Source organism: Peromyscus californicus, unplaced genomic scaffold (genome assembly GCF_007827085.1).
Source record: "Peromyscus californicus insignis strain IS unplaced genomic scaffold, ASM782708v3 Scaffold_5__1_contigs__length_169319896, whole genome shotgun sequence".
NCBI lineage: Eukaryota > Metazoa > Chordata > Mammalia > Rodentia > Cricetidae > Peromyscus > Peromyscus californicus.
In genome coordinates this window covers 25,789,124-25,932,512 of record NW_026294573.1, presented here as the reverse complement: position 1 = coordinate 25,932,512, position 143,389 = coordinate 25,789,124, and the positions used below count along the sequence as shown (strand labels likewise).

Here is a 143,389-nt window from a genome sequence, read left to right as displayed (position 1 = left end):
TCACTATTCTGTATGCTAACAAAACAGTAAAAACACTATTCTTCAAGATTACGGTGGTTACTAATCTTGGTTATCGACTGAGAAGCCTGAGAAGAGGGACCCTCAATTGAGATTGCTTCCATCAGATTGGCCTGTGGGCGTGTTGGTGAGGCATTTTCTTGGTTGATGATTGACATAGGAGGGCCCAGGCCACTGTGGTCGATACCGTCCCTAGGCAGATGGTCCTGAGTTGTATAAAAAAGGTAGCCAAACACGAGCCAGGGAGCAAACCAGCAAGCAGCCTTCCTCCATGGTTCCTGCCTCTGCTCCTGCTTGAGTTCCTGCCCTGACTTCTCTCAACGAGGGATTGTGACCTGAAAGTGTAAGATGAAGTAAACACTTTTCTCACCGAGTTCTTTTGGTCATGGTGTTTATTACAGAAATGGAGAGGCAAACTGGAACAAGTACAGTGTCAAACAAAAAAAGAAAGATAACAGTATCTAGTAATTATCTAGAATAGTTATTTAAAATAGTTTTCTGTATTGAAAAAACAAAAGCAATTTCTTTCATACAGTCCAGAGGCTGGGAAGCTCCGGACAAGACATCAGCAGACTTGGCTGTCTGGTGAGGGCTGCTTTCTCCTTTCAAAATGATACCTGCCTCTGCATTCTGCCCCAAAGCGGGCACATGACAGCAGGTGGAAGGCAAGCTGGCTGGACCATAAAAACCTTCGTTGATAAAAGTCTTAATCCCATTCACAAAGGTGGAGCCTTTAGGGTTCTAATCACCTTTAAAACCCTACCTAATAACACATTGTCAGCATCTGAATTCTGAAGGGGGTGTGTGGAAACCATGGTGATGGCAGTCGAGGATGATCATGCCCCAGAGAAGGGAACAAGCTCTACAGTTACCAAGACTGTTGGCAAATACCTGTTGCCATCTACTGAATGCCAGCACAGACAGCAAGAGAGAAGCCAGGCTGACCACACCTGTCTTACTGAACCAAGAAATGAATCACCAGCCTGGACAACTGCTACCCGTGGGTTTATAGGAGCTGTTTTAATATAGGCTTAAGTATGAGGGGTAAGGAGAAAAGATGCACCAGAAAGAAAGACAGCCAAGTGTGCATTGCTTCCCGAGAGAGAGTGGGAAAAGTAAGACACTCACAGGGTGGGTGAGGGCTCCTCAAGAGAGAATTACAGAGTGTAAAACATACCTGAGAGTAACCAGGGATCCTCAAGGAAGGGCTGCAATTAACTGTCTTAGCATTGGCCATATCTACCACTTTTTGTAACTATCAAAGTTCTATTTCTACAGGCTACCAAGGTACCTTATTCTTTCTCTTCTTCCTCTGTCCCTTTTGATGACAGAGATAAGTGAAGTGGCTCCAGCGATGTCTTGGATGTCAGAGAAGGTAAAAACCAGGAGTCACTAAATTTCTACAAAGGGTTTAGTCCGTGTCCACTCTCTGTAAGTGAGTTTCTGGTGAGATTCCTAGAAGACTCCAGCAGGGCAAGGAGGAAGGCCTTGAGCACTTGGAAATGTTGCTTCTATTCTTGCTTTCCTGCTGGCAAGGGTTTCCACTGGATCCTAGTATGAGGGACTACTCTCCATCCTCAAGTCCCCCAAATTTTCCGTTTCTCCATCCTGCCTCAGGTCCACTGTGGAAATACAGGACAGGGTGGGAGGGAGGGAGACACATCACACATAGAAACACGCTCAGTTTTCCAACCTCTCCTCCGTTTTAAACCAGGAACTGATGGCATCATATCACTTTGTTCTGTAGATCACTATTTCAGCCAAGATTCAGTCAAGCAAGCAAGCAAACAGAACCTTCTGGCTGCTCAAAATCACCTACCAAAATAAGGATCTTGATCTTTACGTTAATAAGTTCAGTCCAATCCAAAATTACATGATCACATCCTTGCTCTGGCACTCTCAGAGTCTGTTTCCCTAAGTGTCTACATTTTGCCAATAAATCACTGTATTTATTTTTATCCCCTGTTGCCTCTCTTCCTGGGTTTGACTTTGTAGTAACTGCTTTCTGAGTACCGAATGATGTATCTCTAATTCTATATCTCTGGTCTCTGAAAATGTTTTCTCCTCTCCCTTCCCTCCCTCTCCACTCCCTGTCCCTTCCTCCACCTCATCTTCTCAGATCCTTCCTCCTCCTCCTCTCCCTCCTCCTCCTCTTCCTCCTCCTCCTCTTCCTCTGCCTCAGATCCCTCCCTCTACTCCACATCCCAAGCAGACTGGTGCCTGCAGGTTGTATCTTCCAGCTTCCAAGAGACCGAAAGAGAGGGAAGTCACTGGAGTGTGTCTTCCCCTCCTGTTCTGCTTTGGTGGAATAGAAATTCCTATAGCTATATCTGAAACTCTTCACGACTCTAAATCCCACAGGACAGATCTGTCTTAGAGCCAGCTTTCCCTAGCTCTGAACTTTGAACTGCAGCCATGCTAGCACTTCCGTTGGTCCTTGTCTCTGCATACAATAGAAGAGTCTTCAATCACAGACATTGAAGGTGGACACTTGAACTCATGAGTTTAAATATGAGTTTGTATAGGGTGATTAGAAGTATCCGTGCTGCCTCCTGTTCCTCAGGTCTCCATGTCATTCACGCTGCTATATAGCATTATATATATATATATTGCTCTGAGACCCCTGGACCTCAGAGTCTTGCTTGCAATGGGCACTTCACTCTGAGTGACCAGAAATTCTAATGAGATGTTTTCACCAAAATATTCTTAATCCACTACAGCACACAGCCGAAAGTTGGGTTTTCACTGTCTTTGGTCCCATCGGGTCCTGAGAGTCAGTTCTCAGACTCACCCCCACTTCCTGATTGTTGACAACAGCCATTCTGTGGACAGTCTCATCTCTGCATAGCTCTGCTTGGGCGCTGCACCCCCATTTCCTGGGCTGTTGTCAACAACAACCGTTCCGTGTACAGTCTCATCTCTGCATAGCTCTGCTTGTGCACTGCACCCCCATTTCCTGGGCTGTTGTCAACAACAACCGTTCCGTGTACAGTCTCATCTCTGCATAGCTCTGCTTGCGTGCTGCAGACTCTGGCTCTAGCTGATTAAAGCAGAAAAGAAACTTGGGATAAAATGGATTCTGGTTAACTTGTGGGATCTTTGGGGACAACGAGAGCCAGATTCAGTGGCCACACACCAGAACCAGTCCCCTGGGGATACCACCTCTGCTGCTGTTGCTGCAGTGGTTAGTGACTTTCCCAGTCTCCCAGACATTAGACATGGTGGGGGTGGTGGAGCTGCTGCCAGAAGAGAAGCCAGACAGAGCTGCCTTTTGCCCCTCAAACCAATTACCAAAGTCAGAGTCTGCTCTTGAGAGTGTTGCTTTACAGTTCAGAGTGCAAAGCACCCCTGGTTGCCAAATACTAGTCCATGGTACTCACTACAGCTCAAGAGGGGTAAAGAAGGCAGGACCCTGTCACTTTCCTCTATTCTAGAAATGATCAAACCCTACCTCCCCACCTCCCTAGAGGGTGGGGGAGTCCTCCCCTCTAAAAGGAAGCAGAAAGAAAACTGGGATGCTGGAGTGCCAAAGAGATGGATGGTTGATATCTACTAGCCTGTGTGAACTATACTGAATTCAGGGTCCTTGCCTGGAGTACACGGTTAGAGAGAATGCTCTTCCACACACTGGATGTTTCTTTCCATGTATAAAGGAACCACCTTCAGTATGACCCTCCTGGCTTGCCTTCTCCTTCCTTTTTCAGAGAGGAAGTGGCCCTGACCTTACTGATGAGTTTGAGGGAACAGTGGGTGTGCCCCCTCTGCCTTCCTCTTTCCTTTCCTTTTGGGAGTATACACCTTAACCTGCTACTGTGTGTTCTGGCTTTGTTAAGAATGAATTGCAAATGGAAAAACCAACAAATCCCCTTCACTTTCTTCAGCCAGTGGATAAAACTAATTCGGGGCTTCACTAGCGGGAAGCTTATATGTCTGTGGCTCAAGTCATCGGGCCCAGTGTCAGCATCTGATGCGTAGCCCATCCCGTGTGGATGGGAGAGGAGTCACCTCAACCCTCTGACTTTCCCAGCCTCACACAGCTACATGGACCACAGCCTAGCGGGAGAGAGAGGTGTAAGAGATTATTATAACAGAGGTCCATGTTTGAGTGCCCCTCCCTACGACAGAATGCAGAGCATTGACGTAAAGAATTCAAAACTGAGGCTGGAGAGACGGCTCGGCGGCCAAGAGCACATGCTGTTCTTGCAGAGGTCCTGTGTGTTCAGTTCCCAGCAATGGTGGCTCACGACCATCAGAAACTGCAGTTCCACGGGATCCAACATCCTCTCCTGACCACCGAGGGCACCAGGCACACGTGTGGTGCATGTAGGTACTTGCTGGCCAAACACTCATACACATAAAATAAAATAAAATAAATCTTTAAAAAAATTAAAGAACTCAAAACTATAACTGTAGCCCTTTACCTTTCTGGTGATAGTTAAAAAAAAAAAATAAGGGACTGAGATCAGAATCTAGCCAATGGATAGGTTGGACGGGGACAGTCCGTTGGTGACAATAAGCAGTCTTTTATGTCTAACTGTAGAAAATTAGACTCTTAGAGCCCAGGAGCCTCCTCCCTCACCTCTCCTACCTACTTATTAAAAGTGAAAAGACTGGACTTTGCAGCCACGTAGAAAGAAAGGAAATACCAAAATGAGATTGCCTAAGTTACCCTCTGTTGTGGGAGATGGAAGATGAATTTTGTTTATCCTATTTCCCAAGTGCAGGGAGGAATGGGGCAGGGGAAGACCGCGTTTGATGGGAAATTCTCTGCGACTCCTGATGATGACTCTTTCTTTCCCCCAGAGATCTCTTCAAATCTCTTAGGGACTAAGCCTGGAGTGTGGCACATGCCTTTAATCCCAGCACAGAGGCAGGCGGATCTCTGTTAGTTTGAGGTCAGCGTGGTCTACTGAGTGGGTTCCAGGACAGTTATAGCTATACAATAAGGTCCTGTCTCGGGACAAAGAAAGAAAGAAAGAAAGAAAAGAAGGAAGGAAGGAAGGAAGGAAGGAAGGAAGGAAGGAAGGAAGGAAGAAAAAGAAAGAAATCCCAGAGACATATAGACTGGCTGTTATCAGACATCCTGATAAGCCTTTTGAATAACACAGCCAGAAGTGTTTATATTCCAGAATCCCCCCTTTTAACTAGCCAGGGTTCCTATCATTCATAGACATAACTAGCATTTGTTGAGAATATATTGTGTGCCCTCTCTCCCTCCCTAGCCCACCCACCCACAGTGTTGGGGATCAAAATGAGGACTTTGTGCCAGGCAAGCACTGCACCACTGAGCTACAGTTCTGTTCTCCTAAGCCTCAAGATCCAGTTTCTGTAAGCTCCTCCCCCTCCCAGCCTTCACTTGAAGACCTGCTGCCTAAGGAAGTTCAGTGATCTCCACAGTCCCCAAGACCGTTTCTTTCTCTGCAGAAGGTCAGAAATCCTTGGTTATCACTTCTCCATTCTCACTCCCAGGGGATGGGAATTGGACGATGGATCCCTTCTTGGTTCTGACTTCGTGCTCCGGTGTCTTCACTAGCAAATTCTTAAACATCCCAGAGAAAGAGGCATTCTTGCTTCCTGATAGTTTAGACATCACCAAGATAGACAGAGGAGTCCAGACAAGTGTCATCAAGCAGGGAGAGGTATTTCCACTGATCTGCAGAACTCACGAAATGCCCTCCAGAGACTAGGACTCCAGAGCAGAGATCTCCGCAGAGAAGTGCGAGGCAGGAGCATCTGCCGGCATTGTGAGGAAGCAAAAGAGCCCCGGCTAAGCATTTCTGAATAGGGTTTTTTTGTTTTTGTTTGCTTCGTCTAGAAACAAATAATTATGATTGCCCTAGCAGTATTCACTGGGGGGAAGTGGAAATATTTCATAGAAGTTTAAATCAGCCGGGGGGAGGGGGTGGTACCTGGGGTAGGGTGGAACCAGATATGGAGCCATGGACTAGACAGCAGAGTAATTGACTTGGTAGGAAAAGGTCTCGAGAGACACTTGTGCCTTCCTTCAGCTTTAGACTGTTGACACAAGGGACCTCACACACACCCCTCCCCCCCAGGGAACTGAAATATCCATTGGCATCTCAAGCTGGGAGAGTGGAAAGGCTGAAGTTCATCCCTCAGTGTGGGAGACCGTTTTCAGGTTCCTCATGGCTTTACCCAGCAGGTCCTCATAGAGAGGATGATTAGGACCACGGGCCTGAGTGCAGGTGTCTGAGATGGTCTGTCTGCACTTGGCTGTGCTTGGGGGGAGGTCTTCTGCTCCACCCCTTGGTGTCTCTATAAACACTCAGGGGCAGAGACAGTCAGGGCTCATTGGAATAGGTTCCAGGTCCTCTCGAGGCTATCCTTTATTTTCTATCTGTTTATCTCCGCAATCTAAATCTTTCTATCTAATATTTCCTGCTGCCTACACTCAAGAAAACTCTGGGGAACTGTGGGGTTGGTGGGTAAACGCCCCGCACCTCAGGAAGAGATTTCACATCGTTCTGGGAACTTGGCAGACTATCCTTGAAAGGCAGAGTAAAACTGAAATAATGCTGAGTTCAGTGATGGACAGGGCCACACTTTGACCAGGTCTGCTTAGTTATTCCTATCTCTTGCCCCCTCTTTAAACCTAAGCCTCATGTCAGGACCTTAAAGCTGAACTTGTGGGGGTATTGGACCTCTTTATTTGTTCCTTTTCTCAATGTGGCCACATTTCCGGCTGAAGAAATGACTCAGCAGTTAAGAACAGGTATGGCACTTGCAGAAGACCTGAGTTTGATTCTCAGCACCTATATCAGGAGACTCACTCCTGCCTGTAACTCCAGCCCCGGGGTTTATGATGCCCTCTTCTGGCCTCTGTGAGCACACACACTCATGTGCACAAACACACACATACACACCCAATTAAAAATAAAATAAGCCTGGCGGTGGTAGCACATGCTTTTAATCCCGGCACTTGGGAGGCAGAGCCAGGCGGATCTCTGTGAGTTCGAGGCCAGCCTGGTCTACAAAGTGAGTTCCAGGAAAGGTGCAAAGCTCCACAGAGAAACCCTGTCTCGAAAAACAAAACATAACAAAAACAAAAACAAAAAAAAAAAAGAGGGAATCTTATTTAATAAAATGTCTCCATAATATTAGCCTTTAAGCAAGTCTGTGAGACATTTTCTTAATTAATGATTGATGTGAGTGGTGCCACCCTGGACAGATGGTCCTGAGTTGTATGAGAAAGCAGGCTGAGCAAGTCACGGGGAGCAAGCCAGTAAGCAACACTCCTCCACGGTCTTTGCTTCAGTTCCTGCCTCCAGGTTCTTGCCTTGAGCTCCCACCCAGACTTCTCTTCACGATGGACTATAAGGTGTAAGATGGAATGAACCCTTTCCTCCCTGAGTTGGTTTTGGCCAGTGTTTCCTTACAGCAATATAAAGCAAACTAAACCCCCACCCCCAATTCCCTTCCCCTGCATTTTCTCCCTAGGCCATCTTGTACATTCCCCGGGCTCTTAGATAGCATCTATTTACCAATGGCTTCCTGCCCTCCCACTGAGCACCAGGTTCTCATGCAACTACCCATTAGCCATCTTCACTTTAGGGGCAGGGTACTAAACAAGCAATTTGGATACTTAATTAGCTAAAAATAAACTTCTGGTTTCCAGCCAGCTTCATTCTACTCCCTCTAAATACCTCCACCTTGTCCTATTTATGGTGGTAATGGGGATCCAGACCCACAGCCTTGACGTTAGGTGAACGTGCTACCGCAGAGCTATATACCCCCGCCCTGCAAGTCTCCTCCTAAGGAAATTTGAGTGCATAGTACAACCCTGTCTACAAAGTTCTTCAGTCCTCAAACTGAAAGTCACTCCTGATTGCTCTTTCATTCATCCCCAGAAGCCAGCCCTGGGGAGGCCACATTGGAGCCCTAACTTCTCCCCATCCCCATCATCAGACTTCTAGATGATGTGGCCATCACCTTCTGTATGGACCACAGCTGTGTTCTCCTATCCCTCTCTGATCTCCTTTCTGCCTCCTACCACCCACTTTCCATACAGGATGGAGAGTAAGCTTTTAAAGATACGCACGGCATCACCCCCATTCTGCTTGCACTCAGAATGTGTCCACAGTTCCCCTGCACACTGAGAATAAAAGTGCATTGCTTGCTGTGGCCCGAGCTAGCCCTGCCTACCTCCTACGTCACCCTCCTCTCCCTCTTTCAAGCCACACTTGACCTCCTCTGGGTTCCTGTATCTGATGAGCTCTGCCTATCTCTGTGGGGGTGGGGAGCGAGGGTGCTTCAGCTTTCAGGGACACTGGTTGTTTTGTAGACGTGTCTTCCTGTGTGCACAGGCTGGTGTGTGTACCTATTGTAACTGACTGAGTCAACGCTGCAAAATTCATGACTTTGTAGATGGACCACCACTTTCGAGGCTGTTTGCCAGAGACAAAACATTTCTCCAGGGTCATCGGGAGGTTCTGTTCTTCCGTCCTATTTTCTTAGCAGATAACAGGACTTTGAACCTAAAACCAAACCAAACACTTTAAAGTCTTGCCAACAATGAAAAGACCATAACTTGGTCATCATACTGATGTGAAAACAAAAAGAGAATTTAATGCCCAATCATCGTGCGAAATGAAAAAGGAGGATGTTGAAGTAAGAGAAGCTAGCTGTTAAAGAAACAGCGCACACCACCAACAGACACTTTCAGCTTTCAGATGCACAAGGAGAGGCAAGGGGCACAGCTCAGCAGTTAAGTCCAAGAAGAGGGTGTGGAACTCTCTGGAGCTGGAGTTATAGGTGGCTGGGAGCTGATCAGTGTGTTGGAAACCGAACTCAGGTTCTCTACAAGAGCAGTACACATTCTTAGCCACTGAGCATCTCTCCCATCCCCTCCCTACTTTCTATCTCTTGCAGTCCGTGTCGTTCTGGCAAGTTACACAGCTTCTTAGAAATGTAGAGACAATCAGGCAAACTTCTGAGGGCCGTAGTTTTAATTCGTGTCCACCTTTTTATTTTTTTTCATTCCGCCTGATAAAACCTGGCTTCTAGTTCCTTCCCCTTTACAGATGGACAGACCCCAGTGAGCTGCTAATGAGTACAATGCAGCCCATTGTGCATTAAGACTTCAAAGTCTACTAGCCAGATACCTACCTGGCTCTCACTCTGAGGACACCTACCTGTGACATCCAGTCATTACTCTATGAAAAAGCCCAGGCTACAATGAAAGGCCACCTCTAGGGTCTGATGCAGCCCCAGCTAAGGTCCCAGCCTTCACCGCCAGACTTGCAAGTGCCAGGGCCTTCAGATGATCACACCTGTTCCCACAATACCAAATGGGGCTGAAATGAACTGATCCTGCCAAGCTCTTCCCAAACTGCAGGTCGGGGAACAGCATGAAATTTATCTGGGGTTGTCCTGCTACGCAGTCACAGAGAGCTGGAGCACTGGGAACTGGTAGATAGTCGAACCCTGGAAAGCCATCTATAGACATGATTTAGTAGTCAGCGGACGCACCCAGAACCTCATCCAGTGATTCGGCTGAAAGCCTTCCTAAAGCAAGATCTTTAGGAAGCTCATGCCTGTGACCACAGAGCTGGGGAGACTGAGGCAGAAATTTTGCAAATTCAAGGCTAGCCATCTTTAAAAAGAAAAAAAATGATGGGGGGGAGATTCAGAGATGGGTGTCATTTCAGGCTGGATTTTGAGCATGCCTTGCAGAAACCATTATCAGGTCCAGGCCTCCTTCAATCCCAGTGTTTTATTAAGTCTGTAAACTTGCTGCCACCCACAGATATTCAACAGTGCCCAGCAGAGTCTCTGCTCTTCCTTTTCTTCCTTCATAACTTTTGTTCCTAAATTCCAAGGCACCTCCTTCCCAACACACAGGAGCGTGCGTATCCCAGTCTGTTTTAGACAGGATTCAAGAGCTTCCTGTGGGAAGAATGCACTTTCTTAGAAGCTTGAGGCCGGAGGCCCTGTGAAACAGATAGGGCACGGTGACTTTGAGCAATGACGTCTCAGAAGATGGGAGAGAGGCAAGGGATGCTACTGCCAGCTGCTTAGGTAACCTTGCTGTGGGGGAGGGGGGAAATTAGGGCCATCTGTGAGTCTGTGGCTATGACTCTGAGTCATTCTGTTTGCTCCAGCCCCCTGCAAAGTGTTTCCACCAAGTTTTATAGGTCCCTGGGCTCTGTCTTCTATCTCACTAATACTAAGGTAACAAATCTGTTCCCACAGCAGCCCTGCCATTTTGCTGACCCGCGGGGGCCTTCAACATCCTCCAGCACAGTTTGTCCTTCCTGCCAGTTTCACACAGCTGTTCCAGCCAGGCACAGCTGTCGTCTGTGGAGGCCTGCAGCCACTCGGTCAGTCATGCAATGGATGTCCCTCTTCTCCAGCACAAGACTCGGCCTGCACAGCTGCCTCTTGCAGCTCCAGCCATGCCCAGCCTTTCCCACAGCCCAAATCCTGAAGCTCCCTGACCGTCTGCATGATGTGAAGGAGGAGGAGGAGGCAGTGCATGGGGCTGCCACCGGGTGAGGTCCGGGCGTCTCGGGGCTGGTTCCTCCAGGAGGCTGTGAGGGGAGGATTTGCTCCAGTCCTCTCTCCTTGGCATGTCCTGTGTTTAGATTTCTCCTATTTGTAAGGAGAACACCAGTTGTCTTGGAAGAATGACTTTATTTTAATCCAGTGACCTCTGAAAGACTATCTGTAAAGGTCACATTCTGAGGTACTGGAGTTAAAACACTAACATACCTGTTTTGGGGGAGGGCACAGCTCTGCCTTTAATGGGTTCCTTCTGTTTGTCGCAGGAACCGTGACAGATCTGATTCACATGCATGTGTAACCATTGTATTATCTGGACACATTCTGCCCACCTCCAGTCCAAGTAACCACAGGGCTCAGAAGCCTTGCAGCTGCTTACCTTCTCTCTCCTGCACTCAGCATCATCACGGCTTCCTGTACCGTCTGGACCAGTCGGGGCTGCTCATGCCATCTCCCACACTCGGCCTCAGGCACTGCACCTCTGTGCCACGTGGGCAGGTGTCACCCTACACTTTGTGTTCCCAGCCCACCTCTTGCTGAGACTGCTATCTGCCACCCTCCTCGGGTCAACACCTGTGCCCTGACTCTGGGTCCTGCCTTGTATTCCCATGGGGGGAGCCACAGCAACAAGCTTACGTCCAGAGATGTCATCTAGAAAGGTGGCTTTTCCCTCCACATCCACAGAGACATATAGGTACTAGACCCGGAGCCAACACCTGCTGTCATTCCTCAGTCTTGGTCTTCTTTCCTGCCTCCTTCAGTCAGTCAGCTGATGTTTGCAGAGTCCCTGACATGTTTAAAGGACTATGATAATAACTGTTCCTGAGTGTCCTCACTGTTTCAAAGTACAGAGTTAGGGTCTTAGACAGCACAGTGTACGACTGTAGCTCACGTATTGGTGGACCAGATGTGTCCAAACACTCTCAGGTGGGGGAAGAGTTCTGAGACGTTGTGGACTTGTCAGGAGATGGAGCCTCACCAGAGCCACCACAGACACAAGCTGTTCCTGCCTCCATGACTCCTTGCCATGATGGATAGTGCCCACAAACTATGAGCCCCACATCTTCCTTTAAGTCACTTCAGGGCAGGTGTTTGGTCACAGGGATGAGAAACATCACTAACACACCCCCACGGAACCACTATTACCATCCACTCTTCTCCAGCACCTTGTCAGTGAACTCTTGTCCACGAGCTGCCGGCTGGCGTCAGCCAATAGAAGCACCAAGTAAAGACCGGTGAGGGAAGATGTGGAGCGGGGGTAGGACATGCGTTCCTTGACTTATCCTTACCAAGCTGCTGTAGGCTGCTGCTTGCTTCAGCTGAAGATTTCAGCTCTTGTTAGTGGCTTTTTCCAGGCCTATTCCCCTGAAGTGAGGAGGCAATTACTCTTTTCCCTCTGACCTTCAGCCTGGAAGATGGCAGCGGCCTTGCCCTCCCAGCCCCAGCCTCAGTGATACATGTTGTTTCCCTAAACTCCATCCGCTGTTTTTTCAAAAAGACCCTTCCTTAAATGTTTCTCAGACTACCTAATGCAAGTGAGTGTGTTGATTATGTTCTGACAGGATGCAGCAGAGTATTTACCTCCCCCCACCCCCCCCCACCTCCCCACTCCCCCACCCCCCCCCACCCCCCTAACCTCCACCACCAAAGCAATCCAGACTTCCCTAAAATTCATGGCACATTGGGACTATAGCCCTAGTTAACATTAACTATCAACTTGACGCAACCTAGAATAGCATGAAAGAGGAGTTTCCGTTGAGTAATTGCCTTTGTCTGATTGGTCTGTATGCACGCATGTCTGTGAGGGACTGTTTTGACTGTAACTGATGTGGGTGGGCCCCGCTCACCATGGGAGGCACCATTCCCTGGGCTGAGTAAGGAGACTAGCTGAACATGAGAAAATGAGCCTAAGCCAGCAAGTGCTCTTCCTCCAAGGTCTCTGCCATGCAGCCTTGGCGACGAGTGAGTCCCCTGCTCAGTCCTGCCTTCAGGTTCCTGCCTAAGTTCCCTGCCCTGACTTCCCTCACTGATGGGCTGAGACCTAGAAGTATAATGTGAAGTAAGCCCTTTCCCAGCTTACATCACCTTTGACAGAGTGTTTTATCACAGCAACAGAACAGCACCAGGACAGCTATAGATGGAGTTGTCTGGTTTGGGTAGAGGTGTTATTATTTCAGCCCCATCCCTGAGACCTGTAGGAATTCAGATGTCTTCTGAGTTTCTAGGGTTCCTGAGTCCCCATTCCCTTCATGCTTCCTGTGCCCACACCATTCGCCAAATCACCACTAAGGGGATAGAATTGCACAGTTGCTTAGAACCAGGCTATTCCTGAGGCCAAAAGGCACCCTCTTCCCCTAACACACAAACCTTTAGATTTATAAGGCACACTGTACTCGGTCTCTCAACTAGATTGGGCTGGCTTTGGTAGACTCTGGATGTATTTGTCAAATATCCACGACCTGAACCAGACAAAAGCCCTGCATGGATTTCCTTTCCTCTTCTACATCAGAACAGATCCCTTCCTTTTGGGATCATTCCTAGAAATGAGCTTTAAGGAAGGAAAAGCTTGGCATTTATCCCCACCCCACATGTAGAAATGCCACCACCACCATGCTCACTGCCTCCCTCCCGTCTTGGAGAAAGGTTCAGGGCCATTCCCTGCATCTTTGCATAGAATACCTGCACTAGCTGCTTTTCTCATAGCTTTGATGAAACGTCTGACAAAAGCAACTTTAGGAAGGAAGGTTCTTCTGGGCTCACAGTTCAGGGGTCCAGCAGGGGGAAGGTGTGGCAAAGAAGCCTGAAGTGGCCGGTCGCTTTGCATCCACAGTGAGGAAGCAGAAAGGAAGAGAGGGGGGATGAAAGCTGATGTTCCACTTTCCTTTTAGTTAGTCTGGGACCCCACCCTGTGGAATGGTGTTGCCCACATCCAGGATAGGTCGTCCCACTTCAGTAAACCCAGTCTAGTAACTTCACACGCACCTCCGGATGTGTGTCTCCTAGGTGACTCTAAATCCCGTCAGGCTGACAAAGTTAGCCATCCCCCTGCTTCCTGTCTACTGGAGGTCGGCTTCACCTAGAAAAGGTGAAGGTTCTCTCTTTCCTCCATCTTCAAACTCTACTCCACCAAAACTTTCCTGCTTGTAAATGTTCTCAGAGAGAAGTCAGGGGTAGAGGAGACAGAGGTAGACAGAGGGAGAGACAGAGACAGAGATAGACAGAGATAAAGGGAGAGAGAGCCTCATTTATCATAGATTTGACTTTCTGCCTCTCTTCCCTTCCCTTCAAGTCACTCCTAAGTATTTTACACTCTAGCTCCATAACCTCACTTCTCATCTTCAACCCACCACTGTCTGACCCACCTCAGATATATGTTGGTATCTACCTACCTGGCATCCTTAGTGTTGGAAGTAGTCATATCTACTTATGACTTCTAATAGGTAGATATACCTATGATAGCTAGGAAAGGGTTCAACCTTCCAACCTCCCATGACCCTCCTCTGTTCTTGGCCCCAGAAGTTGAACCTCACAGGCTACCTATCCTCTGTCCTCCCATGCCTTCTAGCAGAGCCTGGCACAGAGACACAGAAGGTCAACTACTTTACTCCTCCATCTGGGTAAGACTGCCCGATGGTTCTGAACCTAACTTGGAACAAATCCTCAAATCCTTATTCTGGTTTCCAAAGCAGCCTTGCAGGATCTGGTCCCAGACTGCCTCCCTCTCTTCTGTGCTACTCCCCTCACAGCCAGCCACATCACTTCAGTCTCCAGACACGCTGCTATAATGGGAAAGCCATGGAGTCTGCTTAAAGGGGAAAGGAATTTATTAGGAAGGAAAACTCATGACGAAACAAGAACCAAATTGTCCCAGGGTCCTGAAAGGTCGAAGTACAGTCCCATGCTGTTCTTCCGCCTGAGTCAGCCCCAGCATCCAACCCATGAAGGAGAGAGGAGCAGGTCTGTGCCTCTCAGGTCTTAAGGGTAGCCCTGAGTCCACGCCCCAGGGGCGGGTACTTCAAGGTCATAGGTGGGTAGGGCAGTTACCTGCTATATCTCTAGGGGCTGTGCTTCAAGGTCATAGACAGAACAGACATCCACTGCACACTGCCTCTCTCATACTGGCAGACCCTTACAAGCACCGCCCCCCCCCCCCCCCCCCCCCCGTCTTTAACACTTGACTGTGGTGAGAAAAAAGAGGTAAGAATGTAGATGGCAGAGATGGTACTAACTCTATCAGTTACTGTACATTTCCATCTACTTTACGTACTTTACGTACTCTGAATCTTCATCACAGCGTCACTGGGGTAGGTTCTGTTTACCCATGTTGCAGTTGAGAAAACAGAGGCTTCTGGAGTTCGGTGCCTCGCTTCGGGTTACGTGGGTAGGAAGTGCAAAAGTCAGAATTTGAATCCAAACCAACTGGACTCAAATAAAACAAAACAAAGCCTGTCTAGGTCTGCTATCTCCTTGCTATTATTGTTTTAGAACTCAGCCTGGAGAGGCAGTCAGAACTGAATTTGGATTTAGGACTTCACTAATTCCTAGGCAGGTGGTCTTAGGCAAGTCACTCAACCTCGCTGAGCCCCAGCTTCCTGCGGCTTGCACTGGCTGGCTGCACACACAAAAGCAGCTCTTCCCGCCTTGTTATCCTTCCTTCTAACCTCTCCATGTAGCTTTTTTGCCTCTGGCCTGTCCAAGTGAGGCTCTGCATATTGTCACAGACACAGTCTGAGAACTGCTTCTGGGGCCAGGCCTGCACCAGCCTGTGGAAGTAACTGGGACAAGCAGAGAAATGGCCTGTAATTGATCTCACTTAGAGCTGGGCAGGTCCTGTCTTCCTTGGCAAGGGCCTCAGGAAGCAGGGTGCTGCCTGATTTATGTCCCTGCTGCACCAGGGATGACCCGGTGCCCTTTCTACGTGTTCCGGCGTCAGATAAGGCCATAAAACAGAATTGGTACTGCATGTTTTCTCCTTCACCACTGACTTGTTCCCTGGTGCTCCCAGTTGAGGTCAATCCCCTGTAGTATCTTCCATGGGAAATGGTGTGTGTGGCCACCCTGTGTGGTCAGGCCGCTGGGAGTTCTGGACCCTGATCTTGGCCCAGCAGCTGGGGACAATGACTGGGAGGAAAATCACAATCTTCTTTTGTGGTTTCTGTGAGCCTCGACTTACAAATGTTCCCCAACCCACATTCAGAACCTGTATCTCCTCCCAGCCTCAGTCCAAGCTGGCCCCAGGATGCTCAGCTCCCAGGTCAAATACATCCTCTTCAGCCCTCTGTGCTCCATTCCTGTGTCTCTCTTGCTGGTGAGCATCACACTGAGGCTATGGAGGCCACAGCCATATAGTGCTGGCCACTTTGTTTTATAGTTAGGGCCCTTGTGGCAAGTTGAACAGACTGAACTCCTGGGGGAAAAGGCTGGGTCTGAGTCATCTCTCTAGCTCCAGCACACAGGATGTGCCATCCACTTTTGACTAAAGGGTTGAATAGATGAGCAAATGAACAGAGATGGACAATTTAACAGGACTGTCTATGGAGAGGGGAGAATTACATACGCTGAACACTGGATCTCAGATAACCAAGACTGACTTCAGACTCACTATATAGACAGGGATGACCTTGAACTTTTAATCCTCCTGCCTCTCGCTCTCAAGTGCCGGGATTATAGGTGTGCACCACCATGCCCTGTTTTATGTACTGCTAGGGATCAAACCCAGGGCTTCATGCAGGCTAGGTGGGCACTCTACAAACTGATCCATAGTCCCAGCCCTCGAGACAGTTTTGAATTCTTCAGTGTCTAAGGTCCCATTAGAAGCAGTGGAATTCAGTATTAATTTCTTGAAGTTTACTTCAGTTTGAATGTGTCCTACCCCATCTCCAAATTCTTGAGTTGAAAACTTAAACCTCAAATTCATGTTATTGGTATTGGAAGGCAGAGCCTAGAGAAAGTAGGCCTTGATAAAATTGTGAGAGTCGGGCCCTCATGATAGCATCAGTCTTTTTAGAGAGAAAGGAAGAGAGACTAATCCAAGCTAGCAGGCTTGCTCTGTCTTGTCATGGGAAACCCTCTGCTGTGCTAAGATACATCAAGAAGGCCCTCACCAGAGGGAAGAGATGGCTCTTAGCCTCGGAAAAGGTAAGCTAAACAATCCTCTCTTGTTTATAAACTACCCCATAATAGAAAGAGAAGATAAATTAAGACACAGATACCAGACTAAGACCCTGTTAAGTATCACACCATGAGCCCTGCCATCTAGAGCCAGCTGAGACCCAGAGAGATTAACCAAGTCCACAAGTTTGAACAGGGCATTAATGACCAAGCCCCAGTACGGCCTCTAAGCCTGCTAAGCACTTCCCTCTCTTCCTACAAGCTGATCTTAAACTGGATCCTGGACCTAGTCTCTTAGCTGTTATCAGGAAATGTATACATAGTCTCGACTTTCAGAGTCACTAGGAATTCAAACTCAGAGGATAGTAAACTCTTCTATAATATAGACAGACTCATTTGGGACATTTTAAAAGGACAAGATGAATTTGTGACAAAGATACCCACAAATTGCCTTAATTCCCAGATGGCTCCAGGTCTGAGTATTAGTGTTAATGACAAGCTGCCATAAGAAAAAAAAAAAACCTCCAAAATGTAAGTCTTAAATAAGATTGTGGTAGTTTGAATGTAGTTGGCCCCATAAGCTCATAGGGAGTGGCACTGTTAGGAGATGTGGCCTTGTTGGAGGAAGTGTGTCACTGTGGAGGCAGGCTTTAAGATCTCATACATGTTCAAGCCTCATCCAGTGTCTCAGATCACTTCCTGTTGCCTGTGAGTCAAGATATAGGACTGTCAGCTACTTCTCCAGCACCATGTCTGCCTGCACGCCACCATGTATCACCATGATGATAATGGACTGAACTGTAAGCCACCCCAAGTAAATGTTTTCGTTTATAAGAGTTGTCTCTTCACAGCAATAGAAATCTTTACTAAGACAGAAGATGCACACTAGTCTGGACATGGTAGTATATTCCTTTAATCCCAGCACTCAGGAGGCAGAGGCAGGCAGCTTTCTATGAGTTTGAGGCCAGCCTGGTCTACATAACAAATTCCAGGACAGCTAGAGTTACATAGTAAGACCCTGTCTTTAAAAAAAAATACACACTCTCTCTTAAGAAACAGCACAAGCTAAGCAGGTGGCACTTGGGGGAGCTCTGTTCCCAGAGGTTGCTTGGATACAAAGATCTGGGTTTCCCTCACACACTGTGGCTGCTAGCCCCAGGGTGTTTTCCTCATCTCCACTGTGTGTGATACCCTTGTCAACTTCACTGGATTTGGAACCATCTAGAAAATGGGTACGTCTTTGAGGATGTTTCCATAGAGACTAAACTAAGGAGAAAGAATCACCCTGAATGTAAATGGTACCATCCTGTGGTCCAATGTCCCTGACTCAATAAGAAAGAAAACAAAGGGAAGCACCTGAGTCCTGGTGCTCATTTCTCTCTGTGTCCTGACTGTGGACACGGTGTGACCAGCCACTGACATGTTTGCCTTCATACCTACATGACGGACTGTATCCCCTCAAACCACAAACTGAAGTCAGCTCTTCCTTCTCTGGGCTGTTTTTTATCATCTAATTTGTCCACAATAAGGACAATTCACCAGGTTTGTAGTCTGGCCTGCAGGAAAGAGGGAGAGAGAAGGTAGGATTGATCAGGAGCTCTTTCAAAGCTGTGAGGAGGAAGTGGCCCCATCAAGGCTGCCCACAGCCCACCAATCAGATTTTACTCAAACGGCCATACCTAAGAGGCAGAAAATGTCACTTATAACCAGGTGGCCACCTGCCCTGAGAAACCTCAGAGCGGGGTTCCTAAGGATGAAAACAAGGATGCGGTGACCCAGTGGTGTCCTGGAGCCAGCCCACACAGGCTCTTTCCCATCCAGTGCTGCACTCACTGACATCAGCCTTGAAGTTGGCCCTGAGGGGAAACTTTATACCACCCAAATCACCAAACGTTCCCAACCTGGACTGGGACCCTTCCACACTTTCCAAGCAGCAAGAGGCGCTAAATACTTGTCAGCAGAGAGAGCAAAGCGCACTGGGAAGCACTTAGTAATACATGCCATAGCCAGGCCATGTGTTCTTGGAATCTCTGTGGCCTTCACCTCTCCCTCCTCAGTGATGGCTTCCTCACTTTCTGTCCTGCAAGATGCCTTCACTGTCTCAAATTCATGAGGTTAGGTCCTCTGGTCTTTGCATCTCTTTTGCCTAATAGATTGCCTTCCCTGAGGGCAGGTATCCATTCTTGAACTACTCAGCTTGGGCCACAGATGGAGTAGCTGCATTGTGATCATGCATGAAGTTGAGTTCAGAGGAACTGAGTGCCAAACTGTGCAGCAGAAGGAAAGCTATTTCTCCCATCCATGCCAAGGGTTTAGCTACTGGGACGCTCTTCTGGTGCATGTCTTAGTCGAAGACATACTTATACTGGTTGAGGAGGCAGGGGGCCTCTGGCTATGTCTTATAGTGTGAGAGTATTTGTTTACGGTCTGGGAAGGCCAGCAGTGATTTGCAGGAGATCTGAGGCCCATCCATAAGAATCTAGGTAAGGTGGCTGAATGAGATGGCAAGATAATCCAAAAGGGGAAAAAAGAATCCACATTTCATAGTCGTACAGACCTTGGCCCCAAGCCCAGACTTGTTCCTTCTGAGCAAGATGACCTTAGCTGAGTTTATTTGACACCAGGTTTTTCCTATGTGCCGGGGGTCTGGGCCTAAAGATCTCTTCCCTAGAGTCCCCCAGAGGCCTGCCACCTAAAACACATCTGTCCCAAGTTCCCTCACCTCTCCCTCCCTCTTCTTTCCCTTGGTAGCACTATCAGAGTTTGAGAGAGCAGTGAGTGTCCTTTATTTGAAATGCTTAAGACTAAAAGTGTCACCAGGCAGTGGTGGCCCACGCCTTTAATCCCAGCACTCGGGAGGCAGAGGCAGGCAGATCTCCATGAGTTTGAGGCCAGCCTGGTCTACAAAGCAAGATCCAGGACATCCAGGGCTACACAGAGAAACCCTTGTCTCAAAAAACAAAACAAAACAAAAAACCCAGTGTTTCTGGTTTAGCATTTTTCCAGTTGGGGGAATATCTTTGCTAGGGTTTCTATTCCTGTGAATAGACACCATGACCATGGCAACTCTTATAAAGGAAACCGTTTAATTGGGGCTGGCTTACAGTTCAGATGTTTAGTTCATTACTATCATGGTGGGAAACATGGCAGCATGCAGGCAGACATGGTACTGGAGAAGGAGCTGAGAGTTCTTCATCCAATTGAGGCAGCAGGAAGAGAGAATGAGCTGCTGGGCCTGACTTGAGCTTCTGAAATCTCAAAGCCCAACCCACAGTGACACACTTCTTCCTACAAGGCCTCACTTACTCCAACAAGGCCACACCTCCAATAATGCCACTATGAATCTATGAGGGCCATTTTCATTCAAATCAACACAGTGAATATTTGCATATACAGGTTCTCTTGAGAATGGGACCCAAGTCCAAAGATAAGAATCATTTCTGTTTTGTGTACAGTATATACAAATAAACTAAAGCTTGTTTAGCCAATGTGTTTAGTGTAACTGGGCTTTTAAAAAACACATTTATTTGTATCTTATTTTATGTGTATGAGTGCTTTGTCTTAATGTATGTCCATGCACCACTTGCCAGCTCCCTGTGGAGGCCAGAACAGAGTGTTAGACCACCTGGAATTGGAGTTACAGAGAGCTGTGAGGCACCAGGTAGATGATGGGAATCAGAGCTGGGTAGAACAACCAGTGCTCTTAACCACTAAGTCATCTGTCCAGCCCCGAGAACTGATTTTGACTGCATTCATCTTCATGAGACCCAATGTGATTTGTTTTCAACCTCCGTCATCATATCTACTCGATGTAGTAAGCTTTCTTGTGGGACTTTCTTTGGATTGCCAGCCCCCAGACAACAACAGGGAGACTTATTATTAATTATGGAAGCTTGGCTTTAGCTTAGGCTTTTTCCAACAATAATTAACTCATATTTTTTATCTACATTCTGCCATGTGGCTGTTACCCCTCCTCAGTACACATTGGAGTCTACTGGCAAAATCGGTGTACCTAAATTCCTCCTCCTCTTCCTCTCCCCAGAAATTCCACCTGTCCTCTCCTGCCTACTTATTGGCCATTCAGCTCTTTATTAAACCAATCACAGCAATTCATCCTCACACAGTGTACAAATATCCCACAACAACTCGATGCTCCAGACCTTTTAGATCTTGGAGCATTTGGGGTTTGGGACTGAGGATACCCAAGCTGTATGTATTTATTTGCTTCCTTTTTAATTGTTTTTCATCTGTCTCTGTACTACTATGTACTCTCCATATTGGTTTTCTTTAGCATATATCCTCAACACTTAGCCCAGGGCTAGTCCAAAGCTACCATATAAAACCTTGTTAAATGAATGAGTGGAAGAAGGAATGAAGTTAATTAATTTCTCTAAACCTTATCTGTAAATAAGAAAACACTTAAAATAAGCAGGGTCAGAAACAAATTGAAGAGCATGCCAGTGTCCAGCCTTAAGCTATTGAAGAGTATACTGGCTATTCCAGGTAGATTTTAACCCATTAGTCACTGGAGAAACAGAGATCTGAGGGATTCTGGGGGGAAACTGAGGATGTCAGAGAAGGATGCAGCAGGTCACCTACAGAGGCTAGAAGCAGCCTTCAACGGAAGTGTACTTCAATGGCTTCACAATTTGAGCTCAATGTCAGCCCCATCTGTGTCAGGGGACAGATCTATGTAGCTGACTGAGAGATGCTGAAAGAGTTAACACACATCCACTCCATGGCATGGGAGAGAAGCAGATCTAAAGGAAGGGATGCTCTGGGAACATACTCCACACTGCTGCTTGTCACCCCCTCCCTAACCTCAAGAGGGACAGACCAATATTCACCATTGGGTTAGTGACTTTGGTCATTTCTGTGGCAAAACCTCATGGCAGTAAGGGAGGGAGGGAGGGTTCATTTTAGCTTCCTGTCTGAAGGATACAGTCCATCATGGGAGTGGTAGAAAAGCATGATGGCAGATGCCAGAGGCTGTTGGTCACATGGCATCTGAGGTCAGGAATCAGAGAGTGAACAGGAAGTGAGGCTGGACTACAAAGCCTCAAGACCTGCCCCTCAGCCCTCCACTTCCTCCAGTGAGGTCTCCCCTCCTAACGGTTGCACAACTTTCCAAACAGTACATCACCAAGTGTTCAAAAGCATAAGCCTGTCGGGGTACAATCCACATTTAAACCACAGACCAATCCAAGTGTGCAGAGAATGATGTCAGCGTGTGAAGAATGGTAAACACTGGGGACAGACAGAGCAGCACCAAGCATGACGTCGATGGGAAATGCTCTCTTGGAGATTTCTTTTTAACTAAAGAGCATTGTGTAGTAACAATCCCTCCCCGGAAACCCGGACCAGCCATACAACTATCTCAAGACCCCAGGCCTTTCCTCCTCTCCATATTCTTGAAGCTCTTCGGCTGCATTCTTTACTCTTTCTTCTTGTCCCTGCGACCAAATATCTGTCAGAAACAGCCTAAGGGAGGAAGTGTTTACTTTGGCTCATGGTTTTAGTGAGTTTAGTTGGTCCTTGGTTACTTGGTCCCATGTAACACGGACTATTCTTCCCCTCTCCATAGACAGGAGACAGTGGATAAGACACAAGCTCCAAGAACATCCTCCATCTGTGACCCTCTTCCTCCAACAACTGTTACCTTTCCCCACCTTCCAGTAATGTTATCATGTTATAACTCTATCAAGGGACTGACATATTTGTTGTGTGAGAGCCCTAACAATCTAGTGATCGCTCTCTGTGTTTCTCTGTCTCTGTCTCTGTCTCTCTGTCTCTCTCTGTCTCTGTCTCTCTCTCTCTCTCTCTCTCTCTCTCTCTCTCTCTCTCTCTCTCTCTCACACACACACACACACACACACACACACACAAGTGTGGTCACTAATCTTCTGTGCAATTCTTCATACAGTCAACTTTACAGTGGGTATTAGTCATCACAGCAACACAAAAGCTCATTTAAAGTTGAGACACGCTCTGGAGCTGGGTAAGGACTTTTTGGTCTCAAGATTCCAGACCAACTATGGGTAGGCTTCTGGAATCTGGCGCCTGTGGTGTGACACCTTGCACAGCCTTGGTGCAGTGGGAAGGGGCTGGGACCTGCCTAGGCTCAGTGTGCTGGGCTTTGCTGACTCCCCATGGGAGACCTCGATTTGGAGGATGTGGGGTGGCTTGGGAAAGAGAGCTGGGGGGTGGGAGGAGGGAGGAGGGGGGTCTGTGGATAGCATGTGGAGTGAGTAGAAAATTTCTTAATAAAGAAAAATGAAAAAAAAAAAAGATTCCAGACCAAGACCCTTGAATATGCTTCTCTCTTGAACAATTCTTGGGACCCTGAGGACCAGCTATGTGGCTGGGGAAGCCTACCTTCTAGGCACCAGGAAGATAAATAGTACCCTCTACATTCTCTTCCATGGAATTTACACAAAGGGAGGGATTACTATGATGGTAAAATATCCACCCTAGGACTCAAGGCTGAAGATGATGATGGGCCCCAGGACAGGTCATCTGGACCTTTAGTGCCCTGAGAGTCTGCACATTGGCTTTTCTTTATCCCTGACTGGCTCTTCCCTTTCTCTGATGTGCATTATGGGAAATGTCTACTGACAACCATTCCTCCACTCCAGAAGCAGCCAGAGTAGGCCAGAAGTCTTGGAGGCCTAGAGACAGAATCCAACTGGTTGGCCCATCTTGGGTCAGATACCAACCGTGACCAATCGTCTGCTGTCTAGGGGTGAAGTGCATAATTACAGGTGTGTGTGTGTGTGTGTGTGTGTGTGTGTGTGTGTGCTTGCTCTTTCCCAACCCTGTAGAAGCAGGAAGGCCAAGGCCACTTCTAGAGATAGCAGGCAGGCAGTAGACAGAGGTACCTTCTCCACGTGTCTTGCCCAATGTCACTCAACAAGAAAATGAGCCACCGAGTGCAAATGACTCCATTGGTTTGATTTTCTTCATTTTAATATAACGATAGTTATGGAACAAAGGTCGTCGTGTCCAAGTGGCACCAGAGCTAAAGCCCAAGGACTCTGAATCCCATAAGGGGTCAGAGAGCTGAAGACCGAGAGAGAACAACACCTCCAGCACTGGCTCCCTGCTGCAGTGTAAACTGGGAGGAAGCCGGGTGTTTAACAGAGGCCGGAGTTGGGGGGGCGGTGCGGTGCTGAGTTACCAAACAACTGGACAAATTAGTGAAGGAAGGAATGATCAGATGGATGAGCAAACAAAAAGCTGCACTTCCAAACCTATTCCAGAGCTTCATAAAAAGACCACAGCCAACATCATCATCATCACTATTATTATTGATCTTGGATATCTGTATTAGTCAAGCATAGCATTGCTGTGACTTCACATAGGACTCAAACAACTTAAGGGAAGAAAGGCTTATTAGCCCATGGGTTTAATCTATAGTTCTTGGCTCTACTGATCTGGGGCGTAATTGTAATACAGAATACCTTTATGGCAGTGAGGGAAAGAGACCAGTGACCAGGCGTAACCATCCCCCAGGGACCAACTTCATCTACACCCCACTTCCTAACGTTTCCCCTATCCCCCAAAATGATGTCACTATCCGACAGCCAAGTATTCTGTACCAAAGTTTATGTAATTATATGAACATAGAGCCTGGTGGATGACATTGACTGCCTGTGTCCTCTATATAAGTAGGGGACTCGAATCCAGATCAATTACAAAGAACCTCTGGGGACGTGTGAGCAAAAGGCCTAACTCAGAGGACCTGATGATCCGTCTTCCCAAGGGGCTCCAGCTAACAAGCCGTCATCCTCAGGAGAGTCACAGTGACCACACCTGCCCTCATTCCTGGGCTTTGATCTCGCATCTGACCTCCCTCTCACCCCTGCTCTCAACTGACAACTCCTGCTGGGTTGACCCCATCTCTGACCCCTGCCTGACCTAGTTTTCAGCCTCACTGCTCCAAGCTGATCTCTCATCTCTTGACAGCTCTAGGCAGGACCAGATTCACACCAGCCACAAATATTAGTGTCAAAACACCATCCTTTCGTACGATGAAATGACAAGGGGAATATTCAGATTAATAGAACCCTGGCAATGGGATTCAAGCAACTTAAGCCAACCCAAGTCTGCTCCTGTCTGTGGGATGTAGACCGGTAACCTACAGAGAGCTTTTGGCACCATCTGGAGCCACATGAGTTCATTCACTGAACAAACAATTTGCATGTGTGTGGGGGGGGTGCCATGTATGTGTGTATGTGTGTACAGGTGCAGATACATGTGAAGGCCATCAGTTGACATCAGTATCTTCTTCAATCACGTTTCCACTTATCCTTAGAGACAGGGTCTCTTAGTGAACCTGGAACTCCCCATTAAAGCCAGGTTGGCTGGCCAGCAAGGCAATGGGGGTCCACCTGTCTCCATGTCCCTCCAGTGCTGGGTTACAAATGCACGGCCATGCTGGAGAGCCTTAGATCTTCATACTTACCCAGCAAGCACTTGAACCCCTGAGCTATCTCCCCAGTCCACTGAACAAATCGTTTTTCCAGGTACATTCCATGACAGTTTCTATATTAACACTGGGACCAAAAAAAAAAAAACAAAAAAAAAACCCAACAGATAAACAAGTTATTGTCTCTACCCATAGAGAGTCCCCTTGTGCCCAATTTAGCCCTTGTATACAGAGACAGTGTTTTTAGGATTAGGTGATTAATTGGGTAAAAGCAAAGGCAGGGTGGCAGATCACACTTAGAGCTGGCATGTTTCTAGCTTTGTGCATGTCTCCAAAGCCCTTCAGATACTGGATCAGCTGATGGAGCTTGGGGAACTTGGGGAACAACACAGGTTTTAATAGCTCCAATTTATCTAAGAACTAGATATTTGAGTCCAGGGTGATGGGTAGACTTCCTAGTAGGCATCAACGGGGCTTGGAATTAAGGTTTGGGATATTTTGTTCTGCTCCTAGCCAGACTTAATGGGTGATCCTAGACAATCCATACCCACTCCCTGGACCAAATCTTCCCCGGGTTAAGTTTCCTCTCTGACCATTCAGCTCCTTGGCAGAGTTGGATGAGTGTTTGTGGAGTAAATAAACAAATCTCAGCTGGGAGGTGGTGGTGCATGCCTTTAACCCCAGTACTCAGAAGGCAGAGGCAGGCGGTCTCTGAGTTCAAGGTCAGCTTGGTCTACTGATCGAGTTCTAGGATGTCCAGGACTATACACAGAAACCCTGTCTTGAAAAGCCAAAACCAAAACAAAGCAGAGAAAAACAAAACAAAACTCTGCAATCCCTCCTGGGTCTGCTACGTGAGTTTGGAGACTTTTATGGAGAAAGAATGGAATTGGCCAAGGAGGAAAAAGTTGGTCCCATTTCTGAGGGACCCTGGTAATACTCCTTATTGCTAGTAGTGTGAAGACAGACTACCATCACCCCTTTCTTTCTCTTCATTCCTTTCCTTTCTTCATTTTTTTTCATTTTCTCCAACTTATTCCAAACATACTATGGTGAGTTTAACCGCATCTCCAAAACAAGGCTATAGTCCGGTGCCTGTGACCGAGACTGTGTCTGGTCATCTAGTTACAACAAAGCTGCACTGTATTAAGGTGACTGGAGGAAAAATTGGGACACAGATACACAGAGAGAATGCCACAAGAAGACAGAAACAGAAATTACAGCGAAGCACCCATAGACCAGGGAATGTCAGGAACTGCTGGCAGGCACAGGAAACTAGAAGAGACGCAGGACAGATATCCCACTGAGAATCCAGGTCTAAGACACTGTGATTTCAGATTGTAGGCTCCTGGATTGTCAGAGAACACACCTGTATCATTTAAACCACCCAATCTGTGGTATCTTATTACAGTTAGACGTTAAGGCTCCTGTGGAATCACCCTACTGATGTTTATTAACAGAGCCCCCAGAGGGCTCCAGGGGGCCCCTGACATCTCTCAGAATGTGTCCTGAAGATGAGTCATCTTTGGATCCATGGCAGACCTCTGAAACCTAGAAGCCAAGTCCCCCATAAAGAAAAGGGGAACCTTTCCACACGACTGTTTAGCAGGCAGGGTTTCAGAGGTGTGAAGTCTTCCTCCTGGGACAGCCCAAGGTAAGCAGTTTCCATCACCATCCAAGAATGTAGGCTCCAAACCAGTTCTCATCTCAAAGGGAATAAGAGTTTATTCTGGAACCAAATACAAGTGATCACGGTCCATGCACATGGATTTGGGTTTCCCCAAATGCTATGCCCTGGTGTGGAAGTGGCTACATGAAATTTTATAGCTACAGAACGAAGACGGCCATAAATCAAAGTGTGTGCCAGACACACTGGGGGTAGGCTTGGGTGAGGGTGAGAGGTTACAGCAAATGTGAGAAATTCTGCTGTGGTTTCAGATGCTGTCTGACGACATGCTTAGCATTTGGACTAATGAAAGCTAGTGGTCTGCAATGGATACATTGTAAGGTTTTGATCATTACACGGATATTAGGTTAGACCATGGCAGTGGGTAGCTTTCAAAGAGACAAAGTAACTAAAAATAGCTCAGGATAATTTGGCTCTGGTCTGCAACATGTTAACTTCCCCTGATCTCAAAGTTTAGTCATTTGACTTTGTAGATCCCTTAATACAAGTGAAGCGCTTCCCTTTTTCCTTCCTCTTCTTCATCCTTCTTCTTGGAACTTGAGTTCAATAAGAATGTCACCCTCATTTCTTTCCAATCACTCTGTAAACACCTATGTACATACAGAGTGTTTACTATACTGAGCTCTGGTGGGACACTGGAGAGAGTGGACAGATGGGTGGAGGAGGGAATCACACACACACACACACACACACACACACACACACACACACACACACACACACAGCTAGAGTTTTCCTGCTTGGTCCACAGTCAGGACAAATCTCTCTCACCTGCCAGTCCCACAGCCACTCAGACCCGACCAAGTAAACAAAGAGACTTATATTGGTTACAAACTGTATGGCCGTGGCAGGCTTCTTGCTAACTGTTCTTACAGCTTAAATTAATCCATTTCCATTAATCTATACCTTGCCACATGGCTCGTGGCTTACCAGCATCTTCACATGCTGTTTGTCATCGTGGCGGCTGGCAGTGTCTCTGACTCAGCCTTCCACTTCCCAGCTTTATTCTCCTTCTTGTCCCGCCTATACTTCCTGCCTGGCCACTGGCCAATCAGTGATTTATTTATTGACCAATCAGAAACACACTTGACATACAGACTATCCCACAGCACACACACACACACACACACACACACACACACACACACACACACGAGTTCTAACAGTCAGGCTGAAGTTGAAAGCCTGTGAGCAGCGTGATGAGTTCTTTACGAACTTGGGAATCTGATCGTCTCAGCAGGACTCTAGCTCTGCCACAGACTTCCGTGGAGATCTTGGACAAGCTACTGCCTCTCAACATAGTGTGAGGATTAAAAAAAATGATGTGCCGGGCGGTGGTGGCACATGCTTTTAATCCCAGCACTTGGGAGGCAGAGCCAGGCAAATCTCTGTGAGTTCGAGGCCAGCCTTGTCTACAGAGCGAGATCCAGGGCAGGCACCAAAACTACACTGAGAAACCCTGTCTCAAAAAACAAAAACAAACAAATAAGAAAGGAAAAAAGAAAAATGATGTATATAACAGAAGGCCAAAGTAAGTCTTCCATAATTTAGCTATTTTTATGACTGGAGAGCTAAGTAAAAAATGGAGGATTACTTAGATTGAATAGAACCTCTGTCCTGTTCAGGCCTTCACCATCTCCTGCCAGACCCCCATCTGACTGAATGCTCAGAACAACTCGAGGCGGGAGTTGAAATCACCTCACAAATGAGGGCCCTGAGGCTCAGATAATGTAAAATCACTTGAGTTCACACTTAGAGCGAGGAGTGTGGTGGATCCAGGGTACAAACTGAAGCTCTCTAGAATAGTCTTCCTTTCCTGGACAACCTATATATGCAGCTTAGAAGGGACTGGGGTGGGGGGGGCAACATGAGTTGGAGAGAGGGTTGAAGGCACTCTGTTCAAGGCTGCAGGTACATCTACAGAATCTATTGGACTTAAGCGTTTTTTATGCTCGATTATCTAATACATCAGCAATGTTTACCAGAGGGTGCCCTGCATATCTACCTCTTAGTAACTCATTTAATCCCAGCAAGAACCTGTGACAGTGACCACTTTGTCCCATTTTACAGATAAGGAAGTTGAGGTGCAAGGGGGTTAAGGAACTTCCCCACTGACACTCGGGTGGAGGGAGCAGGATTCATACCCAGTCCAGCCACTCCAGGGACTCGGCCATTAACCTCTGTTCTATGCTTGGTGTCTTAGGGGAGGGGGGCTGGGGAGTTAGGGGTGACAGCCTGTGCACATAGTAGGAGGCAGAGGAGGATTAACACCTACAGCCACACTCCACCCTTTGGTGCAATTGCTGCCATAAGAGCATGAGTAATTTGACCTTCTAGGGAGAATAGCAGGATGGAGGTTGTTTAGCCCTGGGGCTGTCTGAGTCAACAACATCTAGTCCCTAGCCCACTTCCTGAACACTCCTTGTGCCTGGGCTTTGAGACCCTTTGAGCACAAAGTGCTCATTTCCTGTGGCCAGGAAAGACGGCACTGGTTCCTGAGGACAGCTCATCTCCCTCATTACGGCGCTCATAAAACTGCTTCAAGGAGCCTGACTTATGGCTGCTCGGCTTGCCAAGCTCCTCTTTGACAAGGAGCTACTTCGGTAATTTGGTGCTAGGAGATGTGCAAGAGAAACCAGGTCCTTTGAGTCCAGGAATTATTTATGGTCCCAAGAAGAGAGAATGTCATTCGGAGAGATAACAAGCCTCCACCAGCACAACAGGCTGTTTAATGTGCCACAGGGGATGACAGGCAGCTTCAGTGTCCCAGTACCAGGAAAGGAGGAGAGATCTGAACACATGGGTTGTCTGTCCCATGGGAGATCCTGTGCCAGATGTAGAAATGACCATAGCTATCAAGGATGGAGTCTTACCCACTGGACCAGGTCTGTATTACATGTCATTATACATTAATTCTTTAATGCTTCCAACATTCCCATCCTGTCTTGTTAGTGAGGAAACTGAGCCACAGACAGGTTATATAGCTTGCTGTAGATCACACCGCCGATGAGTGGCCAAGCAGGATGTTAATCCAAGTAGGTCTGCCTCTATGTTTGTGCCCAAAAGCACCACATAGTCACAGTTTACAAGGAAATTGAACTTTAAGTCAATTTGGTGAGATGAAATGTTCATATGTTTTAACTGACCTTGAATAATCCCTTAAAGTGCCTAGACAGTTCATTTAAACCACAGGGTCTGATCTATTAATCCACACATGCTACATTCACATCAGTGAGCTACCATGCTAAACAAGTCCATATGGGAATGTTGGTGCTTTTAGGTGAATTATACGATCCACAGAGGTGAAGGCGGAGAGACAGGGTTCTAGAGTCCCCTACCAACTTGGTGACTCTAATATTTATCTTCTGTGACCTTAATGCATGCCACTTGTCACAGAATATATTCCAATCTTGAGTGATTAGGGATGGCATTCTTATGCCTAAATCCAAATTAACTGAGCCTGATACAATGAGATCCCATTAGAATATAGCTTTGGAGCCAGATAAGCCAGGATTAGAATCTATTGTCTGAGGTACCGGAGGTATAAATGTGGACAATTTGCTTGCCCTTCCAAAAGTTCAGTGTCTGGATTTCTAAAGTGGCTATAGCAATACCGCGATTTAGTTGTGTGTAAAATTTCCTATAGCTTGAGCATACAGAGATCCAAATAATTAACTGTCGCCTCCTAATAGTTCTTTGGCCCAGGGCAAGTCCCATCATCCCCAGGCTTCATTTCTGTCATCTGTAATATGGGTATAAGGCTTCTGCCTCAGAATGTCACTGTAAGGCAGTGCAAAGGTGCTCTACAGGTGATGTATGATGATTCTCTCAACTGTTTGTATACAGTCTTTTTCTTGACTCTTTGAAATTGTGAGGGGAGAAAAACGCAGGAGGGCCCTGACCCTGAAGCTCTCATGTCTCCACTTTTTCTATGAAGTGTGGTTGTATGACTTTGGGTGAGTGGCTGAGCCTCTGTGAGCATAATAAGCTTGCCCCACTATCAAGTTAAGTTTATGATATGTACTTCCTGAGGTTACCCCGAGAGTTATCTGCAGAAAAGTGTTACGCACGTGGTTTAAGTGCTCAGAGCGTTTCCGGAATCTGAATTTCCCTAGCGAGGTCAATTTGAGGTGCTCTCCATACACAGAGTAGGAAAAGTACGCAGTGGTCGCGGTGCCGAGCTCAGGTAGCTGAGATGCTCCCAGGGGACCACAAGGCTCCAGCGCCTCCCCCCTCCTTCGCCCTCCCCTCCGTTGCCATGGCCACCGGTTCAGGCCCGGAGCAGGACCAAGGCGTGTTCAGTGCAATCTCCGCCTTTCCAGAGTGGCCATTGGCTGGAGCAGCCACGTGACCCGCTCCGGTATGCTAATACATGGTAATCGCCCCCAGGCCCCTCCTCCGCGGGCCGCGGCGGGGCAGCCAGCAGGGTGCGCGGCGGAGAGCCGAGGGGGCGGGCTGAGGGGCGGCCCCGGGAGAGCGCGGCCAGGTGGAGGAGGAGCGCGGAGGCCACCGCAGGTAACGGGCGGGCGCGTGCGCGCTGGGGCCGGCTGGCGGCGGCGGGGCGGCGCGCGGGGGACACCCGGCGCGGCGCGGCGGGCTTAACCCTTTGGGCACCCAGCTGTCACGGGGCGGCGAGCGGGCCGGGCCGCGTGAGGCTGGGCAGCGCGGTGGACACCGGCTCACCGCGGACCCGGACCCGCCCGGCCGCCGTGAGGACCGCGGCGATCTCGCGGGCCCGGGGCTCGCGGGCGACTGGGAGAGAGCCGCTGAAGTCCCCGCAGTCGCGCGATCTCGGGGGCGCGTGGCCTCCTTACGTGGAGAGGCCCGCCCCCTGTGGCCCGTGTCCTCGCGGGGACTGCGGGGGACACCAGGGTCTGGCCTGCCCACTGCGCTGCCTGCTCTGCAGCGGCCTGACAGCCCAGCTACTAGCACTTTTGATCCCTAGTTAAGCCTGGTTGGGGTTGCTGGAGGACGAAGGGGTTGCTGGAGGACGAAGATCGAGCCAGTGTGTGTGGGGGGGGGGGGGGCGGGGGGGGAGCAAACTGTGGCGGTGGTTGTTACTGGAAGGAGAAAACAAGAGCTATCTCGTTAAGCAAAAGCAGGTCCCAAGGTACGAGAAGGAGGGGTATCCAAGGCAGGCACTCCCCTCTCCCCCCCCCCCCCCCAGTCCTGTTTTCTGACCTGACACCGGTAGGGAAAGATTCTTGCAGGACACCAGGGTTTGTTGTCATGTCCAGAGGAAGCTCCTGCTTGGCTTGAGTTTCTAGCGAATTTCTTACAATGCTAGGTTTAAATCAACTTCCTCCTCCCTCTTTGCTCCTAGGTCTGCTACAGAAATGTTGTCTTCTAATTACCCCCTCCCCCAATTCACTAAGACGGGTGGCCTCTTTAGGCTCGTGGTGTAATTTAGCCTTGGCCACAATAGAAATGCTAGCGCGGAGATGTGCTGCTAATATCAAGGCGGCCCCGAGAGGTTTAGCGTGGAGGGGAAATGCTCGCGTCTCCAGGGTATGAAGAACAGCCTAATGTGCCGTTGTGGATGGAGCTTACTTTATGAGTCTCGAATCGTTTGTTCCCAACAAGGGGAAACGGGCTTCCAAGTGAAGAGCCACAGCAACCAAACCGAGTTCTGCAAATGAAGTGCAAATTGTACTTGCAGGCTGCTCTTGGTGTATTTATCCACGCAAGGAGGAACACTTGGTATATGCCAGGCACTCTGTTGTGTCTAGAGGAGGCAACACTGGGGAAGATAATTAGCCCTTGTCCTCAGAGAGGTGGTGGGAGAGACAAAATTGTTAGCCAAAGTGATAACAGAACACCAGATGGAGCAAGAACGAATCTGGTAAACGGGTCTAAGGTCAGAGAAGGCTTCCCAGAGAGCATACTTCAGCAAGGTGCTGAAGGGTGAATAGGAGTTTGTCACAAAGATTAGAAAGGACACCCAAACAAAGTTCAGTGAGTGCTCCCACTAAGGAAAATTGTATCTCACAGGAATAGCCCCCCTTTTTTATTTGGGAAGTGGCTTTATATTGCAATCATGTCTCCTTTCCTTTATCATGTAACTTTTTAGAAGCTGGCTTATATGTCTCATTGCTATCACAATTTTCCAGTGATATTTTCCCATCTATCCCCCCCATGGGCTTTTTTGAGCCTCACTCTTGCCTTTTGTCACCCACGGCTTCCGAGAAAAGGTTCAACAAGTGGAAATGGAAAATGGTGGTCCTCAACAACCTCAGGGTAGAGAGCCTGAACCCTGGGCACAATGCTGGACACTCAAGGCAGCATCGTAGGAGGGCAAACGTAAACCACATGCCAGAAAGTCACTGTCGGGGAAGCAATGGTGAGCCTCGAAACTGTGACTCCCAGAGCAGTAAGATCAGACACTAGAGAGTGAGTCAAGGAAGGACTGTAGCCGGGATGGTTGTGCACTTCTGTAATCCCAGCACTTAAGCAACCGAGTGAGGCAGGAAGATCTCAAGTTCCAAGCCAGCCTGGGCTACATACAGAGTTCTAGGTCAGTCTAAACAACACAGTGAGTTCCAGGCAGGTCGTAAATCGTGTAAACAGGCCGGAACCTGCTGTTAATGCTGCCAGCCATGAACAACAGCAGTGAGTCTGACAGCTTGAAACAGCTGTGCAGAACGGGACCGGCCCATCCCCTGCATAGACTATTTCCTGTGCCACCTCCTTCCTGTTCTCACTCCCTCCTTACTGCTATCCTTCCCTCCCCTTAGCGCCATTTCCACCTACGATTCACTTCTGTAGTTTCTTAAACTGAGATTTTAACTATTGGAGCCGATTTCCAGAACTGCAGTCAGCTGACCAGCCTGTTTTTACTTCCTGGTCATTTGGAAGGAAAGCAAGGATGGGTGCAGAATGCAAAAGATGGATCTCATCCCCAGAATTCAATACATGTTTGAATCAGATAAAGACCCGTTAGCTTTACTTAACCCAACATTTCTGTGTGTGTGTGTGTGTGTGTGTGTGTGTGTGTGTGTGTGTGTGTGGCGGGGGAGGGTATGCATGTACAACGCCTGTGTATATGTGATGTATGTGTGATGTGTGTGTATGTGTGTGCAGGCACGCACATGCCGCAGCATATATGGAGGTCAGAGGGCAACCTCAGCTGTCAGTCCTCACCTTCCACCTCTTTGAGGGCCTGGCTGCTGCTGCTGCTGCTGCTGCTGCTGCTGCTGCACCCTGTGGGCCAGGTTAGCTGACCTGTGAGCTTCTAGGGGTTCTCCTGTCTCCATTTCCCACCCCGCCACAAAAGCACTGAGATTATGACACTCAGGTCCTCACATTGCATGGCAAATATTATACCCACTGAACCATCTCCACATACACACACCCAAGCTTCTTTTGAGAATGAATCATACTAAGTCTTCGAAGCCAAAGGTTAAGCCAAGTAAAAGGAGGTGGCTCGGGTGGTCCCGGCTGTGCTCTGGCCTAGCAGGTTCTGTCAGTGCTGTGAGCATGAGCTAGCCTTCCAGCAGCCTTCTCCGTCAACCTAGTGACTGAACACCTACTTGTGTGCAAACCCTGCACAGTATTTGTGCCTTGGAGGAGACAGGAAATGAGGGAGGTGGCGTGGGTTGGGGTATTCACAGTTTAGAAGGATCTGAATCCTGTTTCTACTGTACTAGCCACATGGCTTAGGGTAAACTCCTTGACTTTGGTTTCTTCATCTGTAATAATGCCACTGGCTTCGTGTGTGTGTGTGTGTGTGTGTGTGTGTGTGTGTGTGTGTGTGTGTGTGTGAAGTAAACAGATCCCAAATGTAAGGCAGCAGTCGGCACCACTTTGAGCTGTAAAGTATTACACTGGTTTAGAAAGGAAAACCATCCAGCACTGTGATTCCCAGGAAGTGTTGTTCAGAGCCATGGGGGAGCCAGGTGTGCCAGCACGTGCCTGTAACCTCAGCATGTGGGAGGTAGAGGTAGGAGGATTAGGAGCTCAAGGTCATCCTCAGCTACATAGTGACTTTGAAGCCAGTTTGGACTACAGTAACCCCCCCGCTCTCAAAATGCAAATCAAGAGAGCTGGCTTAGTGGATCAAAGCTCTTGCCTTGCAAGCCCGACAGACGGTTTCCTGGAGCTCATTTAATAGCTGGATGTAAGCCAGGCATAGTGGCGCACAACTTTAACCCCAGCACTGGGGAGGCAGAGGCAGGCAGATCTCTGTGAGTTTGAGGCCAGCCTGGGCTACAGTGTGAGTTCCAGGACAGCCAGAGCTACACAGTGAGACCCTGTCCAAAAAAAAAAAAAAAAAAAAAAAAAAAAAAAAAAAAAAAAAAAAAAAAAAAGGCTGGATGGGAAACATCGTGTTTGTAATCCCCTCTTTTCCTCAACTGGGAAGTGGGAGGTGGACTGGGGAGAATGACCTGGAAACCCATTGGGCCAGCCGGAAGTACAGCACCGCAGGGGATGGAGGATGAGAGCCAACCCCCTACAGAGGTTGTCCCCTGACAGCCACAGCATGTGCCTGCCCCACCCCTCCCTCTCACACACATGCACACAAATAACAGTAATAATAATAATAACCGCATTAAACAGTGAAAGCAGCAGAATGAACCCAGAGCCATGATGGATTCTTCTGGAAGAAAGATGGGAGGAATTCCTGGACAGAAAACACAGTGCTCATAAAATGTGAAGCCAGCATGTTTCGAGAGTTTCAGGGATCAGCTGACAGGGCTGACCAGTCCAGCAAGCTCAAGGTCAAGTAGACAGATTGTAGGATCAGAGGAGCTGGTTGGAGGCATGAATCGGCAATCTGAAAAGTTAAGGTTCTGTCCTACAGTTGGGAAGTGGAAGATTTGGGCTTAGGTAAGTGTGGTGTCGTGAAAGTAATATTTGAGAAGGTTCCCCACGGTAGGGTGGAGACTGGAGTTTGGAGAAAATGGACCGCAAAGTCAGCAAGTTACCCGGTGTGGCTGGGACAGGGTAAGGAACAGGGGTGCTGTGCTGAAAAGAGGTGAGTCCAGCCAGTAATGAGCAAGACTGTGACTGGAGAGCAAAGACAAAGACAAAATGACACCAGTGTAGTCTTGACCCTGGGTGGACAGTTAGCGAAATGAGCCAGACCACACGGAAGACTGGTTTAGGGAGAAGAAGAGGTAAGTGCTAAAGTATCTCGAAGCAATACTCAGACTTCTCAGGGGGAAAACCGTGTTCTTGGGAGCAGGAGGTGACTGGTGTTCCAGAGAGAGAGGTCGGGAGTCTAATACGGAGACTGTAACAGTGGAAGCTATGAGGTTAGCGGAGCTCACTGAGGTAACAACATAAAAATACTAGTGTCGAGATCTGAAGATGGAGCCCAGAGACTGCCTCCCTTAGGGAGCAGGGGGAGGGGATAGAGTCCACATGGCAGAGAACAAATAGCATCCAAGAAACAAAAGCACTGTTCAACTTAGTTATGTGACTCGGGCATCCCACCCACCATCATGTGTGGTGTCTCTGATGGACACATGTCCAGACAGACATGCTGTTGGCTACGGGTATGGAGTATCACACGAGTCCAGGGAAGAAAAGGGTTGACGTGGAGAAATTAGCAGCAATGTGAAACTGTAGGGAGCTGGTGAGGAATGTGTGTTTTATTTAATAACTAGGAGGCCATTTATAACTTTTTTTTTTTTTTGGTTTTTCGAGACAGGGTTTCTCTGTGTAGCTTTGCGCCTTTCCTGGGACTCACTTGGTAGCCCAGGCTGGCCTCGAACTCACAGAGATCCGCCTGGCTCTGCCTCCCGAGTGCTGGGATTAAAGGCGTGCGCCACCACCGCCCGGCCATTTATAACTTTTTAAATGATAACATCAGTTAGGTGGGGGATTGGGCATAGGAACACTAGGTAGCCGGAGACAAAGAGGTGCGTAGCACGAGGCACAGATTAGAAATGGCAACAGTGTGTAGACTATCCTTGCACATTTGCCACTGAAGGAAGGAAAGTGATTAAACTTAGCCTTCCCTGTCTGCCTCATAATTTTGTTCTGAAATATTCTGGGTTTTTTATACCTTTTACTGGTGGTTTATTTCTGTGTGTGCGCATGCACACTTGTGTGTGTCAGTACATGTGCATGCACGTGCATGCATGTGGAGGCTAGAGGACAGCCTCAGTGTGTGTGCATGCATGTGTGCGTGCATGTGGTGGCTAGAGGACAGCCTTCCTTGTCAAACCGCAGATGCTGCTAATCTTGAGGTTTTTATTGTTATTGTTTGTTGTTGTTGAGATAGGGTCTCTTGCTGGCCTGAAACTCACAGGTTTAGACAAGGCTGTTGGGATCCCAGCAAGCAGCAGGGATCCACCTGTCTCCACCTCCCAGCTCTGGGATTACAACAGCACATGCTGACATTTCCAAAACAAAACAAAAATATAAACAAACAAACAACCCTAGGTTCTGTGATGGACCCAGGGCTTCATGTCTGTATGGCAAGCATGTTACAAACTAGTCAGCTTCCCCACCCCAGCAATTCACTTCTTGAACTTTAAAAATTGCTGTCTGCACCATGTTTCAAACAATAACCATAGAGTTTCCATTTATTGAGTGCTTGCTGTAGACTGGGAATTTTGCTCTTTACCCCATTAAATTCCTCACAATCCTGGAAGAAATTGCCTTAAAGACGCTTAGCAAATGAGTATCAGGATAGGGTCTGTGACTCAGGGCTGGCCAGTTCTGACTCAGGCTTTACACATGACCATGCTGTACTGTGTTTGGAAGCAGGACTGGCTCTATGAGGCTGCAGCCTACATCTTGAGCTCAGAGGGCCATATGCTTGTCTTAATGCCTCGTGACTGCTGTCTGTGATCTTGGCTGTTGGGACAGGGCATGCGCACACCAGGGCTTATGTGTGGAGGTCAAAGGACAACCTCTGGTATTGGTTTTTTGCCTTCTGCCTTGTCTGTGTTTGAATAGCTGGCACATGAGCTTCTGGGAATCCTCCTGTCTCCACGTCCCATGCTTAGGAGTGCTGGGAGGACAGCCATGTACTAACACATCCAGCTTTATGTGGGGTGTAGGGATTTGAACTCGGGTCTTCATGCTCGCACAGCAAGCAGGCTGGCCTACTAAGCCACCTCTCCAACCCTTGAAAACTTTATAATTTGTAACAAGAGGCCCGGAGTGTTCATCTTGTGATAGGTCTCATAGATTATGTAACCAGTTCTGGCTGAAGGCATCAGCAAGATGCCTCCTAAAGCTGGAAAAGCTTTCTCTTTTTTTTTCTTTTCTGTGGCCCTTATTTTGGGTAGGTTGTTTGGTGGCCCAAAGTCCTTACTGTGCCGTGGCAATGATCACATTTCATTTGGTCCTCACGTTTTGGAGACTCTTTGGGTCTAGAATGGTGGTATAGAGGACAACAGGGGAGTATTTTGAACTTCAACTTGATACCAGCCAGCATGAGAGGACAGAGAACTAGGAAAGCCTTACCGGATGGAACTGCAGTCCTGGGGATACCTTCTGCGCCCACTTAAAACTACATGAGTTCACTTCTATTTGCTTTTGTGGTCCTTTGCAAGCCTTTTGTTCATGGGAGGTCTAGGAGACTTTTTCATCTGCTGAGAGAGAAATGGGTTGGACAGGTGTGCTGTGATTGTCTGCCCGATCTCGAACCCCTAACCAGGCGGTGCCCCTCTTCCCCCTCAAGCCATGGACTCCCTGTAGGGTGGAACCACAGGCCAGTTCCCACAGCTGCCTGCACGGCTCATGGCACACTCTAGCCTTTGTTCCATGCTCTGCTGGTCTACACACAGGGGCTCTTTCTCCTTTGTGCGTTCATTCATAGTCACCTGGTGCTGGCGAGTTAAGTTTCTGTGTTCATGGTTATTGCTGCCCCCAAACCATTTTCCACTCACCCTGTTGTTCCCCCACTCCTCCATGTAACAATGTAACCAAATACTGACTAAATCCTGACATAGCTTGAGACTAACCAACCCATTGGTCGAGCCCTATCAGCCTCGTGGAGGAAGCCAGACAGGGTTCACCTCCTTTCTTTATCTGTCTCCTTCCTATTAATTGTGCATGTTCTTCCCTTCCACTCCCAACACAGGCCAAGTAAATTTAAGAATGTGTAAGAATGGGAACATGAAAAGATTTTGGGGTACATCTGTAGCATATGTCTTGAACCAAACCTTCAATGGTTTTCTGTAGGCTCCTTCTGGGCAAATGGCGGTCTTGCTACAGTAGGTGAAGTGGGGGTCTGCTACAGTAGATGAAGTGGTCTGCTACAGTAGATGAAGTGGTCTGCTACAGTAGATGAAGTGGTGGTCTGCTACAGTAGATGAAGTGGTGGTCTGCTACAGTAGATGAAGTGGTGGTCTGCTACAGTACATGAAGTGGTCTGCTACAGTAGATGAAGTGGGGGTCTTGCTACAATAGGTGAAGTGGGGGTCTCCTACAGTAGATGAAGTGGTCTGCTACAGTAGATGAAGTGGTGGTCTGCTACAGTACATGAAGTGGTCTGCTACAGTAGATGAAGTGGGGGTCTTGCTACAATAGATGAAGTGGGGGTCTCCTACAGTAGATGAAGTGGTCTGCTACAGTAGATGAAGTGGTCTGCTACAGTAGATGAAGTGGTGGTCTCCTACAGTAGGTGCAGTGGTGGTCTCCTACAGTAGGTGAAGTGGTGGTCTCCTACAGTAGATGAAGTGGTGGTCTCCTACAGTAGATGAAGTGGTGGTCTGCTACAGTAGATGAAGTGGTCTGCTACAGTAGATGAAGTGGTCTGCTACAGTAGATGAAGTGGTGGTCTCCTACAGTAGATGAAGTGGTGGTCTCCTACAGTAGGTGCAGTGGTGGTCTCCTACAGTAGGTGAAGTGGTGGTCTCCTACAGTAGATGAAGTGGTGGTCTCCTACAGTAGATGAAGTGGTGGTCTGCTACAGTAGATGAAGTGGTGGTCTCCTACAGTAGATGAAGTGGTCTGCTACAGTAGATGAAGTGGTGGTCTCCTACAGTAGGTGAAGTGGTGGTCTGCTACAGTAGATGAAGTGGTGGTCTCCTACAGTAGATGAAGTGGTGGTCTCCTACAGTAGGTGAAGTGGTGGTCTCCTACAGTAGATGAAGTGGTGGTCTGCTACAGTAGATGAAGTGGTGGTCTGCTACAGTAGGTGAAGTGGTCTCCTACAGTAGATGAAGTGGTGGTCTGCTACAGTAGATGAAGTGGTGGTCTGCTACAGTAGGTGAAGTGGTCTGCTACAGTAGATGAAGTGGTGGTCTGCTACAGTAGGTGAAGTGGGGGTCTGCTACAGTAGATGAAGTGGTGGTCTCCTACAGTAGGTGAAGTGGTGGTCTCCTACAGTAGATGAAGTGGTGGTCTGCTACAGTAGATGAAGTGGTGGTCTGCTACAGTAGATGAAGTGGTGGTCTGCTACAGTAGGTGAAGTGGTCTGCTACAGTAGATGAAGTGGTGGTCTGCTACAGTAGGTGAAGTGGTGGTCTGCTACAGTAGATGAAGTGGTGGTCTCCTACAGTAGGTGAAGTGGTGGTCTGCTACAGTAGGTCCTTAGTACCTGTTGCTGTGGAACACCCTCCCAAGCATATCTGCTTACAACCTGCAGGCTCTCTTTCTCCGTGAAGATTCATCCCCAGTGTCATTTTTCAGGGGCCTTTCAGCTCACTTTCTCTCCCATCATCCTTTCTACCCTGCCACCTCATCATAGCACCTGCCACACTGTTGCAATTTTGGGGACTGTATTTTTCCACCCCCATGACTCTGTTCCTAATGCTGTTCTCTGAACGTAATAGATGCTTCATAAATGGTTGTTGAATGAACTTCATACTTTCATTCTCCTCTAGAAAACAGCAGAGTCTCCAGGTTTGTGCCCTGTGAAAAATACACTCTTCTTTGTTCCCCCTTCTGTAGACTCAAGTGTCATTGATATTAAAGGAAGAAACTGTAAAGAAACTACTACATATGCAAAGGGCGCTTGACCTGGCGATTCAACTTGCTCTGGGGAGGGCTGCTTAACCTTGTTGCGGTCTGTAGGCCCCTGTGCCATCCCTGTTCTGGAGCCAGCTCTGTCCCTCCTAAATAACAACGTATGCTGAAGTCAGCATTGGTTCATTGTTGACGTCAGGGTCTGTGTGCAGCTTACTGCTGTATTCCCAACACCAAGCTGTCTGATAAATACTTGTCAAATGAATGAACGAAACTCCATGCTTGATAGCACATGCCCCCTTCCTGCCACCCAGGTCCTCAATCTCTGTCATCCAGAGCCTCTGGTTTGCTTCCTTATCCCATGGGACCTAGACTTGTCACCTAAGCTCTTGACTCTCCCCCTGCTTACTCAGAACTCAAGTGCCTATTTGTCTCCTGATCATTGTAACCTATTACACCCCAGACGCCCGTAGGAGAAGATCCCTCTTTCTACCTGCAACCAAAAATATCCAGAATTCATGTGTTGTTCATATCCAGAATTACGTTCAGATCTCTAAAGAAAGTGAGCAGGAAAATACATTGGAAAGGGTGGGCGGGTTCTAGCAATGCAGGGAATGCTCTGCTGCAGGTGTCAGATGCTGTCTGATGGAGGCAGGATGGGAAGACACAGGAATTATAGGAAAGAGAAGCCCCTCACCCCAGAGTTTCCTTGAAGTCTCTCACCAGCTAGGAGAATCCCCACACAGTTAACTTCTGCTGTGAGGAATGTGTTCTTTTCACATAGAGAGAGATAGCAACAAACCACGCTAAGGCCTGACTGTCTATGTCCTCATATAGGGCCTCACTCCCCTCCCACACATTTTCTGGGACTCGAAAACAAGACTACATTTACAGTGATGATACCATGCTTCTTGTCTCTTGGTGACCTTACCATTAGTCCTGTCAGGTGCCCCCTCAGGAACCACCCTGAGGTCCCCTTCAAGTTACTTGGCAACCAGTTGCCATGATAGCTTTAAACCTAACCAAAGTAGTGTCTGTAACTACTGTAAAGGCAATGGATTGTGGGAGCTGGAGATGGCTCAGTGGGTAAGAGCGCTTGTCCCTCCAGCGACCTTATCAGGCAGCTCACAGCCACCTTAACAGTCGGTTTTTCTTCTGGCCACTACAGCACACATGTAGACACACAAGCACAGCACACATGTAGACACACAAGCACACACATGCACATTAAAAAACGAAAAAGACAGTGATTCCTTAGAGAAGCCCACATCCATGCCTCTGAGTATGTCTTTCTGTCTTTGGACTCCCTCTCTCTCTCTTTCTCTCTTTCTCTTTCTCTCTCTCTCTTCTCTCTCTCTCTCTTTCTCTCTTTCTCTCTCTCTCTCCCCGCTCTCTCAACACTCATATTTAACGTCCATACTAAAATGTCTTTAATAAACCTCGACTCTGCTTCAAAAAGAAAAAGTTGGCAAATCCTTTTTTGGGTAGAAACCGAGGTCTGCAATTTTGCGAGCTTCATCAAGTCCCCAAACATTCGTTTGTAAACCAATCAGTGAATTGAAGGGGAGGAGAAGCCAGTGTGTAAATACAGTTGCCGGCCGGGAGATTTCCCTGACAGAAGTGTGAATGTCACAAGGATGTACACAGGACAGATGGCACTGTGGGACCTGATAGTCCTGTCCTTTCTCATGGGATCAGTGAGGCTCGAGGCTTTTCCAGGGGCTTGAGGAGGAAGCTCTCCAGGGCAGGGCAGCTCTCCAGGACAAATGATGGCTGTCACGGAGCACCTGTTCCTTTGGGTAACTATCTGGAAGCGAAAAGTTCCTGTGAACCCATTTACGAAATAGGATTGTTTTATTTCACAAGTGTTTATTTGGCACTTTTTCAAACGGTCCATTGCACACAAGAGACGATGGTGGTAAAAGCGTGGCCGTAGTTTGAAGGCTGGAGTTCACACTTAGATGTTTTGCAAACTTGACCCTAAGTTACTTTTTTTAAGTATAAGGAGATCTGAGCATTTTTAAAATGTTTTGATGCTTTCGTAGAAACAGTGTTAACACTGGGGCCATAATGGTGCATGCCTGTGATTCCAACACTTGGAAGTCTGAGGCAGGAGGATACTAAGTTCAAGGCCAGTCTAGGCTACATAGTGAGAGCCTATCTTCAAAGAAAATTTGGGAAAATGGATCAAGGAGATGACTGGACGGGGTGAGTAAAGGCACTCAATACCCAAGCCTGACAATCGTAGATGTCTGAAACCAACAAGGTGGAAGGAGAGAATTGACACCTGCAAGCTGTCCTCTGTCTCCCATGTGTTCTGTGGCCTGTGTGGGTCTACATACATATGCATGCACACCCACACACAAATAAATAATGTAAAAGAAAGTAAGTGGAAAGAGTGTGAGCAGTTTATCTCCTGCTGCTTCTTTTGTTTGTTTGTTTTTTCGAGACAGGGTTTCTCTGTGTAGCTTTGGAGCCTGTCCTGGAACTCACTCTGTAGACCAGGCTGGCCTCGAACTCACAGAGATCCGCTGGCTCTGCCTTCCAAGTGCTGGGATTAAAGGCATGCGGCACCACTGCCTGACTTCCTGCTGCTTCTTCCTTTGATTCTCAGTAAAATCCTCTTTCTGACTCATAAAGCAGAGTCTCAAGGTAGGTTTCTGACTAGGGACAGAGTCATTTTTCCTGCAAATAAGGGACTAGGGAAGGACACATCTGTCTCCATTGTGGCTGAGATAACAAGAGCCCCCATTTCTTACCCCTTTTCTCTTATGCTTTGTTTAAAAGAAGTGTGATTTTCAAGCCCTGTTGTGCTTTAATGCATGGATGGTTTGCTCCATGAGTGGCTGTCACTGTCACAGTGACTCCTGTCACTGACCTGTGTGGAGCAGGAGATGGAGGCCAATCGGAGGGACACTTAGGTTCCAGCCTTGTCTCTGCCACTCAGCTATGACCCGCATTCTTCCTCCAGTCCCAATCTGTGCCCGTGTCTTCTTGTGTTTGATGGGAATCCCCATAGCCCGTACCTTGAAGAACTAATGAAATGAACTAATGAGATGGTCTAAGGTATTTGCTGTGTAGTGAGGCTGTGTTTGTTTGCTGTGACCTCCTATTTAATTCCATTTGAAATGGGGAAGCTGAGATGTGCAGAGATACAGAGCCTTCCTGGAAGTTGCAGTAATGAGTCTGGACTCCAAGAATTCTCCTTCTTTTTTTTTTTTTTTTTTTTTTTTTTTTTGGTTTTTTCGAGACAGGGTTTCTCTGTGTAGCTTTGCGCCTTTCCTGGATCTCGCGCTGTAGACCAGGCTGGCCTCGAACTCACAGAGATCCGCCTGCCTCTGCCTCCCGAGTGCTGGGATTAAAGGCGTGCGCCACCACCGCCCGGCTGAATTCTCCTTCTTAATTGAGTACTGATGTTCTTTCATTCCAGTTAGCAAGAGGGAGAAAGGCAGAATTCAGATAAAGAAAAGACTTTTAAAATAGAAGCTATTTAATCCCAGCACTCAGGAGGCAGAGGCAAGCGGATCTCTGTGAGTTCAAGGCCAGCCTGGTCTATAGAGTGAGTTCCAGGACAGGCTCCAAAGCTACACAGAGAAACCCTGTCTCGAAAAACCAACAAAAATAAAAATTAAAATAGAAAATAAAATAGAATTTCCTTACAGAAGATAAAGTATGTGAACGTGACATCACGTTTGTCTCCAGTGCATGTAACCTGTGGCCTGCATATATCCAGGATGAATATTAATGGCTATGAATTTGACCCAACACATTTCCATATTTGTAGATGTCAAGGTCATGGACACCCCTGCTTAGTGTTATTTCTTTCATTTTTCTATTAATAACTCAAAGTGTTTGTTTGAGAAGTAGAGTTTTTGTTGATTGTATCATCCATACCCTGACTCTGTTACTTAGGAATAATGCAAGTATAAACTTGTTCATTACAACTTGGTCTGTGACAATGTGCTCCCATCCCCCAAGGAAAAAAGCAATTAGGCTTTTATTAAATTTTACAGCAAGGGCTTAATTTTTCACAGCATTGCTGGCTATGATTATTTGTCCCTTATAGAAAATATTTAGAATTAAACCATTTTTATGAACTGCTCCTGTTCTTTTTTAAAATAATTTTTTGAGAATTTCATACTTGAACACAGCTTGGTGTTCTTAATCCAATCCGGTTAAAAATCAGAATTAACTATTGTCGGAGAGTGACTGCATTCACTCCCGGCTGTGGAGAGTGACTGCATTCACTCCTGGTTGTGGAGAGTGACTGCATTCACTCCCGGCTGTGGAGAGTGACTGCATTCACTCCCGGCTGTGGAGGCATGCCAGGCCCTGGCTGGGGGCTGGCTGTATTAACTGGTCTTGTGTGTCAACTTGACACAGGTAGAGTCATCAGAGAGGAAGGAGCCTCAGTTGAGGAAATGCCTCCACGAGATCCAGCTGTAAGACATTTTCTCAATTAGTGACCAACGGAAGAGAGAGCTCAGCCCATGGTGGTTGGTGCCATCTCTGGGCTGGTGGTCCTGGGTTCTGTAAGAAAGCAGGCTGAGCAAGCCATGGGAAGCAAACCAGTAAGTAGCTCCCCTCCATGGCCTCTACATCAGCTCTTGCCTCCAGAATCCTGCCCTGTTTGAGTTCCTGTCCTGACTTCCTTCAGTGATGAGCAGCAAAGCCAGAGTATGTAGATGGTTTTTTTTTTTTTTAACTCTGAGGGCCTACCAACCAGTTTCCAAATAAATACACGGAGACTTCTTTTTACTTATGAATGTCCAGCCTTAGCTTGGCTTGTTTCTAGCCAACTTTCCTAACTTAAATTATCCTGTTATCCTCTAATTACATTTTGCCTCTGAGCTTTTTACCTTTCTTTATTCTATATATCTTTCTTTCCTTCTTACTCTATGGCTGGCTGGGTAGCTGGCCCCTAACATCCTTCTCTCTCCTCCTTTTCTCACTCCTCCTCTACCCTAGATTTCTCCTCCTATTTGTCCTTTCTGCATGCCAGCTTTGCCTATTTCTCTGCCTAGCTATTGGCTGTTCAGCTCTTTATTAGACCAATCAGGTGTTTTAGACAGACAAAGTAACACAGCTTTACAGAGTTAAACAAATGCAGCATAAAAGAATGCAACACATCTTTGCATCATTAAACAAACATTCCACAGCATAAACAAATGTAACACATCTTCAACTAATATTCCACCACAGAAGTGTAAGCCAAATAAACCCGTTCCTCCCCAACTTGCACTTTGGTCATGGTGTTTGGTCGCAGCAATAGGAACCCTAAGACACTGGCCATTCCCAGAGGAGCAGCAGCATGGCCTGGAGCTGTGAGGTCCTCTTTGCCCAGAGCAGGAGCTGCCTTGAGTTTCAGTCATACATGTCTCCCCCTTGCTTCTTGTCACCATTCCGTATATTTGTATAGAGAATGAGTCTCTTGGCTCCCTTGAAACTTCACTGTTCCTCTTGCTTCCTCTGAGCCTCCAGTACTGTCAGCCTCCTGAGATGGACATGAGACTCTCTGGACCCTACTTGTCATCCCTTGTTCCCTTAGGAAGTCCTGTCTCAATCCCTCCTTTCCTGTTTCTCAAGGACACACGTCTCAGAATTGTAGACACATTGCTCTTTCCACGTTTTCAACAGTGCCCTGCCTATGACATCACTGTCCCAAAGGAGTAACTTCCCTGCTCCTACATAGAAAGAAATTAAAGATGAGATGGTATTTCTACTTTATTAGAAGATGGGGCTGTGTGCGGAATGGCTGTACTACATACTGATGACAGAGTACCGTTGGTGGAGCATTTACACTGTAAAGTTCTTATTTCATGCTCTCAACAGTTCTACAAAGGGAGTCAGGCAAATTGCCGCCATTAAATATCCTTTCTCCCAGTTTTCTTGACTCTGATTAGTGGTCTTAGAAAGAAAGCTGTTTTAGGGCCAGAGAGATGACTCTGTGTGTAAAAACTGTGCAAACGCCTGAGGACCAGAACTCAATCCCTGAAACCCATGGAAAGGGACAAGAAGAGGTTGGACTCTATAAAACTGTCCTCTGACTCCACATGTGTGAATGAGTGAATGAGTACACACGCGCACATTCTTATAATAGTAATGACAATAATGAATTATATATTTTTAAAAAATGTTTTCTTTGAATCACAAGAAGGCCCAGTGTGTTTCCAGGAATCCCCTGCTAAGTCTGCGATGAGTATCATAGGTGTATAGACTTGAGGCTGTGTGTTAACATCGTTCAGCTGCTTCAGTCCTTGGGGAGATTCTGCTGTGGTTTGGGACTAATCTCAGGTGACTATGACTGGAATATGGCTTCTGGGCACTGGTAAGTTTATTGTAGAGAGAGCCAAATATCCTTTACAAATAAATGATAAGTTGTAATTGCCGCACAACACAATTTATGATGTAGGCTGGATAACGACTCCTCAAATCTGGAGCCCAGATCTCTGGGACCTGCAAACGTTGCCTCAAAAGGAAAAGGCTCTTTGATGATGTGATTAAGATAAAGATCTTGACCAGAGAGAGTGTCTTGAACTGTCCAACCACGGACATCCTGGTAAGAGGGAGGCATAGATAGGAGGCAGCAGCCTGGGCTTAGAGACAAAGATTGGAGTGATAAGGCTGTGAGCCATAAGGAGTGCTGGAAGTTCCCGGAAGCTGGAAGACTCGGGGAACAATCCCTCCTTGGTCGTCACGGGGGTGCAGCCTCGCTGGCTGCTTTGGTTTTAGCCCAATGAAGCTAATATTGTACTTCTGGCCTCCAGACATTGAGGAGTTACATTTTGTTATTTCAAGCCACTAGATTTGTAGTAATTTGTTATGGCAGGAGCCGGGCTAACCCAGTGAGGACAGTCACTTACTTGCTTCATCATTCGCTTTGAGGTCAGATATATGAAGACAGCCATCAGCTGGCACATGGATAATTTCACCAGACATGTATGTAGTGTTTTCCGCATACTAGGCTCTGGATGAGCGTTGGCCGTGTTTCTACTTTACTCTGTGTGTGTGTGTGTGTGTGTGTGTGTGTGTGTGTATGGTGTGTGTGGTGTGGTGTGTTGTGGGTGTGTGTGTGTGATGGGATGTGTGTGTTTGGGATGTGTGTGTCTGTGGTGTGGTGTGTTTGTAGTGTGTGTGTGTGTGATGGGAGATGGGGGGGATATGTGGGGATGGGGCGTGTATGTGTGTATATGGTACTGTGGTGGTATGTTTGTGGTGTGTAGATGTAACCAATAAAATACCACCACAGTGGTGTGTGTATGTGGTGTGTTTGTAGTGGGGGGATGGTGTGAGGGATGTGTGTGGTATGTTATGTGTGTGTGTGTGTGTGGTGAGTGGTGTTTGTGTGTGCACACTTGCACACATAGCTGTGGAGACCAGAGATCAACCTCAGATGTCGTTCTTCAAGAGGTACCATTTTGTTTTTGGAAGCAGGGTCTTTACTGGGACCTGGGGCTCACCTGTTGGGCCCCAGCCGTGTGCCTGTCTGTCTCTAGGATTACAAGCACGTGCCACTGTGATCAGCTTTTTGCTTGGATACTTGGGTTCTGGGGATCAACCCAAGTGGCAAGTACTTTACCCACTAATCTCCCCGACACCCTCGTGTGTGTGTGTGTGTGTGTGTGTGTGTGTGTGTGTGTGTGTGTGTGATGGGATGTGTGCTCACCTTGAATCTTCATAGCAGCCATATAAAGGGTGTGCTGTTGTCATCTCCAGGTGTAGATGAGGAGGTTGAGGCACAGGAAAGTGGAGTGACTTGGCTAAAGTCAGGCAGCTGTGTGCAGTGAGACTTATGCCCGCACCCGAGGGAGCTGGCCCGGGAGTCCATGCTGCTGAGCACAGGGTCCTCGTCCTTAGGGCACAGAGGCGGTGTGACAATGTCTGCAAGCTCCCTGTCCTCCAGCCTTCATGTTGTCTGTGGTTTTGTCTGCACTTGTTCTCCTTGTTAAGGACCCTTCATCTTTGACACTTTCAGGATATTCCCTGTGGTTCTGGTTTCTGAGGGATTTGGGCATCACAGGAGGAGTAGATGGCTTCCCTCTTCACTTTTCTAGACATATTCATATAATATTGACATTATATCTTCCCTGAATATTTAGTGGAATTCACAAGTAAAGTCATCTTGTCTTTGTAGGAAGGTTTCAAACCATTTATTTATTTATTTATTATTTATTTATTTGTTTGTTTGTTTGTTTATTTGTTTATTTATTTATTATTTATTTCTGTAGACAGGGTTTCTCAGTGTAGCCCAGACTGTCCTGCTGGAACTCACTTTGTGCACTAGGATGGCATGGAACTCACAGAGATCTGCCTGACTCTGTCTCCCATGTGCTAAAGATTTGCTTATTACGTATACAGTGTTCTGTCTGCATTATGCCTGCGTGCCAGAAGAGGGCACCAGATCACATTACAGATGGTTGGGAGCTATCATGTGGTTGCTGGGAATTGAACTCAGGACCTCAGTGCTCTTAACCTCTGAACCATCTCTCCAGCCCCACACAAATTATTCTTAATAGATACAGTGTAACCAGCATGGTAGCACATACTTATAATCCCAGATACTCTGTAACAAAAAAAAATAAAAATAAATAAAATTAAAAAAGAGTGTGGGTGAGATAGAACTCTTCAGCTTGTCTGTTTCTTCATGTGTGAACTCTGATAGTCTGTGTCTTTCCAGGAAATGGTCCATTTCACCTGAGCTATGTAATGTATTGGCATAAAGTAATCCATAGTGCCGCCTCGTTGTCCTGTTAACGTCTGTGAGATTTCTGTCATCTCTGGGTTTTCCCCTTCCCATCACTCTGGCTGGAAGTTTGCAGTTTTACTGCTAGTTACCAAGAACCAGCTTTTCGTTTGGATGATCTTCCCGCCGCTGGTTATTTTGCCACCCCCACCCCCCCCGTTCATACTTTTTTGTGACTTGAATCTCATTTGTTCTTTTCTTACTTCTTAAGATAGACGCTGAGGTTAAAATTCCAGAGCTTTCTCTTCTCAAATGGATAGTTTAAGGCTAGAAAACCCTTTAAGTAGCACTTCTCTGTCTCTCTCACGGATTTTGTATAGAATGCTTTTTCATTTCATTACATTCAAAATATTTGCTAATTTCCCCTGTGATTTATTCCTTGACTCATGAATTATTTTAAAGTGTGTTCTTTCTCAAATATTAGGGGCTTTCCTAATGGCTCTCTCTTACTGACTTCAAATGTCATTCCATTGTGTGCTCCTGTGGTCCTCACTATTTAGTCCTGGCTAGCCTTGAACTCACAGAAGTCTGAGTGCTGGGATTAAAGGCATACACCACCGAGCCCAGCCTTTAATAGTACAGTTATTCTAGAGTTCATTTATTTAGTATTTATCTGTCTGAAAAGCTCAATTTTACCCTCATTTTGAGAGCTGTTTCCTGGGTGTGGAATTTGAGGCTGAGTGTTAATTTCTTTTTCATTTTTCTTCTTCAGTTTCTTTAAAGATGCCTGTCCACTGACTGCTGCGTACATCACGTATGAAAAGTCCCAGATCCTTCCTTTGCTCCTATGTAATGTGTCCTTTTTTCCTGAGTGTTTTCAGGATCTTCCTGTCATCAGCTCAGCAGTTTGACTATTTGTTCCTTGGAGTCATTTCCTTTCCATGAATTCTGCTTGGATGCGCTTCTTGGATCTGTGAATTCATGGCTTTCATCGAGTTTGGAAAACTTCACTGTTTCTGTTCCCTTCCACCCAGGTCCTTCTCCTTCTGGAACTCTGGTCTCAAGAACATTAGATTGTTGATGAGGCCAATGATGACAGCTTGTTTCTCTTTACTTCTGTCTTTCTTTCCTGCTGGGTCGTTCCTGATGCTATGTCTTCTCATCCATTGGTTACTCCGGTCTGGTCCGCTTTGGTCTCGGATGCTGTCTCTCCAATGACTGGAAGCTGGATTTGGGGTTTCTTACATTCCCCTTTGCCTTGTCCTCATTCTCACGTGTCTTCTGCCTCGTGAGCATGTGGGGTGCAGTTACAAATGCCGCATTAATGCCACGTCTGCCAGTCCTTCCCCTGCTGGGCTCTGGACTCTGTCTAGCTTCTTTGTCTGTCTTGTCGTTTTCATGGATACTAGTCATTGTGAATTTGATACTCCCATTGCTGAAGTTCATTCCATTCCTTTAATTCATTTTGAAATACAGCTGAATACCTGAATATAAATTACCCCTGTCCTGTGTGAACATGGAACTGTTCCGTCTACTCCTTTGAGGTGGTCTGGAGTAGTTCTCAGATACGTTGACGTGTCCATCAGAACTAAGCCAGACGCTCCAGGGAGGTCTGTGTGGAGAACAGAATCCAGAGTTTTCCTCCTCTCCTCTCATCCCCTCCTCTTTCCTCTCTCGACTCATCTCCCCTTCAGGTAGTTCAGCCATCTTCAGCCCTAGACCCCTCAGTCTTTTCCACCCAGGGAGCTCTCTACACAGTGTCCCCCCACAGTGTTCTGGAACTGCCCCAGGAAGCAGGCTGGAACTCTCTAGGGTTCACTTTGTATCTTTTTGCTCAGATATCACAGGCCTGTGTTTTCTGTCAGCTAATGTCTGAAAAACAGTGTTTTCTGTGTTTTGTCCAGTTTTTTAGTTGATTATGAAGGAAGGATAAATCATGTCCCTTCTTTTCTACCCTCTTGGTAAAAAATCTCTAACATTTCCAAGAGGCCCTATATTTAGATATAGCATTCACAGGGCCCTGGGATTGATACCCATCACCACGCAAACACACACACACACACACACACACACACACACACACACACACACACACACACACACACACATTTCCATTCAATACATGGTTTTTGGATAATTCATAATTCTTGTATGATATTAGAGGGACCAGCCTTAATATTATCATCCCAGGGGCTCAGGAGAGAACTACTAACGGCGAGGACTATTTTCAGGAAATAGAATCTCAGCACACCGAGCTCTATAGTCCACTTGCTTTAACTCCTCTGGCATAACATCCTGTATACCCAGCTTCAGTTCTTTTCTCATGTCTAGCTCCTTTCTTGCCTGATTTCTCTCTATACTTATCTATTGCTCCCTCTAAGTTCTATCTTAATTCTCTCGTCTTAATTCTGCCTCATCTAGGTCCTTTTCAGCTTGTTCTTGCCCATCTAGTACTTCCCATCTGACTCTTCCTCATCTTCCATCTCATTCCTCTGGTGCTCTCCTTTAGCCCTTCACTCTAATTCTTCCCCATCTCAGTTTGTTCCTCTCAAGTTCTTACCCGTCTAGTTCTTCCATTCTCTTTTCTCTTCTCTGTCCCTCCGTGCCCTGGAAGTCCTGGTATACAAAGCCAGGCTTCCAGGGTCAAACGGAGGGGTGATAAGAATCACATAGGGAGCCAATAACCTTTAATTATCATTTGCAACCCCAAAGGGAAGTAACCAATGGGGAAATGAATTAACTAAAGGCTAAATTTGGGTAATACCTAAGAAGAGGGAATCTTATGTGCTCAACTATAGTCTTAAACGTGATTAGTAGAAAATGTTAAGAATCTGTAAGTTGCTAGGTCAATGGGAGAAAATAAAACTGTCTTCTTTTTTCCTGTGGCTCCTATCTGTCCAAGCTATCTGCTGTTTTTCTGCAGGGTGGGGAAAAGTGTGCTCAGTCGCTAGGCAACCTGTGTACAGCTAGATGCCTCTGGTGATAATTAAAGGGAGATCTGGAACCGGAGGTAAGGTTTGGGAAAGGAGGAAGTAAAGCTTAATTGGCATATCCGCCAGGCCTTCTCAAACAGGTAGCCTGGATGCTTAAGTCTGTTCTTAGAGAGTACAGAGGTATCTCTGGTAAGGTACTTTCCTCCATCTGGGGATGGACCTGGCCGGATGCTGCCAATGACAATAATTACAGGGAGGCTTGAACTGGGGTTCTGGCTGAGCATAGCTGTCAGTGCAGAAGGTTATCCAAATATTCCTAGAGGTAGTTAGGTAAGGAGTTAGCAGTCTATAAAGTTAGTAAGGCCGTAAGAAAGGAGGGTCCGAGCTGAATTGTGTAAAGCTATTACTTAATGTCCACCTGACCTAGGTGGTGTCTCCTTGTGGAATTTACCTTAAATCAGGAGACTTGCATGTGGACTGTTATTACTACTAGTCCTTGAAAGTGGCCAAGGGAGATATCTGATTCCAGAGAAAGCCTTTCCTGAGGCTGTTCTCCAAATACCTGAAATGTGTATGTCCAGAGAGTGATTAGTCCACACTGTTAGCCCTTCTTGGGGAAAAGTCAATTGGGAAAACTATGAAGGCACACATAACTTTCATAACAGAAGACAGCTGATATATAACAAGCCAAGTAACATCAAAAACTCCTTGGGATTTGGCTTCCTCTGGAGGAATTCCCAGATTCCTCCAAGTAGTGACTTTGCCATAACCAGTTGAGTTCTTATAATATATTCCTGCGGCCGACAGCACATAATGTATATATTTATATAAATCTAAATTGAATATATTAGGTGAATTAAGACTTAGGAGATTTGTTGCCAGACAGTGGTTATACATGCCTTTAATCCCAGCACTCAGGAGGCAAAAGCAGGCGGGTCTCTGTGAGTTCAAGGCCTGCTTGGTCTGTAGAGTAAGTCCCAGGACAGCCAGGGCTACATACTGAGAAACCGTCTCAAAAAAACTAAAACTAACCAACCAACCAACCAACAAAACAAACAAAAATGTAGGAGATGTGTGTGTGTGTTTCTCACACAGCTTCTGTCGTGTGATTAAAGACTAAATCATTGGTACAGATTTTCCTGGGTTTAAAGAGTGAGTTCAGACTAGGCTCAGGCAGACCCGGCTGTGCTTCACTGTGTCCGTGTCTGTTTAAACTGTCAGTGTCTTGGGTGTTTGCAGTGTCTTGTTTTAGGCATTTCATCCCAATTCCGAACCAGGAATAATGTGTTTTAGATCACAGAGATAAAGACCAAAATCAGATGAGGAGGTCATGTTCAATGCTGACGCTCTTTTGACTATGTCAGTTTCCCATCTACCTACATGTGACATCAGGATTCATGTTCTTCTCCATGTTCTTGCTGAGCAGGTTGAAAATAAATGAAACTAATTATAACAGTCTGCCTTTGGACGATGTTATGTAGGGCAATAAATCAACCTCAACTATTAACCTTTGATGTGTATGACACACGATGGGGGGTGTACACATGTAAGTGTTTAGTATCTCACGTGTGTGAGGCATCTCAGTCTCCATCTCAGCCTAAATTCCGTTCTTAGGTATGCAATGAGCTGAGATGTAGTGGCATTAATGATGCATTCATGAGTTCCACTCCACCACGCTCCCTTTTCCACGGCAGCATAGCCCACAGGAATCCCATAAGTCAGCTGCCAACAGACCACAAATGCAACGTTGGACTGTTGCACCAGTCATGTACTCTGGGGCCACAGGAGGCCTGGTAAGGCGAAGCTGGATGAATGATGATTGTTTCTTTCATCAGGAAAATAATTAGAAGCTCATGATTTGCATACAGTGGATCAAAACAATGAAAGAGCTTCAGGGACAGCACAGTTATCTAGATATATAGCCGAATTTAACTCCACTGTTAGTGGGATTTGCTCCGCCCATGACCTTGGGCTATATGCCCGAAGGAGGAGGTGCTTCTTGCTGTGACCTCTTAAAAGGAAAGGGAGAGGGGTCATGAGGTCCCTTCTCCCTGCTTCCTGCTTCCTGGTGGGATTGATCTGCCAGGTGGATTTGCTCCTGTCAGATCAGAGGACAACTTCAGCTGTCTGCTCGGTTCTGTATTCATGAGTGTATTTCCTCAATTTATATCCTAATAAATTCCCTAATACTCCTTAAGCAGACTCCCGTGGATTTAGCAGACTCCCGTGGATTTCTCACTTTACAACACCACACCACATGTTAGGCCTTTGAGTATGCGGTTGTTGCACTGTTGGCCAAGTCTGATTGTACTGAGAATTCTGTGTTTTATACTTAACAATTTTTAAAGACAACCTTCATATTTGAGATTGCTATCATGGGATTAAAAAAAAACAAAAACAAACAAAAAAACGGTTCCTCAGTGCATTTATTTTCTACTAAAAGCTAAAAGAACACAAGATTTCCTCTTATGAGCTTCTGGAAAAAATTCCAAGCAGACAATCTAGTTATCTGCCCCAGTTATTACATTCTAACCAAACAACCCGATATTCTTTTTGCACCTTTCAGGCTATTGTATTTTTGCCTAGACTTGAGGCTCCTAATAACACGGGACTACCTGAAACTCATTGGTTCTTCTTTAGGTCAGATCAAAGCATGAAAGCGTAAGGAAGTCCTTCGTATGTCTTCAAACTGGTGACAAGTTTGGAAGAGGTCCCAGCACTGAACCTTTCAAGCAGAGAACTGCATGGCAGAGGTTACATGATCACTTATAGTCTGTCCCGGCAGAGGGGCGCTCTCTTCTGCTCTGTGATAGAGCAGGCAGGAAGGAACAGTGTAAGAGTTGGGCCTCACGCACTCTCAGGTGCAGTCATTCCCTATTCTGCCATTCTCAGGACCCAATCTGTGATATCCACAGACACCGCAGGGCATTGATTGGCTCCTTCTTGCTAGTCTCTCATCTCCCTTAACACGAGGTCTCTTAGTTCTCTTGCAAGCCAAGAACATCTTCTTTATCCATCTATTTTTCCTGCTTTTCACTCTACGTGGCTAATAATGTCCGGATCCCTTTCCAGTTGGCAGGAAAGCCACTCTAATCTCCCACAAGATAGTTTTGCTTCTGGCCTGGGCCTGGAGTGGACTTTCTGGTAGAGGGAAGAGAGTGGTCCTGGGGTTGCTGGTCAAGCACTGGAGGACCTTTACTAACATTGCTGGCTGAGCCCGTGGAATCTTCAAGGGAATTTTCTTCATAGAACATGTGAAACGACCCAAGAGTCGCAGCTGTGGAAAGCATTTGTGATGTCACCAGTGGCAACAGGCCAAAGCCTCAAAGCCTAGCTCCCGAATAGCTTGGGAAGCACTGTTCAGTCCCGGAAGGGACTGAAACCCCAAATGTGAACAGGCAGTGTGAAATAAGCCAGGCTCTTCCTACAGTTAATCTCCAGCTGGACCCACAACAACCACAAGGTAAGCATCCCTTTCCTGAAAGGCTGGGCTTAGAAGCATTTTAGAGTACAGCTTTTTAAAAATTTGAAATATTTGCTTCTAAATAATGAGATATTTTGGAGATGGGACCCAACTCCAAACATAAAGTTTGTGTTTTGTGTATATGTTATGTACAGAGGCTGACTGTTAACTATATAGCTTTTTAAATAACTTTTTCGTGAAGCAATGAATTTCATGATAGAATTTTTCACAGAGGTGTCTTGTCAGTGCTCGAAAGGTCTCAGATTCGGGAGGATTGGGGATTTTTGGGTGGAGGATGCTTAGCCTATACTTTGCAGCTGCCCTGATTCTGCTCTCGAGGTGAAGCGCCTAGGCTGTAGCTTCTCAGCCTATTCTTGGTGTCTGGTGGTGGTGGACAGCTCCAGTGTTAGACAGTGAGTTCAATCAGTGCTTGTTAGTTTAGCAATGGTCATTACCTCCTGGGTTCCCGTGAGCCTTGAGTGTAACTACTTTAAAAGCCCACTAAAGTCCTTGATGACAACCCCTAAAAAGAAGTAAGTGCCAGCAGCCTTTTCTTTGGTTTGTGGCTAATTGGGCATTTAGCACCTTGCTTTCAAATTCTGCCCTCCTTCAGACCTGAGGGTGATGCCCCAAATGTACCTTCAGCACCCAGATTTTGTCTTTTATAATTAGAAACATGTCTTACCAAATTTAAATGTTTACCATTTTGGGATAAGGGCTAAGTGGGGTACATATATATGGCACTGTATTGGGGAGGGCATTTTTTTTTTTTTTTTTTTTTGGTTTTTCGAGACAGGGTTTCTCTGTGTAGCTTTGCGCCTTTCCTGGAACTCGCTTTGGCGACCAGGCTGGCCTCGAACTCACAGAGATCCGCCTGGCTCTGCCTCCCGAGTGCTGGGATTAAAGGCGTGCGCCACCACCGCCCGGCTTTATTCTCTTTTTTTTCTGCATATACTGAGAATTGAACCTAGAACCTCACACACACAAGGCAATCGCTATACCACTGAGCTACACTCCCTACCCTTCTTTTTACTTCTTATTTTGAGGCAGAGCTTCACTCTCTTTCTAATCAAAAAATAATTATACATATTCATAATTCAATACATGTATACAATGGGTAATGATCAGATCGAGGAAATAGCATTCCATCTTATGTCTTTGTGTTTGGGGCCTGTGGTAGTTTTAATGAGAATATCCTCATAGGCTCACACATTTGAGTACTTAGTCCCCAGTTGATGGAACTGTTTGGGAAGGATTAAGAGGTGTGGCCTTCTTGGATAAGGTGTGTCTCTTGCGGGGGAGGACTTTGCAGTTTCAAAACACTCACACCATTCCCAGTATGCCTCTCTCTGTGCCTCCCGCTTGAGGATCATGCTGTGAGCTCTCAGCTGTTCCTGCCGCCAAGCCTTTGCTCCTCCATCATGGACGCTAATCCTTTGAAACTCTACGCCCAATTAAATGCTTTCTTTTATAAGTTTTCTTGGTCGTGGTGTTTTGTCACAGCAATAAAAAAGTAATTTAAGGCAGAGCCTCCAAACTCCCCTTCTCTAATTCTTCGTAAAATACATCATAAGTTGTTGTAAAATGTAGTCATGCAACTGTGTGTATAACACTATAACTTAGTGCCTCCTACTTGTGTTTTAGAATCATTATCCCAATTCTATGTCTCCTATTCCAACCCTTCCCAGCCTCAGGTAACCTGTTCTACCTTCTTACTTGACATTAAGTTTTTAGCTTTTCATATGGGTGAAAATGTAGCATTCATCTTTCTGGCTTATTTCACTTAACACAATGACCTGTGGTTTTGTCTATTTTTCAGTGAGTGACAAGATTTCATCTACTGTGAATAATAGCATCTTGGTCTTTGAGTTACATATAAGTGTTGGTTAAGAGGCAGTCCTAGGCCGAGTTTCTTTAGACAGTTCCTGGACGTGAACTCTGACTTTTCCAATTATTAATTGTAAATGGAACTTTTGTCAAGTTATTTGACCTCTCCATGTTAATGAATTCACGGTGGCTGTAATAAGGGTTGGCAGGTTTCTTGTGCTTTTCTGTAAATATAGATGATGTTTGCATGCAAAGACAGTTTCATGTCTTCCTTTCCAGTCTTTACACCTTTTTTAAAACCTGCCCTATTGCATTGGCTGGCACTGCCAGTGAAATGTTGAACTGCATTGCTGTTCCCAGTCTCAGGGGAAAGCATTCAGTCTTTCACTGAATAAACACGTTAGCTGTGGGTTTTATCACATGGCCTCTTAAACTTGAGGACATTTTTTGTTGTTGTTTCTACTTTGCTTAGAGTTGTTATAAGACTGGGTATTAAATTTTACAAATAACTTTCCTTCAGCTATAGCAGTGGTTCTCAACCTGTGGGTCACTACCCCTTTGGCTGTGAATGAGCTTTTCACAGGGGTTGCCTATGACCATCCTGCATATCAGCTATTTATATTATGATTCATACCAGAAGCAAAATTATAGTTATTAAGTAGCAATGAAAATAATTTATGTTTGGAGGTCACCACACATGAGGAACTATATTAAAAGGTCACAGCATTAGGAAGGTTGAGAACCACTAAGCTATAGGGATAATCATGTGTTCATCTTTATTAGTATGACATATAGTGAATAATTTTTCCAATGGTAAGCCACTTCCTGAATATAACAAAAAGAAATATTTTTTATAGATTTGTTGGGAAGTGGTAGTTCCCTGGGCTTCCTCTCTAGTCGTCTTAACTATAAAGATACTTACTATGTTAAAGATATAATAATTAACAGTCATCTATGTTGGGAGTGAGAAACAAATGATTATATTCAGACATCCTAGCTAGTAATTTAAATGCATTTTAGTGATATATAAACCAAGACCACAAGAATAAAATATCATGCTAATCCCCTGGTCATTTACTTGCCCCATAATTCCCAGTTTTAAAAAAATCTAAATTCTTTCTAAATCTTCCTATTTAAAGTATTGGGGCCTGGAGAGATGGTTCAGTCAATAAGTGCTTGCCACATACTCACGAGGACCTGAGTTCAGATCCCCAGCACCCAAGTGAAAAGCCAAGCACCACAATAGAAGGCATCTGTAGGAGGAGACAGGAGTATCCAGGCAATATTCGAGCTCCAGGTTCAGTGAGAGACCCTGCCTCAAAAAGTCAGGTGGAGAGCAACAGAAAGGTCTTTGATCTACACACACAACACACACACACACACACACACACACACACACACACACACACACACACACCAGGGGATTATGCATACACTACACACATAAAAGAATTTAATAAAAGAAAGAAATGAGCATACTGAGCCATGATGCTGGCTAGTTCCTATTGAAATCTAATTCACTCCGCACCTAGAGGTCTTTTAGAATAGTGATAAGAACCATGAGCGCCCGGATGAGGAAAGGACCCCATGCTTGGTGCCCTAGTTTACTGACTGTCTTTTCCACGGTGACCATGACTCTTCTCTCTGTAGAGATATTTTTGTTGTTTGTCCATAGGTGTCAACCAGCCTCTTTGATTGTTGTGACTGCTATTTTTGCAAAGAGGCATTTTAAAGTTAGTGTGAATGTGGTAAGAAGGATCCAGTCCCCCTGGTTTCCACCTGCAGTCCTACAAATAGAGAGAGCCAAAGGGGCCATCAGCTGAGTGAGCCTTCCATTAGGTTTGTGTGCAGAGCCTGGATCCCCAACGGCACAGTCTGCACACCATCTTTTGTACAGACAGTGAATCGGGCAGAAGAGTAGGTACATGTGACTGGAGCCGCCCTGGAAACTCACTGCTCTCTCCTGTGAAGCTGCCTTGCACACCCTTCTCTGGACACCTGCAGCCTGCAAGGTCACCCCAAGAAGGGACCCTCAACTCTTACTGCACGTGGCAGCTTCCAGAGCAGCATGACCTGCCCCATTCCACTGCTGCTCTCAGCCCATTCCTAACTCAGGTCTTTCTCGTGGTCCCATGGAGTGACACTCCGGACCCACTGCACATGCTCCCTGTGAGCCATTCCCAAAGATGCCTGCTCTGGGGAAAGCAGCTAAGTCAGCCGAGGAAGATGAGGAATCACTCCAGTCAGAGGGGAAGAGTCGGACATATTGGAAATGACATCAGTGCAGTGATCCCACGGGGATTAATACAAATTAAGCCCGTATGTTTTTCCTGGAAATTCCCACTCATTGCAGGCATCCATTTTTCTCTGTAATGGAGTGGGGGCAGGTGTTTTTCAGTCCATTCAGCAGCAGAGACAATTAAGCCTGGTTGGTCAGAGTGTCACAAAACCACCAAGTGTGCAGCAGACCTTCCAGGATATCCACCACGTATGAAGGGATTATTGTGAGTTTTCCCTTTGAGCAGTCTTTCAAAATATATTCATTTAGTTTGGGGATGAGGTAATATAAAGATATGAGGACAGTGTAAAATGGAGATTATTTCGTAGAAAACTGTTACTTGTTACGTATTTGACATTCTACCATTTCTGTTTCTTAGCAATCAGTTCAGCTCATTTACTGTGTGCCACCTATGTGTTCATGGGTGAATGCTCCTCTTCGTTCTGGGTGGTCGGAAGTTATGTACAAACCGAATAGGACTGAGGGTGAAATCACAAGCATATAAACATGCCTAATAACCAGTGGGGGTGGGGAAAGGGCGAGCATAGCTATTAGATATAAAATTACTCTAGATTATTATTTTAATAATTTATGTTGAGGCTTTTCTTATTATAAAAACATGTTTTCAATTACAGAAGATTCAAAGGTTTTAAAAAAGGCAAAGAAAACTTATCTCAGGACCCCTACTATAGTGATATTAATTTTTACATCCTTTCAAACTTTTATCAGTACAAAATAAAAATCTTGTTTTATACTCCTTTATAGGCTACATTTGTAACTTTTTGTGAACATTTTTGTGTCACTAACTATCATAATACTCTATTTTGTAAAAGTACAGTCATGAATTCCCTAATGGTTAAGATGTAAACATTAACATTTCGTCTCTTACAATAACTGCTCAGGTACCTAAATGTTTGTGAAAATCATGACTTTTTTTTTTAAGACAGGGTTTCTCTGTGTATCCCTGGCTGTCCTGGAACTTGCTTTGTAGACCAGGCTGGCCTTGAACTCAGAGGTTCACCTGCCTCTGCCTCATGCCACCACCACTTCCTGTCTCGATTTTTTTTTTTTTTGGGAAGGCCTTCTCCTCACCCGGTCTGCACTGGCCACCCTGCTGCAGTGCCCTGCGTAGTGATCTGTGTTGTCTGACTTTTTCACTGCTCCCTGTCAGATGTAAAACACGCAGGAGCCTTCTCCTGCTCACCACTCTGTCCTGAAGTGCGCACAGTACGTTCTCAGTGAGCATCCAGTGACTGAGATGCCCAATCCTGCTTCAGTTACGGAGAGGTGGGCTCAGGAAATAGAGGAAAAAGTCAAAACAAAGTGAAGAAAAAGCCGAGCTACTTAAGGATCTATTATATTAAAATAAGAAGTGAAAAGAAGAGACAAGAAATGTGTGGAAATGGGCTCAAAAAGAGAAGAAAATGCTTTAGTTATAAGTATTACTGTTGTTTTGGAAAAACTCTTAATTAAAGGGAAAGGAACTAATTGTATTGCTCCTTCTATGTAGGGTACCTGAATTGCCAGATGTGAGATTTTTTTTTTCTAGTTTTTAGTTTTGTTGTTATGGTGGTTCTGGTTTTTTTGAGACAGGGTCTCACTTTGTAGCCCTGCCTAGCCTGGAACTTACTATGTAGACCAGGCTGGTCTTGAACTCACAGACATGCACCTGCGTCTCCCTTCCAAATGCTGAGAGCAAAGGCATGCACTACGATGCCCTGCTATTTTTTTCCTTTTTTGAAACAAGAACGATTTACATTTGGTTCTTCCTGTTTTTAAGTTTAAAGTTTATTTGCTCTCATTGTGTGTGAGTGGGGATGTCAGAGAACAGCTGACTCCATTCTGAGACCTGGGGCCTTGGCTCTGCATTTTCTACACCTGTGCTGGTGAGTGGGGTTACAGGCCACCTGCCCTCACTGCCCTGCCCTGCCCCCGCCCTGCCCTGCTCTACATTTCTCTAAACTTTAGTGTCTAAAGCATATACTCTCACCTGATGTTCCTTTTCTATCTCCCCAACTAGAAATACAAGCTTCCTAGGAAGGAACCCCGTTTTGTTCACCATCTCACCCATCATTTGAGAGAACCTGCCTGGCTCAGGACTTTGATGGATGAATGAACAGCAGGGTAGAGAGTTGTGACTGTCACCCCAAGGTGCGGGGACCCTCGCGGTCTGCAGAGGAATGAGGTGCTCCGGAAAGAGTGAAGTAGGGCTAACTGGGCGTGGTGAGCTGGGGAAGTGGCTAGGGCGGGAGCATGTGCAGTCACTGTAGACCCTTGTGATGAGGGCCTGGAATAGTACGGCAGCAGCAGAAGGAAGATGGATGGTGCCGTGACGTGGCTTAAATCACCTTCAGATGGACTGCACTCAGTTGCGCCACACCCCCAATCCTCAACCTGCCACCCTGCCAGGCTTGACGTCGGAACTCACATTAGTGGACCTTCCGCTCAGCCCTGTCTGTTTCTGCGTTCTTGTTCTTCCCAAGCGTGCTCTTGACCAGCATCTTCCTCAGAACAAAATGCCATGTCCACTACTCACTTCTCAAGTAAACCGCCAGTGGCCGGTGGTGTTGTTTTCCCTTATTTGGTTTGGTATTTGAGACAAGATCTTGTAGTCTACCTGGCTTAGTATTCTGTATGCCCAGGTCAGCTCTGAACTCACAATAATCCTCTTGCCTCAGCTTCCTAAGGGCAGGGATTACAGGCATGCACCATGCACCCAGTCCAGCCCTGGGTTATACTTTAAATCCAGACTTTGGTTTGTCATTTAAATCTGGGCATGGTGGTACATGCCTGTAACCCTACAACCAGGAAGCAGAGGCAGGAGGTCTGCCTAAAGTCTGAAGCCAACCTGTGCTACACAGCAAGACCCTGTCTCCAAAGAATCCTCAACCCTCCCCCACCAAAAAAAGTAAAAATAAAAAAGATGTAATGCCAGTTCTCTTCTCATTCTCCCTCTTCTCCAACTCCCATTCACTCCATGCTGAGGAAAGGTCAGAAAAACCCACTTTTAAAATGTATACACCACTCTAACCAACACACAACTAAAATTGTTATTTTTACACTATAAAATGATTAATATTTGGACTTGAATCTTTAGACAGTTTCCCTAAGAATATTACTTATCTACTATTTTTAAAATTTTTTGTTTTTTAACCACTTTTTAAATATAGAGAACAATGGGGTAATAATTCATTGAATCTTCTAATGCCAGCAAGGATAGGCACCCTGAAGCACATTATTGTAGTGGATGGCTGTTTGAGCCATGCCCTGAAGCACCACCCCTAGTGAGGTAGCAGGTGGTTGTTACACCTGCCTATGACCTTGAAGTACATGGCCCTGGGGTGTGGCCACTGGGGACCCTTAAGACCTAGGATGCATGTACACTCTCTCTCTTCGATACCTCATGGTGGGGCAAACTCCAAATGCCCTGGTGGCCTCTACCCTCAGCCTCCATGGCTGCTGTGGCACACTTCCCATGCTTCCCTGTCTCTTTTAAAATTCCCACCCTGCTCTCAGGGCCTGCTCCCTGCCACACCACAGCTTTCTCCCTTCCAGACCTGCTAGCTCAGTCAGGAGAGCATGTGACTCTTAATCTCAGGGTCGTGTGTTTGTGCCCCGTGTTGGGTGCCAAGTTTTGGGATAAAACTGCTAGCTATCCATGGAGCCTGCTTAATGAGCAAAGGAATTTATTGGACGGTTAACTCACAAGACAGAGTAAAGGAATTTGTTGCAGGATCGTGGAAGAGTGAGGCATGGTCCAACAGGGTTCTCTGGCAAGTTCTGCCCTGGTCCGTACCAGCATCCAAAATCACAAGGTAGCAGAGAGAGAGAGTGTGTACATGCATCCGAGGTCTTAAGGGTCCCCCAGCAGCCATGCCCCAGGGGCATGTACCTCAAGGTCAGAGGCAGGTATAACAGCTACCTGCTACCTTTCTAGGGGTAGTGCTTTAGGACATGGCTCAAACAGCCATCCACTACACATTATTCCAACTTAAATCCTACCAGCCAACATTATATCTTCCCATGTCAACATGTATGGTTCTAATTAGCACTGGTGCAGAATAACCCATTATGTATGTGCATGTGTATGTGTGTATATATGTGTGTACAGTTGTGTGTGTGCAGATATGTGTTGCATGTGTGTGTATGTGTGCAGGTGTGTATATGTGTGCAGGTGTGTATATGTTCATGTGTGTGTGCAGATGTGTGTGTGCACAGATGTGTGTATGTGGATGTGTGTATGCAGATATGTATGTGCAGGTGTGTGTGTGTGTGTGTGTGTGTGTGTGTGTGTGTGTGTGTGTGTGACATAACAGCAGCATGAGCTCTGCCTGTCTTGGGATGCTGCTTCACCACCTGCTAAGAGACTTTAGGCCAGTTTCTTAATCTCAGTGATCTTATTTTCTTCATTCACAACATAGAGTAACAGAATTGGCTTGAAGATGAGAGGATCTGTGGGAGCCTCGGAGCCTCCCTGCTGCCCAGTGAGTGCTCAGTCATGCTCCACGCTGTCCTCCTCCTCTCACATTGCTGTTAGTGTTTGGACTGGTTCCAAGTTTCTGCTGTGACAGTGTTGTGATGAGCGTCCCTGTATATTTGTGGGGCCGGGGAAGGGCTCTGTAGGGAAGCCCTCACTGCTCACGCATGCGTTCCACCCACACCCTGTGTGGAGCTGTAAGCAGTAACATTCATCTTTGCTCCCAGCTCCTACAGCGAGGCAGGAGGTAGAGGCAAGGACGCCCCAGAAGCTTGTGGCCCAGCTAGCCTAGTGTACACAACAATAAACAACAAAAAGACCTTGTTTCAAACAAAGCAGAAACCAAGGAACGGCTCCCAAGGTGTACTCTGATCTCCACACATGGACCACGACATATCCATGCCCCACAACATAGACACACATGCATATCATATATACACACATGCATATTGTACACGTACACATATGTCCATGCGTGCCTGTGTGCATGTGTTAGTGTGTGCACACACACACGGTTTCATCATGTTCTCTGTATCCTTTAATGTAAATTCCTGAAGAGGAGGTTCTTAGGTCAAAGGACATATACCTTGCAAATATTATTTATTGCCAAATTTCTCTTTAAAACTGGTATTCCGAATCACACTTCTTACCCAGCAGTTTAGGGAGCATTTTACCCACCTCACCTCAACCCTGGCTATTAACACGTTTCTAAATGGTTTCCATGCTCACTTATTTTGATTTGCTTCTCTTTAAATATGAGTAAAGCTAATCCTTCCACAGAGGTAGCGTCTGTCTTTCTTCACAGTGATAAGCTCCTGCTCCTTGCCCTTGCCTGTTTCCCTGCTGAATCATCTTTTCATTGCTTTTCCCCGAGCTCTCAACGCCTTAAAGATAAGAAAGCTGACATCCGTTTTCAGAAACTTGATGACTGTGAAGTCGGATGTAACTCAGTTAGTTACACACATTATTTTGTAAATAGTGTAGAGCTTCTGCTTGCTTTTCTGTCTCAGTTTGTCTGGGGCATTCCCACCGACCCTTTCTCTGGGTCACGGTCTGTGCCTCTGTTGCTTAGGATTCCCCTACCCCTCCCACCCCCCTACCCCCGCTCCTTCCATCGGGCCAGCTTCTCTGCCAAACTCAGTGACTGGTGTGATGGCCTCACTGTAGAAGCTTACAGGGGAGACAGCCCTAAGACAAAAACCACACACTGGATCTTTATACTTGGAAGGTAAGAATGCTTGAGCAGATCTAAACAGGCTCTGTGCATATGCCCAAACCAAGATGCTCAGGCCCGGTACAGAGGCCACATGGCTCCCCTGCTTGTGTGGCTGCTGTCGGGAACACTTAGAACTGGGCACGGGGCTGTCTGGTGCCCACTCACCTGCTCCTGGGAATTGTCCCAAGTGGGAAGGGCAATGATAAGAATGTGACTGTAATACTGTGCTTGCGAGCTCAGTGTCTGAAATAACTCACATGCCTTTGGGGGAGGGTCTGCTGTGGTGTGGTCTGGTTAGTCCACACACATCTGCTTCAAATCCCATGCTTCTTCAAGGGATGCGGGTTCCTCTGGGGTTGAGAAGATTCAGATGGTACAGTGTCTCACCCGAGGTACCCACACTGCTCTGCTCCACTGTTCACAGGGTCCGACTGTGGTAGGACCAATCATACGTTCGTTCTTACAGTTTTGTCATGATCACTGAAGGCAGACTAGCTTTTTTTCCCTACCACCTGAGCAGCTCGAAGTGAGGTTGTCAAGATAACTGAATTTGCCCCCAAAACACTTCATAGTCAATGTCTGGGGACAGAGCTCCTCCAACCAGCTGTATGCACTATTAGGAGGCAGTCCTGGGAATCTGGTGTCTATCTTCATGTGCTTTCTAGTTCTGAAAATGCCATATAGTCCTGGAAGCCCCTGGAAAATGGACTCAGAGGAGACCAGGCCCCTGGGGCAACAGGTGTCCAGACACCATGGGCCATCAGACAGATCTGTGTGGCTGTCATCTGAGTGAGGCATTGCCCAGATGAAGAGGGAGCGCCCTTTACTAAAGTTGTATCTGTTACTTGTGTTCTAGGCAGAGGATACTGTGGTGTATAAGCCCAAACACTTTCTTAAAAAAATAGGCAACTTAGAAAATAAAGAAAAGCTTGAGAAAATAAAAATTCTGAAGTAACTCCAAAGCAACTTTTCTTAACATTTAGAATGGATGCCCTCAGCTGAGCTGTATATTAAGTAATGCATGCTTAGCAAAGTGGGGTTGTGTTATACATACCGTTTGCAGCAACCTTCATGCTATTCTATTTTTACTGGTTATTTCAACTCCTTGGTGGGGGAAGGTGGGGACAGGGAGCTCTGTGTGTGTGTGTGTGTGTGTGTGTGTGTGTGTGTGTGTGTGTGTGTATTTCTTCCTATGGGGTGGGGTGCACACGTGTGTGAGGGTAAGTGTACTTGGGTCTACGCACTTACGGTGACAGAAGTCAGCCTCGCGTGTTGTTCCTCAGGCACCGTTCACCTTGTTGTTTGGTTTTTTGTCTGTTTGTTTTTAAGTGCATTGGTGTTTTGTCATGGGTGTTGTGTTCCCTGGAACTGGAGTTACAGACAGTTGTGAGCTGCCATGTGGGTGCTGGGAATTGAACCCAGATCCTCTGGAAGAGCATTGACTGCTCTTAACTGCTGAGCCATCTCTCCAGCCCCGCACTTGGTTTTTTGAGGCAGAGTCGATCACCTGCACCGGGTGCTCACCGATTAGGCTAGGCTAGTTGGCCAGTGAGCTCCAGGGACCCACACCCATTTCTGCCTCCCCATTGTTGCACCAGCGTGCCCTGCATTTTTGTGAAAGGTGCTGGGGATTGAACTTGAGTCCTTACCCTTGCACAGTGAGCACTTCCCCCACGGAGTGACCGTCCCAGCCCTGGACAGTTCCAACTCCATAAAGCCCGTTGGTGTGAAGCCCGCTCCTCCCTTTCAGTGTGACCTCATGGAGCAGAGGTGGGACATAAGTAATGCTTACACTTTATGTTACTGAACACTTTGCCAAGCATCCCCACCCCAGTGAGGAAGCCACCTACCCCTGCTTCCCCGATGAGCAGAGCCAGGGTTTATCTCTGCGCCCAGCACCAGGTGTCCCCAGGTTCCTGTGTGGCCTCTAGGTCCCTGGTGGTGGTTACTGCTGAACATGACGACTTGATGAACTCTGCTGAGTGGCAGGGCCCCAGGATAAGTGCTCCAAATACATTCACTCTCCCTCTTTGCCATGACCCAGGGAGCTGGGTGCTTGTACCCCTGTTCCCCAAACCAGGAAACTGAAGCTCAGAGAGGCTCAGTGCTCAAGAGGACCCAGCTGGTAAGAGGCCAGGCAGATGTCCCAGGGCTGGCCTCCTGACCCCGCACTTCTCGGAACACTAGAGCAGAGTGGTGCCCTCCACTCCAGCCTTGGAGGCCAGTTCTGTGGGGTTGCCTCATGTGGGGCTCCGTGGGAGGGATGCTGCCTCTGTCAGCAGGCAGAGCTTTCCTCTGCTCCAAAGCTGAATGGCTCTGAAGGAGTTCCCACTGCAGCTACATGGGGAGGGGTGGAAGGCTTCTTCTATGAGCCTCCTCTCTCCCTCCACAGGAGGCTTCCTGGCTGTGAACAGCACTTGGTGTCAGAAAGAGGCCACCGGCCTTAACAGGCCACATCTATTTTCATTTACCTTCTGAAAGAAGATTAAGGAGAAAATTCAATTTTGCCTAATGCCTCCCCCCAAATGGCTAATTTATATGCTAATTAGCGAGATAGGGATCGATGAAACTGGTAATCAATATGATATCCCAGGCACCAGTAATGAAACTCATTTGAGGATGCACCACGAGTGGAAATGAAGCAATTACAACAGAATAAATGGGGCAGCTCAGGGAGCAGGGGCTCCACAGTGCACTTGACTGTGTTAGCTCCCCTCTTAGGCCGCCCCGACTCTTCCGCCCCATGAGAATCACTATCCATTCAGACCCTTCATGGCGCCACATATGGGTTTCTTCCTCTCTGAGGGCCAGACCCTGTACTGCCTCTGTGGCTGCTGGTGGGGGGTGTGTGGGGGGATGCTGCAGAAAATGACAGTGTCTGAAAGACCAGAGGCAGGGCAGTGGAGCTAGATGGAGCTCCCTAAGCCGTACCGTCAGGGCTGCCATGCCTGCTCAGTTTGGCATAAGGAGTTTTATTCAGAGAGAAGTATATTAAGCACATTACTCAGATGCTTCAAAAAACTGTCTGGCTTTCAAATGTGTCACCTCACGAGGCCACATGTTAAATGACATGCAGAAGCCCAGAGCTGTAGTTCCCACATGGCCTAGCCTGACTCCAGGAAGTTTTATTTCAGCCTGAGCATTGGTTGCCAGCTTCTGTGTAGGTCCTGGGGGCTGAGGGGTGACTGCTGTCACCTCTGGAGATAGACGAGCTTAATGTTACTCAGTTCACACTCATCAACAAAGATTGCCCAAAAATGTTCTTTACCCGGTGCCTGTAAATTCACTGGAATCACCTTGGAGATTTCCTTATGAAAATGTTTAGATGCATTGGAAAGTCCCGAAGCTTGTACAATGGATATTAGATGTGCTATTAGACATGTCCTATCTAAATTCTACAACTAACATTTCCCAGATTAGCATCATTACTTAACTATCAAATTGTCCATCCTTCTATCCATTCATTGATATCCCTTTTAAGGACATATTTCATATTTCAGCCAGGCTGGTGGCGCACGCCTTTAATCCCAGCACTCGAAAGACAGGCAGGTGGGTCTCTGTGAGTTCAAGGCCAGGCTGGTCTACAAAGTAAGTTCCAGGACAGCCAGGGCTACTCAGAGAAACCCTGTGCCGAGAGAGAGAGAGAGAGAGAGAGAGAGAGAGAGTGAGAGAGAGAGAGAGAGAGAGAGAGAGAGATGGGGGGGAGGGAGGGAGGGGGAGGGGGGGAGGGGGAGGGAGGGAGGGAGGGAGGGAAAGAAAGCATATTTGAACTAAGTTGCAGAACTCTGAGCACTTCATCCCTGAACAGTTCAGCAGAGTTCAGGTTTTGTGGGTTCTTTTCTTTTGAGGTGAAATTTACATACGACTAAATACTCCAATCTGAAGAGCTTCATTCTCTAAGCCTGACAGGCGCCTACACAGAGCGATAGAACCCGGTCAGTACCACCCCAGACACTCCTGAACTCACACTGTTTGCAGGAGTCACCACGGTCTGATATTTTTCTCTGCCATAGAGACTCATAAATGGAACATCTCTTCTTTTCTTCATGTTGGCACATTCGAGTACCCCTCAAAACTAAAGTTTCCTGTGGTCACCCTAGTTGCTGTAGAGCATTAGAAGTTAGTCCTCCTGGGAATTGTATTTTTGTGCCCATTTAATGATCCTTACTAAACCCTTAACATCTGTGTGTCCTTCCATTTGTGATAGTAGTTTTAGATAATTACTTTATTATCTCTGTGTATGCTCGTGCATGGGAGCCAGCAGTGTGTGGGTGTCCAAGGAGGACAAAGGTCCGATCACCTGGAGTTAGATCACCTAACGTGAGTTCTGGAACTGATCTTGGGTCTTCTGGAAGAGCGGTGCATGCGCTTAACCTCTGAGCCATCTCTCCAGCCCCCATTCTAGTACTCTTGGTCTTCTCCCGTGGTGTGTAGATCAATGGTTTGTTCACTGATGCAGAGTGTTCCCTTGCGTAAGTATACAAGGTTGTGGTTGATGTCAGTGAAGCTACTATGAACATAATTGGCCAAGACTTCTTATGAAAATCTGTTTTCATTTGCTTAAGTCAATTTCTAGGATGGAATTTCTGGCTTATGGGGTCATTCTGAGTGTTTCATTTTTGTAGGAAATTGAGCATTTCATGGAGAGTAGAACCATGATTATGGAGGCTGGCAAGGGCCTGGGGAGAGGGGGACAGAGTCGTGGTTTGGTGAGTACGAGAGTGCAGGTAGAAGAAGGGGTTAAGTTCTTGTGCCCCACAGCTTGGTAGGGTGACCCTAATTAACAGTGGTTTATTCTCTGTTCCAGAATACCTCAGAGAGAGAATTTTGAAAGTAAGAAACAGTACCTATTTGAGGTGACAGTTCTACTAATCACCTTGATTTGATGTGAACAGAACTTACACTGTACCCCATAAATATGTATAATTATTACATGTCAGCTGCAAACTTTTAAAATTGAAAGAAATTGCCAGCCTGTTTTCCAAAGTGAGTTGTGCTATTCCCAGGAGGCTTTTTAAGAATTAATGCCCCTGAGGGCTGGAGAGACGGCTCAGAGGGCAAAGTGCCTGCACCCACATAAACCCTGCTGTGGTATGTATCTGTAAGCCCGTGTTGGGAGGTCAGATGGCAGAGATAGTCCATTGGCTAGCCAGCCTAGTCACATGGATGTGTTCTGGGTTCATCGAGAAACCCTGCCCGAGAAGACACAGGGTGAGCAGCAGTGGAGGAAGACATTCAACTCAACCGCTAGCCTCCACATGCAGGCCCACACACAAGTATGGACACCCACATGTACATACACCACACATCCCTACACACAAACACGCATACACACGGGGGGATTGCTGCCCCCCCTCCGAAAATTTATTTTTGAAAAGGCTTATTTTGTTTTGTGAGTGTTTTACCTAAATGTATATATAAGTGCACTATGTGTGTGCCTGGTGCTGCCAGAAGAGGGCACCAGATTCCCTGGAACTAGAGTTAAAGAGGCCTGTGAGCCTTCATGTGGGTGCTGGGAATCAAACCTGGGTCCTCTGCAAGAACAGCCAGTGCTCTTAGCCGCTGAGCCATGAATGAATGAGTGAATGAATGAGTGGCTGAATGAATGAATTGGTGGAGGGGTGTCCAGGCCCAGGCGTTTCTGCTGTGGTCACCTGCAGGTTTAATGGGCAGTGGTGCTGGGAGGCACTGGAGGGTCAGCATTGATTCAAGCGACAGCCTTTCACGTCCTCACAGTTTGGTTGTGTTAATGACTTTTTTTCACTTTGAAAAATAGCCTTCTGTGGCTGTTTCCCTTTTTTCTCTTTTACTTTTATAAGGTCTTGGGAGTATTCTAGACTTACTGGGGATCACAGCACAGACCTGCCTGTCGGTCCCCCGATTTGACACTCGACCTGTGTAATTTGGGGCAAGTTACAAATCGAATTCCAGGGTTATAAGGACAAAAATACCTGACTCAGAATTTTCTGGAATTTGAGAACTAGGGTAAGAAAAGACTTTTCCACCAGCAAACAAAAGAGACCCTTTGGTTCCAGAATCTGGCTGTGGATGGTGAGACTGTGGACATGCAGACCCTGGGGAGTTGTCACTACCCTTTGGAGTACAGCAGTCTCTTGGATTGTGAATGTGTGGACTTACATCCCTCCATAGACAATCCCACTGCTCTGCCTTGCTGGGAAGCAAGCAAGGGGTCTCCGGGGTCAGTGCGCTCTGGACCAGATCATCAGCTTTGACCCTGGGTCGGGATGGCTGCTGCTCAGCCACTCTCTCAAGTTTTTGGCCCCATGATTGTCTCTGGAGAACTATGTTTTCTGTACCAGGCAGAAGGGTAAGTGTGGAGATCAGATGGCCTGCACTCTCACGCACGTGTCTGGCTCCAATAGTCCCCCCTTTGGGTTGGTTGTGTTCTGTAATGTGTCCCCTGAGAAGACAGACTAAGCAGCCTGTGTTACCCTGCAATTTCTCCAAACTATTTGCATGAAATACTGCAGACAAAAAGCAAGGCCCCTGATTGGCTGTTGCTAGGTAACAACATAATCATCAGGAAATTAGGCTGTCCTCCCCCCCCCAACCCAGAGTATGTGTGTGATTGCAGCGTTGTGCAGGAAGAGAGAGGGAGTGGAACAAAGAGAGATAAATGGGATGGTCTTGAAGGCGGGGACACCACAGCCACAAACCTGCACCCCACGGTAGGACAATCTGCTTTGGGTTGGGCCCTTTATGCAGTCAAGCCAATATTGGTCCATTTTCCTTTTTTTTCCTCTCTCTCTCTCTCTCTCTCTTTTGAATTTTTTAAAAATTTTTCTGTAAGAAGAGCGAAGCTGGCAGGGCCCTGCAGACAGCACAGACAGAAGCTATGGGAGCAACTTTGACATTTGAAGTGATTTATAGGTGCAGAAGGTGGTGTCTCATGTGCGGATGACTGAGGGTGAACAAGGAGTGTGTCTAGAAAGGAAGAATCCATTCGCATGGCTTTTAGAGTGTCTGCAAAAACCAGAACGTGGGAAAGTGCATGTGGATGAGGCATGTGGCAGAGAAAACAAGCATGCTGTGGAATGCGGAGGGGAGGTCTTCAAGCTGAAGTTTGGAGCTGGCTCTTTAACTCCAGCAGTGTCCTGCTCAGCCAGGCAGTCCTCAGCCTGTCCCTCTGCCGGGTTAGACTTTCAGGTGGATGAGAGGTGTGTGTGTGTGTGTGTGTGTGTGTGTGTGTGTGTGTGTGTGTGTGTACGCACACGTGTATGTGTGCACACAACTGAAGCACCTAGGTCATTTTCAAGATTGTGTCCAAGCATAACAGTGGGTAGAGCCTGGCAAGGACCATTCTTGGATGCGTCCAAGGTCTGATGTTAGTGCGGAGCGCCTTCCTTTCCCTTCATGGTAACCCCAGGTGGCTTTCCCACCCCCTTTGCCTCGTCCTCCTTTTCAGTTCCCCAGCAATGACCCTGCCCTTCCACTAGACCCTCAAAGCCTTGCTGCATACTTCATTGGCTTGCTACGACCCTAGGCAAGCTAATTGCCTTTTGCCATTCATTGTCTACCAGATTAATGACTTCTTGTGTGTGTGGATGCCCACAGTCCTCTGAGATGCCTCTGTGTGCTCACTCTGGCTCCTTTCTCCCCGACCTCCTCTCTGAGCACTGCATCTCGGTTTTGTTTTGTGTTTGTTTGTTTGTTTTAAGAATCTTTTTTGTGTAAATGCTAACCTAGAAGTGCTGCCCTTAGTTCTCTAACTGATCAAAGGATACAATCCTAGGCAGATCACATAGGGACTGTTTTGTGGGCGTGGCTTAAGAATATGCAAATATTTGAGAAACCAGAGGGGATGAGTGCCAACATCCCAGATGCTGAAGGGAAGATCCTTCCAGACACGCCCCCCACAAAAGCCTTGCCCAAGGAGACTCAGAGCCTTCCTGAGAGGGAGGAGCCTCCCTTAGCTGCAGGACTCAACATCCCTCTCTGGTGTCTCACAAATGCTCTTGTCCCAGATGGTGGCTCCCCTTATCTCTTAGGTCTTGGTTCATCATCCCATCTTGCTCATGCAGTCTCTCTCTGTCTTGGCCCCTGGACAGCCACATCTGAACTCTGGGGGTGGGACTAGGCAGTGGTTTGACTCTCCAGGTGATGCTGATGCATGCTGAAGTCTGAGAACCACTGTGGACCGGAAAGTTGGTGTTTTCATTTAGCTCCTAGATGACAGTGACCACCCAGAAAGCTTCTGCTCTGAGACTAGCCAGGTGATGACCTCCATCTAGAGTGATCGATCCTTCATGGCTCCAATGTCCCTGAAAAACCCTCCTGAAACAAAACTTGAGCCAATTGAACTAAAAGCTAGCTTACACACTTGTGGAGAGGCTTTGGGCTGAATAACAGAACTCAGGTTTTTAAATGGAAGGCAGGCTGAAAGCGGATATACAATAGAGACTGCGCATGGCCTGTGAAGCTTAACTTACACACTACCTGGCCCTTTGTAGGAAAAACAGCCTCACTTCCTAACCCCTGTTAAATTTATGGGTTCATCTTGTTTCATGTCTTCCATGTTAATCTCCTCAAGCGCAGAGTCAATCACTTTTTTCCATCCAGTACCAAGTACATAAGGAGTGTTTAATAAATAAGGAAGAAATGAATGAGTTAGTGAGTGAGTGAGCTGCTTGGATGGTCAATGAAAGAAATCAGCTCTCCTCCTGGCCTGCTTCTTGGGATGGTGATTGCCAACCCTCTAAGTGGGTGGTGAGCATCAGGGAGTTCATACTAATAGAAGTTTCCCTTTTCATTGTTAAGTAAAACCAGTTAGGTCTTGCCCTGCACCTTGAAAAACAAACACAGCATTAGCCTTTAAAGCATTCCTATATGGCAGAGCTAGAAACCGTAGAGGCTCACGGTGTGTTCAGGTGCGTTCCTGGAGTCCAGCAAAGGAGTCATATAACACCAGTGTTGGAGGAGCTCCTGAGGACATTGCCCTGTGAACTATACCTCCCTGGACCACCCAGCTCTGCTCAGACATCTTCATGGGAAGAAACAGGGCCTCACAAGAAGCTGCCCCCTTCCCCTTCCTAACCACCCCAGTCTCCCTTCATTTTCATCCTGGAGACCTCAGTCACATGACTAATTACGATTTATAACTATGAAAAAAGAAGTAGGGTAGAGTCAGACTTGACAAGAAAGGGTAAAATGTTGATTCTGCCCGTTTGGATCCATTCTCCTGCAGAGTGTAGGGAGTGCTCCAGAGTATAGGAAGCTGGACATAGCCTGGTGATCTCGGTAAAGCCAACAGATGTGCTAAGAGAGGAAAAGCTGGTCTCAGTAGATCACAGGCTTACTGGACATGTAGAAATGTTAATTGCAGTTAAAGGCCATTATTTGGGACAAATGAGGGTGAAGAGTCCCAAGAGGTGGACCTAAGAATTCTGAAATATCAATTTATTTGCTTAATTTTTAAAGATCTGCTTTTCAAAAAATGTATGTATATGTTTGTTTGTGTGTTTGTTTTGCTTACATATGTGTTTGTGCACCATATGTGTTCCTAGTCCCCACAGAGGCCAGAAGCGGGTATCAAATCCCCTGGAACTGGAGTTACAATGTGAGCCACCACGTATGTGGGTGCTGGGAACAGAACCTGGGTCCTCGGGAAGAACAGGCAGTGCCTTTAATCACTGAGCCATCTCCCCAGCCCTTATTTTTTTAATTTTTGAGACAGGATCTCATGTATCACAAGTTGGCAATGAACTCCCGGTAGCCAAGACAGTTAATATGGTTCTGGGGGGTCGAACCCGGGACTTTCTGCATTTAGGCAAGCGCTCTACCAACTGAGCCACACCCTCTGCCCCCTGGAGTTGCTTTGTGATTCCAGGACTTGGTTGACTGGCATGACTAGGGCCAGGCAGAGCAGGAGAAAGCCCCTTCCGATGGATGTCCGAGTCTTTACCAAGTGGGCTAAACCAAAGCAGGAAGAGGTTGGAAGGACCGTGGAGGAAGGAAGCCCACATTTCAAGCTATCTGCCTGTTTGCAGTGCAGTGTGCAGTAGCCTTTGTACAAGCCCCTTGAGAGTGATGCCCCAGCCACTGTGTGAGAAGTAACCCTAAGAAGAGCGCTCACTGAGTACTCTCCACTCTGGAATCAGACATACAGCAAGCACCAAGTGTGGAGTTAGAAACATAAGTGACTAGCTTCCAATCTCTCTTTTCTCAGTGCACATATATATTCGTGAGAGCATTGTGACACTGTGTATGAGCACATGCATATGTGTGTGCATGCTCAGACACACTTTCGCTTTTACCTGGGACTGAAGGGATTGGGGCGGGGTCGTTCATTTAGTCTCTCTTTCTCTGTCTCTCTTCTTTTCTCTCCTTTATAAGAAAGTGCCTAAAGCGGTGATGTGGTGGCACACGCCTTTAATCCCAACACTCAGGAGGCAGAGACAGATGGATCTCTGCGAGTTTCAGGACAGCCAAGACTGTTACACAGAAAACCCTGTCTTGAAGAGAGAGAGAGAGAGAGAGAGAGAGAGAGAGAGAGAGAGAGAGAGAGAGAGAGAGAGAGAGAGAGAGAACGAGAACACCTAGGCTTTGAGGATGGAGCCTTTGAGAGCCTGGTGGAAATCTGATATCCAAGCCATCCCTGAGAGTGTGCAGTCGCTCCCAAGGGCCAGATGCCTTGTCTGGGTCCTCTCTCTGCCACACTCAAGGCTCCGCTGCCCAGATCCCCACTGGGGCTGTTCTGGAATGAGCTCTTAGTAGCTGGGTGATCTTAGGCTAGTGCCATCCCCTCTGTCTCCAACCACTGCTCTACAGCAATGCTGAGGAGCTGAAGCAGGCAGAGGACACCAAGTGCCTGCTGTGTGCTGCGCCTGGAGCTCTCTGTTTGGTTTGCCTTTCCTTCTGATTTTCCCAGTAACTCTTAGTAGTCAAAATTATTAACATCACTTTACAGATAAGGAAACAGGCAGTAGAGAGAGAGAGGTTAGGTGACCTGTCCAGGGTGTCCCTGCTGGGACAGCGGCAGGAGTCCAGCAGTCTTTTCTAACTAAGCAGCTCCTCCTCTTCCTTATATGGCATAGTTCCTCTCTGACACGATGCCCAGTGTGTGTGGACATTTGAGAAAGACAGGCTGCCACTGTCCCTTCTCTCCAGAGCACTGCTGGGCAGTCATTCGTTTTATATTGCTTTTGAATTCAGTCACTTCGAGGGTCATGTGAACGATCATGTGACCAGCTTTACATGTATTATGTGAGGATGCTTAGGAACAGAAAGAGCCCACAGATACTAACTAGACACTCCACAGTTGTTTCTTCCAGTGTGTTTGGGGGTGACGGGATGCAGCACCCGGGAGAGATGGCATTGACAGGTTTGCCCTGGACTGACCTCGCTGGGATGACTCCCCCGAGACTGCTGCTGCTCGACAGAAGTCTGGAGGAGCCAAGTTCCTAAGCACTGACTGGCCTATCCTGGAATAAGTACAGGAGCTCGTGTGTCTGTATGTGAACTTGGTTCAAATCCCATAGCTGCCGTTTGCTGGCTCTGTGACCTCTGGGAAAAGTGAAGAGATGAGGACTGAATGGGATCATGCGTGTCTAAGCTCCTGTCTCTAAGCAAGTGGCAAGAGCTGTTCCCCTCAGGGCCAGCCCCAGAACGCTGGCCTTCCACCCAGGAGAAATACCCTGCATGCATGACTTCAGAGGTGCCCATTTATCCCAGCAGCCTGTCTGTTCAGAGTGTCTGTTTACAGCCCTGACCCATTCATCTCCTCCTAGCAGATGGAAGAGGAAACTCAAAGCTTTGCTCCTCTGAGATCTGAGGTGGCACCCTAGTGGTCACAGGAGAGCAGGGTGCTCCAGCATAGTCCCTGAGTCAGCAAACTGGTCAGCCCCCAAGGGCTACGAAACCTCAGGTGACAGTACACACCACTGGAGACTGAGCCATGGTCCAGGGGGTGGGTATGACAGGAAGAGAAGGGAGGACTGCTCAAAAATGTGTACACTAGGCCGGGCGGTGGTGGCGCACGCCTTTAATCCCAGCACTCAGGAGGCAGAGCCAGGTGGATCTCTGTGAGTTCGAGGCCAGCCTGGGCTACCAAGTGAGTCCCAGGAAAGGCGCAAAGCTACACAGAGAAACCCTGTCTCGAAAAACGAAAAAAAAAAAAAATGTGTACACTAATGTGCGGGTCCTGGAGCAGTTGTCCTGAAAGCCCAGAAACGGCCTGCTCCCCACAATCCTTCTACTTAGACTTGTAGGAAGGCAGCAGAGGCAGACTAGCCTGCCTGGGCTACCCTACACCAAGCCACTCAAGGCCAAGTTGGAATCGCAGATCATGCAAATTCTAGAAATGCTAGGGGTATGTGTGTGAGTGTGTGTATGTGTGTGTGTGTGTGAGAGTATGTGTGTGTGTATACGTGTGTGTATGTTGTGTGCATGTGTGCATGCATGTGTATGCCCGTGTGTGCATATGTGCATGTATGTGTATGTGCACATGTGTGTACATACATCATAAGGAGATTCTTATAGTGGTATTTTATAGCCTCAGTTACTAAGATTTCTATGTTCAAGTCCCAAAAATGTATAACTTGACTAAGATACTTAAAAAAGAAATAACTGAGATCATAGCATAAAGAATTTCCTCTAGGGAGCTAGAGAGATGGCTCAGCAGTTAAGAACACTGGTTGCTCTTCCAGAGGAAGATTCCCAGCATCCACATGGTGGCCAACAACTGTCCAATTAGGAATCTGGCCCTCTTCTGGCCTCTGTGGGCACCAGGCACTCAAGTGGTACACAGACAAATATGTAGGCAAAACACTCATACTCATAAATAAAAACCACAAAACAAACAGACAAGAAAACTTGACTCTAGCCAGACATGGTGGTGTGCAGACCTGTAAGTATCGCCACGCCAGAGACTGGCACAGGATGGTAGTAAGCTCGAAGCCTACCTGAGCGAGAGTGAGTGCAAAACCAGCTTGAGGAGACGATCTCAAAAAGCAAGCTGGGGATGGAGCTCAGGGGTCTAGCACCAGCCTGGCACGTGCAAGGCTCGGGACTTAATGCCCAGTTGTACTGGGTACTTTACTACCCTCAAAACTTTATACTCTTGTGCGTGTGGTGGTGCATGCCTTTGAGCTGAGGCAGGTGGATCAGTCTCTGAGTTCAAGGCCATCCTGATCTAAACAGCAAGTCCCAAGCCTATCTGGGCTACATAGTGAGACCCTGTCTCAAAGAATGTGTACTCTTGCCCGGCGGTGGTGGTGGTGGCGGCGCACGCACTCGGAAGGTAGAAGCAGGTGGATCTCTGTGAGTTCAAGGCCAGCCTGGTCTACAGAGTGAGTTCTAAGAAAGGCTCCAAAGCTACACAGAGAAACCCTGTCTCCAAAAAAAAAAAAAAGTGTACTTTTTAAAATAAGCATGAACTCTAGGCTGCTACCCTGTCCATTTTGCAAAATCAGAAAATGAGGCAGAAAGAGGGAGGGCACTTTGGCCAGGGTGTATTTACATGCACTATGCCTGTTTGTGCTCATTTTCACTGCCTCGACTTCCCTGTTTCTGAACTCATACTGAATTTGTGTAGTTTTTGTCTAAAAAGTATTTCCTGGGTCTGTGCATTTTGGCTCATTTTGGCAGTGTGTGTGAGGTAGGATGTTGTCTCTGCCTGTGCCGATGCTTCAAGCTCAGCTAACAGATGGTGTTACTGGAGCTCAACCCCAGACTGTCAGACAGGATCTCCTGTGTGTACCTTTCACAGTAACTGGGTCTCCACAGCCATCACTTCAACAACTCTTTCCTGTTTCTCTTCTTACTCCTTTCCCAAGTTTATATGCCCTGTTTGTCGAGTCTGAATCAGGACCAACAATTTTGAGTAAATGTGTCCATGTTGACTCAGAGTTTCAAAGGTGTCAAGATCACAGAACAGTGACAAGGGTGCTTTGGTGTCTCACCTGGATGAGAGCTCTCATCAAGAGTAAGATGTGTTGGGGCTGCTCTTCCAGAGGAGCCAGGTTCAATTCCCAGCACCCACATGGCAGCTCACAACTGTCTGTAACTCCTGTTCCAGGGGATCCAACACCCTCACACAGACATAGATGCAGGCAAAACACCAATGCACATAAAATACAAATAAATACATTTAAAAAAAAAAGAGAGAGTAAGATGTATCAGCAGGGCTTCACTCAGCAAGCATCCACTGTTGCCGGCCAGCCATAGTGTAAATGGTAATTTCAGTATAAATGGAAATACCAGTCTCTGCTTGCTGGGAAAACCAGCTGGTCTGAAGGCAAATCGAAGATGACGGAGGACTAGTGAGATGCTCAACAGATCAAGGCTGATGACCTGAGTTCAGTCCCCAAGACCCACAGTGTGCAGGTGAGCACAGACACACTAAATACATGTGACAGGATTGGATGAGGACAAACCAGGACTGGACTCTAGGAAGAACAGACATTGTATCTGGCTGTCACAGAGAAGCAGATTCGGACCAGGGAGGTGGGCATAGGGAGTGGACTCAGTGGAGGGTAGTGGGAAATGGAGTGCTGGACCCTGCACTGTGTGGGCACACGAGACGCCTCGGGAAGATCTCTGACGGCAGCCAGCCCTGTCCCTTTCTTTATGCAGGCGCTTTGATTTTCCTCAGGGTGTTAAGTCTGCCTCTCCTCTCATTCTCTAACCCTTAGCCCCTCTGAGGAACTTCATGTGGACCACCTTGTGCACATGGCCGTTTCCTTTTCCTCTCTTAGAGGTCTGAGAGTGGCTTCTTAAAGTAGTCTTCAGACTTCCAGTGCCTCAGAAACCCTACGTGGATGGTGAGGACACAGGTCACTGAACCCCAGTCTTGGAATTTCTGCTTCTCTGAGTCTGAAGTGAGGCCTGGGAGCTGACTTTTTTGGAGAGCTTGCCCAAGGCCGCATTTTGAGAGCCCCAGACATGAAACACACACAGCCCTTAGATTGACAAGACCGTGGTTTGTGTCTTTGCAACTTTTCCACAGGCTTCCTTCAACCTTGTCTGGTCATCAGGGTTAAAGTAGGCAGTATACATTAGTACTTTCTAGGACTGCCATGACCAACAAGGGGTCTGAAAGGGGAGAACTGTGTCCTCTCCTCTCTGGGGACTGGAAGTCTGAGATGGCATGGTCGTGAGCGGTGCTCCTCTGAGTCCTCCTGACCTTTCCCTGGTTTCCTGTGTGGCTTCCAGTAATGTACACCGGTCTTTGCCTCTTTTCACCACTCATGTCAACTAAAGGCCTGAGGGAGCCTGCCCCGCCTCAGAGCGGCGAGACTGAAGCTGCCCGAGCCAAGACAAACCCACCCTCTCACCTCAGTCTCCAGCCTGGCCTGGCGGGGCCTTTGCCAAGTGTGTCTACAAATAAGATCAAATCTGGCTCTTTCTTCTTCTCCATGTTCTTCGACAAATCAGCACCAGGTTGGAGTACAAATGCCTGACAGAATCTGCTTTTATAAGGTACCAAGAAATAGACCTCATCCGGAAGACTGATTATATGAACTTACGCTGTTGTGCTTTCCTATGAAATCATTGTTTGGATTTCTAGAATAGTGGTCTGCTCCAGCTGAGCTTTCTTTACATCTGAATTTACTTGTTTTATTTTTGTTCATACCCACCCCCCATGTGTGTATGTGCTCATGTATGTATGTGTGTTTGGGGGTGTGTGTATGGTCACATGCATGCATGTAGAGTCCAGATGTCCATGTCAGGGGTATTCCTCAATTGCTTTTCCACTTTATTTTTTAAGACAGGGTCTCTCACTGAACCTAAAGCTTGCTCATTTGATTAGACTAGGTGGCCAGTAAGCCCGGGGATCCTGCTGTCTCTGTACCCCACCACCCATCGCTGGGGTGGCCAGTGCATACTGATACGTCCACTTCTTAGGTCCTGGGGATCAACTTCTGGTGTTTATGTTCATCCGGTGAGCCATCTCCTCAGTCCTCTTTATCTCACTTTCTAGGAGACAGGGCAGGTAGCCGAGGACTGGGGATCAGGAGGGCGTTCTGAGGTTGGAGCTGTGCCCAGTCCCACTGCTGCCAGAGCTCTGCACAGGGTGAGGGTGCAGATGTTCATGCTGCAACATGGAGGTGGAAGGAGGTCTTCCCTAGCTCCCCCAGTCTAGAGAGCTGAAATCTCTCTTAATGTCTTCCCCCTCAGGGAGAGAGGCGCCCAAGATGAACCCTTCATGCTGCCTTTTCAGACTCAACACACAAGCCAATGTGCTGACACCAGGAGCAGCCATTATGGGCTCACTAGACCTCTCACTTCCTGTCAAGCTCTAATTCCATTAGAAAGCCTCACCCCACTGGACCCATGGGCTCTTCAGGTTTGAAGAGCTCTGTTTTCAGTATCTTTCCCCTCTGCTTCTCTGGGACGCTATCACAGCCACAATCCACAGCAAATGGATTTCCCTGACCCTGGGGACAAAGGCCTAGTGTTTCCCAGACTTGGCGGTTCCTGAAAGGGTAGAACCATCAGCATCTCCAGCTGCTGGGTCTCGAGCCCCGTGGGCGGCCAAGACCTGTAATAAGATCGCTCTCCGAACCAGTTCCAGTCAGCACATCATTCAAAGTGGTCCCTTGCGGTTGGGAGGGAGGATTGACTGAAACGGGAATTGCAGCCTTTGGGGCTCTGGCTCACACAGAACCACACAGTGAGTTGGAACTAGAGAAAAACAGATTTCTAGTTCTGGCTGTCAGCCATTAGTGAGACTGGCCGTGGTTCCCAGTGGGAGTCCACGCGGGTGGGTGGCCTCAGGAAAAAAGGCAGTCGTTAGGAGGAAGGAAAGGGGATGAGAGTAGGAAGGAAAAGGATATTGAGTAGGAGTGAACACATGTGAAAGCATGGATGCTGTGAAATTTGCGGATTCAGGTTTCTCATGCGGCGGGCGGGCCTTGACGAGAGTCCACAGACAGACGTGTCAGTACCCTAGCTAACACTCCGGGAAGCCTCCCGCTCTTCCCGCCTGCCCAGAGCTTTGAAGCAGAAAGGAGATGTGAGTGGGGAGATACGACAGCTTTGTCACACAGACTGTAGAAGTTGGAAAGCTGCTGTGGTGCTCCACACTTGATGAATTCTTTTCCAAATTCCAGATCCAAATTGTATGAGGAGACCAGCTTGCTTCTGGTTTCCCATCAGGGTGAGCTCGTGCCCTCTGGCTGGGTAGGTCCAGTTACCATGGCTAGCTGGGGGTGCCTCCCCAGGTCCTGGAGGAGAGTCCAAGCCATGTCACCTTGAGTAAGTCACTCTACTCCTCAGAAACTAGGCCTCGGTTTTTGCTTAGGAAAACAAGGGAATCTGTGGTGCTCTCTGATTTCTTGAACTGGTTGATGTAGTAATCTTACTTTTCTCTCGTATGTTCTGACATCAGATCCACCTGGAGTTGCAGGGCACTGTTTTGACATCACAGCTGCTTTTAGAATGCCAGTTTTGTGATGACCTTAGATAAATTAGATATCCCCTCCCCATTTGTGTGTGTCTGTGTCTTTATTTTGAGAGAGAATCTTACTGTGTAGCCCGAGCTAACTTGAAACTCACCATTTAACACAGACTAGCCGTAGACTCACAGCAGACCTTCTGCCTTAGCCTCCTGAGTGCAGGGATAAGTGTGTGTCAGCACGCCTGGCTTAAGTTCCTTCCTTATTGACAAAACTGGGGTATTCCTAACTACCCCGGATGGTGGCCGTGAGTACCCTTGAAGCATATACTGCAGAGCTGAAGAGGCAGTGGTGCTCAGTCATCTAGGGAGAGTATAGAGACCACTGGTAGAAGGTAAGACGTATGGCTACATCTGACATGAGACCCCCAAGCAAATGACCTCCTGGCTGGAGTGCAGTGTGGGTGTGAGAGAGAGGTAAGCACCAAGTGTGCGAGCAGCCCTCCAGCTGGATGGCTGAAGAGAAATTTAGGTTGAATATGAAGGGGGAGGAGGACTTAGAGGAAGCCACATTCCGGGCCGTCCCCTGGGACCCGCGCTGTGCTGCTGGTCTGGATAGTAGGTTAATAAAAACTGGAAGGAAGGCATTTGGGGAACAGGAGCAGCATAAGCAGCCACTGCGGTAAGCCCAGAGCTGAAAAGTTGCGTCCAAGGCTTTTCAGGTCAGTCATGATAATCCTGAGCCCAGTGGGGTTGCAGCTTGATGGGAAGTAAAGGGGGAAGGAGGTGGGATCAGACCCAGGGGCTTGGCACACACCAGGTAGCTCGAGGGGAACACTGTGAGCCCTAGAAACACGGTGGCAATTCCACAGATGGTGCAGGAACATCTGGATATCCACATGTCCCTCCACAGAGGTGTCCCGTGATTCAGTTACTTACACACTAGAGAATTAGAGCATTGTTCACAGCGGCCCTTGTCAATGGTGGAAACAACCCCAGTGACCATCCCCAAAGAGGAATACAGTTGCGGCATATGCTACAATGTGAATGAACCTTTAAAACCTTGTGAAAAAGACTGATAGTGTGTGGTTCCACTCATCTAAGGTATCAGAATAGGCAGATTTGTAGATGCAGATCTGAGGCCACCAGGGTCTGTCTACACAGCTGGACAGTGGGGAATAAGTTATTGCTTGACAGTTACAGAAATAGGTGGTGACGGTGGCTACACGTTGTGAGTGTGCTCAGGGTTTCTGCACACTTTAGAAGGCGGTGCTCAGAGCAGTCTGGCCTTCCTTTCCCTGTCCTGTGCATGAGTGGTCAGCAGAGTCCAAGGAGAGCTAGCAGCCTGGGAAGACAGCTGTACCTACTAAAGCAGGAGCTAGGACAGAGGGAGCCAGAGAGACAGGGCAGCACCAGTGAGCATGCGCCGTCTAGGGAGCGAGCAAGTGTGTGTGAATGGGAGAAGTGTGTTTGATCCTGAGAGGAGAGAGGAGGTGAAGCAGTAAAGGGTGCCTTCCCAGAGAACCAGAGGGAGGTCAGTCAGGGGGCAGAGGGGGCTGGAGAAAGCATGGAGGTCAAGATTAGCGGGGGAGGGCCCGTTAGTGGCCTGAGAGCTGGGCAGTAGCCATCCATAGGGGAAAAGCAGGGATGAGGGAGCATGCTTTATTCCAGAGATCACAGGGGACAGGGTGCAGCCACAGAAACATGGGTAAGGGAGGGCGAGTGTGAGCACAGATGTAGCTGAGGGTAGAGAGCAAAGCCACGTGAGACAGGAGCTGGAGGTGAGAGAGAACCTACAGGCAAGGCAAACAGAGAAGGTATGGGCGCTGGCCAGCAGTGCAAGGAGACAGCTGTGTCCCTGGTAACTCAGGGAAGAGTCGGTCTTGCAGGGGAGCTGGGCTGTTCTTACTGGCAGCATTTCCATAGAGGAACGCCGCTGGCCTTTGTCAGCAAGGCTTGAGTACACCCTCCACAATACCTGCTCAACCAAAAGCAAAGACGAGGAGCTAAACCAGGTCACCCAGGACCTGGACATCCTCTCCTCCTCAGTGGCTGCCTGTTTCCCATTTGACTTCTTCCAAATGCTTCAGCTGAGATGTCTCAAGAGTAGGAGCTGCATCTCAGTTTTGGTCATCATTTAGGGAAAGGGAGAAGAGGACCCGGCTGGGCAGCCCGTGTTTAGAGCGAGCTGCCATTTACTGGTTTGTTTAAGATCACAGCAGCGGGCTGGAGAGATGAGGGAGGTGGGGAGATGAGATGGTTCAGCAGGTGAGGCACGATGACCCGAACTCAGATCCCCAGGACCCGAATATGGGCCTGTCTGTAACTTGGCTTGTGGGAGTGGGAGACAGGGAATTCCTGGAGCAATCTGGCTAGCCAAACTAGCCAAAACCAGTGAGAGCCCTTGCCTCAATATGTAAGGTGAAGAGAGATGAGGAAGGTACCCAACATCACCCTCGGGCCTCCATGCTGGAACATGAACATGCATTTAGGCCCACCACACACACGCATCCACAGATTAATTAATTTTAAAAAATGTTACAGTTGACAGCTAGTTTTTCAGTTTCCACAAGGCCAGGAACACTGCTTTGCGTGCTTTGCGTCAGCCTGGACTCCCGTTCCTGGAACACAGATAGGGTAGATCTCAACAGAGCCAGGCACAGGAACTACACTGATTTAGCTATACCATTGACCCTTGCAGCTCATCATCATCATCCACAAGCATTCTTAACAAGTGAGTCGCCATTGTGAGGCCTGGCTGCAGTGCAGGGCAGGGCAGAGGAAGGAATTCACGAGCAAGGGCCCCTCGGCAGTAAAAACAGACAAGCCTCGGGAAGAATCTGCTCGGTGACCCGGGTCACAGGCACAGTTTGTAGACAGGTACTTGGCCTTGGAAGACAGAACACCCACTTGCCATCTGGGGGTGGCTCTGGCTTCCCAACCCCCAACATTCCTGCCTTTTGACCTTCACATATACTGAGGGAGGGGGTTATCCATGTATGTGGGGTCCAGAGGTTGACATCAGGTGTCAATTACTCTATCTACCTTATGTATAGAGGCCGGTCTCTCGCTGTACCCAGAGCTCAGATTTACCTAGTCTAGCTATCCAACTTCCTCTAGGAGTCTCCTGTCTCAGCCTCCCAGCTCCAGGGTCACAGGCAGCCCGTCACATCCATGTGGCATTCATGTGGGTGCTGGATCCAAACTGTGGTCTCCATACTTGCCCAGCGAGCACTTAACCACTGAGCCATCTCTCCAGCTGCCTCCCCAGAGAAGGTTTTGGGAGTTTGTTTGGTTTGGTTTTTTGCCCATGGTGAAACCACTCAGTCTGAAGAAGGTGACATGAGGAATGTCAACCTCAGACTGAGAGAAGACATTAACATCTGTTTCGATCCTTTACACAAATCCGTGTTTTCATTCATATGAAAAATCCTATTTTCTTTAAGTAATTTGGGGTCATCTACAAGGAGACGGTTGAATATCTATGGTGGGTGATACACAAACAAGGGGTGTGTGTGTGTGTGTGTGTGTGTGTGTGTGTGTGTGTGTGTAAGGAAAGAACGGAAGGAAAGGGATTGGGAAGAGCATGAAAAATGAAAAGAAGAACTCGAACTCATATCTGATGTGCCTTTCCCACCAGGCTTTACTTCTTTCTCAGGCTCTCTCCACCCAGGCACTGGGCCTGTGGGTGGGGAGAGCACACGTCTGGATACCGAATGGCCTCAATGGCGTTTGATGGAGTGTCTTGTGCTCCCTCTTGGCTAGGACAACAGATTCCTAGAGTCTCCACCACTAACATCTTAGGAGAAACATACTCTGTTGGAGCCAGACAGTGGGAACCAGAAGGGGGACAGTATTAACAAAGCGCCCCAGCAGCAGCCAGGGGACACTCAGTAGGTGACAGACAGCTCACTGGGCACTTTGCATGGCATTTACTTTGTGTTTCATGGATTAACATTAACATTTGACAGGTTAAGAAACGGGCAGACAAGTGTACTGAGTATGGTCCCCAACTCGAAACTGGCCAAACCAAGCCTGAGACCGTAGTCCTTCACATCTTCAAACACAGGGCATTTTAGTCAGCTGCTCCGGGTAGCACCTGCCCCACTCGGAGGCCCCAGAGCACTCTGGGGACACAAAGCAGAGAGTGCGAAAACTGAGCTCTTTGGCCTGTGAAAAGACAAACAAAGGAACTATTTCCATTATTTCCTCACCTCTTGACCTGCTCCTCTCTCACGCTGTTCCCTAGAGAGTTTTAAGCCCGCTTTCTTCATGACCTGGCCTGTATATCTGGTGTAAGTTCTGGTATTCAGTTTATCCATCCCAAAGACAAAGAGGTTGGTGGGATGTGGGGTGGTCCCTGCCAGGAAGAACACACCGCAACGCCTCCTCCATTACTAGCTTCGTCTCTTCTGGCAGAAGACACATACCTCGGCTTTAGACCTGCCACACCGGATTTCAAAACCCTAAAGCACCCAACCTGGCTCTGTCCTTCTGGGGGCCAATGTGACTCAAAGCCTCAGTTCAGAGGTGGACATGGGGCTGCATGCCCATAATCCCAGCATTGAGATGGCGGAGACAGGAGGATTGCAAGTTTGAGGCCAGCAGGGGACTACATAGCGAGATTCTGTCTCTAAAAGCTGAACCAAAATAAAACAAAACCCCTGAGTTCATAAGTGGCCCCATGGCAGCCTGCTTGGAAAGCTGATGTGTGCCTGTGCAGCCTCACCTGCTAATCCTCAGGAGAACAGTTCTCAGACTGCCCACCCAGATGTTTAAGTCCCTTACAAAAATGCATGTAACCTATGTACATCCCGCCATGTATTTTCAGTAAGCTCTAGATGTCTTCTACAACCTACCAAGATAGAAGTTCTAAGTAGGTTGTCCTGTGTTATTTGGGGACTAACAAGAAAAGGATCCATATGTTTCTTGTAGACACAGTTTTTCCAAGTGTTTTCCATCCTAGGTGACTGAATTCACAGATTCGGAAGCCGGGACACAGAGGGCCAAATGCTTGTGCATGCGTGACAGACATTTGCTGACCCCGTCCCTTCCCTTCCTCCCTAGTATCCACCTGCTCTTCTGCTGCCTGAGCGCCCTGACTGTGCCACCTCATAGGCCATGGAGAATGAGCTGCCAGTCCCCCACACATCCAGCCGTGCCGGCGGCGTCGGCGTCACCAGCAACACCAGTGGCACCAGTAGCAGCAGTGGCTGCAGCATTAGCAGCAGCGGTGGTGGCAGCGGCCGGCCCACGGCACCCCAGATTTCTGTGTACAGTGGTATTCCTGACCGGCAGACTGTGCAGGTAAAATCCTAATTAGTCCGGGGTTATATCCCTTCATGGACAAGGCTGTCGACAAGGAGAGCTGGCATGGTCTAGTGGGGTAGCCGGGCGGAAAGGAGGGGGTCAGTGGGTGCATGCTTGTGCTTGACTGAAAGAGGGGAAGTAATGTCAGATGGGTCCAACACAGGAAGTTGAGAGAGAGAACTTAGACCAGAAAAGCCCTGTCTCCCCTGAGGGATGGTGAGGATGTTGTCTGTGGAAACCGGATGTGTGAAAACCAAAAGGGCAGACAAGGGAAACGCAGCAACATGACTGGGAGCCGCTCAGTCACAAGCCAGACGGCTCATCCATGTGGCCACTGCCACTTCAAGAACAAACCTGGGAGGCGACGGAGACAGCACCGCAGTGAATGCCTGCCCTGCGAGCATGAAGACCCGAGCTTGGATCCCAGAGCCCACTTCAAGAGAACTCTGGAGCACCTGAGCTTCTGCAGGACGGAGACAGGGGGATTCTTGGAGCTCACTTGCCGGCCACCTAGCCTAACCAGTGAGCTCCAGAAGTGAGAGGCCCTGTCTCAGAAGGGGAGAAAACGGTTAAGAATGATCCAGGATGTCACCTGACGTTGACGTCTCCACATACACATTCACACACACACACACACACACACACACACACACACACACACACACACAATACACATACACTCAAACATACACAATGCGGACATACACAATACACACACACTCAAACATACCTGCACACACACGATACACACACACTCACATATACACATGCACACACAATACACATGTACTCTCACACAATACACACTCAAACATACGCATGCACACACAATACACACATACTCAGATATACACATGCACACACAATACACACACATACATATTCACACATACACAACACACATACACATACACATACACATACACATACACATAAATATTTAAGATTAAGATTTTTAAAGTCAGGTGGCCGCAGACAATTCTTAGTCTTTGAGGCTCTGTCACTTCTCCCCTAGTTTGCCAAGTGCTGTATATGAGACCCTCCAGGGACTAGACACAGTCCCCAGGTGTACCTGTGATCATGTCTGCCACATGTCATGTCACGTGCCTGGCACTGTGCTTACATATCAGTCTTTGTTGTTATTTTGAGACAGGGTCTCACTCTATCCCAGACTGACCTGGAACTCACTGTTCAGCCCAGGCTGGCCTAGAATTCCTGGTGATCCTCCTGCCTCAGCCTCTCAAAGCTGGGATTACAGGAGCGAACTACCGTGGCTGACCACATATGTCTTCTTCAGTCAGGTCCCCACTTGACAAAGTCTCAGAGGAGGTAATGACTTACCGACGTAACTCTCCAGAAACCTAAGGCAGATAGCATTTGCCATTTGTTGTTATTCACAGTGAAATCTGTTTGAGCATCTTTGGAAATAGGTCGGGTTAGAGAAACCGCGACTGAGAAATATTTACTTGAAGTAACTCTGCTGGTCCGGTTTGGATAAACCAGACAAGTGACCTCATGCTGCATTGGTCTCAGGTCCAGAAGAGAAAATCGGGGAGAAGCCACAGCAGAAAGTGGGAAGCCTGGGAATTCTGTTGTGGACCAGGCCACACACTCTGGACTGTCCCCTTTCCCAGTTCTCTCGGCTTCACACTTAATCAAGCTGCATTTCCTGCCCTCCCCCCCCCATTCCCACCCAGCCTCTTCCCCTGCCCTTCAGAGGAGCCTTAGCTCTAGTTTTCAGCACCTGAGTCAAATGTGTCCCCTCCTGCCACTCACCAGAACTCTGGCAAAGGCAGTTGGGGTTTCTGCTCTCATGGGTCTCTGCATTCAGCACCCACACAGAACCACGGGGGTTGCTCCTGACTCCAGTTCAAGTCCCCCTTGCCGAGGAGGAGCCAGAGTCTCAGGCACTGCTGGGGAAGCAGGCCAGTGAGGGAGGAAGAACAAAATGACTCTGAGGATGATGGGATTGAAAGGATGGCGTTCATATGTGCAGGGTCTCGGGGTAGAGTGCCCTGAAGCGGAGAGGGATTGGGGAAATGCGTGCTTTGGAGCACGGGGTTCTGGGAGACACCCGAGCCCATGGAGGATCTGTCACATCAGCCTGCTGGAACAGAACCCACAAATCCAAGCCCAGAGCCCTGGAGCCACTTCAGAGAGATCCTCACCAGAGACTGCCAGTCAGCTGCTGGCCGGGCAACCCTGGAACCAGAGGGGGCGGGGCGGAGATAGGATCAGTGCAGGGAAGAGGTGGCGGCCAAGAAGGGGGGGAAATGTCTGAGTCTTTTTAGTCCTGGGGCTGAGCAAGGAACAAAGCCTTTTACAGACTGCTGCTCGGGAGGCAGCGCCTACAAAAAAAAAAAAAAAAAAAAAAAGAGCGAGAAAAGGAGCGAAGAGATGAGGGAGAGAAGAGTCAAGGCCCTGTCTCCTCTGTGGTGTGGGCATGCTCCCAGAGGCCATGAAAACTTTCCCAGGCACTGACAGGATTCTCAGGGAGGCTGAGGGCAGAACGTGGGAGGGGCTCCAGGTTGCTCTTCTAGGGAGGCAGTGGCCTTCACGTTAGTAATTTTCCTGGCTCCCAATAACCCTTAGGATCCACCTCTTCTTCCAGCCCCTTCTGCTGGGATCTTGAATATGAGGCTTCAGAGGAACAGAAGAGTGTCTACCAAGTCTGGCATGGGAGGCTGTGTTTCCCAAGGAGTGGGCTGAGCAGTGGGGTACTGGCAACTAAGGCAGAGCACCCCAGTCAGGCAGGAGCTGGAGACCGGTGTCGGGCAGATGAGATAGGCAGGTCTAAAGCTGAGATGGCTCTGTCCCGCCTGGGGAGTGATGTGGCGTCCTTCTCTGGGCAGCTGGGATTGAGAAGGCAGGGCTGCAGAGAGGACACACTATGTGGCCAGTTGATACTCCTGTGTCCCCCCCCCCCCCCCCCCCGTCCCACACTTCTCAGGTGATCCAGCAGGCCCTGCACAGGCAGCCCAGCACGGCGGCGCAGTACCTGCAGCAGATGTATGCTGCCCAGCAGCAGCACCTCATGCTGCAGACAGCAGCCTTGCAGCAGCAGCACCACCTGAGCAGTGCACAGCTCCAGAGCCTGGCGGCGGTGCAGCAGGTGAGTGCCGGGGTCGCCCCAGTGCCCAGGCTCTTCTGGAATCCAGGTTGTGATATGGGAGTGATCCGGAAACAAGTCGTATCACCTTGCCTCCCCAGTTCCTCTCAGAGTCCCCACAAAGCCCCCAAGAAGCAGGTACTGTCGCCATGTGTCCTTTAGCAGGTGAGAAAGACACTAAGGCCTGCTGCTGGTGAGTGGGACGTCTAGGGTCCTCACCTGCTGGCCCAGGAAGCGCTGGGTGAGCCCATTCAATGGCTTATCAGCAAGCCTGCCTATCTGCTGATGCTCTCTCCTTGTACTGTGGGAGACAGACGCTCACTGGTGGATCCATCCCTTCACCTGACGCAGTGCTTTATGTACCTTCTGTGTTCGACGTTAATGTCAGGCACAGTGTGCCGTGGACCCTGTCTCCTTGGTGCAAGAAAGTAAGCTCTTCGTTGATCTATGCTGCAAGGAGAATGGACCGCTGCAAGGCCAGGATGCTGCCCCTACCTTAGATGGTCAGGGAAGCTCTCTCTGCTGGAGGAACACTGAGGCTGACACTTCAGTCCTAGAGGCATTTGGCCAGAGAAGAGGGACAGGTTGTACATTCCAGTGTGCAAAACTCTCATGTGGTGTCATGGACCCCATGGATGGAATGGGTGGGGTGGAGGCTGCAGAGAGCTGGAATTGGTTGCTGAGCAGTGGTGATGGCCAACTGTCAGGGTGCCAGTGATCTCAGTGGCTCCTCCAGGTAGATTTGGTTATTTCTGCTCCTTTATGAGAGAAGAGGTCAGGACCATGCTGAAGGCCCACGTGGATGAGGAAAATGGAGTTAGGCCCTAGGGGCTGCTCTCCTGACCCCTGTCCAGAGCACTTCCTAGAAATAAGGGCCCATGAGGGACGGAGGTGGAAGACACTAGTGACCAGAGTTTGTTCTTTTCCAGGCAAGCCTGGTGGCCAACAGACAAGGAAGTACTTCCGGCAGCAATGTGTCCTCCCAGGCTCCCACCCAGTCTCCTTCAGTGAGTAGGGCATGGGAATGACAGGCAGAGTCCACACCCATAGACTGGCTCCTGCCTAAGATGTGTCCCTAGTTCCTGGATCTACTTGAGGGGAATCCCTAGCCATGTGGGGTCACAGCTGGAATCTGTTGCTCTTGCCAGGAAAAAAAAAAATCACATGCTCTTTGTGGCTCTAATAGTAACACCCCATGATCCTCCTAATGCAAGGCTCTGTTGCTAACTCAGGGCTTGCACCAAAGGGTGTGTCCAAGCCAGCTAAGGGGCAGAGTTAGAGGAACCACCCAGAGCCAAGGGCAGCAGTTGGTCCTAAAGGATGAAGCATAGGCCATAGAACAGAAGAGGGAGGCAAAAAACGGAGGGGACACCGTTCACCCCAGGTCTCCCATTTCCTAATGTGCGCGTCTTTCCCAGCAGCTCAATCTGGCAGCGTCCCCTGCGACAGCCCAGCTCATCAACCGGGCGCAGAGTGTCAATTCTGCCACAGCCTCGGGCCTTGCCCAGCAGGCCGTGCTCCTGGGCAACACGTCCTCTCCTGCCCTGACTGCCAGCCAAGCACAGATGTACCTCAGAGCACAGATGGTAAGTCCGCACATACTGGGTATGCTCCTGGATGTCGGGGACACAGTCAGGAAAGGTGGAGGCTGGGAGATTAGAGAAGGGAGCAGAGAATGCTGGGAACCAGGAGCACGAGGAAGGGGTAGAAGAAGCCCAAAGACTGAGTGGGAGGCCACAGGCTCAGGAAGGGTCAGGTCCAAGACGGAGCCAGGGAAAGTCACCCCCAGCATCTCCCTTTCCTCCCCTTCTCAGAAGTAAGTAGACAGTGCAGGATGTGTGCCCAGATGATGCCTAGAACTCAAAGATGAGGAGACAGAGATGGGCTGGGTCCCATGACAGTCCTCTAGCCTGGGGCCTCTCAGCTTGCCCCATTCTAGTTAGGGCCAGGTGAGTTTATTTGTGCAGAACATACCAGGGCTGGCACGGGCATGCCTGGAATTGCTCCTTCGTATTTGCCCCTAAGGGTTCCTTAGGTCTGACAACAGCAGACTGAGAAGCAACCACATAACTGTGGTGGGCTCTAATTGACAAGTCTTAGCTTGTGCCAAAGAGTGAGTTCTCTCTTTCACCCCTGGACACGTCCTTCTGAAGACAGTGCAGGCCCGCCCTGCCTTTGCTGTTAGGGCCTGAGCATCACACTCGGGGTTTTTCCTGTCTTATTCCCACACATTTCTTCCGGGTCCCAAGCTTATCACTGCAGGTACTTCCCCCTCCCGGGCAGTACCTCAGACAGCATTTGATGGACTTCCATGTCCCCAGCCAACTGGCAGCCACACTTCACCTCACTCAATGTCCCACCGGGGTCCTGATGCCCATCTGCTGTCCCCTTAGAGCAGAATATACACAGAGGGAATGAGCCAGGAGGCATCACCAATGAGCTGAATGAAGGGAAAGCCGCTCTCCACCCCCCACCCCCAACCCCACCACACAGAGGTCAAGATGCCAGCCAGTGATGGCTCATCACCTGCCCCTCCCGACGAGGAGCAGTCACCACAAAGCCAGGCCATCTCCTTCCTCTGCTGTTGCTGCTTCTAGACGCCCCTCCCCACCCCTGCTGAATCAAAACTTGACTAGAAAGTGACCACTGCGCATCTCTGATTCGATCCTTTCTGAAAGAGAATCTTGTTCTGGTGTAGCCCTGGGGTCAGAGGTAACTTAGACCTGGGAAATGGGCCTGTGACAGTGCCAAGTTTCCTACCCACCAGGATGTGGAGGAGACAGTGGCTTGAGGTGCCCTGGGAACATTCAGGGTCCCTCCCAATGAGGCCCTCACAGAGGGCTCTTGCATCCTACCCCCTCACTGTCTGGCTTGGTTCGTCACACCCCAAGCCTTTTAAGGTGTTCCGTTTCCCTGGGCTTCCTGCCTTCTCGTGGCTTGTGCCCTGCTTGCCTAGCTGTCTTCACATCTGTTCCCTGACTAAACTGGTCTACCCTGTGGCTGAGCCCACACTGGGCAGGCGCCTCACTTCCTGTGGTTTCAGGCCCAGCCAGGTAACTTGGTGTGGGGAGCTAGAAGCCCGTACTGTTCCTTTGTCCCCTCAGCTCATCTTCACGCCCACGGCCACCGTCGCTACTGTACAGCCTGAGCTCAGCACTGGCTCCCCCGCTCGGCCCCCTACCCCAGCCCAGGTGAGGATCCCGGGCTTGTGGGAGGGAAGGGGGGGCAGCTCTTAGAGGGGTAGGAGGCTGGCTCCAGGTAGCCCTGGGGATGCCGGCAGTGGTGGGACTCTTCTAGGAAGTAGATTTAAAAAACAAACAAACAAAACCCTGGACTCACTCCTTAGTTCCTATCCAGCTGGCCTCGGCACCTCTGAATAGAGTTAGACAGCAGAGGGCAGTGTGCTGACGCTTTCAGGACACAGCTCTGAGGGCTGGGGACCAGGGGCAGGAGCACACTGAGAGAAGGAACAGGATGGGTCCTGGCCTCCTGCCTTCTGCTGCAGCAGCACACGGATGCTATTGTGTGTGAGAAGCCTGTGGGACGCTGAGAACGTCCCTCTTATTCCATCTTCCCACCCCATCTCCAGAATGGGGACCAAGCTCAAGGGTTGGAGAAGCTAGGTGAAGAGTCCTGCACTACCTCACTATGTCCAGCAGGGGGCACCAGGGACTGGACTGAATAAATGTCTTGGAAATGCCTGGCGTTAACCTGATTGTGAGGACAAGCTGATCCTTTGCTTGCCTGTCATTTTTGTCCCGTTTTTTTCCATGCCGTGCCTCACCTTAGTGGTGTGCAGCCAATTCTGATAGTATCGGGAGTAGGGGAAGTGACAGAGGAATGATGCTGGCCTCTGGGCCCCTGTCCGTCCCAGCTGGGCAGAGTTCAGTTCTGATCACTAGCCATATTTCCTGTGTTCTTTACAAACTCCACCTGCTCCTGGTTCCTCCTTCAGCCCCTAACTGCTCCCCACCCCCGTGTGCTTCTCTGTTGCTATGTGTTTTTCAATCTCTGTCTCTCTCTTGTGTGCTCCTTTTACAACCAACCCCCTTTTGTGTTTGGCTAGTCCAGGATCCGCCCTGACTTCTTCTTGCTTGTGTGTTGGTATAGTCCCTACCTGCATTCTGTGGACTCTCATAGGCCCCTCTTTTTCAGGTACAGAACCTGACCCTACGAACACAGCAGACCCCAGCGGCAGCAGCCTCAGGCCCTACCCCCACCCAGCCTGTCCTGCCCAGCTTGGCCCTGAAACCCACAGCCAGCAGTAGCCAGCCTCTACCTGCCCCACCACAGGGCAGGACCGTGGCTCAGGGTTCCCCTGCAGCTGCCAAGCCTGGTATAACTGACAATGTGGCGGAGCCACTCAAGAAAGGAGACTGTGACAGCAGCGCGTCAGGGAACATGGAGGGCCGGCCTGGGCTTGGTCGGACAGTTCCTGCCGTGGCCACTCACCCCCTCATAGCACCAGGTAAGGCCCCAGGAAGATGAAATCTGGGTTGTGGATCAAGAGGACCTTCCAAAGCTTCCTTCTGTGTGTGCATTAGGACACCAGCCTCTCCCTGTCCTCTCCCAATCCTGGGGGGTTTGCCAACTCCAGGCTCCGTTTCATGCTTAGTCTGACTTTAAGGAAGGGAGCCACATCACTGAAGATAAGCCAGTCCTTCTCAACGGCACAACCTAGCTCTGACTGGATGGACTGGGAGTTGCACTATTGAAATTCCCAAAGTTAATGAAAGGGACATGGCTGGCCAGAGCTTGTGAGAGCCACATGGGCAGAGGGGGGACAGGAAGCTGACTTTCTCATCCTTCAGCGGACCTCAGCTAACTAATGTGTGCCAGGCACGTCACCTCTCCTGAGTGTGCCGAGGCCAGGGAGGTCATGGAGGGTGGCATTGTGACCAGTTCTGTGTCTGAGCTCTGAGAGTGGAGGGACCACCTTGCCTGGAGGAGGGGAGCTGGAAAAGCTTGCCAGGAATTCCCACACTTGAGAGTAAATCTAGAAGATTGAAAAACAAATGAGCTAATTGTTTGTGGGGCACACTCTGCAAATGGGAATGAAACAGTGTTCTCAGGCTAGCCTCCTTCCCTGACCACTGAACCTCCCAGCACTGACTGTTACAGCCAGTCTTTAATGAGAAGATCTACCAAGGGCCTGGAAGCAGACTTCCCAGTCTAAGAAACAAGAGCAAACTATTCGACCACAGGAATAAAGACAGCAGGGAACGTACTGTCTGAATTAAAGACGGTCCCTCTGGTCCACTCCTTGAGCAAGCCACTGCCCCTCATCCTCACCCACACCACTTAGAATCCAATAGAATCCACGTGGTCTTTGAGTTTTTCTTGAGAATATGTCACTAGGTTAAACCCAAGGGGGTCAGGACCGGGAAGTCACTTGGTGGTACTTACCTAGACTATGTGAGGAGGCCCTCCCTGGCTTTGATCCCCACTGTCACCAAAGAGGAAAAACCATTAGGTCCAAGTATGCTTTCTTATGTAAGAGAGCATATAGTCAAAAAGAGGGGCCAGGTACACAAGCAGATCCATTCAGATTTTTAATCCACTCTAGGTGTGGCAGGCACAGATGGCCACTCACTGCCATGTGGGATGGGTCTGAGGTGCTGTCTCTCAGGCGAGGCAGCACCTGGGTCTTTTTATGTAGCCCCGGCTAGCCTGGAACATTCTATCTTCCTGTGTCAGCCTCATGAGTACTGGGTTACAGGTATGTGCCAGTACACCGCACTGGCACCTGAGTCTCAAAGCATGAATTGTACTAACCCAGCAGACCAAGTAGGGATGGGCATCCCAGGCAGGCAGAAGGAAGCATGGACCAAGCCCAGGATTTGTGAGTCATTTCTTCACCTTTTGGAGACTTCAGAAATCCCCAGGACAAAGAACAGGTTAACTGCCTTGCCTAGATCCTGGCTGAGCTGAGGAGGGCACCCCTGCAGAGGCCCACAGGTTCCCAGTCTCCCTCCGGCCTGGCACTGCTTTTTCCCAGACTGCCCCAGCCTTATTCTTTGATGGAAAAAGAAAGTGAAATTCTGGAGGGGCCAGATTAGGGGGAGCCACATGTGCTGAGAATATTAGGGTAGAGCCAGGGCCCAGAGCTCCTCCTGAAAGGATTAAAAAAAAGAAAGGCAAGTGGGTACCTTTCGGTGGGCCCTGCCAACGTATGCCACTAAACAAACATGCCTCGCACAGCAGAGTTAATGCAAAGGTTTATGGGGGAAGGGGAGCAAAAGTCCGCGTCAGAGTAGGGACGTGAGAAAGGCAGGCAGACAGACTGACAGACAGATCAGGGAAGAGGCAAGAGACAAGAAAGGCAAGAGAGAGCAAGCTGTGCCTGGGAGATGCTTTTAAGGGGTGCACCTGTCACACAGCCTCGGCAGCTGAGGCAGGCTGCTCCTGTGGAGGAACTAATGCCTCCTCCTCTTCTTTTGAATTTCAACTATATTTTAAATTTTTTTAAAATTTTTTATTCAACATTTTTTTACACAATACATTCATCACCTTTTCCCCTCCCCCAATTCCTCTCAGATTCTCCCCCCAACCCACTCAACTTCTCTCTCTCCCTCTTAAACAAACAAAAAACAAGCAAACAAAACCAAACAAAAAACAAGAAACACACATCAAAAACAGAAATCAAAATATATAAGCCAAAGACCAATAAGACAAAACAATGCCCAAACAAAGCAAAATGAGATAAAAATTCTACAAAAATACCATTGACTTTGTTTTGTGTTGGCCAACTACCCTTGGGCAAGGGACCTATCCTAAACATGGGACTCCACTGGAGAAAACTGATCTTTCCTTTGCCATTGGGTATCAGTTGCAGAGAGCTTCTTGGTCACTTGGTCAGCAGGAGCCCATGTCACTTTCCCCTCTCATCATTAGGGCCTGGCTGGCTGGAACCTGGGCCAGCTCTGTGCATGCGACCACAGCCTCTGTGAGTTCGTTCAGAGCATCAGCTCTGTTGTGTCTAGAAGATACTGTTTCCTTGGAGTTGGCCATCACCTCTGGCTCTAACAATCTTTCTGCCTCCTTTTCCAAAAGGATCCCTGAGCCTTGAGGGGAGGGTCAAAACCCCACTTCTAAATTCCAAAGCTGAAGCAATCTCAGGACCCAGGACCTGGGGGACCCCATTCCTGCCTAGGCCAAAGTATAGCTTCTCTCTAAATTGAAACCAGCCCCAAATTCTAAGGATTGTTCAAAACAAGGAAGTTCTTGAGCATCTCCCAAGGCTACTGTCATCTCTGGGATCTCCAGGAAGGTGGACAGAGAAGGGACAGTCTGTCCTGTGTTGGACAGCATACTAGGCAGTCTGCGCATGTCACTTCTCTCTACCGTTGAAAGAGCCCTTTCTCGGTATTGTATGTGGGAGAGCTGAGGCCCAGGGAGGTTGCCCCAAGAACTTACTACATACAGCCCACGACATCACTCGGGTGGTCAGTGCGGGACTGGATCCCACTCCACATCCCTCCTGCCCCTCAGTCATCAAGTGCCACTCTCGGTTCTTACAGTGATTCGGACCTCCTTGCCTTTCCTCTCCCCCACCCAAAGCTCAGAGAGCCTGGGGGTCCTAAGACTGTTTGGGTTTGCAGAGCCAAGTGGCCAGCTCTCTGTTCTTGAGCCCTGGAAAGGTAAGCGACAGGGAATGGTAGGCTTTGAGGGCCAGAGGCCTAGGTGTGGTCTGAGCCTGACGGTGTGGGTTGTGATGTAGAGCGGGGGACCGGTAGCCCCACAGAACTTTCTGTGGAGCAGCTGTGTGCTGAGGAATACAAAGAGCCTCTCCCCAGAGACACAGCTCAGTGGCCTGGGCATTGTCCCTGCCTCCCACTGTCTGGCCCATTCTTCCTTTCCCTCCCACCCCCTCCCCTCCCTAAGCCTCTCCACCCTCGACTCCCACCTCCCAAAAGGAAGGCAGCTGGGGGCGGCTTAGGAGCCACTGGGCCTCTCTGGGCTGTGGAACAAAAAGCCTGACATCATTCTTTCAACCTGACGGGGGGTGGGGGACAGAGCAGAGCGGCACCTGTCAGACTACACAGTTCCTCGGGCAGAGGTGACTGCTGGCCTTCTGCCCAGCCAACCCACTGTGCCTCAATGAGGAAGGGGCAAATGAGGGGGAGCCAAGCAGGCGTGCTTGTGCTTGTGAGAGGGAGAGAGCTGCAAGGAGAGTCTATTTTGCTATGTGGGAGCATTTTTTATAGCTGACTGGCTGCCCCAGGAGGAAGGTAGGCAGTGGAGACTGGGGGGGGGGGGGGGGGCGGGTGCGGCGGGGGCAGAGTAGCAAAGAGGAATGTGTCTTCCCTGGGGGTGTTTCCTCCAGAGAGGCAAGCCCTCCTGCCCCAGCTGGGGCTGCTCCCACTGACAGCTGTTTGGGGGCAAAGCCCCTCCCCCATGGCAAGCTCCCCGCTGTTCCTGCTCCTGTCACCTTGGCAACCAGCTTCTTTAGGCTGTGCAAATAGAAAAGGTCCCTTATGCCCTGAAAGAGGGTGGATGGGGGAGGGGAGGCAGGGCAGGAGAGCAGAGCCTAAGATGTTGGGCCTTGGAAGGGAAGGCAAAGGGTCTGGCCTTGCCCTTCTCAGGGCTGGAGCATGGAGGGCAGAAGAGAACTGGCAGAGGGTCCCATGGGCCCAGCCTCTGGGGAAGCCAAGACCTAAAGGATCCTGGCCACTGCTCCAACTAGGAGGCTTGGATCTCTGAGTCATTATTCTAGATGCTAAGCCCTGGGCTCTGGGTAACACTTAGGCCCAAAGGTGTGAAGAAAGTTTCTGACAAGAGGCATGGGCTGTTATGAAAGGAGTTGCTGGGTCTCTGAAGATCCTGGGCCCCTTTCACTCAGCGGTAGCTCCAGATGCCAGGCCTTTGTTCAGTCTCCTCAACCCGCCTCGGGTTTTGGCTCAGAGAGGGAATCTTCTGATGGGCAGGCCTGCCACAGAGCTGTTTTGTTTTATCACAGAGGGGATTTGTGTCAGGGCGCTGTGATTTCCATCTGCGATAGGCTGGGCATAGTGATGCTTGCTGGTTCAAGGATTCTTAGGTACTGCATTTCCCTCCCGAAGCAGCCACCAGATGAGTGGGTCACACTGTCACTGAAAGAATGCTGTAAACAGTAAGTGTGCAGGTGGACCTGTAATGCAGCTGCAGATGCAAATGCCAGTGATTTTGATGTTAAAAATCATAGAACTGGCCTTGAAAGTTACAGCAACTGTCCACTGTAGGACCAAATTTAGATTGTGAAAACTCTTCTTAGGCTCAGAGGAAATCCAGAACACATCAGTTATCAGTGAAGGGGGTTGCATTTTGCTTAACATCCTTCACTGCGTGGGTGGGCGTGACTGTGTACACACACAAGTGCCTGCATATGTGTGTACATATGGGTGTTTGTGTGCCAAGAAAGAGAAGACCTCCCGCAGTACTTATCTCCTTTAATCCCAGTGTTGAGTACCCCATTTCACGAATGAAGAGACCCCCAATGAAAGATCAACCGCCGTCCTCAGATCAGTTTTCTCTGTCTCTTCTACTGTTCAGTTCAGCTCAAGAAATGTTCATTTGACCCTTTGTTGTGTGCCCGCCTCTGTGCCAAAGCACGGGAGGTACGGAGCTGAACAAGAGCTGACATTCTGTGAGAGGCTGTGGAAATCTGAGCTATGTTTTGAAAGTGAAATTGTCAGACATGGAACAGGAGAGCTGCCTCAGCCAGCACTGAGGGACACCCCAGTCCAGAGTGACCCACACAGAGAAAGCTCACCATACACACCCGTTATCTCACTCTGTGCGCTACCCAGCCTGACACCCTCCTTTTCTGGACTGGCTTTCTGTTTTGCTCAAGGCCAGCTTAGAGGATGATGGTCTACAGGGCATGCTGTTCACAGCCTTTGCTTACACACTGTTGTCTCCTTTCTCTTCAGATAACTTCACTTTGCTCTTCTTTCCTACCTGGCCATGTACAAGCCTCATTCCATAGTAAGACCTACTATGTGACATGTTGATGACTGCTAATGGACTAACTCTAACCATGGGACCTTTTTTTTTTTTGTGTAGCTTTGGTGCTTGTCCTGGATCTTGCTCTGTAGCTCAGGCTAGCCTCGAACTCACAGAGATCCGCCTGGCTCTGCCTCCCAAGTGCTGGGATTAAAGGCGAGTGCCACTGCCGCCCGGCTTAACCATGGGACCTTTGAGACCCTGCCACACTACCCACACACCAACTGCCATGCTTACACTGGATTTCTTCTACTGACTGGCTGCTGCAGCCAGGCAACTACACTCTTGTCTCTTCCCCCACCCCGCCCCTCTGTGATGGACTTGACCTGTCGTCTGTCCGTCCGTCCGTCCGTCATGGACCTTTGCCACCTGCCCTCTCTATAGCACACCCTTTTCGTTGTCCCTCCAGGGTCACTCTCCAAGTTCTCAACAGCCCGTGGAGAGCATTTGCAGGCTGGCTGTGTTCACTTCTGCTTGCTGACATCTTCTGTGCTCAGCCTTGGCATCTTGGGGCATCCTTTAGATGAAGAAGCATGCCTCATCTGTCAGCTTCAGAAACCTCAACCTTCTGCATGGGGGACATCACTGCAAACTCCTCTCAGTTCCTGCTTGTAAGATGAGAACGCTGCTCATAGGCTCATTGTTAGGAATAAATGAAATTAGAATTATAAAAAGCATTTGAGACATTCAAAGCGATATACAGACAACAGAGTATTTAAGAACAGCTACCATTTCTTAGCATCTACTATATACTAGACATTGAGCAAAAAAAAAAAAATGTGATTTTTTTTAATGTGGTTTAAATAGAATACTCTATTTGATACTAATGCCTACCCTATATGGTATGAATCAACATTGGCAGAATAGGAAATCAAGATCCAGAGAGGTTAAGCAATTTATCTAAAGTTGCATAGCTTATAGGTAGCAGAGCCTAACTTCCATTCCGATCTGACTCTGAAACTCATGCTGGAAGCCACCCTGCAGCGCATCTTCTGTTGAGGGTGGGTGGGGCAAAAATGCCAGGTTTTCTTCTAATGCTCCAGGCTGTTTAGCAAGGAGACTTGTACCCAGGGCATTTGGTGGTCTCACCATGTAGCTGCCAGAGAGGCCTGGGGACATGGGGCTCACCCGAAGTGTCCCGTGGTGGCAATCCTGTTTTTATACCTGATTACCTCTTATGGAGGATTTCTCTCCATTCTCCTTCCTTTGCGAACTGCTGCTGACCCAAGCCTGGAGGGAACGGAACACATCACTGGAAATTCATGTATTACTTAAGGTCCATCTAAAAAGAGTGTCCCTGTCCACTCATGTGGAGAGGAGCTGCCTGCTCTACAGTCAGCTACGGTCCAGCCATTCCCTGAAAGCTGGGTCACACAGGCATCCAGGAGATGAGCAGTCACTGGACGTGCTGGCACAGTTAGACCCGTGCTGGGCGGGCCTCCTCTTCTGGGCTTCCACTGTACAGAGCTGCTTGCAGATCTCCCAGTGTGCCCGGTGTTGCCTGGCTGGGCCTCTCCAATGCTGATCCTCTTGCCACAGTCTTCCAAAGGCTGAAGTGTACTAAACCCATCTCTGGGAAGGCGCCTGTGTCCTTCCAAAGCTGGACCTTCATGCTTGTGCGCTCATATTCTGAATGTTTCTCCTGTCACAACATTTGCTGCACCACAGAGAGCCTCTGTCTGACCTGGCTTCAGAGAGGGACCTACACAAGTAGGTAGGGACTCTGCTTCCAGGCACACCTCAAGCAACACAACAGTTTCCAGTGGTCCATTCCCTCCAGACTTGGGTCAGCAGCAGCTTGAGAATGGAGGGGAGGAGGGAAGGAGGGAAAAGGCCTGGATAGGCACCCAGGTGTAAGAACAGGCTTAGCACCTAAGGGCACTTTTCGGTGAGCCCCACAAGGGATTGTGTCTTGTGGACTGCCTGGCAACCATCTCACAAGACTGCCAACTGCTTTTTCCTGGACTTCCATTTTCAGGACCATGTGCCTGGTCTGTGGTACTTGCTTATTCAGTGGACAGATGTCGGAAGTTTATATTAACTTTCTAAATCTTGAAATGCAGTGGTTAAGAAAAAGATTCGTCATTCCTCTCCCATGAGCATCCTACCTTGATCATGTGATTCTACTATCTTAAGTTCTGGACACTTAGAAAAGCAAGGGCAGATGCCAGCCTGCAGGCTGGAGTGGGAAACTTCTTGGATAGCAGTCTCCTGTGTACTTGGAGCCTTTAGATCAACAGAAGCCTGTTGTTGACAAATCTCGGCAGTAGATACAACCAGGGGTGAGGGGACATGCCAGTGACTCCTCACAGGCCCCTTTCTGCATAGGAGACTTATAAAAAAAACTGGTTTGGGCCGGGCGGTGGTGGCGCATGCCTTTAATCCCAGCACTCGGGAGGCAGATTCAGGCAGATCTCTCTGAGTTCGAGGCCAGCCTGGTCTTCAGAGCAAGATCCAGGACAGGAACCAAAACGACATGGAGAAACCCTGTCTCGAAAAACAAAAACAAACAAACAAACAAAAATGACTTGGAAGCTATGAATTGGCCTGGTCGGATTCCAGGGAGGCAATGCAAGGTCAGGGGAGAAGCCAGGAAGCTGAACATTGCCGGGGGCCTCCTTTGACCTAGGACCTGTGATCATCGGAGGCCTCCCTAGGCTTGCTGTTTGGTCTTGTGTGTCCATCTCCCCACCACCAGTATCAGCACACCCCTATGTCATAATAGAAAGGGCTGGTGAGACTTTCCAGAACTGGAGTTGATGTCTCATGGAACCAACCAGTTGGGTTTCTCAGAAGCAATGGACTTCCCAGCAGGTCCTGAGGAAGAAATTGTACAGACTCGGAGATTTCCATACGTTTATATTTCACAAATGTGCTGCATCCTGGCTGTAGGGAGTAGGGCATGGTTTCTTCTGGTACCATGGCCTCAGTGGTAAAAGCCTCCCTTCAGTGCCCCCATATTGAATTGGGATGGCCTTTAAAGAGGGCAAAAATGAACTGATCTTACTATGGTTGGTAGCAGATAGTCTCTGAGTATCTATAAAGGTCTAGAATATTCTGTTGGACTATGCAGAAGGTAAAAGAAACTCATCTTTTAAATTAAATGAAAGTATGTCTTTTCAGCTAATAGTAAGGTATGTCTTCAATTCAAAAAGCATTCAGTCTGGCTGGAAAGATAGGGCATATGTATAAAAAAGTATTCCCCAAGACTTCATTTCACCGAAGACCCATGTGATTGAAAGTTGCACCTCAGCTGACTCTTAGAAGGAAACACGCTGTCATTCAGCTGACATCTTCACTCTGCGTCCTCACTTGAAGATGCTAAAGTTGGGGAAGTGATGAATGTTGAAGAATCCATGAAATGCATATTTAAGCAAGGCTGTGCTACCTCACAGCTAACAGAAGGAGCGTCTAAGAAAACACCGATAACGAAGGATTCTCACAAATGGAGAAAATGGGAGCCGAGCCTGATCCAAACCCCCGAAACCAGAGGTCCCTGAAGCAGAAGGAGCACATTCCAGCAAATGGAAGCGTTGCCCTGGGGCCCCAGAGGCACACAGCGGCATGCATGCCGTTTATGGCACAAGTAGGTCATTTAGGGTTACTGACGCTTAGTCCAAGAAGTTAATGAGCGAGGATGGTACAGGTGCAGGGTTCCCAGGGAGAGCACACTAGTCTGAAAGATTACACCTGTCACTCACAGTTTGGCCCTGAAGAGAACCAGTTTTGTGCGAGAAACAGACCCCACAAATGGAGTCCTGCTTTGTGGTCGTTCACTCAGTGAGCATTACTGATTAAGCATCTACTGCATTCAAGTTATCTTAGAGGAAACAAGTGGGTTACATAAATTCTGCCCACCGAGGAGATTAGTGATCTGCTAAAATAACTGATAGGCATCATATTTTACCCCATTTTAAAGATGACGGCACAGAGATCCGGGGTTAACCAGTGGCTCACACCTCGTGAGTGGCAGAGCTGGCACTCAAATCCAAGTATTTGGGCGCTAGATCTCCCTCTGACATTCAGCAGACTGCTCCTCCAAGTACAGTGCAGAGTAGATGGCCTCGGTGGCAGTCTAGAGCTAGGAAGGAGCCTGGTGGTGGTACAGCTTGGAGGAGGATACTAGGGTTCAGTCTGCCGCCCAGACCAAACGGTACCAATGCTGCACAGGGAAACAGCAAAGGTTGCTTGGTCGGATAAATAATTACAAATGAAAGATCGGTTCAGGCTACAAAGAGATACTGAATGCCAAGGCTTTGGACAACTGGACAAAGGAGAGCCCTTGCTGCTTTTGAGTCAGGGGTTGTATCTGTGCGCTGGAGAGACTCATTAGAACTCTGTCCATAAGATGGATTGCAGCAGGAAGAAACCAGAATCAGGAAGACTAAGTAGAAAGTCACTGCAATATGCTGAACCAAAGGATTTTTGACCCAGGATAATGCTTCAGTTAAACCATGGTCTTTGCTTCTTATTAACCCCAAAAGATTAATGATGCACACTTCCCCAAAATTCTTTTCCTGTTTGATGTATGAGCTCACTTACCCTTCTGAGCTTTCGTCCCAGCTTGGGCAGATACGGCATCATTTGTCCTGTAACAATTGTAGTTTCATATGAATGCCACCGATTGGAGGAAGGGTAGGATAGGAGGAGGATCACAGGACAGGGGCCAGGAGGCCAGCAGTTCCCTTTCCAAATCTCCTGCTGTGCTAGCTCTGTAACACATTGCTGCATTCATCAGCTCATCAAGAAAAAAGGTTCTCTTTGGCTCACATCTCTGTAGGTTCTAGTCCATGGTTGAACTTACTGCTTCAGGCCTGTGGTGAGGCAACAAATCATGATGGGAGCACATTGAAAAATCAAAACCACATCTCTCATAGCCAGGAACTAACTGTTCTTTGTATCTCCAAACTGGACTCTTCATGTCTTTGGGGGTTAGAACCTTTTTTTTTTCCCTCTTCATCCTTGTTTTTCCAACCTCATAAATTCTGAATTTTTTTATTCATATGCATATTTGTATGTGTGTGCGTGAGCCAGAAGTTGGTATCAGGTGTCTTTCTCAGTCACTCTTCACCTTGTGTCTGACAGATCTCTCATTTGAACCCCAAGTTTGCCAGTTTGACTAACCCTTTAGCCAGCTTGCTCCTGGAATCCCTTGTGTTCACCTCCCAAGTGCTGGGATTATAGGTGAGCTGCCACACCCACCCTAGGCCTGGTGTTTATGTGGGCACAAGGGATCCAAACTCTTGATTCTCATACTTGTGCAGCAAGCAATTCCCCCATTGAGCCATCTTCCCAGCCACAATAAGTCCTGAATTTTAAAACCATTTTCCTAATGATTTCTACCAAGATGTAGAGCTGGAAGACCTGTGGTCTCCTAGATCTGAACTCTTGCTACACTGAAACACACTGAAAGGAAGAAGCCCTTGTCTTGGGTGTCACAGCAGCAGGTGGCAAATCACCATCCATCATGCCTTCAGCTCCCCCACTCAGCTCCCCGGGCCTGGCCCCTCTCCAGCCCTCCTTCAGATGGCAGCCTCTGGAATAACTCTGGCCAGCATGTTAGCTACAGGTCATTCTAGCCATTGGAGCCTGATGGCCCCTCAGCACCGCCCAGGCTTCTTACCAAGAGTTATCTTCATGCCTGATGAACAGTCTTTTTTGGTTGTTAAACGCTGGGCTATCCAATGATTAGGAGGCGGGGCTTAGACTGGAGTCACAGACAGTTTATAATCCCCAAATGCCTGCTGGCAGTCTGTGCAGGTTCCTCCAGCCCCTCGAGCCCCTTAAATCCAGTGCATCCCCCTCAAATCCACACCGATCTCCCAGTTTCTTGGTTCCTTGCTCGCTGTCATCCACAAGAACCTGCTGGGCTGGCCCTGTCTCTCTGTCTCTGGCCACAGTGTCCAGCCCCTGAGCCCCATCTGCTTCTGCTCCTGGTGGCTCTTGTTCCGGTTCTTTCTTTATTCCCATTGGCAACCTGCTTGGAATTCCATATGGGGCTGTGATGACAGTTAGAAACTTGCATGTAAAGAGGCAAAATTGAAGAAAGAGCATACCTCCTCTAACTCACTTTGAAACCCTTATGGTTTCAGAGTCTCAGGGTTCTTTGTGAATGATAGCTTGAACCCACAATCTGTCTGTCCTTGTGTAGTTGTGTAAATGTGACTGTGAGTGTCCAGCTGTGGCCCTCTATGTCTGCCTGGCATACCTACTCACTCAGCTCTCCGGCTGAGGGAGTCACCGTGGAAGGTGGGATCTAAGTAGGATAGATTCCGCTGACCTTCTCGTATTCTGAGCTGGCCTGGATGCGGGCCAGGCAGAGGATCTGCACTCTGAACTGGATTTCCTGGGTTATTACTGTCTACAAGGCAGAAGCTAAAAACACAGCAGAAGCCACTAAAAAACAAAAAAGTAAGACCTCTGGGGTAGGATAGATGGCTCAGTCCGTAAAGTGCCATGCAAACATGAGGGGCTGATTCTGGATTCCCAGCATCCATTAAAGTGTGGGGGGTAGGGGGTTGGCGCAAGTGCTGGGGTGCTGGGGTTTAGATCCTAGCTCCAGCCCTGAGGGAGTGGAAACAAGCAGACCTCTGGAGCTCATTGAGCACCAGCCTAGCCAAACTGATGACCTCCAGTTGCAGTGAGAGACCCTGTCTCAAAAAACAACAAGGTAGAGAATGATGAAGGAAGACACCCAGCATGAATTCTGCCTCCCCACACACGATGTGCACATACTCACACCAACACACACCCACACCAACACATACCAGATGCTTACCTCAAAGAGCCAGCCTGGTTAAAACGGAAAGAAGAGAACTGGCAGCGTGTGGGAACAGGTCAGGACAACAAACTGATGTATTATGACATGTACTGCTAGGCACTAGGTTGAGTTCTGGGTAAAGGCGCCATGGTGATTGCTAAGGTAAGGTTCCTCATCTGGAGGAGAAGATCAAAAGCAGGAAGAGAGAAGCTTCCAGGCTCTGGCCAGGCCAGTCTCCCTTGTGAAAGATAATAGGGAAGAAAACAGGAGCGCCCTGGGTCTGAGAAACTGTGTTTGTGTGTGCAAGGGACATTGTAGATGAGGTTGGCCATGCCGTCTAACCTAGACTTTCCCCCCTGCAGCTTATGCTCAACTGCAGCCTCACCAGCTTCTCCCACAGTCGTCATTGAAGCACCCACAGCCTCAGTTCGTGATCCAGCAGCAGCCACAGGCACAGCAGCCACAGCCACTACGGCCTGCCCCCCAAGTCCAGTCCCAACCTCAGCTCGCCCCAGTCTCCCCAAGTCTGGCCCTACAGTCCAGCCCAGAAGACAACGCCATGCCTCTGGGCCCAGTTACACCTGCCCTGCCCCTGCAGTGCCCTACTGCCCATCTGCACAAGCCCGGAGGCAGTCAGCAATGCCACCTTCCCACACCAGACCCTGGGCCTCAGAATGGACATCCTGAGGGCGTGTCCCGTGCCCCTCAGCGAAGGTTCCAGCACACCTCTGCTGTGATTTTACAGTTGCAGCCTGCTTCTCCAGAGGTAAGTAGGCTGATATCAAGGCACAGGGAACAGTAGGGAAACCATAGCTCTGGCAGTCCTGTAGTCCTGACTCCGGGGTATTTCAGGGTAGGCTGACTGTTGAGATTGTCTCTGAATATCCCCAGGAAGAAGAGAGGGCTCTCCCTGACTTAGGGTGGCTGAATCTTTACATCTTAGCCCATTGCCCAAGCTCCACAGGGACCAGGGTAGTGTCCAAGAATGCAGAGGCGATTCTTAGACTCATGTCTGTCCTGCCCCCGACAGCCCCAGCAGTGTGCTTCTGGTGACTGGGAGGAAGTGGTGCCAGGGGAGAAGAGTGTGCCTGTGACTCGGCCAGGCCCATCCCCACACCAGCAAGCCATCATCACCGCCATGCCCGGTGGCCTGCCTGTACCCAAGACTCCCAACATCCAGCAGTGCCCAGCTCACGGTACGAAGTGTTGGAGGAAGGGGGGAAGTCAGCCTGCCCTGCCACTTCCTGGTTCCGTCTCCGTGGCATCTAGGAGGGGAGGTAAACTACCAGAAACAGAGGAAGCAGCACAGCAGCTGGGTAGCTGGAACAGAAGCGGGAGTGAGGGCCTGGGCTGGGACAAAGAACCATAACCCAGAAGATAGAAAAGCAAGAGGGTCAGAGGAGAGGACGAGTAGGGCCTGCTGCGCTCTTGCCATTAGTTTTGAATGTCGCGTATATGGGGGCCACGCTGACCACAGAGGTGTCAGCGGGAGTTCTTGAGGTTAATCACGGCCAGAGGACTGCAGAGTCTCCAAGAGAAGGGACGTGCCTCCTCGGAGAGCCGGAAGTGGGCCTGGAATAGCTCAGCTTGCAGAGAGCATCTGACGGAACTGTGCTCATCTCTGGGGTCTCCATCTGTCTCTCTGAGACCTAGGCTTCAGGACACTCTGCTGGAGCACTCTGCCCTGGTGGGAGAGTCACAGTGGTACCTCCGCCCTCTGCGGTGATCCATTTGCTGGCCTTCTTCTCTGCCAGTCTGCACAGTGATCTTGGCCTAGATCTCAGCCATTCTGAGCCAAGGGCTGCTGACAGTTGAGGGAGGCAGCTCCAGGCAGAATGCTAAGTGTGCTGAGAGGAGGGGTGGGAGAAGCAAAGGGGAAACTGGGGGAGACTTGAAGGGGGAAATGTTTGGGGGATACAAAAATATACAAGTTGGGAGAAGTTAGTCTTATATGGAGTGAGGGTAGGGTGAAGGGAAAGAGAGCCAGAGAACACAGGTAACGAACACTAGAAAATGAAAAGACGGGAGGAAGTCATCCATTCCCTTTTTGCAGGGCTTGCAAGGATGATAGACTCCTGAAAAGCAGTCCTGGGTCTGGGGTGTGGCTCTGTGGTAGAACACTTGCCTGGCGTGTGTGTGAGACCCTGGGTTCCATCCCCAACCCTGAAGAAAGGGAGGTGGGAAGCAGGAAATGGCCCGTTCTCTTATAGAATCCACTCTAATTATCAGAAACTTCCTCTTCTAAGCCAGAATCTACTGGAACTTACCATCATTGGTTGTGATCCTGTCTTACAAATTCGAGGGTCCATCTCACTGTGTTTCTAGGAACTTGTCCTGACTAGGTGGCGGGGTTGGGGGGGCATCTAAAGACCTGAGAGTTCTCTGATTTCCCCCCACGACATGTCAAGACCCCCATTCCCATATTTCCCGTCATGCTTCTCTATCTTTGTTCTACCATTTCATTGATTCTCTTAAAATCTAACTCCCTAGATTAAACACATTAATTCCAAATATCAAAACCTACCATCTCAGCTGGGCAGTGGTGGGGCACGTCTTTAACCCCAGCACTCAGGAGGCAGAGGCAGGTGAATCTCTTTGAGTTCAAGGCCAGTCTCGTCTACAGAGTAAGATCCAGAACAGCCAGGGTTGTTACACAAAGAAACCCTGTCTCAAAAAAATCAACACACACACACACACACACACACACACACACACACACACATCCTTTACCCACTCTTGGTACCCTCAGAGATAAGTATCATCATCCTCTTCATTCTAGCAGTGGGGACAAAACCAAGAAGGAGCAGCTCCAGGTTGCAGGGTGGTGAGGGGGCAGCACCCTGACTCTAGCCCAAGGGCACAGCAGCTCCCTCCCCACCTTTGGTCAGGCCACGAGGAGGCCACACCTTCATTCCACCATCCGCCAGAACAGTGCTGTTGGGTCAGAGTGTTGTGCCAACTGGATTGCAGGAAGCTGGGTTGTTTTGCTTTTTGCTTTTGAGGTTTCTTTGACAGGAGTTGCTGTCTTAATAGGTCTCCTTGGTCTCCAACTTGTACTATTTCTATTTTGAACCAAAGTACAATGACTTACATCTATTCGACGATCTTGTGTGGATTTAGCCCATAGTTCCAGAGAACAACAAATCGTTCATAAAGCCATCCTTGAACTTTCTCTGTCAACTTTACATGGCTTTCCTCCCTGAATCCTGATAATTGCCCTTGGGGGTCGGAACTTCACCATCCTCGTTTTAAAGATAGGAAACTAAGGTGCAGAGTCAAGAGCAGGGATCTCTTGCACCTGAATTCTGTTATTCATTATGCTAACTTCACCGCACAGCTTGGCCTCAGGTGAGTTCCAGGAATAAGCATTGCCCTGCTCTCTCTTCTAGAAGAATCAAACAATCTCAGGAAGAAGCAGCCTAGGTCTTTCCAGAATATGTGTTCTTTTACCAACTTGCTGATGGAAGCGCCTCATAGGATCTCTCTGAGGAGCCATGCAGTGTTTCCAGAATGCTGGTAACCAACACTCTTTGTCCAACTACAGTTATCCAACCCCTAAATCAGCTGGCATTTGCCTTCCTTTTTCTGTTTGGTCCATAAGGCTCTCAAAATTTTCTGAAATCCAAGCAAGAGCATAATCATAACATAAGCGTCCTGTTCTTGAGGTTCCCATCTTCCAAGAGAAATCATCTCGCCTTAGACAGCTGTACGTACTGCGTATGTCTGAATGTCCACTCGGGGACAAAGCCCTATAGGTTGTATGGTAAGGCCCAGAGAAATAAGGACTGCTTCCTACCATCAAGGAGCATAGTGTCTGCTGGGAAAGATGAGCACACAGGAAATTACAATGAAAGCCACAATTTGATAAGTGCCACAAAAGGCTCTTAGGTAAATGCTTTCCAAGTTACAGAGGGAAAAGGTACTGCCAAGTGGAGATTATCAGGCTAGATTTCAGAGCGGAAGTGGCATTGGTATAAAGCAGGGGTTGGCAAACTGTAGCCCTCAGGCTACATCTATTACATTGCCAGTGTTGTACAACCCCGCAAGTTAATTAACAAAATAATACTATTTCACGATGTGAGAAAATACATGAGACTCAGATGTCAGTGTTCTCAGTGCAGCTCTGTGGGAACACAGCCGCCACACTCACATATTCACTTCAGCAGCTCTCGGATTCAGCAACAGTAAGTTGGAGCAGCTGGGGCACAGACCATATGGTCCACACGGGCTAAGGTATTTCCTCTGTGGCCCCTTTCAGAAGTTTGCCAACTGCTGGTCTTTCGACCTTGAAGGATGGGTAGGACTTGGCTTGTAATGTCAAGGACAGCACCTTTCTGGCAGGACAGTGGAAGTTAAGGCGGAGGACAGAAGTGTGGCCAAACGCCGGACAGAAACTGAGTGTTCAGTCCCTTGTCAATCTTCCTTTTTAAAACCAAACGTGTGAGGGAAAGGGGAATGTGAATTCTACGGCAAGGTTTGAAAGTTTGGAAAGTAAAGGAGAAAGAGGAGGAATGGGAAGCAAAAAAGGGAGAGAGGCATGCAGGAGAGAAAACATGGACCAAGCGAAGCTGGAGCAGAGGAAAAGACGGTGTGGTGGAGGAGGTATGACGGTGTGGTGGAGGAGGTATGAGTGAAGAAAATCAATGGCTGGGAATGGGGAGTCATTGTGTCCATCCAGCAGTTACTCTACGGGATGGTGCCACTCTCATGGTCCGTGTACCGCCAGCGCTCCTAGCCTGCTTGCTGCATGAAGGTGCCTCGGCAGGACAGTTCAAGTTAAAACAATGTGTTTGGGAAAGAAAACTAACATTTATTGGGCTCCCACTGTGCACCAGGCACCGCAGGCAATTTGTAAATCAGTTAACCCTCACATTAAACCTGGCGGTAGGGATTACGCCTTTTATGGAGGTAGGACTGGGTCCCTTTGGTCATTACTTCACCTCTGATCCTGGCTCCCAGTGGGGAGGATAATGACCACTTGGAGGGTTATTGTGGACAATAAGGGAGAGGGTGCGTGCACTTCGCCCTGACACGCACTAACCCTCAATCATTAAGACTCGCCTCCGAGACCCCACAGTGAGCCACCGGGGCGGGGGTCACAGGCCACCGGTCCCCAGGGGCCCCGCGCCCGACGCCTCCGAGCCTTCCGGAGGACGCGGGGCGGGGCTCGGGCGCACAAAGGAAGCGCGCGGGCCGCGTCGGCCGCCGCCCCGCCCCGCGCCGCCTCGCCCCGCCCCCGCCCCGCCCCGGCGGAGGCGGCCCGGGAGCCGGCCCGGACGCGCCGCATTGTCTCCGCGGCGTCGCAGCCCTCGAGCGCTCGCCGCAACCCGGTCGCCACTCGCCCGCCCGTCCGGCCCCGCGCCCCGCGCTCTTTGTCCAGGCCGCCGGGCCCTGCGGTCGGATGCGCCGCGGCAGCCCCGGGCCCCGGCTCGGAGGCTCCCGGCGCAGAGGACGCGGCCCGCCCGGGCCCCCGCTCCAGGCGGCGCCGGGCCGAGGGGCTGCGTAGGCCCCGCCCGGTCAGGCCCGGCCGGGCCCCGGACAGGTCAGTGCTGCCGCGGGGAGGGATCGTGCCGTGCCAGGAACGGGCGCCGCCCTGGGCCTCGCGGAGGCCTGTGGGCCGCGCCGCCTCGCTCGGCCTCCGGGGAGGGCCCGAGCCGCCTCCGCTCCCGGTCCCGCCGGCCTCTGCTCCCGCTCTGGGCCTCCCGATCCCCGGGTTCCGCGGGGACTTGTATTGATGGGAAAGGACAAGTTGTTTTGTAGCTGTCCTCTTCCATTTTTAGAAAAGCGTTTTCTCGCCTTCCCATGCCAAACGAAGGTATGCTGCATCTGCGGGCTCCTTACGTTAAATCCGGAATCTGTGAGCGTCTGTTTAAATTGACGTCCAGAGAGAGGGAGGTAATGTGCACGGCCAGGATGCGAACCCGTGAAGTTGCCGCCAGAACGCCTAAGCCCCGACTCCTTGTCAGGTGCCAGTTTGTGCCAGTGAGACCCTCCCGCCCCTTGGCTACCGAAGGTTTCTAGCTTAATACTAACAGTTCCCATCAACTTTCCTTCCCCACGCCAGACCTAGTCAGCCTACCTTCGGCGCTATCTGCTGGGCTCTTCTTATTCATGCTTTACAAATCAATGACAGCTTTCCCCCTCTGACTTTTCCCATCCTTGATCCTTAATCCCTCCATTAGCATATTTGACCCTGAGGATCTCTTGTGAAGTACCGACCCGAATCTTCCCTGTGTCCGCAATGTTCCTGGGATGGCCCTAGTTTAAACTGTTCCATCTCATTGCCAGCCTGAGCTCTCAGTTTCGGATTTGGAAAGTAATGTCACTTTCACTGTACCAGACCCCACTGTCCTGGCCTTTTCCAGCCATTTGGCCCTGGGGCATTACTGGATAATCCAATTATCATTCACCTGGGATTTTTCTAACCCCTCCTGAGTCAACCCAAATGTTAGAACTGCTAGGATTTCTAGGTCAGTGTGAACATTACAAGCTAATGAAGCAAGGGAATTGTTCCTTGCTCTTGTATTTCTGCACACACACACACACACACACACACACACACACACACACACACACGCTCACTCCCCATTTTCCCCAGCTTTTATTCCCACAGAGAGCTGCAGTCCTGTGGCACTACCTGTTGGCTAGTGTTTCGATTTGGGTCACCAGGAGTGTAGGGAGTCCCCACCACTTTGCCTGGAAAATAGAAAGTAGTTTATTAGCATCCTAGTCATCAGGACAAGAGATTTCATCTTAAATCTTCTGACAGCCCCACAGCTGAGCAGCTCTGGTCTTGTTCAGTTCAATTTAGTGCATTTACCAGGCCCCTGCTTTATGTAAAACACTTGTGTTGGGCCTCACATCCAGCTAGCCCCCAGCACCCAGGTGGTTTTGCAATCTTCACAGTTTTATCCCCTGTTCATTTCTGCTCCTAAGTGCCAGCCTCAGCGAGGTGGGGATGGCTTGGCGTCTTCTCGGGGAGGCTTGTTTCCCGAGGGTCCAGCAGATGGGGAGTGGTGCTCTTTTGGCACTGGCTCTGTCCTGGCACTGTAACGTGAGTTCTGCTTCCCTGCTCACCCAAGATGTTTCCAGGCTTGCCTTTATAGACCACAGAGAACAGATGTCTTTTTTCCCCTGAAGCCTTAAGCTTGGGTAGTTTCTTAGTCCACTGTGCTGTGGTTCTCGAGGGGGCTTAGGAACACCTCTCGTTTGCATCCCTCCTCCCCTCAAGTGGCTGTGGGCATTTAATGTTGGTATTTTATCCCGTAGCTGCCTCTAGCCCTTTGCACTTTCCTGGGCGTTTGTTTATGGCATTGGTACAGGAACCATGCCATGGCCTTAGGCCCTTTCCACTTTCCCCTATGCCCTGATTTAGTTTTTAATTTAACTCTGCCAAGTGGGCTTTGTACATGCCCTTTCCTTCCCTAGCAGTGAAGAGGAAAATGCCAGCCTCTTCCTTCTGTGGCAGAAACAGTTTTCTGGCTGCAGGTCTCCAGACAGTTCTCTGGGTGCTCTGCACCCCCCCTGGGGAGGAGACAACCTCTTAGGAAGGTGTTTTGTTCTAAGTGTGCCATTGACTGAATCTAAGCTGAGATCACCCTTTCTGCCAAGAGACCACTTCCCCCCAGCTCTGACCTGTGCTGCCGATTTGCTCTGGCTCAGCCCCAGAATCCACTCTTTTTCAGACCACATCCTCTTTCCTGCCTTACTCATTTCCTGTGTCTCAGGCTTTGGATCTTTTAGTTTTGATTTTTGGAGGCAGAGGGAATAAATTTGGAGAGGGATAGAGGGAAGAGATGAGCTTAAATTTTGAAGTGTTCTTGTCTCTAGCCATACATGCTCGCTCTCGTTCATCTGCCTTCCTGAGGTTGTCTGTTTTAGGGAAACACAGAGGAAACAATTGCTAGGAATTAGGAGTTTTTACCTGTGTCACAGGGGAATCACTTTTCTGTCTTTTCCTGTTGTGAATGTGTATAAAGAGGTGGCCTGGCTGCATATGCCTTCTAGGTCTGCTTCCTTGCCCAGCAGAGCTCACCTGTCTCCTGTCAGTCCTCCCAGCCAAAATGAAGTTACAAACCAGGGAACAGGGTGAGGATTCTGGACCTGTTCCACATGACTATGAAAGCAGCACATGCTTTTCGCTTCTTGAGTGAATCAGTTTGTACTGAAGCTCTTCCAGCTGTCCAGTATTTAATCTCCAGGCATTTGGTCCCACACAGAGAGAGAATTCTTTCCTGAGTGAGAGTAAGGAGCCATCTTAAATGGCAGTTCCTTCCTCTGTCTTACGCCTCTTGGTGATGGGATGACACAGTAGTTGGAAAAATCTCAAAAAAGCGATGTTCCTTGGTACTCCTTAGGAGACTGTCTTGAGCGAGGACCAGTGTGAGCCTTCCCCTCCTGTGGGATAGCGAGGTGCTCTGAGCACTCTGGTCATGCCTTTGTATTAACAACAGAAACCTCTCACCATGATTGAGTGCTCAGAGCTGGCCTCCCCTCAAGGTAGAAGCCTGGAAGCACACAGATTTATGATTTAACTGTTGGTGTGGAATGGTACAAACGACAGCATGAGTCACCATTTGAAAAGGCTGATAGCATGCTTTCTGTTAAAAAAAAATGTGGCACTTCGGATAAATTTAATCTACACATTAAATAGATGTAGGTTTCATTTTAAGAATTGACATTTAAGTTTTTCATTTTGAGTTCCTAGCTACATCAGAATACTGGTTTGGTGTTTGTAAAGATACTCAGAGACAAACCATCTTTAATTTACTTCATATCATAGATACTTGAGGAATTGCTAGGCAAATAGCCTTTTGCCTAAGACAATATTTTTAATTTTAGACTTTCCTCTCTTATTAGTAACAAAATGGAATATAACTGACATGATCAAGAAATGAGCTACTTTTTAGACATGTTTAGATTTTAATTTTCTCTGTATGAGTGTTGTGCCTGTGTGTATAGTCACCACATACATTCCTGGTGCTCATAGTGGCCCATAAAAAGGGCATCAGATCCCCTGGAACTAGAGTTAGACCATTGTGAGTTGCCATGTGGGTTCTGAGAGCCAAACCTGGGTCCCCTGCAGGAACAAGTGCTCTTAACCAGTGACCCATCTCTCCAGCCCCTCCAATGTCCTGTTCTTACAGTTGACTAAGCATCACGTAATATGAAATTATTAGGGGAGGTGTGTGTGTGTGTAGATGTTCATGTGTATGTGTGTGTGTTTGTCTTCCTTTATCATGCTCCTCCTTATTTTTTGACACAGATTCTCTCACTGAACCTGAAGGTCACTGATTGGCTGGATTAGTTGGTGAGGAAGCCCTAAAGATTCTCCTCCTGGCCCTACCCCTTAGCACTGGGGATATCGGCATGTACTGCCACGGCTGGTCATTTACATGGGTGCTGGGGATCTGAATCATCGATCAAGTACTTCACAGACTGAGCCGTCTCCTCAGAATTATTAGTTTTAGAAAATAGGAGTATAGCCAGAAACAACATAATTTAAATAATTCTCACTTCAGGATTCATTATAACACTACATAGGCCCCTTTGTAAACTTTGTAACCCACCCTCCCAGATTATGGTAGTTAGTGAAAGGGCATGTGGTTTCCCTGTCTTTCAATTGCCAAGTATTTGAGTTCAAATGAGCCCAAAGACAACATTGTTTCTACATCTGCTAAAGAAGTAGTTGATGCTAAGTGCAGCTTGCCAGTGTTTGAGATGAATCCAGATATCAGAGAGGCCGGGTTTCCTATCTCAACGTTCTTTAAAACATACTTATGGTCAAATGTTAGGAAAAGATGACATCAATGCTCCTCAGTAGATTGGGGGACCAGGCCTGCTGCCGTGTTAGAACCCTCAGCAAGAAAACCAAGGTTCATGACCACTGAGAATTGTGTTCAGAGCACCGGCTGCACAGCTCTCATGCCTCACACACTGCATATTATTCCTGGTTACTGATACCTTCAGGATATCTTAACCATCTGTATGTGGCCCAGAGCTACACAGCTGTATTAACATTTGCAACAACCAAAGCAAGTGACAGTCTGAAATAATGTGAAGCAAAGGAATTTTTTAAAAGTGAATTTGCCCCATTTTTCCAGACATGCAGTTGTCAGTACTTAGCTATTAGTGATTGGTAGCAAGTAAGATGATTGAAAGCTTAGGCAGCAGCAAAACTAAATAACTAAATAGATACAAATTTAAAAATGTGAGATGCTCTGCCAAGCCTGACCACCAGAGTTCTGTCCCAGGATCCACATGGACAGAAAGAGAGACCTGACTCTCGTGTCTGTATGTACACCGCTCTGTCATACGATTAGCTAAACACTAGAGAGAGGAGTGCTTCCTGAGAGAGGACACCATCAGTGTTGATTGTAGAAGGGATAACATCTGGACCGTTACGTGGGCAGGACAGCTGAGGCTGCTGCCGCCACTTCCCACTCGGCTCCCACTTATGTTACCTTCGATGGTCCTACAGTTAGTAGCCAAAAATAACAAAGTTGGTGTATTCGGGGCCATGATTGTCTTTCCTTATTACCAACCTGAAGATAATTAGAACATTTACTAAATATTTCAAGATTTCTTTTGTAAGTGGAATTTTAAAAATCTATCTTCCATGAGTTTATTTTTAGCATTTTAAACTGATTTCACCTCACAGGTGAAACCACTTCCTGGCTTTGTAAGTGTCACGTTTATATCCCTAGGTAGGGGTTCTTCCTTTAATGACTCAGAAAACCTTCCCTTGGTTTCCGGGGTTCTTCTGTGCTGTCTGCTGATGATTCTTAGCCTCTTTAGGAAAGATGCCATAGAAGGGGATCCGGTGTTTGTCTCCTTGGCTTTGGGTTATAATCTTGGTGACGTGAATCACTTGGCTTGCCCTGAGGAGCAGACATGTCTGCTGTGTTACAGTCACTTCAAAGCAGAGGTAACTAACAACTCTTCTGAAGACTGACCTCAGGTGTACAAAGACAAGGACAGGGTACACCCTCAGTAGACACAGCATGGGGAGCAGGAACAAGGCCTCAGTCTGGCCTCTGGGACTGGGTGTGGTCAGGTTTAGTGAGAGTGAGGCCAGGGCCACTTCTGAGAGTTGTGCTTCGTGATGTTATACACGTCACAGTTGAGGAGGCTGAGGCCTAGTGTAATCTGCTGGCACCACAGGGTAGGATTTAAGCCCAGTATCTTTCTGCTTCTCCATTTACTCAAAACCAGCATTTCCCACAAACTTAAACTTACTGTAATTTAAAGACAGAGAAACTGAGACTCAGTGAACACCTTGTGCCTGAGGTTATCACAGGCTGAATGAGCTCAGGCTTGACCCAGAACTGACATTCATTCTGCCCAGCCACCCTTGCTCTCTTCCTCCCGGGACTTGGGATATCTCTGTAGAGCTTCTCCCTTGGTGTCTTAGTATCTGCCAGAGCACTGTGCTGGAGACAAGCTGGGAGTCCTCAAGCTGGGCATTGGACACCATCCTGTGACAGACCTCCATCGTCAGTGTTAAGCAGAACAGACAAGACAGCCAGGACTAACTAGCATCCCTGGTGTTCTGGCCTGCTGGAAGTCACTTTGCGGTCCCACAGAAGCTGATGGACCACCACAGCAACCTCTTACATCTGACCTCAGCCCATTATGGCACTCAGCCTGCGGCCTAGGAAGCAGTTCAGGGCTCTGGGTGGCAATCCCCCACCGCTTCCTTGTCCTCAGCTGCATGGTGGAGGTGGCTGTCGCCTGCACCGATTGCTTCCCTCCTAGCTCTGGGTGACAGCTTGGAAGACAGCCAGCTGTTTACAGTTCCACTTCTGTGCACTCTAGCCTGTGATTTGGGGTGAATCAGACAGGCCCTCTCTGCCTGTCCTGAGAGATGATGGCCTGAAAGTCGGCTGTATAGCAGCGGCTGCCAGGAGGGAGGGTTTGGCCCTCCAGCTAAGGCTGTAGATAGAGATATTCAGCTCTTACCTGGAATACTGAGATGCTCATCTGCCCTCCTGGCCTGCTAACCTAGCCTCAATGAGGTCATCCTGAAGTGGCACTCAGGCTGGCTTGAGGTCACCTGACTCAGCTACTTTCCCATCCTGCTGGCCAGCTCCCTCCTCCACAGAGAACCTGGGTGTGGATCCAGAGTCTTGCCTGTGTGCCTGTAAAGCTCCCTGCTGTGCAGGCTGAGTGGTCAAGTCATCCTCTGTCATCACTATTCCTTCCCAGGTGCCCGAGAACAGCTGCAGCTGGCCCAGCTGAGGAAGGTGCTCTGAGGGGCAGGCTAGTGCCAGAGCCATAGCTTGTGGCCTCCGGGCAACAGGTCTCTGTCTCGCAGCTCTGCCCTTAAAGAACTGAAAAGCTTACAGGCAGTGGTTCCTCCAGGACTCAGGGGCCTGTGTGGGAAGGAGCCTGCAATTTACTCCCCACTAAGAGCTCCTTTGGTGTATGTTCTAGAAGATACCGTCTTCCAAATAGCATTCACTCTTACTTGAATTCTAGAAAGCACACCTGTAAAGTGTGCAGTCTGCATGGGAGATGCATGTGTGGTCATTGTCTAAATTTAGTGTAAAAATTTGTGGGAGAAATGACTCATCCTGAATTGTAAGTGTGGGAAATGTGGTATTGAATAATGGTGTGCTAGGCCTATTGAAAGAGCATGCACTGCTTCCCTTTTGGCATCTTGGAATATTGACTGTAGCTCCTGGATCCTGTAACCACGTTCCTTTTCTTATTAGTTCAAGACTCCCATCTGGGAATCACTCACCTAGATCATTGCCAGTTCCCAAACCTCATGTCCCAGACCACACATGCTGCCTCTGCTTCTGTGTCCCGGAACGGAGGACACATTTCCTGCCACCTCCCTCAACTGCCCTCATGCTGTTCCCAGCCAGTCAGAGCACAGCCCTCCCCACCCTGCCTGCTCCACTGAGGCAGCCCACTCCAGGGAAACTAAAACCACTGTGTTCTGCCCAACTTTCTTTCATGACCTGGGATGTATTTGCTACTCTTCTTGGTGCTGTGGCAGAGTACATGACAGAAGCAGACTAAGGGAAGAAGGATACGGTCCACCGTGATGGAGAGGCACGGTGGTGGGAGCTGGAAGTTTAGGATGCCATCCACCATGATGGAGGGGCACGGTTGTGGGAGCTGGAAGTTTAGTATGCCATCCACCATGATGGAGGGGCACGGTGGTGGGAGCTGGAAGTTTAGGATGCCATCCACCATGATGGGGGGGCACGGTTGTGGGAGCTGGAAGTTTAGGATGCCATCCACCATGATGGAGGGGCACGGTGGTGAGAGCTGGAAGCCTCTGGTCACATTGTGTCCACAGTCAGGAAGCAGAGAGCTGAATTCAGTGTTAAACTCACTTTCTCCTTTTTAATTTAGTTTAGGCCCCTAGCTCATGGAATGGTGCCAACCCACATTCAGGGTGGGTCTTCCCACCGCCATCAAACCTCTCTGGAAACATGCTCACAGATGAGTCCACCTAGGAGACATGTTTCATAGGTGACTATAAATCCTCTCATGTTGACAAGATTAGCCCTCAATCCTGAAGACAAGTTGCCTCATGCCTTAGGCTCAGGGTCCCTTCACCTGGATCTGGTCCCCTCCCACCCACCATACCTGGCCCCTAAGCAGTGTCGAAAGGGTCTGCTTACCTGAGCATAGCGACTGGCTCACGGCCAAGTCTAAATGGATGTAGCCACACTTGCATCTTAAAGAACATTCTCCCCATGAATCTCTTTGTGAAGAGTGCCTGGACTGAGCTCCAGCCCACCCCCTCCACCATTGCCCTTCTTCGGCTCTCTCCTGGGAAGGGACACCTCCCTCACTTTCACAGTACCACTGATTTCTTTGGGGGTCCAGATATAACTAAAGAGATTAGGAAGGATGGCCCCATACCTTTCCACAGGCCTAGCCAGTCTGCCTTTCCTCTCTGTAAGGTGACCTGCTGCTGGACTAGGTGTGGCCTCCTGCTGTCCCCTGGGTACAGTTCCAGAGGCCTTGGCAGGAGCTTCACTCATTCTCAAACAGGCTGAGCTGAAGCCGAAGCTTGAGTGCAGTGCCGAGCCTGGAGCCGGTGCTGTGACGGGTGATCTTGTGTTGATATTTGCCGAGCCGTGTTATCAATTGCTGTTTCCTTAAATTCTCTGTCCATTTCATTAGCTTATTCTCATACTGTAACCAGCCAGAGCATCCAGTGTCAACCTCTGGTTTACACACATGCACACACACGCACACTCAAACCTTCCACATTCCCGAATAACAGATGGTTTATTTGTCATCTGTACATAGGAAGAATTTGGTTCTGAACTGACCAGGCTTATCAAGACTGGATGAGCCTGGTCTCTCTCCAACTGACTGGAAAGTGTCTTTCTAGGAGCCCCCCTGCCTTTCTTTGCCTCTGGAGGTCATCCTGCCTTGCCAAGTTTCTGGATCCAGCTTGGTGCACTAACTCTTCTCTGCTGAGGAAATCCTCCACGGTGACAGTGAAATTGGGTTAAGAATGGCAGCTGTCATTTAAGGGCAGGTCCACGGAAATGCCACTTACACAGTAGACACCAGCTGTGCTACTCCAGCTGTGCTACTCCTTGTCACAGCCCCAGGGAGTTTTCAGTCTCACCTGTGGCAGATCTCTCTATAGTACTAAGGAGACCTATATTGTTTATGGTGATGACAAAGACTTGAGTTTATCATTTATTTTTATTTTTTTATGTTTATAATTCATTGCAGTTTTATAGGCCTTAAGCGTGTGTCATATTTTGGATATTGGGTTAGCCCCTATGGGCAGAGAGATGACTGGGTCACAGCCCTGCCTTGGAACAGGGCCCACTGGGCAGGCCTTCCCTTTTTTTTTTTTTTCCTTCTTGCAGAAGAGCTGTTTCTGTCAGAGCCTGTGGATGAGATCAGCAGTGAGCAGCAGTCTGGTGGCTGATCATATACTTAGTAAGACTGTGGCACATTCTCGTGGTCCATCTGTGGTCATCTTAGAGGAGTTCCAGCCTGCCTCTTCCCAGCACAGCTTGGTCCCTTTCCTCCCTCCTCCAACCCCTGGAGCTGGATGAGCACCCACCATTCTGTGAGGTGCTAACTGTCGGAGGGCATCTGAGACCTGTGGGAATCCCTCTAGCTGGGGAGCACTGAGGAACTGAATTCCAAAGACAGGGTTTCTTTGTCTCTTTTCTTTGCCTCAGGCCAGCAGGGCGGGTTCCTGCAAGTTTCACTGTCAAAGCAGCTTTCCCCCAAACAGGCTGCAAAGCAGTCTGGGAGAGTGGAAAGCAGATTAAATTAATCTCCGTGTGCTGAGCGTAGCGGGGGGTGAGACCGATTGGTCCTTCCAGAAATAGCCCGAACTCTTTACTAAAGCAGGTGATGAACTCTAGGGCTTGGTGATGGTGGCAAAGCCAGCCAGACAGCTGTGAGCACCCTCCTCTGCCCTGGGATTCTGTCTCCTCCTATTGTCTGTCCCAGGGTGATGACGGAGACTAGCACTTCTGGTGTCAGCGTGAAGGAGATGATTTGTCTGTCTTCTCATCATAAGATCTTAAAAAAAAGAAAAGAAAAAAAAAGGCTGAAGATATCAGAGTCCTTGCTTCCCATTGGTGAGCACTGATTTGTAACCTCTGATGAAAGCCTGAAGACTGCCACCTCTGTCCGACAGCGTCCATCCACAGCACAGGCCAAAAACAGGAAGGAAGGGGTTGGAGCCGGGGACATTGCAATTGAGCAGGGCTAGAAAGAACCCACAGAAGGGGATGGTGTCAGGAGCAGTTTGGAGATGAGTGTCAGTGACCGATGGGAGGTGGCAGTATCCCAGAATGGTAAGGAGAATGGATTTCTTCCAGTTTAATTCCATAATAAGTACCTGAGGCATCGTAAATCACACGCTTCTTCAGCCTGCGCTCAGGCAGGACTGTGGCTGTTCAGAAGCAAACAGTAGCCAGGTGTGGTGGTGCACAGCTGTGAGCCCAGCACTAGGAGGCTAGAAGAGCAGAGTAGGGCCAAGACAGGAGGGTTTCAAGTGTAAGGCTGGCCATGGCAACTGGTGAGACCCTTGTCCCTAGATGGAGAGACAGAGAGGAACCAAAACTCACTCTCTGAGATGCACATGTGATAGGCGCGTTAAGGTAGGTCCCATAGAACAGGCTTAGAGGACCAGGATTGGCATGGTCCACTCGCTAGGCCTTGCTGAGCCTGTGTTTGCTCAGTGTACATGTCCAATTAGACTCGGCCTCCGGTCTTAAGGAACATAGCCAGGATTAATGGCAGAAATTAGCAGGAAGACAGACTTGGGGCTCATTCTAAGGAAGAACTTTGCAATTATACTCCCCAAGGTAGCAGTAAGTACCTCAGAATTAGTTCCTCTGTTGCTAGAAGCATTCAGACAGCCATGCTAGAAGTCACTGGATGGGGTACTGTAGAGGCTGCCGGAGCGTTGGTAGAGACTGCCGGAGCGTTGGTAGAGACTGCCGGAGCGTTGGTAGAGACTGCCGGAGCGTTGGTAGAGACTGGAGCTGATCTTGTGCTGTGACCCACAGTGTGTTCAGATCCTCAGGGACTGTCTCACTGGGCTTTAGTTAGGAGGCATCAGCCATTATCTAAATGTAGTGTTCAGCTTTCATTGTAAGCTTTATATGTGAACAATATTTATCCACCATTTTAAATAAAATCTATATTTATTTCTGTGTATATTCAAAATATTAGAAAATAAAAGCAAGGCAAATGGAATAAACATAGACGTGAAAATTTAAAAGAGAAACTTAGTTTGATCGCTTGTGCCATTAGCTCGATCATGGCTATGCTAGATTGTAAAAAAAAAATTTCAATTTCTGAACACTTTTACTGAAAAAAAGACGAATTCCAAAGGGAGGATTTCCAGCCAGGGTGGCGCACACCTTTAATCCCAATACTTGGGAGGCAGAGGCTGGCAGATCTCTGTGAGTTTGAGACCAGGCCTGGTCTCCAGAGTGAGTTCCAGGACAGCCAGGTCTGTTACACAGAGAGACCCTGTCTTGCTGCATGGGGGTGCGCGGGGGGGGGGGGGGGGGGCAGAGAAAATGGGACTATCTCTGGTTTTCTACAGAAAAGTCAAAGCTATTAAAATATATTTCACATTAGCACAAACATATAAAGGGTATTTTTTTAACTTACTGGTATGACTTGGGGTCAAATACAGATGGCTTTTTAATATTTTTAAAAATGATTTTGTGTGTTTCTGTGCAAGCATGCAGGCAGGCTGTATATTGAAGTGCAGGCATGCCCTTGTCACACGGCACAGCTGTGGTGCTCAGAGGACACTCAGTTTGTTCTCTTTACACCACAGGTTCGAGGCACCAGACTCAGGTCAGAGCTTGTACGTCACTCACTGAGCCCTCTCACCAGCCCCACATCAGTCACATCTCCTGGTGGCTTCTGCTCAGCTCTGGGGTCCGTTCCTAGTGGGTTCTTCCTGTAGAATGAGGAGAAGGCATGTCATAGCCTGTACTTTCTCATTAGGAAAGGTTGGTCCTGGTTTTCTGAATCAGGACTGCTAGTAAGAAAATGAACCAAGTTGGAAATACATCAGAGCCCAGTTAGAAATTGTTGCTAAAATGTTTGTTTTTATTTCCTTGTGTGCATGATTAGACACCATGAATTCCCATTTCCTGGGAATATTTTGGGTCCTTAATATGAAGTAACATCTTCATAGAAGATGTTGTACAGAAATTACCTAAGTAACAATGTATTGCCGTTATTTTTTATTTTATTATTTTAGTACTGTTTATCATATACCACTGGCTTATACTTAATATTTTAATAGGCATGTTGCAATAAAGAAATGGATTTTCCACTTTTCTCTTTTAGGAAGTTCCAGGTTAAAGGCACCTCAGCTCACTAAGCACTTGGTGACAGAGAGCAACCTTGGGAAGGGGACTGGGGAGCAGGCTCTTAAAATGAGGTGGTGAAGCTTCGCGCCTCTATAGCAGTGAGGCACATCACTCAGGAGATGAGGCAGAAGAGGCGGGGGCACCCTGACAGGCTGGGGGAGGTCACTCAGGAAATGAGGCAGAAGAGAGAGGGGGGCACCCTGACGGGCTGGGGGAGGACCCATCCCACTCTTTGGAGCATTGTGTTGAGTTTTCCAAAGGAGACATTAAGAAGGTTGTCCACAGAGAGGTGGAGGGTGGGTCTGTGGTGTGCTGAGGGCCGGCTGGAGTGTATACTGCACTCTGAACAGGAGGTTTGATTAAGAGCAGGGATCAGCAGAGAGGAATGGCATCTGTGCCAGCAGTTCAGCGTTGGAGGGGAAATAACCCCATAATGTAGTCAGTGCCTCCAGAGGATAGTGTCTGCTGGTGTTTGCGCCCCCAAAGGTCCTGGGCATCAGTTTCGGGGTGCTGTTAAAATCTGACCTCTCAGGAGACTCAGAAGGTTCCTGTCACATCTGTCCACCAAGTTGCTCTCTTACACCGTGAGCCTGTGTTTAGTGGAGCTTCTTGGTCTTCTTCATCACTATTTGGAGTTCTCTGTAAACTGAGTACTGCTTTGTCTAACCCAGTACTGCCTGAAGCCTTACACCCCAGGGGCAGAATTCTGGCCTGTTCAGCCTGTTTGGATCTGGCTTGAATAGCTGTTTAAGAAAACCTACTAGCTGCAGAGGCCGATTGTTGCAAAACTGATCGCACTTACACTGGGTGGTGTGACCACTGAAGCTGGACCACTTGTAAATAGGTCTTGGAGGGTAGGGAGCACCTGGTTGGCACTGTGGCTTGTGTATACTGTGGGTGCTGGTTGTCCATCTCCAAGCTGGCTTCTGTTCTCATCTCTGCCATGTTGTCTCCTCCCTCTCCCTCCCTCTCTTTCCTGCAGAGACAGGGCAGGGCATTGTTCATGCACTGACCGACCTCAGCAGCCCCGGCATGACCTCAGGGAACGGAAACTCTGCCTCCAGCATCGCCGGCACTGCCCCCCAGAATGGTGAGAATAAACCACCACAGGCCATTGTGAAACCCCAAATCCTGACGCATGTTATCGAAGGGTTTGTGATCCAGGAGGGGGCGGAGCCTTTCCCGGTACGGACTACTTCTTTTCCCCTCTTTTTTTTTTTTTTTAAATATATTTTGGATGTATACTAGAATATTTCTACTATTCCATGTAAATTTTCTGAAAATGTGAACAGTTTGCTCTTACCTTGCTGATTTCCCCCATCCTTCACAATGTCAGAATAATTTCTCTCTAGGATCAAGTTTCTCCAGAGTCTAAAATGACTTGGTGATCAAGAATAATTGTCAAGACCCCCTTGGTTAGAAGTTTATGCACACAGGCTCAGCAGTATCGCTGGCTGGTGACCTGTGACCCCTGAAGTAGAGGGTCCTAGTTCACCTTGGGGTATTTGATGAAAGACAGTGGACTTTGAAAAATTCTTTGTTGAGTTTTCAATGCTAAAACCTGAACAGCAAAACTTCGGCCAGTTAGCAAAAGGAGCCTATTAGTACAGAGTTCTTGAGCTGTGTTGGAAATCTAGATGGTGGCATAGGAGTACAACCTGAGATGTGCTTCTGGGAGCCTTGAAAAGGGAGTGAGTGAGATCAAGGGAACTTCAGAAAGGGCACATGTGGCTCAGGAGGACTGTGTGTATTAGAAACCCCATCCCCTGGGGTACCATCTGCCTGTGGCTCATGCTTTGGATCTGTGGAAAGTCTTATAAGTCACCAGAGGATTGAGCTTATTTTTTGCTGTGGGTGAACCACTTTCTGAACCATCAACAGACAAGCTTATTTGTGCCCTCTCCTTCTGGAGGTTGGCAGATCTCCCAGGAGTGGCTTACCTTATAAGGACCTAGGCTCTGCTCCACACCTCCCCTCCACCCCAGTCTGGTCCTCCTCCTGCCTCTGGAGAAACCCTGAGCCTGCAGAATGAAGGCAGATAGAACAGCAGCTCACATCCTCCTAGAGCCACGTTCCATGTGAGCTGGCCACCAGGTTACCCAAACAAAACAAGGCCCCAAAGAGGTAAAGCCAGCCTTGGGTGCTGCCAACCATGGGGCATGTCCTCTGTGGCAGGGGCCAGTTGTGTCCTGCTCACCCCTGTGGCTGCCTGTCCCTCTGGCTTGGCTGTGGTCAGGTAAAGAACAGTACAAAATCAAAACAGGGACTGAGTCTTGTAAATACACTCCCGAACTCAGCCCTGCCAGTCCTGGTGCTCTCTGAACATACAACCTGGCACCAGATCAGTGAGTGGTAACGGAAATATGATCTCTGCCCTTGGACACACCTGGCAGATAGAATACCCCTGACTTCTGGAGCTGTCCCAGAAACTGTGGTGCCCACTGATTTCTTGCTTGGGGAGCCAGATAGCAGATCAGTGCCCCTTGAGTGGGCACCCTTGGATGATGGCATGTGGGAGGCTTGGGAGGACTGAGGATCTGCCTGGCTACTTTGTACCTGTAATTATAATAAGGCTGCATAGCAAGAAGTCTAGGATCTAACCCTTGTGGCCTCCATATCACCTGTCCTCTAGGTGGGACGCTCGTCCCTGCTGGTGGGGAACCTCAAGAAGAAGTATGCACAGGGGTTCTTGCCTGAGAAGCTTCCACAGCAGGACCACACCACCACCACTGACTCAGAGATGGAGGAGCCCTACCTGCAAGGTATGCACACAGCTGTGGGGCTCAGGTCTTCTGCTATGGGCAGAAGGGCAGAACTCACACTTCCCTTTTCTAGTGTCTGTGGAGGAACCCTGAGTAGGGACCAAGTACCATTCCTTTCCACTGAACACATCACCAGCACCTCCTCCACCTCTGTCGCTGTAGAACAGACAGGAGAAGGGAGAGCCTCTCCAGCAACCACATGGTTTCAGAATTTCACTTCCTATAGGGACCATTGCCAGCTTCTAGAAGAGAGAGTAAGAATGGCACCAGGCAGGTGTGCCCCCCTCCCCTTGATGCCTCAAGAGCCTGAATTTGAGGTGATGAGGTCTGAGACACAGCCATGGCCAGGCAAGGGCTCATTTACCTTGTGTGAGTCTCCTGCTTCTTTCCTGGTCATGGAGAAGGATGTTGACTCTGCCCACCTCTGCTGTGCCCCTGGCCCGCAGTTTGCAAGAGGCATCACCAGACAACTCTTGGGGAACTCTCCAGTGGGGGACCTAGCCCGTGCCAAAGGAGTGGCAAAGTCTGTCATTTTCTAAATGGATGCCACCGGGTATCATAGCCACAGAGACATTGAAGAGGCAGGATATGAATGAGCTCCTGTGGTAGACTGTCTACAGCCTCTCCCCACACTCAGCCATTTCCATACTTTACAGAATCCAAAGAGGAAGGTACCCCCCTCAAACTCAAGTGTGAGCTCTGTGGACGGGTGGACTTTGCCTACAAGTTCAAGCGTTCCAAGCGCTTCTGTTCCATGGCTTGTGCAAAGAGGTGAGTGGCCTGCCCCACTGCCATGCCCAGCCCTTTCCTGTCCCCAGGATTGTACCTAGTGTCCTCCTTCTAGTAATCATCTACCTTGGATGCTGTAGGTGAGGCTCATCCATCCTCCAAGCTCCTTGGCCTGCCTAGTTAAGGCACTGTATCCCAAGCATACCAGGTGAGTGCAGTAGGCCTAAGAGACCGGAAGAATCTCCCTCCCTGAGTATGTGAGAGAAAGCATCATCCCTGTCCAAGCAACACAAAGCAGCCCATTAGCTGGGCCTCAAGGGCAGCTGCCACGCCCTTAGAGGTAAAGCCCTCCACAGAAATAAAACATCGCCCAGAACCATGCAAGCTTTTATCCAGCCTGGAAAAAAATGGATGATGATAAAAACACTGTCATTTATTGAAAAACTACTTCAAAGTGGGCATGGTGCTGCAGATCTGAGGCAGGATTGAGTCAAGAATGAGGTCACAGCCGGGCGGTGGTGGCGCACGCCTTTAATCCCAGCACTCGGGAGGCAGAGGCAGGTGGATCTCTGTGAGTTCGAGGCCAGCCTGGTCTCCAAAGCGAATTCCAGGAAAGGCGCAAAGCTACACAGAGAAACCCTGTCTCGGAAAAAAAAAAAAAAAAGAATGAGGTCACTATATAGTAGGGGCTCCTGAGGAGACCTTGTTTCAACTCAAAACAAAAGGAGATAGGCAGACAGACAGATTAGAGATAGACAGACACACACACACACACACTCACACACACATACACAGAGAGAGAGAGAGACAGACAGACTGACTGACTGACTGACTGACTGACTTGGTGCCGGGGCACTGCTAGTCAGTTGTCTGTTTTCAGAACTTCTCCACTAGGCAACTGTTACACTGTCGCCATTGTACTTACTGCCATGCCCTTTATACTGGTTGGGAAACTAAGGCATAGAGTGGTTGTGCCTAAAGTGACAGCAGGTGGGTGAGTCATAGTGGACTGAGGACCTAATGTGCCCTGTGCTCTGTAGGAGCAGCTTAGCCTTGACAGCCCAAAACCCAGAAAGGAACTCTTGGGGTTCCAGGCAGAGGTGTTGTGAGTGATGCCCCAGAGTTCCTGTCCTCAACCTTGCTGCCCAGGCTGTGCTGCAGGAGCCAGGCCACACTCCAGTGGGACAGTGGACAGAGTCGTGTGGGGCAGCCACGAGGCAGCCATACTCGAGTGGTTGAGTTAAACGTGTCACCAGCGTTCCCTCACGTTATCGTGAGACCAGTTTTAGAAGGGCCACTGGTATCACACCTGCCTCCCAGGAAGGGCTCAGAGCTCGCGTGCCTGCCCAGAGTCTCCATCATCAGCAGTGTCCTGGAGTCAGTTTGTACCCGTAGACAGACTCAGGCTGGCTGTTGGTGCTGCCTAAGGCCTCTGCTCTGACCTGCTTGCTCCTCTCCACAGGTATAATGTGGGATGCACCAAACGAGTGGGACTCTTTCACTCAGACCGGAGCAAGCTGCAGAAGGCAGGGACCACAACTCACAACCGCCGACGGGCCAGCAAGGCTAGTCTGCCCACACTTACTAAGGACACCAAGAAGCAGGTGAGAGGTCACAGAGCCCTACTGAGCTTCACAAGGCCTGCTGTCCCCTTCCAGCATGGTGCTCTCACCTCTTACAGGCCTCACATCCAGCCTCCCTGGGTCCCCAGTAGGGCCCTTCCCTTAGACCTAGGGGCCCTTACCCTTTCCAGTAGTCTTAGCCTACAGTGACCCCCCTTGGGGTCACCATCCATTCTTGATTTCTTGAGTCTCACCTTGCTGGCCCTGTGAAGACAGGCTATTCAGGTTACCTCCACATGAGGCTGAGAGAGATGGCAGCCCTTATGTTTCCCTTACTACCTTTTTGCCCCCTTGAAACCTGGAGCACTGAGTTTGTGAAGGTCTCCATCAGGAACACGGATAGTCATCCATTAAATATTTTTCCCAACAGTTCCATGCCAGGGATTCTGTTAGACACTAAAGATGTTGTCCTAAAGGAACTCACAGCCTGGTGTGGCAATCTTCATCCTTAAGTCCGTGGTGGTGGTGGCGGCAATGGTGGTGGTGGCAATGGTGGTGGTGGCAATGGTGGTGGTGGCAATGGTGGTGGCGGCAATGGTGGTGGTGGCAGTGGGTGACTTTTGTCTTGTTAAGAATGCTAAAAGCTGCAGTCCAGGATGTACGTACGCAGGAAGCCCCTCTTGATAGTCCAAGTCACGTAAACACGCCTGCAGAACAGACGTCAGAGCAGATCACTGCAGTGCGGCACACACGTGGGGCAGTGCTGCGGGGCTGGCCATGAGCGTTAACGAGCAGGAACACAGGATGTGACTCCAGGGTGGTTAGCCGGGCAGAGAAGGGAGCAGCACCTGCCCCGCCCCTTCTTGATGTGGGAGTGGTCAGTTCCCCAATCCTGAAGAACGCTGTTTCTCTCTGCTCCCAGCCCTCAGGCACTGTACCCCTTTCAGTTACTGCTGCCTTGCAGCTGACACACAGCCAGGAAGACTCCAGCCGGTGCTCAGATAACTCAAGCTATGAGGAACCCTTGTCGCCCATCTCAGCCAGCTCCTCCACCTCCCGACGGCGACAAGGCCAGAGGGATCTAGAACTCCCTGACATGCACATGCGGGACCTGGTGGGCATGGGACACCACTTCCTACCAAGTGAGCCCACAAAGTGGAACGTAGAAGATGTCTATGAATTCATCCGCTCTCTGCCAGGTAAGTTCCATGGAAACTCTTCACCTGCTGGAATAGCTTAAGTGAGAGGGAGTGGGTGAGCTCGCCTCCCTCCAGGAGGAAGCAGGACCCCAGTGCAGAGGGAGGAACACCAGGTTCCTGCTCTGAGAGCTTATATTCTAGTACAGCAGACTCGACAGAAGACTTCATGACACCCTCTGAAACAGTGGCAGTCTAGGGAGTAGTCTATGAAGTGCATGAGCTTAGAATTGGCTCTGTCTCTTCCCATGCAGAGTGGGAAGGAAGCCAAGAGAATATAAATATAAACAGAGTAGAAGTGGGCTTTTGCAGGTTGAGAGACTGCCCATGAGAGCAGCTTAAGAGCAAGGACAGAAGTGTATGGTATGGTGGGCGCTATGTATAGCCCTTGGCGTGGAGGGCAAGTGGATATGAAGTTGGCATCAAGACTTGCACTTGGAGAGGCAAATTTTCTAGCATTCCAGATTCTTCCAGGGGAACCCTGAAACTTCTTACCTCTCAGCCAGCCTCATACATCTGCTCCCAGGTCAGCAGTGATGGCGGCCACAAGCCTGTTGCCAGGTGGAGTGTGGTATAGAAACTGGTACCATAGAATTGGAGTTCAGACAGAACTGGGTCCAGTTCTAGCACTCTCGGTTAACCTAGTATATTTGTTGTCTGTCACGTACCCTTAAGTTTGTCGTAGCATGGTTACTTTTAGGAAGCCTCTGCTTCCTGTCCCAGGGTCCCCTATGAGTATGCAGTTTTGTGTCAGCCAAGACCAAGGCCACCTGCAGGCTCCTCTGGGGTAATGGGATCTGCATTCCCACGGTTTGCAGGAAGGGACTGGCTGTTGTTAGGAGGCCTACATGGACCTCTTATGGCAGGCATGGCAGCAGGTTTTCCCCACAACTAGTAAATCCTGAAGAACAATCAGAAGAAACCATTGTGCCCTCTTGGATCTATCCTCAGAAATCACACTCTGCCATTCCTACAGTATCTCAGTGGTCACACAGAGAAGCTGTATCCTTTGGGAAAACCCATAGGCTGGCTTAGTCAGGGTTCCTATTGCTGTAATGAAACACCATGACCAAAAGCAAGTTGGGAAGAAAGGTTTATTTGGCTTGTACTTCCACATCACTGCTCATCATTGGAGGAAGTCAGGACAGGAACTCAAACAGGGCCGGAACCTGGAAACAGGAGCTGATGCAGAGGTGCTGCTTACTAGCTTGCTCCCCATGGCTTGCTCAGCCTACTTTCTTATAGAACCCAGGACCACCAGCCCAGGGATGGCCTCACCCACAATGGGCTGGGCCCTCCCCCATCTGTCACTAATTAAGAAAATGCCTTACAGGCTTGTGTAGGCAGTTTCTCTGTGTCTTGGCAGTCGCTCCCAAATAACAACACAGAAACTTCTTATTAATTAAAAATGCTCGGCCAGTAGCTTAGGCTTGTTACTAGCTAACTCCTACAACTTAAATTAACCCATTTATATTCATCTACATTCTGCCATGTGGTGTTACCTCTCTTTCTTCCTGCACATGCTGTTTCCTCTCTGTGTCTGGCTGGCAACTCTCTCTCTCCGCCCTCTTCTTCCCAGTGTCCTTAGTCTGGTTCTCCCACCTAACCTCATCCTGTCCAGCCATTGGCCAGTCAGCTTCTTTATTAAACCAATCACAGCAACATATATTCACACAGTGTAAAGGAATATTCTACATTTCCCCCTTTTTGTCTAATTCAAAAAGGTTTTAACTTTAACACAGTATAAAATTATATACAACAAAAACAGTTATTAAGTAAGAATTATCGTTACAATATCCAGTGCATTTGTATTTGGCAAATTTAGAGAAAATACTCTATTATTTATCTTTGTGAGTCTAAAGTTTTATACCCAATTTACCTTTTATCATAACTAAGGAAAACTTCAACTATGACTGTCTAGTCTTCAACTCCATCAAAGACCCCAGAAGGGTGAAATGTTACTAACAACAAGGACATCTGGCTGTCTGGACAGTCACCCAAAGTTCTTTTGTGACGTTAGGGCATCCAACTTTGGCCTACAGACTTAGTATATCTGACAGATATTTCTGAGAAGCAAGGCATTTTGAAGGACTATCCTACTTTTGTCTTGGCAAAGTTTGGCAGTCGCTTTTTGCTTCCAGTTTGGACACTATACTGTCAGCAATTGAGGCAAGGGCAGTTTCTTTGCCCAAATGGCTAGCTTTTGCCATAAAGAAAGCAAACTCCATTTGAGGTTCTTCTATGCCCATCATCTTCTCTGAAGTAAATTGGTGTTATCAGGAGCAGATGTGTCTCACTATCATGAAAAGCCTCAAGTTATTAAACATATTAAATGCCATATTCTGTAGGTCTTTGAAGTGTTTGAAGACCGTCTATCTAAATATATCTGTGTATGACCTTGAAAATATACCTAACATGACTATAAGTTTATTATAGATGACTATTAATCTGTATTTAATTATACATTATTTTAGATGACTATACTACACATATTATAGATGACTATTAACTTGTATTTAATTATATATTAAATTTTTAAATGAACTGCATACACACAATACCCTAAACAAGAATTGCATACATACAGTATAACAAAATTAATTTTAAATTTGTATCAATAAACCAAAATTCAAACCAATGTAAAATATTTTGAGATTAATGGTTGATTTTGGATTATAGTAGATTCAATGATGTACCCTTTTTTCCTGTCATTCTTGTATCATATCCCTCTTTTTTCCTTTAGAAAGAGATTTTTGAATTTAACTCTGTTGTTTAGCCTTTTTTTTTAACTATGACCAGTAACAACTTGTAACCAACCCCCCTTAAATGGTATTAAACATCCATAACCCATCTTTTGAGATATGGGTGTTGTTTTTTCTAGACTGTTTACTGTTGTCCGGGGGCACTGGCATCTTTGGGGGACCCTGAGAAAATTTAGCATAATGGTTAAGTCTTGGCTGAAATAGTTTGTGAGGCTGGATCATCTCAGCCAGCAGCTTTGAAGCTGTTCTGGATGCAGAACTCCAAGGAAACTTCAACAGAGGCATTTTGAGATACTAGATCATCTGGGCCATTTGTTTTCATTGGTATCTGGTCCCCTTACTCTGAAAATACATAAACTTTTAAAGGTAACATACATATCTGCATTAATACAAGTATAGGCTGTGTGTTGTACACAGGTTAGTCAAAGATGATTTTTTATGTTTGAACAGGTAAAATATGTTACTTGTTTTGTAGGTTTTTTTGTTTTTTTGTTGTTTTTTTTTTTTTTGGTTTTTTTAGGTTTCTTTATGTTTGTAGTCAGGATTTTCAGGGAGTCTTCCTCAATCAAATCTGATCCATATCAATCTGTAATGAATCCACAGCCTCTCATTTCCTGTAGAAATAAAAGCATAAGTTCTCTCCCAAAGCAACACACCTTTGGACTTCCATTTTGAAATCAAGATATTTTTAAAATATATATGTTGGTTTAATCTAGCAGTTTCCATAATCTAATGTTTCTTAACAGTTATCATTCGTTCATTAACAGTCAAAAAATTTAAAGACAGCACAATAATATACAGGATCTAGACTCTGTTTATTTCCCATCATTATGTGGCTTTTTTCTTTTATATTACTTTACTCCCTTTTTAAGGACTTTATTGTTTTAAAACTATATATATATTTTTGTGACTGTCTATACCCTTTTTCTCTTCTCTCTCAAGCCTTTATACATTTTAAACACACTGTAACCCATTTAGAGGTTTTTTTCCATCTAGATCTGTCTTTATTGAGCATCTGTATTGTTTTTAATCAATGAGACAAATATTAAACTGCTATATTAGTCGCTAGCGAGCTCAGCTTAGTGCATGGCATTGGTGACTGGCTCTGCCTCCACCTTGGCTCCCTAAGAGCTTAGCTTCATGGCAGAGGTGGGAGCCACGTTTATCACTCCAGCTGTGGGAATTTGTCAGGTCCACATTGCCACCAAGCAGCATGCCAACTGCTGCTCATGAACCCTATTTAAGTGTTCAGTAGCAAGGCCTGTTAAAAGAACCTTGCTGTGTTTGCTAGCACAAGCCACAAAGCTGCCTCTTAAAGGAGCCATGCCTCTGTTTGCCACTAACAAACAGCTACCTGAGAAAAGGCAGTTACCAAGAAGCCATGTTTAACTCCACTTTTATGTGTTTGGAACTCCCCTGCTCCCTTTTTTTTTAAGCTTTCTCAGGTTTTATGCTAATCTTTGTTACTGGACATTTGGGCACTGTTTGTAGGCAGAGTTTCTCTGTCTCAGAAGTCACCCCCAAATAACCACATAGAAACTTCTTATTAATTATAAATGCTCGGCAAATAGCTCAAGCTTGTTACTAGCTAACTCTTAGAACTTAAATTAACCCATTTATATTAATCTACATCCTGCCACATGGCATAAACTCTCTTTCATCTTGCACATCCTGCTTCCTCTCTGGCTGGCTGGAGACTCCTTTCTCTCTACCTTTCTTCCCGGTGTCCTTAGTCTGGTTCTCCCACCTAACCTCATCTTGTCCAGCTATTGGCCAGTCATTTATAATTAATATTAAGTCTCTGAGTAGTTATTTGGGAAGCAGGTGGCAGAACAGAGCTGATAGTGGTCCTGATGAAAAACTCAGCCTACAAGTGGCATCCAATGCCCTTCTTCTTCCCAGTGTCCTTAGTCTGGTTCTCCTACCTAACCTCATCCTGTCCAGCTTGCCTAATCAACTCCTCTATTAAACCAATCACAGCAACAGATATTCACACCGTGTAAAGGAATATTCCACACGCTTGCCTACAGCCTGATCTTCTGGAGGCATTTTCTTGAGTCAGGTCTGGGCATGGAGAACGCTGGCCCTGCTGTGCAGGTGTGGTTCCCTAGTCTAGAGATCTGAGAACTAAGACAAGTTGTCTCCTGCCCACCACACCCTACGTGTCTAATAGGTAACTGAGGGAAGAAAGGAACCATACAGGCAGCTCTGACCCCCACCAGTCCTGGGCAGCCATTGTTACCATTTTCCTCTGAGGATTCAAAGCCTGGAGTGACTCTTACCCATCCTTGCTTGGTCCCCCCCTCAGAGGAACCCTCCTGTTGTGAAAGGCAGCTGAGTGTTGAGCAACTTAAATTACAGTGCTCACTGTAATTCCTGCTTTTTATTTTTTGTTGCTGCTGAGCTTTTCAGTCTCACCTAACAATACTTCTGACAATATAATTTTCTTAAAGTCTTCATAGTCCCTGAGTCTTGTTAGGGTTCATTCCATCAAACAAACAAACAAAAACTCCCAAACCTCTTTCAGATAAGCCTTTCTGTAATGGTGGGCTTCTTCTGGAGCCCTCAGGGTTCTTGGGAGTCCTTTGACTGATCAGACTCTCTGAAGCTGGCCTACAAACCTCATGAAGAGCCCTTCTTCTCTAGTATCACGTTAGGTCTGCAGGAGCCTGGGGTTTGGTTTGGTTTGGGGGGGGGGTCTTTTTTTTTTTATTTGATGGGTTTTTTGTTTTGTTTTGTTTTTTGCTTTTGTGTGTATGTGGTTTGTTTGACTGATTGATTGATTGAAACAGGGTTTCTCTGTGTACCCCTGGCTGTCCTAAGAACTTCCTCTGTAGACCAGGCTGGCCTCAAACTCAGAGATCTGCCTACTTCTGCCTCCTGAGTGCTGGGGTTAAAGGTGTGTGCCACTACCACCCGGCTGGAAACTGTTTTTTCTTTTTTCTTTTTTGAGACAGAACTTTTCTGTGAACAGTCCTAGCTGTCCTGGATCTCACTCTGTAGACCAGGCTGGCCTCAAACTCACAGAGATCCGTCTACCTCTGCCTCCCAAATGCTGGGATTAAAGGCATGCACCACCACCACCTGGCTGGAAACTGTTTTCTAATCCCAATACCATCGGCCATCTGAAAGTCTTAGGGCTTTCTGAACCAGCAGATACGGCCATGAACATCTGAAAAGCTTAGGGCTTCCTGAAGCAGCAGATACCACTTTTTCTTTCCTTTTCCTTCCTCTTCCTTCCAACAAGAAGCCAGGCAGCACCCTCACCCTTCCGCCTGAAGATGTCTTTAGACCACTCAGCTCACTGGGAACTTGACACTTCTCATCCCCAGCTGAGTGCTGTTAAACTTGCTGCCTCCTAGCAGGATGCAGTTGAATCCCAGCCCTTCCAGCCCCCTGTAGTAGTTCCATCTCTCTCCTATAAGTTTCCAGCAGTGTCCTCCTGGGCTGTGGGACTCTTTCTCAGGATCCCAGATCACTTAGGCAGTCACTGTTACTCTGTGTCCTATATGCTGCTGGCTCCGGTACAAGGCCATCCCTGCACGTTCAAAGTTTTTTAATGTCTCACCTCTCTCTAAGGCACCAAAATCTGTATCATCAATATATTGTTATAAGACAGATCGCTCCAGAACTTATCCTTAAACAGTAGTGACTCATTCATTTTCTCACAGTTGTGGGATCAGGCATTTGCAGTTGCTCAGCTGTGGCTCCAGTTGAGGACTCGTACAGAGTCTCTCTGAGGAAGTCAGCCAGAGCAGCAACATCTGTGGCCAGGGCTGGCGTCCACTTCTGAAGAGCTCAGTCCCATAACAACAGGCCTCGACTGCTGTCCACCAGCATCTCTCCAGAGGTGGCTGATGGAGCGTTCTGACGTGGTAATCAGTTGGCTCCAAACTAACTTACATGCAAGGGTAAGGGAAAAGCTGCTGTCCTTTCTGTGAAGCCTCAGCAGCCACATGCTTGCCCTCTGTACCAACCCAACACCTAGGGCAGTGGTTAGTGGAGGGAGAGGTGTGCCCAGGGTGTGCCCAAGGAAGGCCACATCTTGACTTCCTGGCTCCACCATTTAGCCTCTCAGGCTGAAAGCCAAGAACAGCAGTACTGCCCTCGAGGTACCTTGTGAGGCTTCCCTGAGCCAGGGCTTGTCTCTAACTGCTGCTGTTGTCCATGCTCTTCCTCAGGGTGCCAGGAGATCGCAGAGGAGTTCCGTGCCCAGGAGATTGACGGACAAGCCCTGCTGCTGCTCAAGGAAGACCACCTGATGAGTGCCATGAACATCAAGCTGGGGCCTGCCCTCAAGATCTATGCACGCATCAGCATGCTCAAGGACTCCTAGAGTCTCTGGCGCCCGCCCGCCCCGCCCGTGCACCACCGGGCAGCCAGGGTTCCAGCCCCAGGTGGGCGCCGCCTCCTGATGGAGCAGAGCCACACAGACATTCCTGAGGCGCCCTGAGATAGGGCCAGTTGTAGGGAAGGGGCTCTCCCTAGGGGTGCAGCTGTGAGGAGGTCTGAGTGCCTCTTCAGTGGCTCTCAGGGGCCATTTCTGTGGGAAGGGGAGAGAGGTAGGTGGTACAGAAGACGGGGCTTTGCGCTTGTAAATACTTATAGCACTGGCTTCCTCCAAAGTCCCAATGTTCTAGCCCCCCTCTAATCCTTTCTCTGTCCCCCGTTTCCAGGGGGTTTATGGTCAGGGCTCCCCAACCTGAGTTGGGTTACTTCCAAGGGCAGCCAGCAGGCCTGGACAGAGGTCTTGAAAGCCCTTGCCTTCTCTCCCCTCCCCCTTCTTTCTCCAGGCCTGGTTAACCTTCCGTTGGCAGCTTCTCCCCTTTCAGCCTGTTTCCATAGCATCCAGGGGTTCTACCCCTGTACCCTCTGCAGGTGGAGGGTGAGAAGCTGGGCCCAGTGTGGCCATGCCTGCTGGCACAGACGCCTTAACGCTGTGTGTATGACTGTGTGACTGGGAGCCTGGAGTGACAGGCGTGAGCTGCCCTCTGGCATCTCCAGGTGTTTTGTAGCAAACAACCACTCAGTGCTTTGTCCTGGGCTCCACTCAGCCTGAGGCTGGGGGATGGAAGGAAAGGGCAGACCCCGAGAGTTGGAGATTAGAGGCCCCCTCCAGATGGCAGGAGATTCCTGGGAAGGTCTCCTCACACCAAACTGGCAGTGTGTCCTGCTGGCTGGCAAAAAACATAGGAAGTTACAGGGGCTAAACTATGTGGCCCAAAGCCTGAGCCTCCCGTGACTTAGCTGCCTGCCTGCCCTGACACACACACACCCCCGCCTGGGAAGGAGTGTGTGACTGAAGACTGGCTGGAGGCACTGTGGAAGCAGCCTTTGGCCTTCCACTTCCACACTTGCTTGTAAAACTTGTATAGCAGTAACAGCTACCTAAGGAAGGGCCGGGGCCGCCTCTGACTTGCCCTGTCCTTACCAACTCTGGGAAGTCAGACTCTTCCCGGGAGGGGCAGGCACTTTCTCAGCTTGCTCTGCCCCCTTCCCCATACCCCCAGGCAGGGTTGGAAATGAAGGACTTTTTTAACCTTTTTGTTTTGTTTTTAAAAAATAAATCTTTAAAATGTGCCTGTTCTGTGGCTTTCTCCCAGGGATGCCTGTGTGCCTGAATTTTTGTTCATGGCTGAGGGAAGGAATGGGACCTGGGTTGGGGAAGGATGGCTGCCTTAACTGGGCAACACAGCCATTTCACCTGGCTAGGACTGGGTCATTTCATTGCCCTCACCCCAAACCAACACCCCTCAAAGTGAAAATGCAGGGCCTCTTCAGCTCTGAGCCTCCCTAGCTGCTTTTCCACCAAGGCCACGGGGAAAGCCAACGTCGTCAGTAACCCTTGAGCCAGAACCCAGGCTCTTCACCTCCAGCTGGTGCATCTGCTGAAGCTGCTGTGTTCATAAGATCTCAGGACTTGCCAAGCATTGTATGCTAATCACACAATAGAGGAATAGGTAGGGAAGGGACATCTACGTCTTTCAAAGGGGAAAGATGGCAGGTAGTATCTGATTATAAAATAATAATGGTAATATATGTAAGGGCACAGTGAGGGGGCGGATGAGATGAAGGCTGGCCAGACTGAGGGAAAGCAGCCAGCTGGGAGCTGGGGTTGGCTGTGTGCCTCTTGGGTGAGGATGACAGCCCAGGGCTTGCCTAGTCTAAGGTGCAGCCTGTCACTAAGCTATAGTCGGCTCGACTTTTCTTAAGCCCACCAGAACCTCTTCAGGGAGACTGCACGTGATAATTTGAGAATCAGCACTCCTAAGTTGCTGACTGTATGCTGGGGGTGCCTGCTGAAATGTCATTACCTCCTGGAAGAGACACTGGTTAATCCTCCAGGGAGACCAAGTCCTGGAAAGGTGGGTGTCCGAGGAGCGGGGCAGTTAGGGAAGCTGATGGGGAATGTAGCCTGAGTGGAAGGAGCCCCAGGGAGGCCCCTACTCAAGAGAGCCTTCTGCCTGTCCATTTGCTTTCTGCAAGCTGTGTACAGAGGCAGCCTGGATGGCCAGTCTTACACTTGGACCCATTTTCCTTGGGAAAAAAAAGTACCAGAATGCTGTGAAATAGTGCTTTTGTACACTGGTTTAATAAAACAGATTGGTCAGTAACCAGGCAGGAAGTATAGGTGGGATAAGCGGACAAGGAGAATGCTGGGAAGAGGAAGGCTGGTGTTTTCCTAAGCGGTGGTTTATAGGTGGCCCCTGATAGTTACGAGGATGACCTTTTGAAGGTAATTCCAGTTAGGTGGCTATTTCCCTCACAGCAGTAGAGTTTTCACCTTTGGAAGGTGCCGATTCTTAGGTTTTCTTGTTTAATAAGATGCATGTATAGGAAGTGAACATTGAAGGCATCTGCTGCTGTGGGATGGTCTGTGTGGCAAATGTGTTGCTCTGATTGATTGGTAAATAAAACACTGATTGGCCAGTAGTCAGGCAGGAGGAAGTACAGGCAGGACAAGGAGGAGAATAAAGCTGGGAAGTGGAAGGCTGAGTCAGAGACACTGCCAGCCGCCGCCATGACAGATGTGAAGATACCGGTAAACCATGAGCCACGTGGCAAGGTATAGATTAATAGAAATAGATTAATTTAAGCTGTAAAAACAATTAGCAAGAAGCCTGCCACGGCCAGTTTGTAACCAATATAAGTCTCTGTGTTTACTTGGTTGGGTCTGAGCAGCTGTGGGACTGGCAGGTGAGAGAGATCTCTCCTGAATGTGAGCCAGGCAGGAAAACTCTAGCTACAATCTTCTCTACACTAACAGTTTTCTGTCTGCTGGACAGACACTAGGACAGTTCTGGGACTGTTGGCTGCAGTATGTGCCGATAACGGGTAGCAGTATTTGACAGTGTCTGTCATTAGGCACGGTGTTACCGGGTCACCCAGGAGAGAAGCTCACTTCCTGGTTAGGGTGGCAGAGTACTTTCCTAGCAGGCAGAAAACCCTGTGTTCAGTCTCCAGCACTGCACAAAACCAAACCAAACAGCTCTCAGAATAGATCTGTACTGTCAATGAAGTGACCACCTACAACTGGATGGTATGCCAGAACTGAGGAAAGAAAGTTCATAGTGATCATGTGAACAAGTGAGAATTCATGTTACAACATTTAGCTGGTGACAGTTGCTATTCAGTGATGACCTTGCAAACATCCAGTCCTAGAGAAGACTTTGTCCTCGAAGAGAGGAAGTTTATTTATGTAGTCCTTGTCCAGGTAACAAACAGTTATCATTTAATGTTTGTGTGAAGTTGCTCTTTTTAAAAAGCTCTGAATTCTGTGAGCAGGTAGGACAGCTGCCTGCTTCTGCCCCGCCTGGTCCGCAGCAGCTCAGACCCAAGTAAAGTTTTCTTTATATTAGTTACAGCTTTCTTATTATTTATTTTTATACAAAAAAGGGGAAATGTGATATTTTATTTGTGCCGAAATGTGGTGATATTTTATTTGTATGTTAATAAAGCATGCCTAGAGATCAAAGGGGAAAAGGCTAGCTATTTTTAAGTAAACATGAAAGTCAGGCAGTGGTAGCACACGCTGTTAATCTGATCCCTCGGTAGGCAGGGTCTCTGTGTGTTCAAGGACACACTAGGGAACAGAGCCAAGCGTGGTGACATGCCTTTAATCCCAGTACCAACCATAGAGACCTGGAGGTCTGTACAGACAGGCAGTGACAAGGAAGTGAGGTAGCTGGGCTAAGAGCCAGTGAGAGGAAACGCTGCCAGCTGCTGCCATGAAAAGCAAGATGTAAAGATACCAGTAAGCCACGAGCCATGTAGCAAAGTATGAATTTATAGAAACGGGTTAATTTAAGATGTAAGATCTAGCTAGCGAGAAGCCTGAGCCAACGGGCCATACAGTTCATAATTAATATAAGCCTCTGTGTGTTCATTTGGTTCTGAGCAGCTGTGGGACCATGGGGACATGGCAGGCCAGGACACAGGAAATGTTCCGGTTACACCAGGTCCCACTCAAGTTTGTTTTTAAGTACATGATAGAGAGGA

At 48.4% G+C, this 143,389-nt stretch overlaps 1 protein-coding gene across 6 annotated transcripts; it reads left to right on the top strand.

The window, feature by feature from the left end:
• Window positions 1–31,160: 31,160 nt before the first annotated feature.
• Window positions 31,161–140,470, top strand: Phc2 (polyhomeotic homolog 2). 6 transcript variants are annotated; one of them, XM_052718818.1, is made up of 15 exons: window positions 31,161–31,280; window positions 87,935–88,174; window positions 91,128–91,289; window positions 92,216–92,293; window positions 92,708–92,872; window positions 94,391–94,477; window positions 95,442–95,754; window positions 108,393–108,796; window positions 109,061–109,226; window positions 126,862–127,064; window positions 128,512–128,641; window positions 129,298–129,412; window positions 130,833–130,974; window positions 131,855–132,131; window positions 139,072–140,470. In XM_052718818.1, the coding sequence occupies exons 2-15, from the start codon at window positions 87,989–87,991 to the stop codon at window positions 139,224–139,226; spliced, it is 2,583 nt and encodes an 860-aa protein (XP_052574778.1). In that variant the 5' UTR covers window positions 31,161–31,280; window positions 87,935–87,988; the 3' UTR covers window positions 139,227–140,470. The 6 variants fall into 6 exon arrangements, with proteins under 6 accessions (XP_052574778.1, XP_052574776.1, XP_052574780.1 ...); XM_052718816.1 differs by having other exon boundaries at window positions 92,705–92,872; XM_052718817.1 differs by lacking the exon at window positions 31,161–31,280 and adding an exon at window positions 72,099–72,200 and having other exon boundaries at window positions 92,705–92,872.
• Window positions 140,471–143,389: the final 2,919 nt, after the last annotated feature.

What these genes read in the sequence shown, in the direction of transcription:
- Phc2 (XM_052718816.1), top strand. Translation starts at nt 87,989, where the DNA reads ATGGAGAATGAGCTGCCAGTCCCCCACACATCCAGCCGTGCCGGCGGC. An exon ending in CTGACCGGCAGACTGTGCAG is followed by an intron (nt 88,175 to 91,127) that starts GTAAAATCCTAA and finishes CACACTTCTCAG; the next exon opens with GTGATCCAGCAGGCCCTGCA. An exon ending in CTCCCACCCAGTCTCCTTCA is followed by an intron (nt 92,294 to 92,704) that starts GTGAGTAGGGCA and finishes CGTCTTTCCCAG; the next exon opens with CAGCTCAATCTGGCAGCGTC.